The 144,179-nt window shown below is 39.8% G+C and overlaps 1 protein-coding gene and 1 long non-coding RNA gene across 2 annotated transcripts; both read left to right on the top strand.

Annotated features, from left to right (window-relative positions):
* The first annotated feature begins 3,519 nt into the window (after positions 1 to 3,519).
* LOC118654092 lies at positions 3,520 to 22,649 on the top strand. The gene is made up of 5 exons (XR_004966968.1): positions 3,520 to 3,641; positions 8,380 to 8,466; positions 12,058 to 12,138; positions 20,660 to 20,853; positions 21,267 to 22,649. It is a non-coding gene; the product is annotated as an uncharacterized LOC118654092 (long non-coding RNA).
* Positions 22,650 to 49,306: 26,657 nt separating this feature from the next.
* On the top strand, positions 49,307 to 142,818 carry PRKG2 (protein kinase cGMP-dependent 2). Its single transcript, XM_036337543.1, has 19 exons — positions 49,307 to 49,405; positions 59,817 to 60,290; positions 76,615 to 76,781; positions 79,947 to 80,060; positions 81,450 to 81,555; positions 87,652 to 87,715; positions 96,748 to 96,825; positions 98,377 to 98,471; positions 102,121 to 102,189; positions 104,206 to 104,304; positions 105,914 to 106,067; positions 107,932 to 108,068; positions 110,372 to 110,461; positions 112,761 to 112,902; positions 121,938 to 122,101; positions 125,587 to 125,709; positions 133,583 to 133,645; positions 140,365 to 140,431; positions 142,497 to 142,818. Exons 2-19 carry the CDS (start codon positions 59,830 to 59,832, stop codon positions 142,590 to 142,592), a joined length of 2,289 nt encoding a protein of 762 aa, XP_036193436.1. The 5' UTR covers positions 49,307 to 49,405; positions 59,817 to 59,829; the 3' UTR covers positions 142,593 to 142,818.
* Positions 142,819 to 144,179: the final 1,361 nt, after the last annotated feature.

The following is a 144,179-nucleotide window of genomic DNA, read 5'->3' as shown; positions in this document are numbered from 1 at the left end:
AAGCCTTACTAAAAGCAGTTCTCATCCTGCCCAACTGGCATGGCTCAGTGCTTGAACATTGACCTATGAACCAGAAGGTCATAGTTCGATTCCTAGTCAGGGCACATGCCCTGGATGTGGGCTCGATCCCTAGCGTAAGATGTGCAGGAGGCAGCCAATCAATGATTCTCTCTCATCATTGATGTTTCTATCTCTCTCTCCCTCTCCCTTCCTCTCTGAAATCAATAAAACTATATATATAAAAAAAAGCCATTCTCATCCTGAGTGTGAAAGTGCCCCTGACAAGCTCCTTGCCAGGAACCAGACAAGCTTCTTGCCTGGGAACTACACTCAGCATGAAACCGCTATAAGTTTTGAACAGTGTCTGTGAGCAACTGTGCTTTATCTGATTTTGCGGATCCGTTAGCAAGATGTGGTCTAACGTATCAGAAAAACCTAAGAGCTCAGAAGGGTGTTATGTGAAGCATAAAACTGGACATAATTAAGCAAATAAAATAAAAACTTTGAACTTGCCTGCACCCACCATTTGTACTATCTACCGCAGAGAGAATATTGAAAGCTGCTGAAATTACAGACATACCTCGTTTCATTGCGCTTCACTGCATTGTGCTCCACAGATGTTGTGTTCTTTACAAACTGAAGACAAGACCCTCCACCAGCAGAAAGACTAGAACAGGCTTTATTACAGTTACTGTCACTGCACTCAATATCTCCAAAGTGTGCCTGTGCTATTGGTTCTGCTAGAAGCAATGTGGTCTCTTCTGGTCAGTGTCCAGCATGGAAAGTCTGTTGCTGGAAAGGACTGGTAATGAATCTTCACTGCTCATTGGGCTGCAACCAAGTGTTGAGCCTACACCAATGGGCTCTTCAGGCCTTGCTTCCTCCAGGTCTGTCTGTTCTGTTGCTGTCAACCCTTATGCCAGGCTGAGTTTTAAAAAATGACTTTCCAATGTGACATGGCTTTGCATTCTTGCCAATAGGTTCCCTTGTCTTTGTAGGTGGGATATATTTAAAATAAAAGGGGGTTATAGTTATTAGAGTTTTTTAGGTCTTTTGGTCATTCTCAGAAATCTCCATCAGATAAACGCTTTTAGGAACTTACATATAATAAAGTTTTAATTATTAATGGGGAAAGTTTTATGTTACCAACATCCAAGTAGCCAATAGTCACAGCATTAGTTTATATCCATTCTTTTTTCTTGTTTTAATTTAGATTTTTATTTTTTGTTTTCTTCAAGCTAATATCTAAATAATCATGTATCCCTGTTTCAGGGGTCAGCAAGATAGTGGAGGGCAGCTGGACAAGGATTTAAAAATATGGTTCGCTTATTTTCTCTCTCCTCTCCTCTCCTCTCCTCTCCCCTATGCTCCAAGGGCCCTTCTTTCACTCTAACTTGTTTCCTGAGCCCATTTCTTCTACAACTCACTTCTTCTACCTCTGTGACTTTCTAAATAAACTTTCTCTTATAATTTGAGTCTTGGTTCTGAATTCTTCTCTTAACCAGAACTCAAGAACTGAAGTTGATGAACCTAGGTTAAAATAAACATTAAAAATATAGTAACAATTTAATGCTTCAAAAATAACTCCCGTGTGCACCCATGTTTGGCAATGGATTATACTAAGAAAACAGGCAAGGCAGGTTTTTAGGACACCAGGCCAGGCAGGGCTCTAGCAATTCACACAAATGTACAAAAATCCCAAAACTCGAATTCATCTCTGTTGGTCCAATATGGATGATGTTGCAAACCTCACACTTTTGGCAACTCAGATATACAATTAGAAGGGCATTTCTTTTAAAAAAATGTTTTTATTGATTTTTAGATAGAGAGGAAGGGAGAGAGATAGAAACACCAATGAGAGAGACACATTGATTGGCTGCCTCCTACACATCTCCTACTGGGAATTGAGCCCGCAACCCAGGCATGTGCCCTGACCAGGAATCAAACCTGGGACCTCTTGGTCCATGGGACAGCACTCAATCCACTGAGCCATACCAGCCAGGTGGACGGGCATTTCTTGAAGTGTTCCACAGCATGATGAGTTCTATTATGCTATAGAAGATGAAAGGAAAGAAGGAAGAAAAGATAACTAACCAAATATTGGGAAATACCATACTAAAGAAAGTTGGACAGATATTTTTTCCTGAAGGTCAATGTTAATGTATAATATGAGCCTTCAAGTGTTTAGCTCCTGTATGCATTTCCCAAATATTTTTAATAGCAAAACTTCTTCTTCTTTTTTTTTGGCTTGAGTTAGAAAAACGTATGACTTGGGGCAATTCTTTAAAATTCACAGCTTCCATTGACTACCTGGTGAAAGTCTCAGCTCCTTGCTCTACGGGCTTTTCCATAGGACTGCGCAAGACAAGGCAGCTGGCTGCCTTCATACGGAGTGATCCAAGAGAGACAAAAACAAGCAGGAAGCTGAAATGCCTTTTATGTTGTTTGCAATTCTCTGCAATTATAAAATGGACTGCAATTAACATCTTTGCAATGAAATATATTTTTGACATTCACGTTGTTTCCGCAATGTATATTTTTAGAGGTAGAATTGCTCTCATGCTGCCATCATGACGCAAATGTCATCATCTCTGAATGGCCTTTCCAGACTTGTCTAAAATAGACCTCTCCCCTGTCACTGTTTGTCCAATTACCCCATTTTACTTTGTATAGGATTAGCATTGTCTGACATTATCTTAATAACTTGTGGAATTCTCCCCTCCTTTAGAATGTAAGCTCTGTGAGGACAATTTTGATTAATCCAATCATTACTATATTTCTGGCATCTGGAATAATGCTTTGCCTGAGTTATGTGCCCAACAGATATTTAATGCATAAATAAATGCATGTGAGTCTCATTTTCCTGCCATCTTCCTAACACTCTGTTTTTAAAAAAATCTTCAAATAGGTGAAATTTGATGTCTCATTAATGTTAGCTTTTATGCCTTTGATCACTAATTAGGTTGAACTTTTTTGATATATACTGATGACTATACAGTTCTACTTTAAGAAATTGCTCTTTCATATTTTTTTCCAGTTAAAAAACATTGGGGCATTGTTCCTTTTCCACTGATCTCTAACAGGTTTTTGTTTTGTTTTGTTTTGTTTTTAATATATTGACTCATTGCCTGCCACTTTTATTGCTGAGGCAAATTGCTCCAAATTAATTTCTCTACCCAGGCCAGTTCACTTGCAGGCATAGACATTTCAATTCCAATATGACAGTGAAAGAGACTGATAGCTGTAAGGATTCATTCTGTTCTCACAAGTGTGGTCACGGCTGCTGTTTGCAGAATTTAAGTCTTTTGTTGCTCTGTCTGAGTTTTGTGAGTCAGCCTAAGGTCTTTAAAAGCACTTCCCCTTCGGACAAATGTGACAAAGCTGGGCCTCATCATTTGAAGCTGTGCTTCTGGGAGTCCTTAAAATAGTCCTCATGCCCCATCCTGCTTGTGGCTGCCCTACTTTAGCTCACAATTATGGAAGTTCCTTGATGTGTCTGTTGGTCATCTGTTTCCCAAACAGGGTCAGCTCCATGAAGTTATGCCAGCTGAATGTCACTGTACTGCTGGAGTCCCTGGCTGGCCATTTCCTGTTTATAGGCAATGCCTTTGGATATACACAAGCAAGGAGTGACTTCCAAGGTAGGTACCATTCTCAACATGTTCATAGTTAAGTTTTAAGCTTTGAAGTTACATTCTGCCTGCTGGCATCTCCAAGGGGTTAGCCTTCTCGGTTTAGGTTTCTTTAGCATCAATCTATGCAATATTGAATTGACAGCTGACATACTGGGGATTGCTTCTACCTCTGCATGACTGAAGAGACTACTTAAATCTGAGTAGATTCCCCCGGACAGTTGACCATGTCTTAATCCTCTCTCTATATAGCTATTCTCTCTTTCTCTCTCTCTCTCTCTCTCTCTCTCTCTCTCTCTCTCTCTCTCTTTCTCTTTCTCTCTCTTTCTATGAAAAAGAGGTGAATGGATTATGACAAGTAACAAAATAAAAGTAAATATGATACTGTAACTCCAACTTTGGTGATGAGGGACTATATTATATTATCTATACCTTGAATTAGTTTTAAATGAAACCATTATAGCAGTGGTTCTCAACCTTGGCTGCACATTAGAATCACCTGGGAATCTTTTTGAAATCCTGATTTCTGGGCCTCATCCTCCGGAAATTCTGTTTCTTTGTTATGGGGTGGGGCCACAACATTAGTAACAAAGAATCAGAATTTCCAGAGGATGAGGCCCAGAAATCAGGATTTTAAAAAGATTCCCAGGTGATTCTAATGTGCAGCCAAGGTTGAGAACCACTGCATTATAGCGTGCTCTTCCTCTATTTAATATAGCAGGGAATTAGTAAGACCTCTGAACTTTAGCTCCATGCTTAGCTTCTGGTTATTAGAAAGTGGGAAGATCGGAGTTGAGCAGGGACAAACCAGAGAGTGAAAGAGGGTCTTCAGGCTGCCAGTTAATTGGGCTGACCTCATGCTGCTCACTGAATGTTATAAGGATATAATTGGAATGTGCAGCATACCAAAATCAAAGTGAGTCTTCTATAAAAGTTCTATGTGGAAATTCAAAAAGTCTTTACTGTGCTTTTTTTGTTATTGCTTTGGCTTCGGTTCAACATGTAATTGAATTGGGCCAGTGATAGACTCTTCTACTCATAGATGATTGCAAAATGTTCTTCTTGAATTGTTAATGCAGATGTGAAATTGAGGTCATGCTGTTAATGCTTTTTTGTTTTGGATTGAAAACAGTATGACTTTTTGGTGGTTTCCTCTAAGAAAGATCAGTGCTAGTCATAATGTTTTTATTTCAATTTCTGAGGGAGCACTTTAATTGGGCCATGGTCATTTTCATCTCCCTTGGGCCACAGCTGAGAACCTGAATGTATGCAGAGTGTAGCTGCAGAGGCCCTGGTAGAAATCTTGTTTTGGGAACTACTAGCTGTAAAGTATGCCTGGGCTTCTGTGGCTTTTCTGCTAGTACCTCCTCCCATCAGCCTAAGGGACAGAACGCTTTCTTCTTTAGAAAATGATTCTGCCAACTTTTTGACTCTGATGTTCTCTCCTTTGCAGAGGGTAAAGAACTGTGCCTTTGAGTGTGGCTGATGAGCTAACCCCTAGCACAGAGGTCCTCAAACTTTTTAAACAGGGGGCCAGTTCACTGTCCCTCAGACACTCCACACATGCGCACTGAGGGCCCGGGACGAGTCGGCTGCTAAGAAGGACAGGCAGCGGTGGCAAAAACACCCGGCGGGCCGGATAAATGTTTTTCGGCAGGCCGCATGTGGTCCGTGGGCCACAGTTTGAGGACCTCTGCCGGGCCTAGCACAAAAGAAGAGCAAGTTCTATGGGTAGCCCATAATACTGAGGTACTTTATAAGCCACAGCAGCAAATCCACCTAAAAGGACTATGCTTTAAGATAAGGTACAATAGGGCCTTAGCTGGTTTGGCTCAATGGATAGAGCGTTGGCCTGTGGCCAGAAGGATCCTGGGTTCAATTCTGGTCAAAGTCATATGCCCAGGCTGTGGGCTCAATTCCCAGTAGGGGGCGTGCAGGAGGCAGCCAATCAATGATTTTCTCTCATCATTGATGTTTCTATTTCTCTTTCCCTCTCCTTTCTTCTCTGAAATCAATAAAAATATACTTTTTTAAAAAAAGATAAGGTACAGTAGGGGTCATTATGGCAAGAATTTAAAACCAGTGGGACTACTATTTCATGTTTTTAAAAATAGGATTGTTCCCTAAAACTCTGTGCACAATTAGCTCCTTTGTCTATCAAGGCTTCTTTGAAAGACACTGATATTTTTCATTTTCTTTTTTAAAAAAATGTATATTTTACTGATTTTTTACAGAGAGGAAGGGAGAGGGATAGAGAGTTAGAAACATCGATGAGAGAGAAACATCAATCAGCTGCCTCCTGCACACCCCCTACTGGGGATGTGCCCACAACCAAGGTACATGCCCTTGACCAGAATCGAATCTGGGACCCCTCAGTCCGCAGGCCAACATTCTATCCACTGAGCCAAACCGGTCAGGGCAATATTTTTCATTTTCTATGCAATGGTCTCCAACTTGTGATGGCTCAACTTACAATTTTCTACTTTACAATGGTGCGAAATACACATTCAGTAGAAACTGTATGTCACATTTTGAATTTTGATTTTCCCCTGACTAGTGAGTTTTGATACAAGGTATCTCATGCTGCTGGGCCAGAGCTCCCACCCAGGCAGGTTATCATGAGGGTTCACAGGTGATCCTCTGCAGTGCGTTACATACATTGCCAGCAGTTTTTGGATATTGTGTTCTGAGCACATTGAACATAGGCTATGCTAAGCTACAATGTCCGGTAGGTTAGGTGTACCAAATGCATTTACAACTCACAGTATTTTCAATTTATGATGGATTTGTTGGGTCATGACCCCATTATAAGTCCAGGACCATCTGCATTTCCTTTCCCTTTTCATTTTTTCCCCCTGTTAATTAGTCTTGTGCCAGTTTTATTATTATTTTAATTGTTATTTATTTTATTTTTCAATTATAGTTTACATTCAGTATTATTCTGTATCAGTTTCAGATGTGCAGCAAGGTGGTTAGACAACCATGTACTTTACAGAGTGGTTCCCTCGCTGCTTCGAGTACCCACCTGGCTTAATTTCCATTCTTGCTCCTACTTGGGTACTATGCTTGCTCTTTCTATACTATTTGGAATTGCTGGAAGAAGGACATTTACCATGAAAGAAGCAGTAATAGAACAGCACATTTTAAGTGAACCAATGGTGCAGAATGAGGGGATCTGACTGTCACATTGATCAGTGCAGTGGTGAGCTGGAGACAGCCCCCACTGGCTCCTGAGGGCCAAGTGTGCTCCTCGGTTCCCAAGTCCACAGTGTTAGCTTGAAATTCCCACGGTGGCTAATCACTTGAAATTACTTTATAAATCAGTTGTGTCTCTACCCCGACTCCCCGACGGGAGGAGGGAGACCCAGTTGCTAGACATTTCTCAACACTTCACTGCCTATGGTCAACGAACGAAAGCAGGAGGGCAAAGGTGAGTCCTGAGAACCCGCCGCTGCAAGTCTTCATGATTGGTGGGAATATTACAGCTACTTCAGTTACACAACAGCCCATGTAAAGTGAGACTGCACATGACTGAGCACAATTATTTTTAACAAGTACAACAAAGAAGGTGTATCTAAATGTGTGTTCTTTCAAAACGAGCACTGTGAAAAATGATACAATTGTTCCACCGAATTGTCATTACTCACATCCGTTTCCAAACCTCTTCTTGAAACCAGTATTTATTTCATTTTTTCATCATCCTTTATCCCCTCTGTGCCCTCTTCCATCTTGAAACCAGTTTTATAGAAATGTTTATGAAGTATGTCCATGTTTTATTACTTTATAGGTTAATAAGGAAGACAAAGAAGCTAAAATATCTTAATGCTTACCATATACTGACATACAGGATTCTTAGAATTCTGGCCCAGCTCCCCTTCCTTGGATTCGGGGAGGAAAAGTCCTCTCTTCCCAGTAGGGGGAGCTGGAGGGAGGAAATGGTTTCTTTTCCTAACACAGATGAAGTGCTTCTGGCTCCCATTTCTCCTCTTATATTGTTAAGAAGTGACAGGATGGAGAGTAGAAGTGACAGGAGGTGTCCTGACACCTCAAGTCTTAGAGAGGTGATTGGGCCCAACTTCTCACTGTTCTCTTAGGAACTTAACACCTTTTTTCTCAGCCAGAGCCATCATTTTTTTTTTTTTAAAGCAGAGTCCCATCTAACACTGAATATCAGGAATCCTGTTGCAAAAATAGATTTTTCTTTTACAGCTTTTATGCTTGGGAATTCAGTGTGTGAAAAAGTGTAGGCAATGTAACACATTAGATTTATTTTAATTAATTAAATTTACTGGGGTAACATTGGTTAATAAAATTATATAGGTTTCAGATGTACAATTCTATTATACATCATGTGTATATTGTATTGTGTGTTCACCACCCCAAGTCAAGTCTCCTTCCATCACCATTTATGCCCCCTTTATCCTCTTCTACTTCCCCCACCCTACTTTCCCTCTGGTAATCACCATGTTGTTGTCTGTGTCTATGAGTTGTTGGTTTCGGGGGTTTTTCTTTACTTGTTTGTTTGTTTGTTTGTTTGCTTAATTCCTTAAATGCTACAACAGAAGAGTAAAATGGTGAGTAGTTCTGTGCATGTGCAGGTGCGAGCTTATACATAGAGGATCAGGACTTTCCTCCTTTTTAGCATGTCACGGAAGTCTCCTTAGGGCTGCTTACATTACTACTCATGCACTTTTTGACCTATGATTTTACTCCCTAATCTTTTGAGGAAAACCCTGTCATATTTTAGGACCTTACCTGTTAGTAGTTCTCTTGACACTTGGAAAGAAAAATGTGGAAGGTCAAGAAGAGAAGAAAAGCTTTGAGAAATGGTGTGGTAAGTAACATATCCTCATTTTTATCCTGTTGGGAGAATCACTTAACATATGCTACTGATTTAAAACAGGCGGACACACTGTTAGAAAATGGTAGGAATGTTAGACATTTGATTCTTATCGCAGGTTGGTCCTCTCTGTGAAGTCAGTACCAGCACCTGAGGGCACGGATGCATTTCACTCAGAACTGGCTTGAATGTGGGGGTGGAAGCAGGGGTTCACTGTAGAAAGATTGGAGTCAGGACAGGAGAGGAAAGCAGGGAGGGTGGCAGTGGTGAAAGCAAGGGCAGGCGAGGTGGACTGGAGGGTCTCCTAGATTAAAAGGCAGGATGAGTGGGATGCTGGGAGGGAGGTATTTAATTAAACTGAATCCTACCAAAACCAGCCCCTGGGAAGTGCTGACAGACCGAAGGACGACTGGCTTGGGGACGTAAACCACTCTATCAATTATACAAATGAGTAACACATGGGAAAGGTCTCCGACGCCTCCCTGACACTTAATGAAAATTCAATTAGTGTTATTTTTCCTCCCCTTCCTGCTCTTGATGATGCTACCAGGTGGCACATAAAACTCACTGTGTTAGCTTGGGCCCAAGCATCACTGTGATAATACTGTCCCGCAGCATTTCCAGCGCAGGTAAAAGCTGAAGTCAATGTGTGAAATGGCTGAGTGAGAACTATAGCAGTCACAGATCAGGAGAGAAATAAAACTACAGTTTTAGCTGGAGTTGAGAAAGAAATAACAAGGGGTCTCATTTACCTTGGGGAAAGCAGGAGTATCTGGAGGCCCAAAGCTAATAATCCTAGGGGCTAGTCCCTGAGCCAGTGACCATGATCAGGGGCGGGGCCTCCCAGCCAACCTCCCGCATCCCCTTCCCGGCTCCCATTGGCCCCCATTGGGGTGGGCCCGCTAAACCTCACCTGTGCACAAATTCATGCACTGGGCCTCTAGTTTAAGCATAAAGGGATTTATTGCAGGGAACTAAGCCTCCAAGAAAGACTGGCAGTATGAGACTGGTGTGCAAAGCAAATTGCACACCAAATATGCCTCCCGCGTCCCCTACCGTGAGAAGCATAATTAGCCCAGGAAAGAATGTTGGGAAGTCATTAAAAAAAAAAAAAAATCAGGTGATGTGGGAGTCCGTAGATAATAAGCCTTAGCATTTGATATGAGTTCAGGAATTAAATCCAATTTCTATTTAAGGAGGTCAGGATGCCTAGGGCAATGAAAGGGTTAGAGGTAGGCAGCTGCCTGCTTCTGTGTGACCTCTGGAAAGGGCCTAGAAGTACACAGGTTGGGATCTTGGAACTTGCTGCTAGCCAACCTAGGTCTTTATTGTCTCAATTGTTTGCATTGCCTTTCTGGGTTTCCTTCCAATTATACAATGTATACCTACTGGAGAAAAACTCAGAATGAAACTTTCCCCTTTACTAATTAATTGACTCCTCAGTCTTTATTCAGATACTACATACATATACACACCTCAAATTAATTTCTTAAATTCCCACTCTCTAGAAAGTCTTCACAACTATGTGAGCCTTAAGACCCTCAGATGTCACTTTATGAGCCTCCTCTGACCCCTTCCCTTGTTAGAATTTAGTTTTCATTATGTCCGTAGTGTTTTAGGATTTCAGACAACTTTGCTTTGTTTAATGGGCCTCCAACACACTCTTGAAACAATGTTGACTTAATATCTTTGTATTGATTTGCAGGATGGTTGTCTGTTGTTTTCTGCCACCCACAATCCATCACCCCCTTTTTTGATAAGGGCAGATTATTTTCTTTTGGAAGAATTACCCTTCTTCTACTGTGTATGCACTATTGGTGGGGATGCCAATTAATCAACCTGTCTGCTTCCCCTAGTCACAAACTGGACTTATGAACCATGATGGCCAATTGGAATCTAATGGAACTCTCTCTGGCTATCGTATATAATAAAAGGGTAATATGCAAATTGACCCTAACAGTGGAATAACTGGGAACAACCAGCCCCTATGCTGTGCACTGACCACCAAGGGGCAGATGCTCAATGCAGGAGCTGCCCCTGGTGGTCATTGTGCTCCCACAGGGGGAACTCTGCATAGCCACAAGCTGGGCTGATGGCTGTGAGTGCAGCGGCAGTGGGGGGAGCCTCTCGTGCCTCCTCAGCAATGCTAAGGATGTCCGACTGTGGCTTAGGCCCACTCCCCACAGCCATCAATTGGACATCCCCCAAGGGCTCCCAGGCTGCCAGAGTGATGTCTGACTGCCAGCTTAGGCCTGATCCCCTGGGGAGTGGGCCTACACTGGCAGGTGGACATCCCCTGAGGGCTTCTGGCTGCCAGAGGGATGTCTGACTGCCAGCTTAGGCTCGATCCCCCTGAGAGTGGGCCTAAGTTGGCAGGTGGACATCCCCTGAGGGGTCGCAGACTGTGAGAGGGCACAGGCTGGGCTGAAGGACCCCCCCCCCGGAATACATGAATCTTCATGCACTGGGCTCTAGTCTATATATATAAAAGCCAAGCAACCAGAATGACAGGAATGACCAGTCACTATGACACACACCAACTGGCTTGATAGGGGCCCCAATCAGCGCCCCCCACAACTTTCTGCGGCCCCTCCCTCAGGCTGGCCCAGCCCCTGATCGGCTCCCCCATCCTGATTGGGGGCGGGGCCTGCCAGCCAACCTCCCATGTCCCCTCCCCCCATGCCAGCCCAGCCCCTATTGGCCCCCATTGGGGTGGGCTGGCCAGACCTTACCTGTGCACAAATTCATGCACTGGGACTCTAGTTTAAGCATAAGGGATTTATTACAGAGAACTAAGCCTCCAGGAAAGACTGGCAGTATAAGACTGGTGTGCAAAGCAAATGGCTGCTATTGGGAAGCTGAGGAATTGGGAAGCCACTGTGCCAACTTCTGGTGCCCACAGCAACTGTTGACTCCAGGAATATGCCACCTTAGCTGTGACCAAAGTCATGATATGTGCACTGGGAATGAACCAACAAGATGGATGATCCATGCCATGCCTCTCAACACCTATTAAGCTAGTGGCCAGATATTGAGACCTTGGCTAGCGCTATTGCAGAAAAATCAAAGCCCTTGACATCTATGTTCTAGAGCAGAAATTGCAGAAGCAGCACAGCGTGGTATCTACCTCTCTCCTGCCTTCCCAGGCTGATACAAATGAATATGGCTAGCTGAAGAATAAATACCTCTGGGATGCTAGCTGCAAGGGAGACTGAGCAACATAGGTTTTGAACTTTCTAGCCTTTACAACGAGTGAAGGGACCCTGGAACAGGGCAGAATGAATAGTGGAATCAATTCATTATATGAAAAGGGACTCTCTTCCCCATGTTTTGACTCATAAGCATAGTGACTAAAGGGCAAAAGAAAAATGGTTGGAGTGAATCTGTCCTATGCAGTGTTCTGATCTGCCGCTTAGACTCCTGAATGACCCTGGTTCCTGTCCTTTCAGGCATCTGCAGGTTTCCCCTTGGGTCTATAAGCCCCAACCATGGCTTTATAATGATTCCCTGTTTACCTGCAATTAACAGTTCTGTTATTTATAATCAAACACCTTAACTTATATACTTATGAGCACCATTTTGCAGGGTCTACCATCCTCAAATTCCTGCCGAGTACCTGAATGAATGCATTAGCCCTGCATCTGTTGCTGGAAGCTCCTCCTTGGTGTGAGTACTGTTCTTGGAATTCTAGTTTCCTGGAACTCAAAAGCAGAAGTCTTCAGAGATCAGCTAATTCAAATGCCCTCTTTTTCTTTAAGATAAATAATTTGAAGGAGAGAGAACATCTAAACTCATTTCTTTTCTTACTAGACACATTCCTTTATGATTTCTTACGTAAATAATATATATTTTACTTTACCTTAAAAAAATATTTCATTATCTTTAATAGCTAATAACAAATGATAATCATTAAGGAATTTATCTAACATCTTCTCAAAACCATACATTCAGCCTATATATATTCTAAACTAACCAAAAGTCAAACATTTAAGTCAGCTACATAACAGTATTTAATAAGGAGGCCCCAAATCATCTTTATTCAAGTTTTAAGGGGTACTTCCTAGGTTTAATATAAGGATTTTATTAATAAGTGAATTAATTCAAAGCTACCTTATTTTCTCTTTCTGATTTGTTAAACTTTAATCATAGCTCCTTTGTTGAAATCATTCTAGTCTAAGGAATTGCAAATTTTTATCTTGTTCTTTTTCTTTAAAATCTGGGAGAAAGATTTTCATATTTTGATTATAATTATTATCTATAATGAAACCAAAACAAAGTTCTTAAAAAAAAAAAAAGAGGGCACCCCTATGTTCATAGCAGCACAATTTACCATAGCTAAGATTTGGAAACAGCCTATGTGCCCATCAGCAGATGAGTGGATTAAAAAACTGTGGTATATCTACACAATGGAATACTACACCACTATAAAAAAGAAGGAACTTTTACCATTTGCAACAGCATGGATGGAACTGGAGAACATTATGCTAAGCTAAATAAGCCAGTTGGAGAAAGATAAATATCCCATGATCTCACTCATATGTGGGATATAATGATCAGCATAATTTGATGAATAAGAATAGATCCAGAGACAAATGGCACAGGTGGGGGGTGGGTTAGAGAGCAACCAAAGGACTTGTATGAATGCATATTAGCATAACCAATGGACGCAGACACTGGGGCAGTGGGGGCTTGCCCCGGGTGGGAATGGCTGTTGGGGAGATGGTCAAACGGGGAAAAAGGAGACATATGTAAAACTTTAGACAATAAATAAATAAATAAATAAATAAATAAGAGGGAAGAAAAACATTAGATTTTTTCACATTCCTTTATTATTAACATGATAGAAATTCTTCCTGAAATATTTCATCTACATAACAACCAAAGTCCTTTAGCAGTGTGGAAATATTCTTGGAAGAGAAAAGTATATAAACAACTCTTTTTTTAAAGTAACATAGGTTTTGGGTTGCTCTTGTCATTAGCTAAGAATTTTATTAAAGAATTTGTAGCCAGACTTGTGAAAAATCTATAAACATCTTACAGAAGTTTTTGGGTGTTTTTTTTTTTTTTGATACGGAAAATCATGCTCAGTGGAAAGCTTTGGGGGTTTTTAATTCTCAGTGGAAAGGCTTTTGGGGTTTTTAATGCAGCCATTGATCTTCCCTTCTTGAAGTTTAAAACTACAACAAGCCCATCTGTCAAAGCCTACTGAACTACAAACTGCCAAAGGGCCAGCCACAACCTTACAGCCTATGAAGATTTCAAAATACACTCTATGTCCTCCCCGCAAAAATATTTTCTGATGAATCATGTTTAACGAGGTTTTTTTATACTAGTGACCCAAAGACTTTGAAAAACATCCTCAAGAAGCTACTCCAGGAACTTCCAATGTAATGAATTTTAACAGCTGTTTCTGCTACCAGGCCTATAAGTGGAGTTTGATTTCCCTTGAGGCGATTCCATTAATTTGTTTTTATTATTTTAGGATAGCTAATATGCTGTAGCTGGCTGGGTTCTGACCCTAGGAACCGTGTGGGTGACGTGGTAATCCTGGCCCTCCTCAGTGCTCTGCTGAGAGCTCCTTCTAAAGACCACCCCGCTGGGTGGATAGTGCAAGAGCTAGCATGACCCAGGCCTCAGTGGCGCCCCCACGTGGTGGTCCCCACTCTGCACTCAGGAGCAGAACATTCCTGCCAAGCACTCGGGAGAAGTTCTCAGGAGCGCAGAACACGCAGCAGTTTCCTGAGGTGGTAGAGGAATGTTATTTCCGCTCAGCTTTTCAAGTGCAGACCAAACCATCCCTCAGGTGTTTCGGCCCGTACCTGTGGGAATGCACTTGCAATGGGAGGTCAGGAGAGCTGTGCTTCCAATGACAGGTGGCTTCAAGGAGACTCCATTGTGACTGCAGGTTATGCATCAGAAAATTAAGGATAATAGCTCCTGCCCTTTGGATTTCTTGGGGGCTGTTATATATAGAAGATGTGGAAACAAAGGTGAACACATTTAAAAAAGAAATACTGCTATGCACTTACCAAAAGTGTTCTTTTAGATGGGAATCTAATATTAAGCTTACCTAAAAACTTGGTGCCTTGTAGAGCATTTCCCTCTCCATACAGAGAGGATGAGGTCTGGTTTCTTCTTTATAATTTAATTGCGAAAGGTTAATTTCAAAGGGAAAGAAGTTAAGATATTTCCTTGAATGAATCTGAGCAGTTTGGTCACCAGGAATTCTCTGAGTAATGTATTTCTAATATAATAATCCTAGTCCATTTAGAAAATATTTATATGATGGAATAAGGCATAGTATGGCCAGTTTAATTCTCTTAACCAAATTAATTTGTTAGCTTCTAACATAATTATATTAACAATGATGCATTTGAAATGCTATTCAAAAGTTCAAATGGTTGAATTTTGTCATAAGAATCTGGGCTTCATATTTAAAATACATCATACATGAGAGTATGTAAGGAAAGAATCAAATTGTACAGTTGAATCGGCAACTTGTGGTTTGTGTTGTGTTACGTCTCTATCATAAGTCATTTGGATTTGCCAGACTCATAGCATCAAGCTTTAGAAGCCGAGTCACTGAATTGAAAATGATTTCTCAATGAGCAAAATAATGCTGCTATTTTCATTTTTATTCCCCTGTATGCAAACCTGACTAAATCTGTGATTATTGTTGCTGATTTTTGGAATTGACAGGTCTGGAAAGATGTGGATGTGGCTAGAGACTTCTCAAAATATATTTGTTTTCTAATTTTAAGAATTGTATATACTCATGGTAGAAAATGTGAACAATTCAACAAAGCATGAAGAAGGTATTAAAAAAACAAGGAACCCTCTTGCACTGCTGGTGGGAATGCAGACTGATACATCCACTGTGGAGAACAGTATGGAGATTCCTCAAAAAATTAAAAATGGAACTCCCATTCGACCCAGTAATCCCACTTCTGGGAATATATCCCAAGAAAACAGAAACACCAATCAGAAAGGAAATATGCACCCCTATGTTCATAGCAGCACAATTTACAATAACTAAGATTTGGAAACTGCCTAAGTGCTCATCATCAGATGAGTGGATTAAAAACCTGTGGTACATCTACATGATGGAATATTATGCTGCTATAAAAAAGAAGGAACTTTTATCATTTGCAGCAGCATGGATGGACCTAGAGAGAATTATGCTAAGCTAAATAAGCCAGTCAGAGAAAGATAAATATCACATGATCTCACTCATATGTGGGAATAATGAACAACATAAACTGATGAACAAAAATAGAACCAGAGAAAAAGAAACACTGAACAGGCAGTCCAACCTCAGAGAGAAGGCAGGGGAGGTGGGGGGTAAGAGATCAACCAAAGGACTTATATGCACATATACTAGCATAACCAAGGGACCCGGACACTAGGGTGGTGGGGGCTTGTTCTGGGGGGAGAGAGAGTGATGGGAGGGGGTCAATCGGGAAAAAGGAAACACATGTAATACTTTAAACAATAAAAAAGTAAACTAGCAAAACAAACAAACACACAAATAAAAAAACACCCAAAGTGGCACTATTCAGAACTAGCCATTTCTAACACCCTGGTATAATTGTTTTCTTTTTTTTTAAATTTTCTATATTTCACTATTTAAAACAAGTTCTACTATGTGACCCGTTTTTTTCCTTGATATTAAACATTATTTATTTGTTCATCTAATAAATATTTAGAGGGTCTTCAATTACATGTTTTTAAATAGCCACAAGATATTCAACATGGTTCACGTTTTATTGACTTGTGCCCAACAAAGGAGTAAAGGTGGGGCTTTTTCCTTTCTGTTGTGTGTGTTGCCCTGACTCAGCTCAGTGGCATATCTGAATCATCCCAGTTGAATTTCTAAAGGCTCTAAAGTTTGAGTAAGGCATAAAAATCTGGAAGTATTGCCATTGAGGATCTGAGACATTCTTTATGTTAATCTCTTTCAATTTAAAGAATTGCCAGCCATCATCACTGAATATGGAAAAACTCTATAGCACAATAAATAAATACTGTATGACAACCAACTCTCTTTTATTCAATTTTAATAACCTTAAGTCATTAAATATTTTATTGAAAAATGATACAAAGTCATCAAGTCCTTGTTTTCCTTTATATTCCAATAAATTCAACAAATATTTTAGAGACCCTACAACAGTGATGACGAACCTTTTGAGCTCAGCGTGTCAGCATTTTGAAAAACCCTAACTTAACTCTGGTGCCGTGTCACATATAGAAATTTTTTGATATTTGCAACCATAGTAAAACAAAGACGTATATTTTTGATATTTATTTTATATATTTAAATGCCATTTAACAAAGAAAAATCAACCAAAAAAATGAGTTCGCCTGTCACCTCTGACACGCGTGTCATAGGTTCGCCATCACTGCCCTTTAACAACCAAGACGTTGAGCAAGAGGATGAATATGACATGATTTCTACTCATGAATGGCTCACATTCTAGTTGGAGACCTAGTCATGAATATAATTGCCTAACGTTTACTTGGTGCTGTACTAGAGACATTAATAAAGTGCTATGGCAACCTTGAGGAATTATTCAACAGCGATGAATTCTGACTGTGGACTGGGAAAAGCTCAGAGGAATCAGTATTTTAGTTTGTCTTAGAGCTCCCTAGACACAGACCCTGATACCTCGATATGAGGATTCATGTGCAAGTGATTTCTCCAGGAAGTGCTCCCAGGAGAAACTTGTAAGGAAGTGGAAGAAGTCAGATAAGGAAGGGAAAGGAACCAAGCACAGGATGAGATTTCAGGCACAGTCCAGCAGAACCGCGGGGGATTCAGGAGGGTGAGTTCTGCCTCAGAGTGGCCTGCGTTGAAAAGAGCTAGGTTTTTGTACTCCTGCACCCATCAGTCAGGGGCTGGGGCTGAGGGCTGCCCTGGTGGTGGTGGTGGGAGGCGGGGGGGGGGGGGGGGGGGGGGAGAGCGGGGGGGGGGGGGGGGGGGCAGGACATAAGCTCCAGGTTCTCTGACTTCTACCCTTTCATGCACAATGGCTCCAGCAGATTGAGGACAACCCTCTGAAGAGAGTCATATGTACAGGCTATTAGAAGCAAAAGCAGAGAGGCAAGGGGGGACACACGGGTAGTTAAAGGAATCTGAGAGGCTCCAGGTGGAGCACTGACAATATTTACTACAGTGTTGGATATTGAAAGGAAATAAGTAGAATTTTAACAGATTTGGAAATAGGAAAGGACATTCTAGATTTGTGCTGTCGAACTATGTTAACCTCTAGTCACATATGGCTAATGGCCACTAAACTGGAACATGCAAATAGGGAACATTTCCATCAACAGAAAAAGTTCTACTGGACCATGCTGTATCTAGACTGAAAATAGTATTAATAAAATCATGGACATGTGAAAGAGCAAGCAGCTTAGTGGGACTCTAATGAAGGGAGATGGCTGGAATACAGGATGTGACCAAATTGTAAAAGTTTTGGAATTGTCGATCCTTTAGTAGCAGTAGCATCTAAAACATACCTGTTGTTCAATGGGAACTTACTATTTTCAGGACCCACATTGAAAACATACATAAAAATCTGGCAGTATCCATTTGTATCCACTATTGTCTTTATGCCTTTATCTGAAGACTTTGCCTCTAATTTGGTCTTCTGGCCTCTCTTTTCCTTTGGCCCCTCTGCAGCCATTTCTCCAACACTAGTTCATTGCCTCTTCTCTCAGCTCCAGGCTTAAATATTAAACCCCAATTCAACAGAGTTTGAATTCCTACTCAGCATTTTGAATTTCCTACCCTCTCTTATCAACCACTTCCCAGTTAGCTCCAATTGGACAATGAAGAATTTGTAAAGACAGGGGGTAGCTTGAGGCAAATTAAGTTAATGGATTCAGGAGTCCTGAGCACGTTGAGTAGACTGTGGGAAGAGTCAACGGGGATAGAAAAGTGAAAGGAACAAAACAGTGGAATGATCATTAATGGAATAAGAAAATTCTAGGGAACAAGTTTTAGGAAAATACTTTCTTGTTTTTTCCCATCAATGGAAAGAATGTATTCCCCATCAATACTGCCTGCTATAAAAGGGAGACCAAGGCTACTTACAATATGTTAAGACCTTGTTCTTCATACTTCCTGTAAAGTAAAATCTAAACTCTATCCTCTTAACCTACATATTTTCTACATATACATTTATAAGAGAAGGAAATGACAGAACTACAAGCTTAAATCATGAAATGTTTTATTTTAAATAAAAAAAAGTGTGGTAAAATACACATACAGTTACCATCTTAACCGTTTTTAAGTGTACATACAGTTCAGTAGAGTTGAGTGAATTCACATTGTTGAGCAACACATCTCTGTAACTTTTTCATCTTGCAAAATGAAAACACTGTATCCATTAAACAGCAATTTTCCCATCAACTCCCACCCCCACTATTGGCAATCATCATTTGCCTTTCTTTTTCTATGAATTTAACTACTCTAGATATCTCATATTAGTAAAAATCATACAGTACTTGTCTTTTTGTGACTGGGGCTTATTTCACTTAGCTTAGTGTCCTCATGTTTTATCCATGCTTTAGTATGTAACAAGATTTCTTTTTTTAAAAAAAAACAAAAAACAAAAACAAAAAGGCTAGATAACATTCCATTGTTTGGATAAGCTGAATAATAGTTCACTGTATGTATATAGCATATTTTGTTTATTCAATCACCTGTCAACAGATACTTGGGTTGCTTCTATCTTCTAGCTATAATGAATAATGCTGCTATGTACATCAATCATATAATTTTTCAAAAATAGATCTTTTAGAATATAGCCTAAAGCTTGTACAAATCATCATCTTCAACATCATTTAGGATATATATTTAATAATCATAATGGCAACCTGAGAGCATAATAAGATATTTAAAATCATCACAGGCATTTTTTTTTTTTTTGGAAGTAGGATTTCTTGTCAGAAATTTCCTCATTTATGTTCTATTCCCGGGGCCTACAGTCATAGTGGTCACAGATTCAGAAGGCTATTTTTTAAGATACTTAATATTTTACTCTGCTTTCAGGTACTATTATTTAAGAAATAATTAAATATATCCAATCTGCTGTGATTTCTGTAGCAGAGGAAACTAGTCTAATAGACTTTAACATGATTCTCAAGAAATAAACATTGAGCTAGAAATTGATTTGGGGTATCCTTTTTATCTAACCAGAATATTCACTCAATCTGAACATATTACAGCAAGTACTCCAGTGCTTATTGACTCTATCACAACTATAAAGAATTGTGCTTTAAAGGATGTGAACCCGTTTCAATCAACTATTGAAAGACTAAAAATGGCATCGGTGTGTGGTAATCTGGGTAGTATGTCCTCAGCCAGATGCAAGAACAACATGATTTCAAATAGGTCCTTTCAGGGCTGATCTTCACCCTGATCCACGAGGCAAATCTTTTTAGAAAGATGAAGAATTCCTCAGCCAATTTAGCCAAGTTTCACCAACCATAATTTTCACTGTTATGAATGCCTTCTCTCAGATTTTTGTTCCTTTTTTTGGAATTTGTTAAATTGCATGGTGAGGCCTTTTTTGCACCACACACTCATTCAGTCCCAAACCAACTAAAAACCTCGCAATGTGTCTGTGGAGCTGATAAACAAGCTCACAAAAAAGAACAGAAAGTCTTGATTTTCCAAGTTACAGAGGTCTCTTCAGTGGGGGAGAAGGAATGCATGCTATTAAATGAAATAGAAACTATCCAGGCATTTAAATGCCTCATCATTTGGGGGGAAATAATTTAGTCAATCCTGTTAATTTCACTAACCAAAAGTGATTCTCTGTAAAGCTTGATTCACAGTTTTATTTTCCCAGCCCTTTGTGGATTGTCAAGGTATTTATATCTGACCTATAACTCACCCTTATTTTCTGCTCCAACACAGATAATATAATATGCTGATCTTCCTCTCTGTTTAAAGTTCTCAATGCGAAAAGCAACAGGGCTGCTTTCCTGGATAAAGAGACTATTAGTTTTACATTTTTTTATATCTCAGCACTCTTTAAAAAGGAGTCTGACTACTAGGAGAGACCAAAATGTGAAAATCAGAGCCTGCTGGCAAAGCTGTGATGATGGCCCACTAGCGTGCGTGGCTTCCTACCCTCAGTGCGGTCCCTGCATGGGTAATATCTGTTCTCTTTCATTCCAGCTCCTTCCAGAGGGATATAATTTTGTCACATGGGCACTGTCCACTAAGCCAGCCCGAACAGACGATGGGTTGTGTGACTGTGTACATGGGCAAGGGCCTCGGGAGGAATTTGAGGCTGTGGTACACAGTGACCCCAAATGGGGAGAGATTTCCTGGAAACTGAACTTCAGCCGAAACCCAGGAGTTTAAAAAAGGTAAGAAAGTAAATGTCAGCTCATACCACTGGAATAAGTTATTGACAGTGGATTAGGCAAAAAAAAAAAAATCATAGTAATTATCTACACATCCCTATCAACCATGTCTTTTTGTAATTTAATAATATTTCTACTGAGTTTTTAAATGGTTTCTCACTGCTCATGTTTCTGTGTGTGAAAACATACTATATTTTTTAAAAATCAGTGAAAACATAAAATAGAAAAAGTGTGATGTCTGTTCAGTTTATTTTCCTGCCCTCCTTTTGGAGGTTCACAAATCTCAGTGGGAATTCTGTAAATGAATTTTTCGCATGATTCTTACTGACTTGAGAACTGCAAAGGAAAGATATTTGCTAAAGTTGAAGCATATCCTCACATTTCTCTCTCCCTTTCTCTACTCTGAAACTATGTAGGTGCTTTCAGGAAAGACTTTCTTTGCTTCACTTTGGCCAATGCAACTTATGACCTCTGGCTTATATATCCTTAAAAAATTCTCCTGAGAGCATCAGAAGAAAGTAGAGGAACATGAAAAACTATTATAGAAGCCTTTTCTCAGAAGATCTGGATTCAAGTTCTAGCTCAACTACTTAGCAACTTTGTGACCTTCAGTAAATCTCTCTGCCTTTCTCTGCAATCTAAGGGTGGGGGTATCTGTCTCACAAAGTATTCTATGGGTTAAATGAGGTGATGGATGAAAGTAAATTGTGACACACCACACAAGTGTAAGACATTATCAATATAAGATGTAGATAGGTAAGCTCGAAAGAGACAAAGCAAAAGACTTTATTTTGGACTTTGAAGTATTGAACTGAAATGATGAATGCATATATGAATCACTTCTTAAGAACCTCTAGAGATATTGTCCCAAGCATGATTTTATTATTCACCTCTCTAATTCTGTGTGCTAGTTACTATTCTCCCCTTATATAGATGTGGAAAAATGCTCAGCTGGGTTACTCTGGTTATATTTCTACCAGGTGGTAGAATCAGGATTCAAACCCTGGTCTGTAGAAATACATGGCTTGATAGCCTGCCATTGTAACCACAGTTCAATGCTGATTCCCTTCCAGCTATTTATGATAGAGATGGTGCTCCCAGGAATTCTATGAAATATCTTGGGAACTCCTGAGGCCAGTCTAATGCTACCACCACAGGTCCTGGTGGCTAATGTTGTGAGAGAGACTTATAGAAACTTCAAGACTCAGAGCATCAGATAGTAAGAGGCAGCATGCTTTGAGTGCTTGCTGTAAGCCAGACATAGCTCTAAATAATATTTCTGCATTGCTTATTTAATCCTTCAACCCAACAAGGTCATCTGTTCTTTAAAACTGTCCCCATTTTGTGAATGAACTAACTGCAGTGCAAAGAGGCTAAGTAACCTGCTCAGAGCTTGAGAGGAAGAAGAGGAATTTGAACATGGGCAGTCCGGCTCCAGAGACCCATGTTCTTAACCTCTACACTGTGTCTCTCATGGTCTGTGAGATGAAAGCATATCTGCAGAGTACTTGGTTCACATTACTTGATCCTAAGCAGTAGCCTTCAGTGTCAATGTCATTGTTTTCAGTTACCATTTGCATGTGCAGAAAACATCCACATGCAGTGTCTCCAGGGTCACGAGATGCTGAAAATAAATCATGTAGAAAATATGGCTAAATAAATCAATCCTGTTTCCTTGCCTTTTCAGCTTCGTAGGAAGCCATCTGAGAAGAGCAGAATAAGTGTGGCCTTTGGGGGGGAGACTTGGTTACATCAGATAAAAAAAATTAGCCAGGGCAGAGGGTGACCTTAGGCAGGTAGCTTCACATCTCTAAATCTTTGTTTTCTCATTCATAAAATGAGGGATAAAGAGATAATTTTGTAAAATGTCTTTCCTAGAGTAAATGCCTAATAAATACTGATTCTATTTTCGCCTCTATTGGAATGCATTTCAGTCACCTAAGCATTTTTACCTTCTGTTTTTTTAAAAAATCCTAAACCTACCAATTTATCTGAATTTCTCAGATTATCTAAAAGAGTTTTTAGGACATTCAAATATTTTGTGATCTTTAAGAATCTAGTGATACAAGCAGTCACAGATGGCATGTGAGGCTCCAGAGGGTGGTCCCATGATGACACTTAAGGTTGTTCTGATCATCTCAATAACTGGTTAGTTTAGCTGACATGAATTACCTTTATCATTAAAGCTGTCAAAATCATTTGTTTAGATTAATGTTCTAGATCCTGGCCAATAGAGTCATAGTGATCAAAGACTCAGAAGTCTTTTTTTTTCCTTCAAATAAATCTACGGATTGTAAAGGAACAATTCTGGCTGCTGTACTGGATACACCTTTTATTTGTTTGTCTGTTTTTAGACAAACCAATATTCCTCAGCAGAGAATTTCTCTCCGGATCGCTGGAAAATGTGCTGAGTGGGGACGGAGTATTTTCTGAACAGGAGAGGCTACCGGAAGTTTGAAAAAAGAGATTCCAATTGTGATTTTTGCAAGAATATAGACATCACTATCTCTTCAACTTAAATTTAGAAAATTCTGGAGAAAAAAAAATAGTCTTATATGATCTGGCCCATAGACTTTCTGCTCAGGAAGGATTACAAGGGATTCATCCTTGTTGGTTCTAGCAAAATCAAGAAAATTTGATTATGAAAGAGACCCTGAAGGAGCTAGATCATTTCCAGAGTGAGAGGAAAGCAAAGTAAAATTGGAGAACTCTCATGCCCTACAACATGCAAAGATGAAAAGGAAATAAAAACAAAACAAAACGGGAGAGAAGTTATTATACTAGCAGAGATGAAAGACAGAAAGAGGCCTTCAGCCAAAGAAGGGATGCTTACATGCTAAGTCAACTTTCCCTAGCTACAGACCATTAAAATAAAAAGTCAAAGCACAGAGAATTTCTGGGCAGCCTAATGTTGACATTAAGGCTCTTATCTGGTAAAGTCAATTTACAAACATAGATGAAATTATCTAGGACTTAATCTACAGCCATAAACCAGATAAACTTTGAATATTAACAAACTGAATTAGAATCAAGTAGAAACAGCAGGCTTCCTGGAACATAGGAAATGGCAGACACCCAGTTAAAGCCAATGCAAAAATGAAAGCAGTGTAAAGACCAAGAAATGGCAAGACCTCACCATCTTCCCAGACAACCACAAGGGGAAAATGTTGACACTTTGAAGCAAAACAGTAACTAGACCTCAATACAGTGAGAAATTGTGGTGATGAGAGCACAGTGGTTCTTTTGACAGTAGGATTGTCCATGATCTATGGTGGAGAATCCCAAAGAAACTAAGTTTTTGCAAAAAAAATTTTAAATAAGTTTTTACTGATTCTAGAGAGATAGAAGAAGGGAGAAACACAAAAGAAACATCAATCAACTGCCTCCTACATGCCCCCTACTGGGGATTGAGCCCACAACCCAGGCATGTACCCTGACTGGAATTGAACTGGCGACCTTTCCATGTATGGGGCAAGGCTCAACCAACTGAATCACACTGGCCAGGGCTGCAAAAATGTTTTTAAAGGGAAAATTAAATTGTTTATAACATTGACTTAGGTTTAAATTACATTTTGGAGCATGAGCACTTCTCCTTCAAAAGCATAAACATCTCAATTCTCAGTATTTTTCACATAAAATTCTTAATGAAGATGGGCAACATGACAGGATTTTGAATGAGATTAATTCAGTTAAAATTGGAACCTTGAACCTGGCTGGGGTGTCTTAGTGGTTGAGGGTTGACGCATGAACCAGGAGGTGACGATTAAATTCCTAGTCAGGGCACATGCCTGGGTTTCGGGCTAGATCTCCAGTAGGGGATGTGCAAGAGGCAGCCGATGGATGATTTTCTCACGTCATTGATGTTTTTATCTCTCACCCGTTCCCTCCTCTCTCTGAAATCAATAAAGAAATATATATATATAAATATAAATATATATATATTTTTAAAGTTAGAACCTTGAGTTATCAGTTTCCTAACATGAGAGTAATAAGGCTACTTAACCAGATAGGATTTTAAAAACATTCCTTGGTCACAATTTTAGCTGTGCTTAAATATGTAGGAAACATTGAAAGAGGAAAATATGAAACTCTGAGTAAAGATGAATTAACTAGAAAAACTTCCTGCTACGTGAAGAAACTGCCCTTCAAAGCAACAGTTGGCTGGAAGATACATCAGAGCTTCGAAATATTGCCAAAAACATTAGGATACCCTTTGGACTACTAAGTCACATTTGATGATCCAGCACATTTAACACTCTCTGTCAAAAAGTAGAATTGCTCATTTCAATATTTACTCAGTTGGGGAAACATTTATGACATGCATGAACTTTAATTTCACAAGACTCAGTTTATTCTGGTGAAAATATTAGTGTTTAGAGATGCAATGTTACACATGAAAATAAACAAACCATGGTTTCTACCTACGTGAGGGTACTATGAGGCATGCTTGATTTGATATTTTTAAAAACAGGCCATGTTAAACTTGGACAAGAACATACTTTGAAGAACATACTTTAGGCAGAGATGTTGATTGCACAGTACTAGATCTGAGTTTCAGATGATAGCATGCTCACTTCCATTGGACTTCCCAAAGGACAACATGAAAAAAACACACAACTGAATAGGTGTGGTGAATTACATCTGGCTCACCCTTAGAATGTTAGAGAGACTAAGCATGTTTTCAGTGAATGTTTATCTTAGCAAGTTTTCCATGTAACCGCATAACTCTTGTAGCTCACTTAGTAATATCTGGGAAGTCTCCTGCTATAGACTCAATGTCTGTGTCCCTCCAGAATCCCCAGTGATGGTAGTAGGAGATACGACTTTTGGGAAGTGATTAGCACAGACAATGGAGCCCTCATGAATAGGGTTACTTTCCTTATAAAAGAGACCCTAGAGAGCTCCCTCATCCTTTTGCCATGTGAAGACACAGGTCATCTTGGAAACCAGGAAGCAGGCTCCCTTCAGACCCTAAAACTGCCAGTGCCTTGATGCTGGACTTTCTGGCCTCCAGAAATCTGAGAAGTAAATGTTGTTTAAGCCACAATCTTAAAACCAACTAGCAGACACACTGAAATTCAATTAAGGGTGGTTGTATTAGTTACTTAGGAATACAAAGCAACATCTATTTATTTAGCTATCTATTTGGTAGGTCAGCAATTTGGGCGAGGCTGAGCTGGGCAGTTCTTATGTTTGCTGATCTTGGCTGGTATTATGAGCTGAATTGCTTCATCCTGCCCCCCACCTTGTGCCCCTTCAAATTCACATATTGAAGTCCTAACCCACAGTACCTCAGAATGTTACCATATTTGGAGAGAGGGTCTTTAGAGAGTAATTAAGGTAAAATGAGGTCATTAGGTTACACTATAAACTAATATGACTGGTGTTCTTATACGAGGAGGAAATTTGGACACAGATGCATACAGAGGGACGACAACATGAAGACACAGGGAGAAAACCATGTGAACATAAAGATAGCTGACTGTAAGCCAAGGAGAGAGGCCTGGGACTGACCCTCATAGACCTCAAAGGAAACCAACCCCGCCAACACTTTAATCTCAGACTTCTAGCCTCTAGAACTTTGAGAAAATAAATTTCTGTTATTTAAGCCACCCAGTCTTGTACTTTGTTATAGTAACCTTGGCAAACTAATATAGCTGGGCTGTCTCTTGCTTCTTCAGATAGCTGGTGGGTTGGCCAGGCTGGCTGACTATGCTGGCTTCAGCTTGGCTATGTGAAAGAACCACGGTCCCTCTCCATGTGTTTTCTTCCCTCCAGCAGGCTAGCCAAGCTTGTTCACATGGCATTTGCAGATTCCTAAGAGAGCAAGAGCAGAAGCTGTGAGATCTTTTGAGGCTGAGACCTAAAACTGGCACAATATTACTCTTGCCATATTCTATTGATCAAAACAAGTCCCAGGGCCAGCACAGATTCAACCAAGAGGAAAGTAGACTCGCCTTTTGATGGGAGGAGATACAGGGTTCTGTGGCCACTTTTGCCACCTACCACAACGGTCATTTGACACGATGGCACTAAAATTTTTCCACAGATCAGAAGTGTGAGTCAAAGTTGCACTCCAGTTTCAATTCTGGAAACCTCTTAAGTGGAACTTTCTATCAAAATTACACTGAGGCTAACAGTTAAACCATAAGGAGTGGGTTGTTAAACATGATTAATGCTTTTAAGTACATTCTGTCCCCATGAACAAACAGTCTATTTGAAGCAGATGCTAACACACAAGACTGGATCAGTGATTCAAAAAAAATTAAGTAAAATCTCTATTCAACAGATCAGTTATTAGATCTAATTTTTATGGATGGAATTAAGCAATTAAATGGGTCATACTGAATCATTACTTGTTGAAACTTGCCTTTCTCAAGTTCAGATTATTAAAAGAAGAGTAAATTTGCTTTAACACAATGGATTGTCTGAACCCCTTTTAAGTGTATTTCACTGATTGATAATTATTTAATGCATTCTTTTATTGAATAAGTGTATGTTACAGGCCTCATTACTTGCAATACCCCAGTAATACATCACTAAACAAAATGGACTTGATCTTTGTTCTCACAGAACTTTAGTGAAGAAAAAGATATGAAGTCAATAAAAGCACACATAAAAATGTAATTAAAATTGTAAAAATTTCTATGAATATAACATAAAGTGTCAAATAAGGGGCCACTCATTTAATCAATGTGTATTGGGTGGCTTATTATGAGCCAGTTAGTATGTTGGGCACTGGTAATAGTAAAATGAATGAGTCAAACATGTCCCTTTCATTGTGGAGCTTGCTTTCTAGGATGAGAGACAGTCCAAAAGACCAACTTGTTAATTAATTAAAAATAAACAAAGACTTAGGGTAACTTGTGATAAATGCTATGAGAAAACACATGGTCAAAGAAAAGGGCAAAAGTGAGGTCATCTTTGGAAGCTTTAATCTGATAAGGCCTTAAATAAAAAGTGATATCTAAGCCAAGACCTAAAAATGAAAGATGCCATCATTTTAGGAAGAGGTAGAAAATTTCCAGGCAGAGGAAACAGGCAGTGCAAAGCCCTGAGGGGTGAAAGATCTTGACATGATGGAGCTGGAATCTTAATGAGTTCGTGGCCAGTGCTGTTGGAGCAAATGAGCCGAGTGGGGCAGGAGCCAGACCATGCTGGACCTCATAGGACAGGAGAAGAAGTTTGGATTTTATTCTAAAGAAGTGGGAAGCCATCAAAGGATTTTAAGAAGAGAATGATATGACCTCATCTAAGAACAGTTTGCTGTTGTGTGGAGAATGCATTGAGAGAATTAGGAGTAGGAGCAGTGAGACCAGTTATAAAGTCGTTGCAGTAGTTCAGGTGAAGAATGAAGGTGGCCCAGACCAGGGCCATGGGAGGAAGACAGAAACAAACTAGTATTTTAACAGAAAGGCAGGATGTAGAGTAGGCAGGTCAGGAAACGCTTCTCTAGGCTGGGTTAATATAAGGAGTGACCCATATGTGAAAGAGTGAAGCCTTTATTCACATTGTGAAGGCAGGACTGGATTAAAACCTAAAAAAGGCCTAAATTGTAAAAGAGGTTATTGATCTCCCCTACCTCAAAACACACATAATAGTCATGTAATTAAAAATTATAACAGGACTAAACCACAAAATAGGTATAAGCAACTTCCACCAGATTAAAATGATTCCCACCATAAATATGTTTGTGCTTTTTCTTTTGAAATTTCAAATATCAAATAATTTCAAGATAGTTTGGCTGATGTGGGCATGCTGAGTCTGTTTGTTTAATCTAGCCTTTAACAAAGACCCTGGGAAGGGAATGTGTTTGGATGTTTTAGACCAAGAGGGAGAGTAGGCTTCCTTCTATAGATCTAGGGGCAGTAGCCAGGGGCAGATCATGAGGTGGTCTGCAAGCCAAAATGAGAACTGGATCTTAAGAACGAAGAAGGATAATGTGAGAGAGCATAAGAAGGTTGGTAAGCTCAGTCAGGACACCACTGCACTAACCCCTCTGAGCAATGAGTGTGGTTGGATTATAGGTGTTGATGGCAGTGGAGGAAATATTTCTGTCAGTCAGAAGCCAGGTCAGATGTTTCTGGAGGTCAATTCTGATCAGAAAATGAATAGCTTACCTACTCTACTATTTTTTAAAAACGTTTATTTTTATAGCATTTCTCTACTTTGACTGGAGAAAAGCAGAACTGAGAGTTACTTTAGTTGGTGCAAATAAAATGTCAAAGACAATGTATCAGTCCACTGACTTTTTCCAAAGAACTAAAAAATGTCATCATTTTTTATATTTGGAAATTCACTCTTGCTTTGTTCTATTTTGATCTGTATGGTTTGCTTTTAAGATAATACGGTAGCCATTCTGGACTGTATGTCTTGCAGTGGCTTTTAACAAAACACTTTAAAATTCTGACCTGTAATAATTCACTTTTGACTGTACTGACTTATTTTTTTTCTTTTTACATTTTCATTGTTCTTGACTTTTTAGGCTATAAACTCCTTTCCAGTATTTGAACTATCCAATTCTTTGGTCCAGAGGTTTCATATTCTTGAGAAGAGTAACTCATTTACCTTTGTATTATGAGCAAAAGGACAGTGCTCAGTCTGCTTGTGGAATGGAATTTAGACCGTCCTGCCTTCAAGGAGGTTGCATGTGACTTGGGAAGTCAGCTGCCTCAAAAATGATGCATACTGCTGTGAATGTAACTGTATGTCCTGACAAGGAAGTAGGAGAAAGAGAAGAGAATTATTTGTGCACAGAGCTATCAGGAAGACCATGAAAGGAAATTGATTCCAGGGGAGCAGGTGGAGAAAGATACCCAGGTGGATATTGAGATTTTAAAGTTACCAAATCCTTAAATGTGCCAAAATGTACTCAGAACGTGGCAATATAGAAGGAGACAAAGTCAAGAGATAAGCAGGATCAAAAACATGCAAGGCTTTGCAGGTCATGCTATGGAGTTTGGACTTTATCTGGCAGGTAGTGAGGTGGGGGCAGGGAAATGTCTTAACATGGATAAGCTAAGTCTCATGGCAATATGATAAGACTGCATTTTGCAAAGAGTACTTTGGCTGTATAGTTGGAGCAAGTTCAAGTGCACTGTTAAGGTCCTATGGCAAGAGAGCAGATGAGAGAAGGCTAGGCCCTTCACTAAAGCTGAAGCCATGGAAATGGAGAGGCAGGGTAGATGCAAGAGATTTACATGATGGAATGAGCAAGACGTGATGACTAGATATGAGGATTTGGGGAGAAAGAGGCATTGGAAAGATCCAGATTTATGGCTAAAGACATGGGTAAATGATGGAGCTACCCATCAAGGTACAGAATGCAGAACTGGTTGTGAGGGAGTGGGGCAAGTTGATAGTGAAGGAGAAAAATCAGTCCTTTGGGATATTTTGAGTGTGGAGTAACTGCAAGCCTCGAGGGTAGAGGACACTGGAACTTACTGTCCTTTTTTAATTCCCCAAAGGCAGTTTTTCATAAATGTTTAATGCCACCCATGCCTTTGTTATCCCCATACAGCATGTGCTCTATTGTATTGTTATTCTCTTCACCCCTTAGAAAAATCTGTATTTTCTCCTGTCCTTTCTATCCCAATTAATGGTGACATGTCCTACCCACTTAACCAAGCTCATTACCTTAGAGTTGATATAAATTCTGGTCATTCTTACTAGTCCCATCCAATGGGCCACTCAGAATTTTCTTAATCACTCACCTTTTCTCCTCTTTATGGTGATTGGTCCATCATACTGTTTACTGCCATATACATACATATCCTCTGCCCTTCCCAGCCAGTGTCTTTCTTCAGACTCTTGCAATTATTTCCTAATTGTTATCTCTGCCTTTATATTTCCCTGGACCATTTGTTACTCTTTTGCCAGAGCAATCTTTTTATAACATAAGTTTAATCATACCACTTTTTTACTTAGAAACATCAATAACTTCTCAATGCCTAAATAGTCATGCATAAATACTTCGATGTTTCATGATTTGACCCAAACTTACTTTATAGGCATAGCAAATTACTCCCCACTTCACAAATGATACCTAAATTGACATTAAACACTGTAATTCAAAGACACTCTGCTATATTGATTTTATGACTTTGCTTTATTTCAGGTAGTTTTGGGACAGGTGGAAAAATGGGCTCTATGTCACTTTCACCACCACCAGCACGCGCGTGCGCGCATGCGCGCACACACACACACACACACACACACACACACACACATACACACACTGTTAGATTCGATTCTAAAATTAATTAGCCAAGGATATGTTTATGGGTAGAATTGTGTTCCACTAAAAATATATGTTGAAGTTCTTACCTCTGGACCTGTGAATATGACCTTATTTGGAAATCAGTCCTTGCAGATGGGACCAAGTTTTAAGATGAGGTCATTAGGGTGGGCTATCAGCCAATATGAGTGATGTCCTTATAAAAAGGGGAAATTTGTACAACAGTCACACAGGGAGAATGCTATGAATGATGGAGGCAGAGGCTGAAGTGCTGTAGCTACAAGACAAGGAATTCCAAGGATGGATGGTCACCACTAGAAGGGAGGAAGAGACAAGGAAGGATTCTCCCTCTTAGGTTCAGAAGGAGCACAGAGCAGCTGATATCTTGGTTTCAGACTTCCAGCCTTCAGAACTGTGAGATGATATGTTTCTGCTATTTTAAGCACCAGGTTTGTGGCCATTTGTTACGGGAGCCCTGAGAAGCTAGAGCAGATACCATATTTTGTGGGATGAAATTGGTCACACAGTGTAGCTTCTCTCAGCCTCCAGCATTTCTGGTGGGTCAGCTGCTCTGATAGCATTGTCCCTGCATGGCAGAGGTGCCTCATGCCACCACTGCACTTTTTGTGTAAACTTTCAGCTCCATCCCTGAAGAATGTATAATCTATGGCCTTCCGCTCAAGAGAATGTTTATGGATGTTGCATTCTTATGGTACTTGATGAAAACCCAATGTTGACAAAGCCACAACTTCATCCACAGGGAGAAACAACAGTGAGTGTCAGGCATTTCTGAATCACATTTTTGCCTCCAGCTCACTGGGAAGCCGATTTCCATGCAGACTCACTTTTTTATTAAAAACTAAAATATTACCTAGGTTTATACTCAGAAAGTTACTCCTCTGTACTTTTCTTTTAAAAAAATGTCTTTATTATTGAAAGTATTACAGATGTCGTCCTTATTCCCCCATTGACCTCTTCTTAGCCCTCCCCCATACACCCTCTAAAGCTTCACTACACTATTGTCTGTGTCCTTGGGTTATCCATATATACATATAAATTCTTTGGTTAATCGCTTCCTACCCACCCACCCACCCATCCCTGCCTTCCCTCTGCAATTATCAGTCTGTTCCATGTTTCTAGGTCTCTGGATATGTTCTGTTCATTAGTTTATTTTGTTCTGTAGATTCCAGATATGAGTGAGATCATGTGATACTTGTCTTTCTCTGACTGACTTATTTTGCTTAGCATCTTTTTTATTTTTATCACTTTATTTACTTTACCCTCTTATTTTTTTTCCCCTCTGTAGATGTTATAGGAATGATATTAGAATAAAAGCAATGAAATTCTGATCTTACCTCAATAAGGACCTTGTGGTATTTGACTGTACCAGCTTTATCAATTTTCTTTTATTTCATTGTCTTCCAGGATACACTATGTTCTTTCACATCTCCTTGCTTTTACGTATGTGGTTTGCCTAACCTAGAATGTATGCCCAATTGATTCCCACTAAAGAAATCCACCACTTCTCTACTTCTGATCCTCAACACTGCCCTGGGCATTGCATAGGCATGATCATGCCTGTGCTCAGAGCACTGTGGTTTAGGCTTAAAGAGGTTAGGAAGGGGTGGAGGTGGCATTAGAACCCAGATCTTTCAATTACAGAATCAATGCTCCTGTTTTTTTGGCCTCTTATCAAACTAAAAAATCTTCTTTAACTTCCCTAGCCAAATATTCACTTTCTCTTCCATTATGTTTGTAGCCCCAGTTGGGTGAATTCCACAAGACAAGAAATGGCTCTTTCCACCTACTTCAATAATGGCACACAGTAGGTGTCCAATACATATTTGTTGAATGGGTTACTGCATACTGAATAAATGAATGCATGTATTATAGAATTCCAACCTTTTTCTATTTGACTGAACTTCTGGGAGACAGAGACCTTGCCATTTAAAGTTTTGAACCCCCATAGTTAAAAGTTTGTTGGTAGAATGAATGATTTGGTCAATGAATGAATACTTGAATAAATGATATAGCTGACTAGAAGCCCAACATGTGGCAGTTTTCTCTCCATATTTTACAAGGTTTTGGAGCAAGTGATAAAAGATCATAAAAAAAAAAGCCAAAAGTTTGTTTAATCTCTGTTACTCTCAGATTAAATTCAGCTCATACAGCTTTATAATGGGGATTACAACTTTATTTCAAGATTAAGAAAAACATGAAAATTGGGGAACAATTTATTCTTTCTTCATTATTCATTCATTCATTTACTCACTTATACTTGGGAATTGAGAAAGCACCCCAGAGCTGAGTAATTTACAGCTTTTTTTTTTTCAATTGTTGGAAGCCTGAGCTTGGGGAAGCCAATTGGACCATTGAGCTGATCCCAAAAACAGCCACTGTGGGACCATATATGGGACTCATACATTAGAACAATGGTTCTCAAAGTGTGGTCCAGGGAACCCAAGAAAGTCCCCAAAATCTTTTCAGGGAGTCACAGATCAGAACAATTCTTATATACTGAGACCTTATTTGTCTTTTTAATTTTCAGTCAGTGGAGTTTCCTAGGCATTCTGTGGTATGTGATATTATAACAGGTTAAAGGCAGAAGTCATGCAAATCCAGCTACTAAGGCAAACATAATTTGTAAAAACATAATACAAATCTTTCTATTCACTATTTTTTGGAAACAGTTATTTTAAATAAAATTATGTCATGTTAATATGGAATAGTTTTATATTAGTCATTTTAAAATAAATAAATACTTATAAATGTTTCTGTTTTAATTTTGAATATGACAAATATTGATAGATAAAACCCACATAAAGAAAAGTATGCTGGGGTCCCCATTAATTTTAAGATTGTAAAAGTCTTCTGAGACCAAAAATGTGAGAACCACTGAGTCAACAAACTTGAACTCACAAGAAGCTCCCAAAGCCTCTGCCCCCTCAGCAAGTATTGCCTAGACATGGCGAACCTTTTGAGCTTGGCGTGTCAGCATTTTGAAAAACCCTAACTTAAGTCTGGTGCCATGTCACTTATAGAAATTTTTTGATATTTGCAACCATAGTAAAACAAAGACTTATATTTTTGATATTTTTTAAATATTTTTAAATGCCATTTAACAAAGAAAAATCAACCAAAAAAAATGAGTTCACGTGTCACCTCTGACACGCGTGTCATAGGTTCGCCATCACTGGCCTAGAGAGCACTTCCTTGTAGCTGGTGTGTCATTTGGGAATGGAAGCAGCAGATGAATCACTACATAGTTAGGACACCCACCCCCTTTTCTAGGATAGTCCTCTGAACATATTCCCTCCACAAGGGTGACATTACTTCTGCTTCCCCGGAAATCTGCAGCTTGAACTGGATATTAATTTCTGGCCTGAGGCCAAACTCTGGCCTCCATTCCTTCTATTGCAAATCCCTTACAGCCTTCTGCCAGCACCATAAAGCCTCAACTCCTACATAAAATCTGTTCAAGGGCGAGACATTACAATCAGCTATTGGAGAGCGTGCTCATTATGTAGTTTCTGAAATGTCTCTCAATAAAGGAGCCATTCAGTAACAAGGAAAGATAAAATAACTCTTAGTCACAATTGTAGAGATTTCTAATAAAACTCTATAATTAAAAATATTGATCTTCAAATAATTTCACATTTATTTAATTGCCAAAAACCAAAGTGCTGTTCACCTCTGGTCTGACAGCCAAGTAGCCTAGCAACATTTATATGTCCATTCAAGAAATATTTATTGACCTCCCACTCAGTGTTAGGTGTACTCTATGAATGTTTGTAAAATACCCAGCCTAGAATCTGTTGTGTATCCTGTAGCCAGTTCCTGATAAATAATCACTGAATCTTGGCCTTTATAAAATTAAATAATGAGAGACCAGAACAAACTATGTGTAACATTTTTATTGTGCTTCATTAATGAAATAACCTGTTTTAACTGGATCACACTAACAATTAAATTGGTAGCTTACTCCAATTAAGGTCCCCAAAGGGAAGCTAAATGTGTACATTGCAAAGTCAGTAACAAATAAACTGGTCAGAGAAATGGAAAGTGTCCAGTAGTGTAGGTTAACCTGTGGTTATGCCCATTGGCAAGATCAGGAAATGGAAATAAACATCTGACAAAGTGCTAAGATGGAAGACTATGTACTTGTATTTTACTGGCTTCTTCATGCAACATGCTGGCTAGACACAAGCCTAGAGATGATTTATTATTTGCTGTCTTTGAGCAGATGGGTCTGCCTGGCATTGCGGCCTCAAATGAGCTCACTTAGTGGTACACTGTTTACATAAATTGAGCAAAATCTGAAAAACAATTTGACCTACTGAAGTACTGAAACTAAACAGGATTCTCAATTACCCTTATTTCAGGGAAATATTATAGCTGACTGATTAAATAAAATTTCTGGTGTCTGGAGGAGTTACTGGGAGGAAGAATCAGTTATAGACAGTCTGGGTTTAGGAAATAAGAAATTTTAGTCTCCAGTGAGGTCCTAATGGTTTTAGTTTCTCTTGAATGGATACATGAAATGTTAAATGTGCTATAGTTCAAGGCAGGTTTCTGTGGATTAAATGCCAGGATGGACACATAATAGCCCATATGTACATGGTATAATACTCTAAAAGAGCCAAGTTTTAAAAACTTTACTTTGCAGGTAAAGTTGTCACTACTTCTAATTACAAATTAGTATTGTAACAGTCACATAAACAACAAACAAAACAAACCAACAAGCAAAACCCAGCCATTACTAACAATCAGCTTACATTGTCCTAGCTATTGCTAGGTAGGCATGGTTGTTCTTTTAAAATTTATAGCTAAGGCTGCATTTATAGAGCTGTTGCTATGTGCTATTACCATTGTTGGGTACATGGCATCTGAGTGCCAAAACAGCTAACCCATGTCTAGTTACTCTACACAAGTTTGTCCTGTGAAATTGAATTATTTCCCAGTATTCCAGAACAATATTCCCTTTTGGCTGTAAGTTATACTTAAGTAGGTATTTAACATCATTCTTTTATTAATTGACTAGAGGTCCGGTGCACGAATTCATGCACCAGTGGGGTCCCTCAGCCTGGCCTGTGGGATTGGCCCAAAACTGGCTCTCTGGCATCCCTCGAGGGGTCCCAGATTGTGAGAGGGCACAGGCCAGGCCGAAGGACCCCACCAGTACATGATTGGGGCTGGGGAGGGACTCGGGAGGTTGGCCAGCTGGGGAGGGACTGCAGGAGGGCTCCAGGGTGTGCCCGGCCCATCTTGCTCAGTCCTGATCAGCCTGACCCCAGCAGCAAGCTAACCTACTGGTCGGAGCATCTGCCCCCTGGTGGTCAGTGCACGTCATAGAAACTGGTTGACCAGTTGACTGTCTGCCCCCTTGTGGTTAAAGCACGGCATAGCGAGCAGTTGAGCAGCCTTAACATATTAGCATATTACTCTTTGATTGGTTGAACGGACTACCAGATGACCAGACACTTAGCATATTAGACTTTTATTATATAGGATATCTACTGAATTATTACCACAAGCTCATCTTGGTCACATAGGTGTTTCGAGATTAATTCTAAATAGGCACATGAGCATATAATTATAAAACAGCTTCATAAAAGCTGTGATACAGGCAAATTCTCAGCCAGATTCTTATATCAGGGAAACAGGCATGGGGGAAGCCAAAGGCCATATGAGTGGCTGTCCAGAGTGCAAGGTCATAGAAAGGGAAGTGTACTTGTTTGCTCTTTGCTCTCCTGCCTGTGCACTCAGCTCCAACACTGCATATAGGAGATCACTATGGTCTCTCATCTTCTAATCCTCAAAACTATATTCTTCTCCATTAAGATTTCCCATTAGGCTATAAGCACTCCCTAGCCCTGCAACCCCCAAGCCAATTTAGACCCTGTGGAGCTCTGAACGTTACTGGCGTGGCCAGCAGGAGAGGCAGGGCTGCTCTCTGAGGTCTTGCTGCTATAAGTGTGATTCGTGGACCAGCGGCAGCAGTATCACCTGGGAGCTTGTGAAAAATGCAGAGCAGCATCTCAGCTTCTTCCCAGGCCCATTTAATCAGAACCTGTGTCACATTCTCCCATGCTCTCATGTTCCAGCCATAACGGTCGTCTTCTGCCACTGAAACTCACCAAACACCTTCTGGTTACCTGGCCATTTGTGGTTCACTCTACAGGGTATGTTTCTCCCCTAAGTCATCCAATGGTAGGTTTTTGCTTCCTCATTTAGGCTTCACTCAAATGCTCCCTCTTCAGAAATGTCTATTTGACCACCTCTCAAAAGTAGTCCTCCACACAACTGATAGCATTAAGTTTTATAGTATCTACTAGAGGCCCAGTGCACAAAAATTTGTGCACTCAGGGGAGAAGGGGGAGTTCCTCAGCCCGGCCTGTGCCCTCTCGCAGTCTGGGACCCCTCGGGGGATGACCACCTGCTGGCTTAGGCCCACTCCCTGGGGGATTGGGCCTAAGATGGCAATCAGACATCCGTCTGGCAGCCCGGCAGCCCTCGGGGGATGTCCACTTGCCAGCGGGGAGCAGACCTAAACTGCAGTCGGACATCCTTAGCGCTGCTGAGGAGGCAGGAGAGGCTCCCACCACCACCACTGTACTGGCAGCCATCAGCCTGGCTTGGGGCTGAGCAGAGCTCCTCCCATGTGAGAGCGCCCTTACCACCAGGGGGCAGCTCCTGTATTGAGCGTCTGCCCCCTGGTGGTCAGTGTGTGTCATAGTGACCAGTCATTCCCAGTCTTTCTGCTGTTAGGGTCAGTTTGCATATTACCCTTTTACTATATAGGATAGAGGCCTGGTGCACAGGTGGGGGCTGGCTGGTTTGGCCTGAAGGGTGTCCCGGATCAGGGTGGGATCCCACTTGGGTGCCTGGCCAGCCTGGATTAGGGGATGATGGCTGTTTGCAGCTGGTTGCACCCCCTTCAGGGTGGGGGTCCCCACTGGGGTGCCTGGCCAGTCTGGATGAGGGGCTAAGGGCCGTTTTCAGGCTGGTGGGTGACTGAAGCTCCCAACCTCTCCTTTTTTTCTTTTTTTTTAATTCTGGGATTTATTTACCTTCTATGGCTGTCACTGGAACTGAGAGCCGGCTTTAGCTCTGAGGCTCAGCTCCAGCTCTGAGACCTTGGCTGCTAAAAGCAGGTATCTGGCTTTGTTTGGATTCTATAATTGAAACTCTGTTGCATCTCCAGCTCTGATGGCTGAAAGCAGGTTTCTGGAGTTTGTTTAGCTGCTACAATTGCAACATTGTTTCTTAGACTGCAAGCTCAGAGCCCAGCAGCAGCAGGCGGGGAACCTTGGCTTCCTCCTTCACTGGAGCAAGCAAGCCTCCTGTTTGCTTCAGCTGCCTGGTTGCTGGCCGCCATCTTGGTTGGCAGTTAATTTGCATATCTCGCTGATTAGCCAATGAGAAAGGTAGCGAAGTTACGGTTAATTACCATGTTTCTCTATTATTAGATAGGATAATGCTTGTCAATATTGGAAAATGTCTCTCTTAATTAAGAAACTTATTTTCTGTCTCTCCTTACCCAGGGTTTTTCCTTTATTCAAAAAATTCACTCCCATTCTCCTTCTCCCACAGAGGCAAACATTCCAATGTACTCATTTTCTGTCCTTTTATTTGTGTTTTTACAAAATGTATATTCTTGTATTTTGCACATATTTTAATTTATGCAAAGGCTATTGTGTTATATATACATATTTCATGATATTTCTTCCATTTCCTACTAGATACTATATTTTTAAGTTATATAATTTTGCTTTGTGACTATCAAATCTATTGTTTCTAAGTGCTGTATAATTTTCCATGGCATATACCCATACTTCCAAAGATGGACACCCAAATACCTTCTAGCCCATAACTATAACAACACAAAAGAAGCTTCAAAAAATATCCTTGAATACTTACCTGTATAGACTTGTGTGAGAATTTCTCTGGGACATATAGTATACTCAGAAATTGGGCTGTACATATCTTTAATTAGAGTAAATCATACACGATGGTTCTCTAGAATGTCTTCACAATCTAATCTCTACCATTGACCCAGAATTTAAGTTCCATGAGAATAGGGCCTATATTGATTTTGCTCCATTAGAACTCATGTCCAAATATAAGAAAGAAAAAGTGAGCCCGAGCCAGTGTGGCTCAGTTATTTGAGCATCATCTTATGCACCAAAAGATTGCTGGTTTGATTTCTGATCAGGGCACATACCCATGTTGTGGATTTGATTGTCGGTTGGGGTACGTTAATGGGCTTCTACCATGATGGGAGCTGTATATAACCATTGCATGATACTATGTTGGGTACCAAAAGTGTAAATTAATGCACTTCATACTTTCTTTTTATTATACATAGATATAGATTAAGATATATACTGGATCAAAAATGTAATTGGATTTAATTTTTAATTTTTTTTTAATATATATTTTATTGATGTTTTACAGAGAGGAAGGGAGAGGGATAGAGAGTTAGAAACATCGATGAGAGAGAAACATTGATCAGCTGCCTCCTGCACACTCCCTACTGGGGATGTGCCCACAACCAAGGTACATGCCCTTGACTGGAATCAAACCTGGGACCCTTCAGTCCGCAGGCCGACCCTCCATCCACTGAGCCAAACTGGTTAGGGCAATTTTTTGTGTTATTCCACCCATCCCCCATCTCTGGCAACCACCAATAATCTATTTCTCTGTATCCATAAGCTACCCCCCTCCTAGCCTCAGATTCCATATATAAAGAAATAATATGATATGATTTGTCTTTCTCTCTGTCTGACTTATTTTACTTAACATAATGCCCTCAGGTTCCATTCATTTTGTCGCAAATGGCAAGATTTCATTTTTTATGGCTGAGTAATATATATATATAATCTCCATTTTCTTTATCATTTATCCATTGATGGACACTTAGGTTGATTCCAAAATCTGGCTATTGTAAATAATGCTGCTGCAATCAATATAAGGATGCATATATTTTTCAAGTTATTGTTTTTGTTTTCTTTGAATAAATACCTAGAAGTGGGACTACTGGGCCATACGGTAATTCTGTTTTTAATTTTTTTAAGAATCTTTGTATTGTTTTCTATATTGGCTGCACCAATTTACAATACCACCAACAGGGCACAGCGTTCCCTTCTCTCCACATTCTCACCAACACCAGTTAATTCTGTTTTTTGTATTTTAGTTTAAAAAATTATTTTATTTAATTGTATTTTTATTAATTTGAGAGAGAGAGAAACACTGACCTGTTTTTCTACATATCCACTTATTCATTGGTAGACTCCTGTGTGGTTCCTGACCAGGGAGCAAACCTGCAGCCTTGGTATATCAGGGCAATGTTCCAACCACCTGAGCTACCCATCAGGGCTTTGTCTTTTTTATAACAGCCCTTCTAACAGTGAGGTGATATCTCATTGTGGTTTTGACTTTCATTTTCCTGATGATAATGATGTTGAGCATCTTTCATACACCTATTGGCCATCTGTCTGTCTTCTATGGAAAAATGTCTACTCAGATCCACCCATTTGGATAGTTTGTTTTTTGCTATTGAGTTGTATAAGTTCTTTATATATTTTGAATAATAGCCCTTTATCAGATATATAATTTGCAAATATGTTCTCCCATTCAGTAGGTTGCCTTTCATTATGTTGATGGTTTTTTTGGCTGTGCAGAAGCATTTTAATGTGCTGTAATCCCACTTATCTATTTACTTTTAAATATGTTTTTATTGATTTCAGAGAGGAAGGGAGAGGGAGAGATAGAAACATCAATGATAAGAGAAAATCATTGATCAGCTGCCTCCTGCATGTCCCACACCGGGAATAGAGCCTGCAACCCAGGCATATATCCTGACCAGGAATCAAACTGTGATCTGCTGGTTCATAGGTTGATACTCAACCACTGAGCCACACCAGTTGGGCACTGCTTATTTATTTTCCCTTTAGTTTCTTTTGGTTTTGGTGTCAGATTAAAAAAATTTATCGCCAATACCTATGTCAAGGAGCTCATTGCCTATGAATTCTCCTAGTAGTTTTATGATTTCAGATCGTATGTTTGAGTCTTTAATCCATTTTGAATTAATTTTTGTCCACAGTGTAGGATAGTGGTCCAATTACATTCTTTTGCATGTTGCTGTCCAGTTTTTCTAATTCTATTTGTTGAAGAGACTGTCCTTTCCCCAATATATATTCTTGGGTCCTTTGTCGTAAATTAATTGACCATACATGTCTGGGTTTATTTTTGAGCTCTGTATACTGTTCCATTGATTTGTGTGTCTGATTTTATGCTAATATCATACTGTTTTAATTACTATGGCTTTGTAATATAGTTTGATCAGCATATTATCGTATTCAGTATACTAGCATATTCAGTACATATTCAATAGAGCAGCATTGCATACTGAGCTGGTTAGAAGTAAGATAAAGACAGGGAGGAAGGAAATAAGGGTCTAGGAGCTAAAAGTTACTTCAAAATGAAAAAAAAACCACACAAAACAAAACATGAAAAGAAAGTAATTGAGCAAATAAGCTTAAAAGGTGGGAGGTGGGGGTCACAGAATGTATAGTCTAATCATTGACTGGGTTCTCTAGAGAACAGCTTGAGATAAAGCTCACTTACTAAATCTTTTTTTAAAGACAGTGATAAATATATTTTTATTTACTTTGTTGAGTCAGAGACTCATAAAAATTACTGATAAAGTAGATATCAGGCAAACAGGAAGTTGCTTTAGAAGTCCAATTACCTTAGAGTTTATTTAAAGTAAGAGGAAAGGATCATAATGTTTTCATGCAATACATACTTGGTTTTTTAAATAACAATTGTGACAACAGAAAAAAACAGGGAATGGTGCACTTGTGATCTATACAAAACACCAACATTTTTGGGTTGTACATAATTTAAAGAAAAGTCTCAAACATTTCTTGAAATACTGTTGTAGCCAATGCATAGAGGCATGTTTTAGATGGGCACATTAGAAAAGAAAGGGAAAAAAGTCACACTGGGATTGCTCAGTTTCTTCAAAATCACTCAGCAAGAACAAGGACATTCAACTTTTATACAGTACCTTGACTTAAATCCAAGAGCAAAAGTTAAGGATTTCCTCCTCTATTTTTGATAAACAACTGCGTGGTAAACTTAGATGACTTCCCCCTGGATTTTCTCTGGGCAAGGCCTTTTATATTGTTTTATTTTAAAGAGGGCAGGTTCATCCAGCCAGTGTGGCTCAAAGGTTGAGCATCGACCTATGAACCAGGAGGTCATGGTACAATTCCTGGTCAGGGCACATGCCCAGGTTGTGGACTCAGTCCCTAGTGTGGGGTGTGCAGCAGGCAGCCAATCGATGATTCTCTCTCATCACTGATGCTTCCATCTGTCTCTCCTTCTTCCTTCCTATCTGAAATCAATAAAAATATATTAAAAAAAATAAAGATGGCAGGTTTTGCACTTTTATACTGATGTCACCAATGTTTGTATTCTTGGGATCTCAGGAAGATTCATATTCTTTACAGCTGATAGAGAACAGGCGCAGTGGTTCTCAACCTTCCTAATGCCGCGACCCTTTAATACAGTTCCTCATGTTGTGGTGACCCCCAACCATAAAATTATTTTCGTTGCTACTTCATAACTATAATTTTGCTACTGTTATCAATCGTAATGTAAATATCTGATATGCAGGCTGTATTTTCATTGTTCGCGACCCACAGGTTGAGAACCGCTGGCAGAGCTACTGCTAAGCCAGCCTCAGATTTCTCCAGTTAATTTCGTGCATCAATTTGTGTAACAATTTCATTCATGTTGGTCTCTCATACCATTCCCCCCATCACCATTTCTGCAAGAATACTGTGAACCTTGTCTACACGAAAAATTAAATCCAGTTCACAGATTTTCAAAACACTTGTCTAATGTTTCCACATATACTTGAATTAGATCTAAAATGCTAACTTCACTCTGAAGAATCCACACAGAAGACAAAATATAATGTTGCATAATGTCTATAAATAAGTTTGTTGTCAGATCCTCCGATTAATAATCTTCTTTCTTAATTAGGGGATGTTATCCTAAGGAAGCAGGAGTGAGGGGGGAAAGGGAAATGAGGGAGAGAAGGAGAAAAAGAGCAGATTCGAGGTGGTGTATTACCCATGTGTCCACAGCTTCTCTAGAAAACAAAGATGGTTGCTGAGTCATGCTAAAGCAGCTGAAGCACAGAACCGCTGCATCTGTGAATAGCTCTCAGGTGAGCAGGAAAGCTGAGCAATTATCTGCTGATTCCTGGCTCCTGTTTCTCAATGGTCAGTCGGCTCCACAGAGCATTAATTCCACTGTATTTCTGGGGTATTTGGGGCACCTCCAAACAGCAGCTGGGGAGGCCAGAGCTTCTGTGGGTCCAGTCAAGTCAGATCTGGGAGCTTGAACTACTGAGGCTCCCTCTGTGGGTGTTATGCTGGTGTGATCTTCACTCCAGGGAAGGCTGAGGGTGGTGACAGCATTTGTCTGGGCTTCACAACCATGAGGCACTGCTGTGACCATTGTGTCTGAGAAGCATGCAGGGCTCAGCTGATCTGCTTATACACTATCCAAATGAATGATTTTAGAAGAGATTGCAGTTGTGACTGTGGGAGTTGATGGCTGAAGCTGAGTGGAGAGGAAGGAAATTGGATATGAGGTTTAAGGAGTTCAGAAGTCAAAGTATTACATGGATGGTCCACAGTGACTGTGAGATAGTGCAGAATGGAGGGATGCCAAACACTGTGTCTAACGCATCGCTAGTGTACACCACTGGCTGTGCTATTGAATGAGCACACATAACCAGAAATAAAAAAAAAAATCACTGTTTAGAAAAGTTAATGCAGATAAAAACAGAAAATTAAATGTACTTCTATATTGGTCCTTTATAGTAAAATTTATTATTACCTGATTAATTAGACAGATTCTTAAACTCTGAATTATGTCATTATTCCAAGCAATTGTCTTTATTTCAGAAGAAAAATCAAAAACATATTTCATGTTTTTCCTATGGGATTTCAGAAACATAAATACAGTCCTTCTAGGAAATAAGGCATGGCTTTCTCTATCTCTAGTATTTGGATTGCAGTAGATGCTGTGAGAGATAACAGCAAAGATAAATCAGTGAACCATGCCCTCCAGATGTTTACAGTCAAGCAAGGATGATAAGAAATCTGGATAGATAACAATAATACAAAGTGGAAAGTGATAAATACCATAAGAGGATTGAGATTAAGTCTAGTTTTATGGGAGTTCTGAAGAAAAGGTGTACACCTAGAAGTGATGATAGAAGCTAGAGGGGAGAGAGGGAAGGAAGGAAGAAAGGAAGGAAGGAAGGAAGGAAAGAAGGAAGGAAGGAAGGAAAAAGGAAGGAAGGGAGAGAGGAAACCCTGGGACAATTTAGAATGAGTAAGAATGGGGGTAGAGGAAGGAGGACACTTAAGGAGAGCATGGGCCTCAAGAGACTGGTCAATTCAAAATGGGGACACACGTAGGCTCTAGGTCAGTGGTTCTCAACTTTCTGGCCCTTTAAATACAGTTCCTCATGTTGTGACCCAGCCATAAAATTATTTTCGTTGCTACTTCATAACTGTAATGTTGCTACTGTTATGAATTGTAATGTAAATATCTGATAGGCAGGATGGTCTTAGGCGACCCCTGTGAAAGGGTCATTCAACTGCCAAAACAGTCGAGACCCACAGGTTGAGAACCGCTGCTCTAGGTACTACCTGGAGGGGCTATGAAAATCCCCCACATGTGCTGTGAGTCAATACTCATGGGCCCATCCTCCTTCCCACCAGGGATTAGGGAGAGATTTGGCAAATGAGAGGCCATTGTCCCCTGAGAGAGACAGGAAAGTGGAAAATGATGCTCCCAGAGCTGGGCCTGAACAATTGTGTGATGTTAGTAATGAGCTCCCTTAAGAGGAAGTAGAGACACCGAGTATAGGGCTCTCTCAAGTTTCTAGTATTTCGGTAAATGGGATTTTTGTTTTGTCTTGTTTTGTTTTAAGGAAAATAGAGATAGTAGATTGAAGAGCAGAATTTTTTATTGTTTTTTGAAGAGTTGAGCTATGGATATTCTGAAGATACAAGAATTAATACAAAGTCCCTGCTCTGAAGTGCCAAAGGGGGATAGAGAAGTTAATAAGCATTTGTGACCTGGAGTGGCACACTGTTGTGGGATCACAGAGGACCACTATCCCACAGAATCAGCGAGACTTCATGAAAGAAATAAATGGTTTTGAGGTGAATAAATGGATTGAGGTTAGATAGCAGAAGAACTGTGGTGGAATCAATTGGTCCAGTTTCATAGCCATACCGAGTGAGGCCGGCACTTGGAGGGCAGGAACACCAAAGGCAAATGCTGGTATTTATCCTGAGTTAGGGTTATGGCAAAATAATGTATATGAAAGAAGGGCACAGTGACCTAAGTTCCTAGCCCTATTGATGGAAATGGCTGCCCATGGGGTCAGTGTGGTACGGTAAGCAAGTCAGAAGACAAATGAAAGAAGAAATCAGGGAAGGAAGCCAAAACAAAGAGATGGTGAGAAACTGGAGTGAGAACCACCGGGTGGATGGTTTTGTCCCTTTCATAGCCTCAGAAGTCTTTCGGTGACACATGGGGGGTTGCTCATCTTATCGCTTGGGAAACTCTGATCTGGGGTTCAAGTGTGAGCGCAAAGCCAGGTGTGAGGAGGTAGGTGGCTGAACAGAAGTCTGTGTGTGAGGGCAGCCCTCTGTGAGACAATTCATCCCAAGCAAACAGAATTCAGGCTGGATGAACTTGAACTAGAACTTGGTCATCCAGGGGCGTGGGAGTCTGAGTTCAGCATGGAAGCATACCTATAACCTAGTCCCAGCTCAATCCCTTGGATGCAGGTCCATGCAAGTGATATCTATAAAACACTGAGGCTGCTGGGGACTTGTCTGTGCAGCATGAAGATGGGCATGTTACTCTCCCCTTTTCCACAAGCTATGTCTGAGCTTGGACATCATAAGAACCCTAGTGCGCTAGTGGCAGTGCTTGGCAGAGACCATGGCACCTGGTGGAGCTGAAGCACATCCAGGGGGCGTTCGTTCATGTACACAGGTCCATACTACCTGTGGGCTCAGAGAAAGCTTGTAAAGTGGGCCTGGAGGAGGGCTGGTTCCTCAGTCAATGGCAAGGCAAGGAAAGACCAGTGGATTTGGGGCTTCTCACTGTCTCTGTAGAGGCAGGTCAAAATTTCTGGCTCTAGAATTATGTAGATTGGCTTTGTCACTTATTAGCTCTGTGAACTTGATCAGGTTGTTTAACTCTTTGAGCTTGCTTCCAGAGGTACATTTACCACCTCAGGTCCACAGAGTAGATGAGAAATTGAATGTATGTCTTTAACATGTGGCAGAGTCAGACCACACACACACACACACACACACACACATACACACACACACACCATTCCAATTCTGCCTGAAGGTGCTTCCTCCTTACTCCTTGCTGAATCTTACTCATCTTAAATCTAAATGTCATATTTCAGAGAAGACATCCTCAGCCTCCATTACAGACTCTGGATTGCCTACCCAACATCCATTCCCACCGTCTCCTTTTGTTTGGGTATCAGCTCCTCAAAGAACTCTTGAAGGGTTCAGGGGCAAATGCTGAAGAACTTAGGCAATTACAGTAATCCTCCCTCCATTCCCAGCATTTAGGCATGGGCATGGGGCTTGGTTTGGACTAATGACAAGTGAGAAGGCATCTGCTGGGAGCTTATGGGATAGATTTCCTCACTCTTTAAAAGAGGCACTCTGCTACTATTGGGCATTGGCAGGATTGACTATCATAAGGGGGGCTGTTCCAGCCAACCTGGGAATCTGGGAGATGGGACGGGGGTGAAAAATGGAAACAGCTTGGGCCCTCCCTAACATCACTGCGTTGCTGAGTTCGCCAGCTAAAGCCTCTCGACCTTGGAACTTCTAGCCATGTGAAACTATAAATGTCCTTATCATTCAAGAAACTTTAAATCGGGTTAATTATTAATTGCAGCCTCCCACATCTAAATTATGACCACGTATTTTTAACTCTCATATTTTCCTTCATAGTATTTATCACATATAGAGTTTCTTTTGTATTTATTTGTTTGATGTCTCTTTCCCCCACTGGACTGTAGGTTCTAAACTGCAGAGACCACAGGTTGATTTTGTTCACCATTTCATTCCCACATTTAGCAGCAGACCTGAGGCCTAGGAGCTGCTCAGGCACATCATTATTCTCCTCCTCCTCCCCCTCCCCCTCCTCCCCTTACACCTCCTCCTTGTTCTCTACAATTCAGTGTGGTGGTGCTGACCCAGCACAGGATTGGTGGAAAAGGACCTATGGTATGTTCCCTCTCAAACGCTAACTAGTTGGGTGGCCCTGGGCAGCAGACTGCACTACATCAATGGCTTTCAAGTTTTTACCTTAAGGAACAGTAAGAAAATACATATTATATGGTTGACCCAGTGCATGCATATTTAACCGAAATGAAAGGTTTACAGAGCATGCTCTTACTATGTGAAATGTACTCTGGCATTTTTATTTCATTCAAAAAACAGCAGCTTTGACTCAATACATCAAATTTTGGGACCCATTAATTAGCAACCCACAGTTCCTTCTAACTCCCTTCTCCAAAGAAACTGGACTAAATGAAGTGGATGGACTTTGCAAATCTCTGATTTTATCTTCTTTGCTGTTAAACTGAATGTAAACATCTAGTTCACTGACTTAAAAAGTCCATTGTTATAGTGACTTAACAATGACTTAACTATTTTCCCGTTTCCTGTGGAATTCTTCCCCATCCCCCATCTGTTCTGGTGGGGCTATTTTGAAGGCCTGTGTAAAATGGCTCATGTTTATGAAAAGTACCTTGTATTTTTTTTTCTTATTTTTTTCCAGTTAGCACAAAAACAAACAGGACTACATTCCTCATCCTCTGAAATTTAATGGCCCCATTCGACATGTTTACGTGGGCCTCATTTCTATATGTTTTTGTATATACTAGTGCCAAATGGTGTTACACTAGCCCCACTGCCACCACGTGTCTTAAAACCCAAGAGAGTTGGGTTCTAACATTCTCCAGCACAGTGGAGAATAGACCCTCACTGTACTTCCCATTCCTCAACACTAAACTGCCCTTGTCCTCCTGGATTTGCCAGTGAAATTCCTCGGGGGGCAAGAGGAAAGGGAGAAAGCCACACGAAGGTCTCACAGCTCCAGAGCACAGCAAATAATGCGGTGGGGTATACATATATTTAGAAAACCGTAGTGTAAGCCTCAGGAAAAAAGAAAAAAACACCACCACCAAACAAACATGTAATCAAAAGGCGACCGGAGAGCTTGAGTGATCAGGAAAACTCCCTGCCAAAAAACCTTCAGATTCAGAAGGAAGGTATACTTTCATCACGTGAACTGGCGAACTGGATCAAGTTCTGGCTTCAGAGTCAGGGAAGAGCGCGTCGCCAAGCTGCTCCGGGGTCACATTATCATCCAGAAGGGCACTGGTGTGACAGGAGGGCACACCCGGGATGTGTGCGCCTGTTTGCGCTCTGGGAGGGAAGGCGAGGTGGGAGAGAGCCTGCAGGGAAAACAGACGGGAGGGGTGGGGTTAAAGGGAGGGGCGGAACCAGGTACACCTCCCAGAACTTTCCTCTCCCCTCGTCCCACACACTTGAAATAGAAATAATAACAACATGGGGAAAAAATGCTTACAACCACGATGTTATCTCTGTACTTAAGTTGCCCCACTCTGGAAGGTATAGGGTATAAAGTGCAGATTGCGGCTATCGGCGATCGCAGCCCGCTGGTCTCGGGAGTAAAGGTTCAAGCTGGTGTGGATACGCGTGCGAGTGACCCCACTTCCAGGGAGGCGGGCTCCCGGCTCTTCCACGCCAAAGCCCGGGCTGACCCCTGCCCCCCTCCTTTTTCTCCACTCCTCCCTCTTTCCCTCCCCTCCCTCCTGGAGCGCGACTCCTCTGCACCGGCCCCCGCGGAGGCGCCTGGCGGCAGCACCGACGCCGACGCCGCCGCAGCTCCTGCCCGCAGCGCGCTCGCCCGTCCGCCCGCCGCCCGCCGCCCGCGCTGCCCGGCTCCGAGTGGCCCTAGCGGCGGTGCCCGCAGCCCCGGGCCCGCGCGGCGCGCCCTGCGCACGGCCGGGGCGGGCTGAGCCGACCTGCCCTGGGATCGGGCGCTGGAGGCTGCAGGGGAGGGCGGCGTGGGAGAGGACGCCGAGACGCAGGGGCGGCCGCCCGGGTGACCAGCTGCGCACCTGGAAAGTTACCGGGCTGCCTGGTGAGGTTCGCGGGCTGGGGTTCGGGCGCCGGGAGGGCCGGGGCCGGGGCCGCGCGCGTGTGCCTGCGGTGCGCGCCTCGCACGCCGTGCGCCTCTGTTCCCCGCCCGGCCGGTCTCGTGCCGGTGCTGTTTGCGTGTGGACGCGGCAGGCGTTGCGTTCGCTTGGTGCGGCAGCCTCTGGTGAGCTTCTGGAGGCGGGGAGGGCTACTTCATTTTAAGCAGCTCGGCCAGGGGCGGAGGGGAGAGCTCATCCCCAGAGGGGGGTTCTCAGGGTTCTCAGCGCCGTTAGCCCGTTAGCCCGGAGCAGCCCTGGAGTCTTGCTCTGGGCCGGGGGCTTGCGCTGCTGCCAGGGCGTGCGCTCCGGGCTCCGCTTCGTGGGGCTGTGGGTCGCTGCTGGAAGACAGGACTTGGGCAAGGACTTTGGGAGTCCTTGTAAACTTGTGTGGGTGTCCTGTGGCACTCCCAGCACCGTGGGGCGCGTTCACATCTCTTGCTCTGTATTTCCAGGTGATGAAGAAACAAGAGCAAACACATAAAAACAATACATCAGCCACTTGGGAATGAGAGAAGAAACAGCAAGGGGTTCGAGTTTGAGAAAAACTAGGGTGCATTTGAGAACAGAAAGAAACAACGCAGGCAGAATTAACAGGTAGAAAGGTCTGACAAATTCCTTGGTTTCCTTATTTTCATCTTGTCCCTGAAGTTCCCAGAGATTTTTTTTTTTTTTTTAAATAAGAGAGCAACATACGCCTGCCCCTCCCCCACAGTTCCTTAGAAATTATTGTCTCTTTGTTGCAAGTTTCTTCTTTGCAAGGTGATCATCCCACATACATACAGCATCTGTTGCCAGTGCTGCTGCTTAATTTTACACAGGAGGAGCTAACATCCTGGAGAGTTCTCGTTGGGGAATTGGAGGCCATCCTCTCCATGAGAAAACTGTGCACCTAAGAATCAAAGACATAAAAAAGGCAGTGCAAAGAGATCTTTCTCTTTTATGGAAAATACTCCACTTCAGAGTTCTGAAGTCCTTACAAGTGAAGCTAATCCGCCTCAGAGTGAAGGCATTTGCTGCCTGATTATTGCCCAACTCTTTTGATCCGTATTGTCTGGCTTCCTTAGGCCAGTTATTTCCAACCCGTGTGCCGCAAGGGTATGCGAGGACATTTAAAAACATGCAGTATTTTTTTTAAAAAACAGTGTGTTTAGTCACGGGCACTTACCTCTTTTCCCTTAGATTGTAAAATATAAAAAAACAACAACAGCCAACACAGCAATAACCATCCCGGGTGAATGAATCACAATTATACTTATTTTTTTTTAAATCAGTAAAATATATAATACGTTTTTGGATGTGCTGCGGAATTTTAGTAATTAGTTTATGCCTTGAGATGAAAAAGGTTGAGAATTGCCAATCTAGACCATTTTCCTATTAATTATCCCCTCCCCCCCTATGTCTTTATTTTCTCTATCTTCACTGGTTCATTATTGTGGCCTTACAAATAGCTCTCTTTTCCACTAATCGAAAAATCCCTACTCTGAGCACCGGCTCTTCCCATGGTCCTTTGTCCTAACTCTTTCATGAAGGCTAAATTCAGTGTTTTCCCCGTCTTATCTCAGTTTTTTTTATATGCCTGTGGGGTATGAACTGCAGCCTGCTCACCTCTTGAAAATGTTATCTTCATTGCCTCCATGATACTTCTTCCTAGCACTCTTAATTGTACAATTATACTTTCTCTATCTTTGTTGTTTCTCCTCCTTGTCCTGTTTATCTATAGATAATTGTCTAAGTATATGTACATAACAATAGAAGTGTTCCTTTCTTCTCTCCAGTAGTGATCTCATTTTTGAATGGGACTTCAGTTCTTACCTCTGTGAAGAGATCTCTAGCCTTGACCTTTCTTCTTGGTTACTATCTGCTAGACATTTTCACCTTCATGACTCAGAGACACTCAAACTCAACATAGGAAGATTCATTACTTTCTCATAAAGCATGCTCATTCCCTGGACTTTGGTCCATGTCACAGTACCTAGCCCAGGGGTGGGCAAACTTTTTGACTCGAGGGCCACAATGGGTTCTTAAACTGGACCGGAGGGCCGGAACAAAAGCATGGATGGAGTGTTTGTGTGAACTAATATAAATTCAAAGTAAACATCATTACATAAAAGGGTACGGTTTTGGTTTTTTTTTTTAGTTTTATTCATTTCAAACAGGCCGTAGTTTGCCCACTGCTGACCTAGCCCATAGGTTGTACTCTATTCATTTTTTCATGAATGAATGAGTTCATAGTACTACCTTCCTCCAAGCCTTGTTAGATCAAAACATTGAAATCTTTTTTGACTCCTCAGTGAATTACCACATTTAGATATTCTGCCCCTGCAGTATTCCTCCCACCATTTTCATTCTTTCCTATTAATCCCTCCAGATCCTCTCTCACTTTTACCAAAACAATAGATTTCCCTCCCCCACATCTGTAGTTTCTCTTTCAAACTTCATATAGACCTAGACACTCTTCCTCTCATCATTGCCAATCTACTGGGCACTTTTATCTACTTCTTCAGTCTCTATTTCTGTATCAGTGATTGCTACGTATTTTCAGTTCCCCTCTTCTCATTTTCTAGTCCTTAATTTCTTACTGCCTACTGAACTCCTCAACCCTAAAATTTCCACAGGTCCCTCAAACTGAGGGTGTCCAAAATGAAACTCATCCTTTAAAATCTGCCCCTCATTTGAGTTAATGACATCACCTCTTACCCATTTGCCACAATGGAAACTTCCAGACCTTTATTGTTTCTTCTTATCACCACTCAGATTCTATAAGCTACAATCTCCTGACCTACATCTGTAAAATGGCACTTCTCCGTGTTTGCCTGTTTATCTGATACTGTGTCACCGAAAAGTAGCTGAATAGAATGTCACCAAATTTGGCAGTGAGACTATAGGATATGTGGCAGTTACACAATTCACTGTGGACATTCTGCTGGGAGAAGGGACGCTTCAAAAAGATAGTCAACCTCTGGAGTAGCTGGAACTGGTTCAATGAGAAGCTCGTATGACTGCCTAACAGGAGAATATTACTCTCCAAATTAGATGCTGTGGGTAGAGAAAACATGCAGTAGATTCAGACCCGAGCCCCAGGTCAGTGGTCACAAGATCAGATAGACAAATGTTTGAATTGTGGCAGTGATCATGGAAGTGCGTCATTTCACATAAGGAAAACTCTGTGTGGTTTGCTTCAGGGAGGAGAAGCAGGGATTTATATAGTCAATGATGGCTAATTATTTTCTAAAAGAACTCTGGGGAAACAAAGTTAAGGATAACATCAAATATATGTTCCATATGTTCTTAGGAGACTATCTACAAAAGCCTGTATAATCACTCCTCTGCTTCCAGGCTACACTGCCCATATCATGAAAAAGAATCTATTCTATTTTTCACGATTTATTGAAGGGAAGGAAATTTCAAAGTTATCTATAGATGTAGCTTTTTAACAAATTTCTTATGACAATGTTTTTCTCTTCTGGCTCCCATGGAGATGATTCGTTTTTTTTCTTGAGTTCAAAAAGTTCAAGACATTAGGATAAGGTTGGAACTCTGTCTGGCCATAACCGTTCCCATCACCTCCTACTTGGATTGGTGCAGTAGCCTTTTACATTTCCTTCCTCTAAGCTCTTTTCACTCCATGTCATATTTGTTGCCAAGAAAGTTATTTTTCTAAAGGCCAAATCTGACCATATCACTTGAAATAAACTTGACCTACACTAAAATCCTTATACCATAACATGGGGTATGATGAAGTTTTCCAGTATCTTTTTCAGCTTCATTTCTCTTCTCTCTCTACTCATGTATTTCAGCCTTTTCCTGACTATGCTATTTAACTTCCTTGCATTCACTCCTTAGTACATTTTTAAAAAAATAATAGCCTTTAATTTTTAGAGCAGTTTTAAGTTTATAGAAAAATTAGGTAAAAAGTACGGAGAGTTCTCATATACTCTCAGTGTGCCGCCCTTTCCCCTATTCTTAACTTCTTGTGTTAGTGTGGTACATTTGTTATAATCGGTGAACCAATATTGATATATTATTATTAACTAAAGTACCTACTTTTCAATAGGGTTTATTCTTTATGTTGTATATTTTAAGGATTTGGACAAATGTACGAAGACATGTATCCACTATTGCCATATCAGACAGAATAGTGGCACTGCCCTATAATTGCCCTGTGCTCACCTATTCATTCCTTCCTCCCTCGCCCCAAGTCCTTAGCAACCATTCATCTTTTTACTGTCCCCAAGTTGTTTCATTCCCAGAATGTCATATAGTTGTAATCATACAGTATGTAGGTTTCTCAGGTTGACTTCTTTCACTTAGTAATAGCCATTTAAAGTTCTTCCATGTCTTTTTATGGCTTGATAGTTATTGCTTTGCATACTGAATAGTATTTACTTGTCTGGATCTACCAGTTTGTTTATCCATCTATCCATTTGAAGGACATCTTGGTTGTTTCTAAGTTGTGGCAATGATAAAAAAGCTGCTATAAACATCCATGAACAGATTTTGGTGTGTTTTCCTATCAGTTGCATAAATACCAAAGAACATGATTGCTGGGTTGTATGATTATTTAACTTTGTGAGAAATTGCCAACTGTTTTCCCAAGTGGCTGTGTCATTTCACATTCCCACTAGCAATGGATGAGAATTCCTACTGCTCCACATCCTCTCAATTGTTAGGTGTTGTCAGTGTTTTGGCCATTCTAATAGGTGTGCAGTGGTATCTCACTGTTGTTTTAATTTAAGATTATCTAATTACATATGATGTTGAGCATCTTTTCATATCCCTATTTACCACATATGTATCATCTATGGTGAGGTGTCTGTTTCTCTTTTTGCCCATTATTCAGCAGTTATTTGTTTCCTATAGGATTGGACAAATGTATAAAGACATGTATTCACCATGTTGACTGTTAAGAGTTCTGTGTATATTGTGGATACCAGTTCTTTATTTGATATATATTTTGCAAATACTTTCTTCAGTCTATGACTGTTGTTCCATTCTCTGAATGTAGAGTCTTTTGCAGAGGAGACATTTTTAATTTTAATTAAGTCCAACCTATTCATTTTTCATGGTCTGTGCCTTTGGTGTTTTATCTAAAAACATTATTAGCCCTGGCTGGTTTGGCTCAGTGGATAAAACGTAGGCCTGTGGACTGAAGGGTCTCGGATTTGATTCCAGTCAAGGGTATATGCCTGGTTGCAGGCTCAATCCCCTGTAGCGGGGGAGACAATCAATGATTCTCTCTCATCATTGATGTTCCTCTCTCTCCCTCTCCCTTCCTCTCTGACTCAATAAAAATATATTTATAAAGAAAATAAATAAATAAAAATAAAAACATCATTAAACCCAAGATCACTTAGATTTTCTTCTGCATTTTATAGTTTTGTGTTTTATATTTAGGTCTTTGATCCATTTTAAGCTAATTTTTGTGAGAGATTTAAGGTCTGTGTCTAGACTCATTTTTTTTTTTTTTTTTACATGTAGGATGTCTAGTTGTTCCAAAACAACTTGTTAAAAGAACTATCTTTTCTCCATTGAGTTGCCTTTGTTCCTGTGTCAAAAGTCAGTTGACTGCATTTGTTTGGGTCTGTTTGCAGGGCTCTCTATTTTGTACCATTGTTCTATTTGTCTATTATTTCACTAATACCACTGTTTTGATTATTGCAGCTTTATAGTAAGTCATGAAATCTGGTAGTACCAGCACTCTGACTTTGTTCTTTTATAATATTGTCTTAGCTTAGTACATATTTTTGAGCAATATGATTTTCTACTAAGATGAGTTATTTTGTTGGATAAATAATGTTACAATAATAATAATAGTACTATTTAATATTTATTAAACACATACTATATGTCAAGCACTGTGCTAAATTCTTATCATGGCTTATCTAATTTAACCCTCTAACAGCTCGAAATAATATGCAACAATATTTTATCTATCTGCCTATTGCTCAATCTATGTGCTTATCTATCTCTTCTATTATTGACACTCTACCCCCAAATCATGCCCAAGGTCATATAAATATTAAGTGCAAGTGCTTGGATTGGGACTCTGGCTCTATAACCTTCGCCAGCACCATACCATGTCTCATATTTACAGATTTCCAAAATGTGTATGTGTGTATTTTTATATCCGACTCCAGATGGATAGAGCGAGAAATAGATATTTTCTAGATCAAAGCCAAGATGTTGGTTTCTAGCTACTTTAGGACTGAGGAAAAACAGACAACAAACCGTGATTCCTCCCACATTGGCTGCCAGGTGTTAATCTGCCTGCAGGAACCTCACAAGAAAGTGTGGACGAAAGGGGCCACATGCTGACCTGGCAAGCTCAGGGGAGGCCTGCATGGCCGTCTTGCACGTGTCCCCTTTCGTCCACAAAAGCGTTGCTTTTCCGGAGTCTTTTCTAGTTACCTTTTATGCATGACATTTCCTAAATAGTAAATTAATGTCATAACAATGGATAATTTTGTACAGCTTTCCTCTCTTCTTGCTAAATGCCACTTCTCATTCTGTTCCTCTCTCCTGTCCCAGACGGCAGAATACTGCTTTCACAGTGAGCCATGTCTTTCTGTGTTGCCTTCAAAGATAATGAGGTGGTTCCTTTGGAATAAGGAGTTTACGGCAGTGTGTGTCAATAGTTAGAGGTCCCGTGAGGGCATTGCAAAGGAGGAGTCCCTGCGTCCTGGAACCTGGGCTAGGCCATTCCTGAGGCTTTCTGGTCTCCATCGTTTGGTGGGCTTCCCTTAACAGAGAAGGTTTCTCAGGCTGTTTGTTTCAGAATGACTTCTCTCTTTTTCCTTTTTTAGAGAATTTTATTTGGAATGAAAATATAGAGCCCATCCCAGTGACTTCTTTTCTTTATTTTTTTAAAAAAATATATTTTATTGATTTTTTACAGAGAGGAAGGGACAGGGATAGAGAGTCAGAAACATAGATGAGAGAGAAACATGATCAGCTGACTCCTGCACGCCCCCTACTGGGGATGTGCCTGCAGCCAAGGTACATGCCCTTGACCGGAATCGAACCTGGACCCTTCAGTCCGCAGGCCGACTCTCTATCCACTGAGCTAAACTGGTCAGGGCGTGACTTCTTTTCTTAATGGAAGATATAATTCAGGCAGAGTAAGATTCCCCCCCCCCCCCCAAGAGAATAATTTGCATTTTTAAAGACCTCTTGTCTGGAAGACCTCTAGTTTACTAGACTATTGTCCCACCCAGTGGTGATCTCCTCTGGGCATTTCCTCAAAGGAGACACTAGGTGCCTTGTCTCTTCACTTAGCAGAAGAGCTGCCTGGTGCTTATTACATGTCAGATATTACTCCTGATGCCTTACTAACACACTCCTCATAGTAACCCATACGAGATGGATATAACTATATTTATTTTCTAGATTAGAAAACCAACAGTTCTATCTAAGTAATTCATAGAAGGTTGCATAGCTGGGGATGGAAAATTGTTTTTTCTACCTTGGATAGCCACTCTTCATTGCTCATATTAAGTCCTGGTCTTTATCTCCATGCTCATTTCTTTTTTAAAAAAATATATATTTTATTGATTTTTTTATAGAGAGGATGGGAGAGGGATAGAGAGTTAGAAACATCGATGAGAGAGAAACATCGATCAGCTGCCTCCTGCACACCTCCCACTGGGGATGTGCTCGCAACCAAGGTACATGCCCTTGACCGGAATCGAACCTGGGACCCTTCAGTCCTCAGGCTGACACTCCATCCACTGAGCCAAACCGGTTAGGGCCAAGCTCATTTCTCATTACTTTATGTGCTGCCTTCTGATTAGAAGAATGATTTTCATAAATATAGTTGCTAGATTGATGGAGCAACATCCTGTGGTTCATTTCTCTTTGTGGCTAGCAATACATATTTGAGAAATAGCTTATCTGTCTTAGTGACTGATACAGGAAGCAGAGTGAATCCAATTAGGTTTTATGAAGCCAGACACTCGAAGGCTTGGCTTGAGGGACAAAAAAATTGAAATGGGTGAACTCACTAAGAAATCAGACGTAGTATTGAGCCATTTGGTAACTTACATATCCTAAATTAGTGACTTGAAAGATGGGTTGCTCTCATTTCATCCCTCTTTGGAATTGTAAATAACTTGAAAGATTTATACAGTTTTCAAATGTATTCCATTAAGACCAGATAATAGTTGGTGTTTTGGGAGAATTTAACATCTTCTACTTAATCATGCTTCAGGTTTGTAAAATTATTGTTGGATTGGACAGAATGTTTTGAATGCCATTAGCAAAAATGATTCTAAGTCTTTTCATATTTAGAATTCTAGAACTGTTTTCTGTGTCAAATTTGAAGGCAAATTCATGGAACTATGCCCCTGATATAGTTCATGACAGGTCTTAGTTAACAATTGTTCAATGAGTGAAAAATTAGTTGTTAGTTTAATGTTAGATTTAAAAGATTTTGTTTTCACTTTTGTTCTTTTTTTTTTTTTTTTTTTTTTTTTTTTAATAGGGCAATTCCTTTTCCCCCAATTCCCTTTCTTCCATCCTGCCTTGGTTCAGTAATGCTTGTCCATGTACCAAAAATGTGCGTGTAGAAGATGGCTCATAGCTGCATGCTACAAATGTGTGCACATTAATTTTGGATGCCTTTGGGAGTATCCTCTCATGCCTGTCATTCAGAATCTCATTCAAGGTTATTCTTAGGTCCCAGTCTGATGTCTTCTGAATTGCTTCTTCAGGAGACAAGGGTATCCAGGGCTACTTCTTTGAATTCTAGTCTCCTCAACCTTTTTATATATTCTGAATAACTAGGAACAGTACATGCCGCCAAGTCAACAGATATTGCAACATGTATAGGCAATTCTCTGGAGACTAATATTCATTAATGATTGCTTGGAACCTGACTTCTATGAATATCTAAGTACTGCAAGATTACTTTAATAAGTACTTTTATTTTCTGTCTGTACCATCCATCGTAGGCAACCTACATTGGCCATTTGGCTGCATCTGTTTGAAACTTAGAGGCTGTTTTACATCTTTATGTCTCTGTCTTTATTGTTGTGGAAGTCATGATTATTCTGGGAAAGCCAGGGAAATCAGAGTAAGAATTTCATTTCTCTCTGGGTTTGAAATTTGGAGGGAGAGAGGGGCAAGAATGTGTGGGTTATATAACTTCAAGATTTCATTGATCTCTTCTGATTAGATAATGAGAGGAAATTAAACTTAATTCACAAGTGTTATAATGCTGCTTTGGTTATGACTATCAAAAACTGCACTTGCAGAAGTGTGAAGTTCAAATAGGTAGCCTAGAATGACTTAAATGTATCTTAATTAATCAAAGCAGTATTTTCCCAGTTTCACCCTTTAGAGTTCTTTTTGTGTTTGCTCACTGTGCTTATTATCTGCAGATGATTTATTTTCTGTTTTCACTGAATTGATTCAATAAGCCTGTTACCCAATCTAGCCTTCACTTAAGCAATAATATCAATGAGATCCCAACTTTGTGGTGCCTATCATCTATATTTCTAATAATGTTAAAATAAGTGCATAGCTATTGAACTACAAAATATTTCTGAACCAACTAAAATCATTCCTCGTACTTCTGATCTGCTTTTCACTCACTGGATGTGGGGCCACTTTGGGGCCTACACTGAGGATATTCTTAACAGGATAAAAAAGGAGCCTTGTACCATAGGTCATCATTTATGGACAACATTGGCTTAAGATAGAAAGTAAAGGATGTAGAAGAATCTTCGTACCCCTCTTTTACCTTCTAGAAATCACAATCCAGAAGATTTTGTTCCTCCTCCTCCACCCCTTCTTCTTCTTCATGCAAAACTTAACAGGTACCCAGGCAGGAGAAAACTGCTAATAAAGCCACACCAGCTCTGCCTCCTCCTGCTGTGGAATTCAGATGTGTTATCTTCTAAATTCAGGGAGGGTTCCTTAGTGTAGCCTCGCAGGGAGCTGTGAGACTTGTGACATTTCCAAGCCTCCGCTGCTGTCGCTGCCCCTGTGTGTTTTATCTCTGCCATGCTTACATCCAAATTGCAGCACTGTTGTGATGCTTTTGGCAGCTGTCCGGAGAGAATGACCAAAGAGAACAGCAGGTAACACAGGCCATTTGTGCAAAAGGCTCAGGTGTGATACTTGTGCCAGCAAAGGGACAGGGTACAATGAAACCAAATGCCCACTCCTCCTCCTGGAGGGATAAAAGAAATGGATCAATAACTTTCCTTCTGGAAGCATGGGGGAATTTAGTATTTATCAAACAATGATGACATTTATGCTTTCATTTATGAAACAGATGGGAATGAGAGGAGCGGTGAGGGGCCTTTAGGACGTGAAACTCCACTGGGTAATTCCCCATTCTGTGCCCTCTCTCAGGTCCTTGAGCAAAATGGGAAATGGTTCAGTGAAACCCAAACATCCCAAGCATCCAGATGGCCACTCCGGGAACCTCACCTACAATGCCCTGCAGAGCAAGGTGGCAGAGCTGGAGAGAGAGCTGAGGAGGAAGGATGCCGAGATCCAGGAGCGGGAGTACCATCTGAAGGAACTGCGGGAGCAGCTGTCGAAGCAGACTGTGGCCATCGCGGAGCTCACGGAGGAGCTGCAGAACAAGTGCATCCAGCTGAACAAACTGCAGGATGTGGTGCACATCCAGGGCGGCAGCCTGCTTCAGGCCTCTCCAGAGAGGATCCCTCTGGAGGTGCACCGGAAGACCTCGGGGCTGGTCTCTCTCCACAGCAGGAGGGGAGCGAAGGCCGGGGTGTCTGCCGAGCCAACAACCCGAACCTATGACCTCAACAAACCCCCTGAATTTTCCTTTGAGAAAGCAAGAGTCAGGAAGGATTCCAGGTAAGACGTTCCCATAATATTAAGACTCAGATAGCCTTAATATTATGAAACACTAGAGTGATATTCATTAAGCCTCATCAATATTATTACCCTTTCAGATTTGGGGATAAGAGACTTCTAAAATGGTCTTGCTTTGCAGTAGGGTCTCTCTTTAAGAAGAACTTTTCTTTAAAGCATGAATTGTGCTTGAACATTGATTCATATGTGCAACTGAAAAACTGAGTTTACGAAAGTCATTTCCATTATCTTGACAACCCTATGGGAGTGAAAAGGTAGTTGTTTTAGGACATCTACCCTTCTCTCTTTCTATAGGAGTGGACTTAAAAGTGTACACAGATTACAATGAATTATGAATATGTATAGCAAAACCACTAACTAGCACTTAGTATGCAGATGTTATGGAAATGGAATAAGCTGGAGCTTCAGAACTGGATGAATTCATTCATTCACCCGTAGTTCAGATTGAGCACTAGAATACTTTCTTCCAGCTACTGTTAGATGCTAAATAGATATCAGTGAATAAACAGACACAGAGCCTTTCTCAGCAAGAGATAGTATACATGGAAGCATGTAAACATTGTCTAATGATTAATTGGGATAAATGATATGATGGGTATAGTCTAGCCGTGGGCAAACTACAGCCCGTGGGCCGGATCCGGCCTGTTTGAAATGAATAAAACTAAAAAAAAAAAAAAAAAAAAGACTGTACCCTTTTATGTAATGATGTTTACTTTGAATTTATATTAGTTCACACAAACACTCCATCCATGCTTTTGTTCCGGCCCTCCGGTCCAGTTTAAGAACCCATTGTGGCCCTCGAGTCAAAAAGTTTGCCCACCCCTGGTATAGTCAGTGGTATCTGGGGTTAGGGGAAGAGAAGGACAAAGGGGCAACAGAATTTGGATTGCCCAGGAGGCCTGGCTGAGGAGGAGACCTTTAACTGAGACCCAAAGGAGAAAAAGGAACATAAACAAGGTGGAAAGGACATTTCAGGCAGAGGGAACAATTACAAGCTAGAATTAATTTTAAAGATAAGGATTTTTTAAAAGAACATGTAACTATGTGCCACATCATTCTTGTATGTGTATTTTGTATGTGGATAGGCGTGTATGTGTGTGTGTGTTGGGGGTGGGGGGTGGGAGGGGAGTGTATACATTTCTTTTCTGGTTCAAGTTTGAGTTTCCTAACCAGGAAAGATTGACTAGAAACATTATGAGTGAGGGTCTTCTTTCTGAATTATTTTTAAGTGAGTATTTGTTAGTTGAAATTAGATCTTTTGCCTTGATAATGTCTTGGCTGAGCTGGATCTCTCTTGAAAAATGCAAGATTTGTGATATTAAAACAAATTTTAATTTATTCACTGACACAAGTAATATAAATCAAGATAAAACAACTGACTTAAATGAATAAATGATTAATTTTGACAACAGATAGAAAGGCAGGTTAAATTCATCAATTTGTTGACTATACTTGACACATAGTGAATGATTGACAAATATTTGCTAATGAAATAAATCATGTTGGATTATTAGTTATATTATTCTGTGGCTGAAAGAAATATAATAGTTTAGGAGAGTGTTTTTAAGCCAAGATTTTTAATTATAGTTGGTTTAGAAAGGTCTTATTTATTCCCTTTTAATAATTACTTATTTTTAATGGTGCAAATTCAGAAATGATAAATTTTATAAACTTATGCTTGTTTGTCAAAAATTGACATCATCCAGTATTCTCTTCTGATATGTCAGAGATATATGCACATGTGGCAATATTAAATATTACGTATTATTACTATACTAGTAGCCCTGCGCACAAATCCATGCGTAGATCGCTGCCGCCCTCCTGTAGCTCTCCGTCCACTGCCCTCTCCTGTAACTCTTGGCCTCCTGCTTGCTTGCTGCCCTGCCCCCACCTGTAGCTGTCTGCAGCCCACTTGTAGCCAATAGGTCACTGCTGCCCTCCTGTAGCTCCCCCCCTCCTCCCTGCCCCTCATAGCTTGCTGCCCTGCCCCCTCCTGTAGCTCTCCGCAGTCTGCTTGTACCTCGCTGGCCCACCCTCCCACTGATCCATGATCTGGTTATGATGCGCTTGGTCGTTAGGCCTGGCGTAATGGCTAATTAGCATATTCCTCTCTTATTATATAGGATATGTATACTAGTTCATAAGCACAATATATTATTTACCCACTCACAAAGAAATCTTTCAAATAGCAGTGAGCTTGTATATCTTGGAGAAGTGTGGGGGAATTTAAAGCAATTCATCTTCTTTCATCCTCTCCCTACATATTCCACCAGATTTCTTCTCTGGAATGAAGATTATGTTCAATTATTTTGTTCCAAAGACTTATGTCCTTCTTGAAGCAAAACACCATTCTCTTGGTGTTAGGCAACTGAACAATCCAGGATAAATCTATTTCTTTGTAATTCTTTGTTATAACCAGGCAAAGAAAATCAGCAGTTATTTTCTGGGCCAAACCACCTGTCTATAGTGAGTGAGACACAGAAGAGGGAAGACATTACAGCTCTTAAATAAGATTTAGCAATGATTCTCATCATCATCAAAGCAAGCCAGATGGGTGCAGATCTGTGTTGCGGTCATGATTTAGAAACAGGCTCATTGATTCCTTAATGATTAAGTCCTCAGGAAATCAAACTAGATCACTGATGCCCTAATATTCCCCATGTGCTTTTATAGAGCCTTGTGGTTCTGAATTGGAAATTAATTAGAATATGGGAGCCACTCTTTTCTTGTTGACTGACTTGTATCTCATATGTGAAGTTTGTGCCTCAGTTTTTCTTACAAAATATCTCTCTTTACCTCTAGAATAACTGACAAAACACAGGTGACATCATCAAATTTTCCTTTTTTTTTTTTTTTAAAGTGCTCAATATTGCAATTCGTTTTCCATTTTCAAACAGTTTCAGTTTTAGAGAAAAGCCATAAGTAAACTGGATATTTTTATATATCTTTTATACAGCCTGTGAACAATTTTGTAAAAAACAATTTTCTAGAAGTTAGATCATTTAAAAAGATAGGAGCATCATTCACTGATAAAGGGATGATGTCAGTATCCATTGGTTTGGCTAACGTGTCCCAGCAGTGCTGTTAGATAATAGAGTATTTAAGATATCCATCAAAATTGTTCCTTCATTTATTGTTTAGGTTTATAATGCTTTATTTGTTCAACTTTTATAAACTTTCCTGGCTGAATTTATGACAAAATTCATTTCTACTAATATGTGTCCACTACATTTTAAAACTATATGTATTTTTATTGATTTCAGAGAGGAAGGGAGAGGGAGAGAGAGATAGAAACATCAATGATGAAAGAGAATCATTGATCGGCTGCCTCCTGCACGCCCCAGTCTGGGGATCGAGCCCACAACCCAGGCATGCGCCCTGACTGGGAACCATGTTTTCCTGCTTCATAATTCGATGCTCAATCTCTGAACCACAGCCAGCCCAGATCCACTACGTTTTGGATAAAGTCTTTCCTCCCCTCTGCATCTGAAAGCTAGAAAGGCTTTCAGTCTTTTTCTCAAAAAGGACGTCTCTGATGAATACTCATCCCTTCTGCAACCCACAGGAGTAGGGAGATAGGAAGTACTGACAGAAACCAGAGAATAACATCTGGGGAAATGGTAGACTTGCAATTTGAGGATTCAGATTCAATAATTCACCAGAAACCCTACAACCCATGCCACAGCAGTCTGAAACTCTGCTGAGCCCCTGCTCACATGTATTATAAATGGCCAGTGAATATCACCAACTGCCAGGCAGCCAGCTATGTTGTCCTCGACCCATTCAGTGTACTTGTAGATCCCGAAGGGGTAGCTCAAACTGTATCCATAGTTACTTCTCCTTGCTTTCTTTATATGGAGGAATTTATATGCTCTACTGCCATTGGGCAACCCTTGAAATCTGTTTCTTGCAAAATCCAAGGGTCAACTTTTTAAGAGCAGGTTCAAGACTTATTCAGTGTTGTCCAATAGAACTTCGGAAGTGCTGGAAATGTTCTGTAACCTGTGTTGTCCAGTATGGAAGCCAATGGCAAAATGTGGCTGTTGAGCACTGGAAGTGTGTGGCCAGGGTCACTAAGGAATTCAGTTTTTAATTTTAATTAATTTAAAGATTAAATTAGCCATATGTGGCTAATGGCTACTGTATTGGATATTGCAGTTTTATATTATGTGGGTTTTTTGTTTGTTTGCTTGTTTGTTTTCCATAACCTCTGTCCCCTGAGATGAAGATGATGATCTAGTGAAGTTTGGGAAAACTTCATAGACAGAATAAGACCTGTGTTTGGTTTTAGGACAGAGTCACAGAAAAGGAGTGCGTGCCTGTCAGACCGAGGTGGGCACAAAGTGGAGTCACTCTTAAGCTGCATTAAACCTTCAGTGTAGTATCATAGGAGTTTGTAGTGCTTTGGCTTTGTTCCCACGGATCATGGCAGATCTTCAAAAGGGTGCAACTATGTGGGCATGAGGCCCATTTCTATTACAGGTACCCCGCCTTCCCGAATTATCATAAACCACGATGAGTCAGAGCACTACAGTTTATCACTGTCATCTCTGATTGAAATTTATTGTGGTGAACATAGGAGACTTTAGAGCTAGAACCTTAGAGATTGTTTCAAGCTACCCCACTTACGGGAGAAGTGAGGAAGCAGGTGCAGGGGAATTGCAGAGCTAAGATTGGAATCGAAGATTCTTGACTTTGAAACCAGTTCTTCCCCTTTACAATCCCAATGTTCCCAGACTTCCCACAAAGCTCTAAGGCCTCAAGTCAGGCCAGTCTGCTTTATTTTGACATGCTCTATGGATTGGTAGGAAGAATGATCATGCTCCCTGACTTCTTCCAAGTAGAGCTGAACAGAGCTTACCCCAACCCTAACCCTAACAGTGCATCAATGTTTACCGAGTGTTGGATCCTGAAAGCTCAGACCTTGTGAAAAGAACACAGAGAATGGGTTTGATCCATCTGATAGCACACACTGTGACTATCAATGGCAGAGGAAGGGGAGAAAGTTCAGATAGCATTTTTGCTCATGTCTGAGTCTGCCTTGAGACCAAGACAACCACGTATCCAGAGGTCAGCCGTTTCACTGAAATGACATTTTCTGTTTATGTAGACATCATTTAGCAAGCTTCACCACTGGTAGAGCAAAATTAGGAGCTTATGTTGACTGTCTGCTGTAACACAGGCAAATTAATCAGAGACATCTGGCAAGTTGCCGGTCTGCCTTTTCCCTGAGAACGCTTGAATTATCATTTGAAACTATTGTTCTTTGGGAAAGGAAAGATAAAACGAAGACTTGCCATTTGACTTCAGATGCTGACTCGGTTTTTTTAGAAGGGCAATGCTTTTCCTTTGTCGCTCCCACCCCAGGATCAGAATAGGTAGAAGCAGAAAATGCCAGTGAGTCATCTTTTTAAAGAAGCAGAGTGTGGAAGAGTGTGTTTGTTATTATTATTTGTGCTTCCTTTCTGAAGAGGTGCTGAGCATTTGAATGTTCATTATAGAAATGTAACTGCTTTATTGAACTGGAGTGTTATGGAAAATAGTAGTAGTTATAGTGACAATATTTGCTTATCACTAGTTCTGTGCCAGGCACCACTCTGAACACTTCACAAATATTGGATCATATCATCCTTACAACAAACCTATAAGGTACATATTATTATCAACCCCATTTTATGTGTGAGAAACTGAGGCATGCAGAATTGATTAACTTGCCTAAGGTGATAATTTTATATTTTGATATTTTTAATGTTGGAACCAAAATTAAAGCCTGCTATCTAAAGTCTCTTGTAAAAACTCCTATATACCACTTTTCCAAGATGAAAAGTAGAGAACTCTTCACATTTTAGCTGGAAAGCCTTGGAAATAAAATATATAATTGGAAATAGATACATTTGTAGTTTTTTGGTTTTTTTTTTGGTATGGTTACAAATATCGTCCTGCTGTTGTTATTTCTCCCTAAAAATTATGCTTCCAGAAAGTGCTGCCCTGGTGTAAGTTTGCAATAGGGAAAACTTTTGCTGGGGGCAAGAGAGGAATAAACTTTTTTTTCTTCCATGAAATAGTGCCTTACATATGGCTATCTGAGAGGTTCTAGATGTAGATTTTACCTAGATAGGTTAGTGAAAACTTTAAAAGTGCATAGACAAACTATCAGTTGGACAGTTAAAAAATTCATACGTATGCTTATTAATACTATTGCCTTAAGCTGAGTCTTCAGCAAAGCAAAGACATGAAGATACATAAGGGAGGAAGAAGAGAAAAGTTCAATTGTGTGGTGATTCGATAACCGGAAGCTGTGGGTGCAGGTAGCTGGGTGTCTGAGGGAAGGGGTCAGCATGTTTGAAAACGGAAGGTTATGTTTCATAGCAATAATGTGCATGCAGACATCCAGGGCCGAACTAGCTAGCTACTGCGGGATGGGGTGAGAAAACCAAGTTCGGAGTTAACTGCTAGATGTCTGTTGTTTTCATTACATCATCTCATGGAGGCTGAGAACTGGCTCATTGTCTAATGAGGAGGGTGTTGCTTTTCTGTTGTACCAAAGGTGAAATGAAAGCTCAGAGTCAAACAGCTTGCTCACGGTCATGCTGTGGTCGTTTCTTCAGGTTTCCACTCTGAGTAGGCTGATGTCAACGTGTGTTCTCTACCACAGTGTACCCAACTCTTACGGGTGGTACTGCCCACAGTGTGACTCACGCCCCCTTGGAGTTGGAGGGAGAGGAAGGGAGCAAGGAGAAGTTGAAGAACCTGCCTGAAATTCAGTGGCAGCTGCCTTGACATCTTGAAGTGAAATAGGCTTCGTCTAGACCTTCTGAGTCCTGGCACCCAGTCCCTCTCACTTCCTGCCCTGCAGTTTCTTCTTTCTCACTAGGACCCAAAGGCCCCTGGGCTCCCCTCATTCTGTACCCTCACCCTAGCCCCCTCTCAACCTCTCAAATTGCCTTCTGCTTGGTTTACAGCCATCCTTTGCTCCTCACTTCATCCTTAAATCTCCCAGCCCATTAGTTGTCAGGTATTAGGAAAATGTTTAATTATTAAGCCTCAGAAAACACTGGGGATTTGAAGACCTATTGTTTTGAGTAGTCAACAGTCTCCATCCTTACAAGCATTTCATGCCAGTTCCCTGCTAGATTCCAGGAAAGAGTGCAGTCGAAACAGTGTAGTTGAGAAGACTGGCCTTTTCCTCTTTGCTTGTCCAATCAGAAGGAAGCATTGTCACTGACCTTTGCCTCCTAGTAAGTGGTGCAGTGTTTCCAGGGGAGCCTCCCTTTTCTTTTCTGGAAGCCTAGGCAGCTCAGCTCATGTCACCTGACTTTTTCTAGGGTTTAATAACCTGCAATAAAATTCTCAAGAAGGGGGAAAAGATCTGAAGCCAGGAATAATGCTTTTCAGTTTTTAGACTCTGAAAGTACTTCCTATGTGAAAGATACATTTCCTGAAATTTTTATCCTTTGACCAAAGCTATTTCCTTTCTTTAAGTCTCATCTATATAATAAAAGCCTAAGTGACTGTTATGGTGGAATGATCAGAATGACCGGTGACTATGATGCGCACTGACCATCAGGGATCAGACGCTCAATGCAGGAACTGCCCCCTGGTGGTCAGTACGCTCCCATAGGGGGAGCACCGCTCAGCCAGAAGCTGGGCTCACAGCTGGCGAGCACAGCGGCTGTGGCAGGAGCCTCTGGAGCAGCAAGCCGAGCAGTAAGGAGCAGGGAGTAGTGGGCAGTAAGGAGCGAGGTACGTCTGACCACCGGCTTAGGCCCGATCCCTGTGGGGAGCAAGTCTAAGCTGGCAGGCGTACATCTCACGAGGGGTCCCGGACTGTGAGAAGGTACATGCCGGGCTGAGGAACCTCCTCCCCCAGTGCATGAATTTCGTGCACCGGGCCTCTAGTTTTAAAATAATTTGTCTCCTCTCCTCTATGCTGACTCCCCCTTAGAAGTATTTGTTGTAGAACTTTCAGCATAGTCTTGCTTCACAGTTTTTTTGGGATCTACAGCTGGGAATTATACATCTTATATAATTCATTCTAAAGTGTGAGTGATAAGGAACTTCCCAAATTCCTATTAATCCTTCTAGGAATATTTGCTTGTCATGCCAAACTAATTCTAATTGGTAAATTTCTACCATCAGTTTTGATAGTCTTTTGGGGGTTTGTAGATCAAGCTCAGGGAAATATAAAAGAAAGATCTGCATAACTTCCAGTTATTTCTCTCCAGATGAGACCCAGGTTAAGGCAATAGTATTTACAGTTCTCTCTTAGAAATAGAAATTCAGAAAAACCTAAGTGTAGTAGTTTTCTATTGCTTCATAACAAGTTACTACAAACTTAGCAGCTTAAAATGATACATATTTGTTATCTCAGCATTTCCGTGGGTCCAGAGTATAGGCATGGCTATTTAGGTCATCTACTTGGGATTTCACAAGACTGCAGTCAAGGTGTCAATTAACTCTTGACACAAAGCTTTCTAGAAAAGATTGCTCTCTAAGTTCACATGATTGTTGGCAATATTCAGTGCCTTGTGGTTGTAGGACTAAGGTCACCAGTTTCTTGCTGACTGTCAGCTGGGGCTACCCTCGGCTCCTAGAGGCTGCTCAGTTTCCTGCTCTGTGTTCCTCTTGCAGGCCCTCTTACCATATGGTGCTTACTTCTTCAAGGCCAGCTGGAGGATCTCTTTACAGTTGGCTAAGATGAAGTCTTCTATAGCATCCACTGAGTGAGCCTCCCAATACCATTTCTATATTCTGTTGATGAGAAGCAAGTCATGGATTCCATCCCCATTCAAGGGGAGAGAATGATAGAAGAGCATGACAACAGAGGGGCTTTCTGAGAATTCTGTACACCATGCCCTTTGGCTTCTCTGATGTGAGATTCCTGGCTAAGATTCTTGGTCATGCCATACATAAAAGGTCCAGACTCTTAAACACACATGTTTATAGCAGCATCATTTGCAATAACCAAAAGGTGAAAGAATGGATGAACAAAATACAGTATATATATAGAGTCAGATATTATTTAGCCTTAAAAAGGAAGGCAATTCCTTCCTTTTTCTTGCTACCACATTAATGAACTTTGAAGACATTATGCGAAGTGAAACAAGCCAGACTCAAAAAGACAACTATTGTATTTTTCCACTTATATGAGGTACCGGAGCAGTCAAATTTATAGACATATGAGTAGAATGGAGGTTTCCAGGGACTGGGAGGCAGAGGGGAGCAGGGAGTTATCATTTAATGGGTACAGACTTTTAGTTTGGGAAGATGAAGAAGTTCTGGAGATGGATAGGGGCAATAGTTGTAAAATGAGAATATACTCAATGCCACTGAACTGTGCACTTAGAAATGATTATAACAGTTTCTGTTATGTATATTTTACCACAATTAAAATAAAGCCCAGAGTCCTGGGGCTGACTGGACAGCACACCCCCAAATGCGAGGCTATCCATACAGGATGCTGGGAGGAGAGAGAGGGAGGACCGTAATATTTTCTCTTTCCTGTATTTATTAGTAATATTCAAAGAAGAATGAGATGTGACAAAGACTTGGGGCACACATTGAATATTGTTAATCAGTTACTTGCTAATTACTTAATAATAATTGATTTCTTGATGAGTCTTCAATAGAGGTATGTTCCCAGTGATGTGTAAATATAGAGCAGCGGTTCTCAACCTGTGGGTCGCGACCCCTTTGGTGGTCGAACGACCCTTTCACAGGGGTCGCCTAAGACCATCCTGCATATCAGATAGTTACATTACGATTCATAATAGTAGCAACATTACAGTTATGAAGTAGCAACAAAAATAATTTTATGGTTGGGTCACAACATGAGGAACTATATTTAAAGGGCCAGAAGGTTGAGAACCACTGATATTGAGGAAAAGGACAGCTTTTAACTCCCTTGTATTTTATTGTTTACAGCTGTAATTCTTAACCTCAAGTGGACACTAAAGGCACCTGACCAGTATTAAAAAAAATACTGATTTTTGGGTCCAGTCCCTAGGGAGTCTGATTAATTTGGGTTGAGGTCAGGGCCCTGGACATCAGGATTTATAGAAGCCCTCTTGATGAGTCTAATGTGCAGTGACCTTTGAGAAGCATTTTGTTAGAGGAACAGGTTTCCTGCAGTTGAATCCAGAAATATCCAGTTTGAGGGTTGGAGAGCAATACTCCTTACAGACATTTAAGGAAACGATTTGCCATTTCTATTTAATTACCATGCAGCACAATGATGGTTATGCATATCATGGATTGTGTCAGATTTAACTTCCTTGTATGTTTTGGTGGTTTTCAGCATTTTATTATTAAACTCTGCTCGTCGATGCTCACGGGAATAGGATCATCTGCATACATTTATGAAAGGGGAAGAGAAATGTTTGTTGTAAGCACGAAGGAACAGTAAACATGATTAAATTACACCCACACTTAATTAATGGGCAATAGGGTGAGAGAGTTGACAGGAGAATGTCATGCTTGTTTTCTGATTACCCAGGGAATGACCTCCTCTTTCTCATGCTAGTTTCTCAAATTATAAACTTGTGCTTTCATTAGGTGTGTGTTTTTCTTGTTTGTTTATCACTCGACACATTTTTTGGGAGAAGGAAGTAGGTGCTTAGGCTGCTTATTATCTGTGCCTTGTTTCCTAGGTGACCGGCAGGCCCACCTCCACTCTTGTCTCTGTACCCATGATTTTTAAAGTAGGAGAAAGAAGTTGCATGTCCTTTAGCATTAATTTTGTTGAGTTCCTACTACATGCCAGAGAATTCTAGATATTTTTGGTAATAAGAGGATGAAGAAAGCATAGTCAAACTTTTGAAGAGTACGGGTTTTTTGGGGGAAATTAAAATTTATTGCAGTCTTGTATGATGAATCTTCTAAGGTGTACAAAGGAAGGAGGGAGCATCCTTGGTTTAGTGGGATCAGAGAAACCTCCATTGAAGAGATGACCTTGAGCTGGGTTTTGAAGGAGGAATGGAAGGAGGAATTGAAGGGAGTCAAAGTAGCCTGTCACAGTTGCGGGCCTGGGGTACCTTGGGCATGGAAGGGCGCTGGCCGGGCTGTGGGCTGGACTGTCAGGAGTTTTACCAACACTGAGAAGGAGTCTCCGTGAATAAAGGCAGGTGTCAAGAATAGGGTTTCTTTTTTATTTTTGCTTGTTTGTTTGTTTTTTGTTAATCCTCATCTAAGGATATTTTTCCACTGATTTTTAGCAAGAGTGGAAGAGAGAGGGAAAGTCAGAGAGAAACATCAATGCGAGAAAAACACATGGTTGCCTCCTGCAAAAGTCCAGACCAGAGCCTGGCCCAGGGAGGAGCCTGCAACCAAGATATGTGCCCTGACCAGAATCAAATCCAGGACCCTTCAGTCTGCAGGCCGATGCTCTATCCACTGAGCCAAACCGGCTAGGGCAAGAATAGAGTTTTTAGAGTTGTTTTAACTGGAAGGTTTTTAAGTTGCTGGTAAGTTGCTGACCTATAACAGGAATAGCTGTCCTTTATGTAACATATTTTACATGCCAGGCGCCATTCTTAGTGCTTTATATTGTTAACGAATCTAATTCTCATAGAAATCCAGTGACTCATGGACTGTTATTATCATTTTACAGCTGAGAAAACTCAAGATAAAGTGACTCGCACACGGTTCCACCATTAGTAATGGCAGAATTAGGAATCAGACCCTAGTAGTACAGTTCCAGATGTGCCCTTGACAAGTATGATTTACAATATGATTTCTGGGGCATATGTAATAAAGCTATGAAATGTCACCCAAGTTAAGTTACCTTGGCCTCTGTGCTCACAAGAAATCCCAGATAGATAAGAGGTGTTGGCCCCTGCTTTGCACTAAGCCTCATGCAAAGACGTCTGCAAGCTGCATGCCATGACCCAACAAAAACAAACAAGGAGAGCACAGGCCTCTGATACACAGGGCCTGAGAAGGAAGATTGAGGGCCCAGCATAACAAGAACTGTCAGTGGACTTTGAAAAATTAAACTTCCTGAAGCAATTTAGAGGACAAGAATTTATTGCTTCAAAGAATGTTGATTACGTACATTGGGGGGTATAAAAGGATTATAAAAGGATTACCTATGCTGCCGGTAATGGGCATGCATTTGAGATCCAGTCCTATTGGAGGAACTTTGAACTGAGCAGAGGGGCTTGACAGTGCCTCTTTGTTTCTCCATGGTTTCAGAACTTTTCCCATCCCACAGAAAATTATTACTACTACCACCATCAACTATTAGTACAACTGCCATTTATTGTTTACTGGCACCTTACCTTAGTGCATAATATTTCTATAATTATGATCACCATGCTCTATTCACATAGGAGAAATCTGAGATTCAGAAAGGTTAAGTGAGCCCTAGCCAGTTTGGCTCAGTGGATAGAGCCAGAATGTTTAGCAATTTTGAATAAAGCTGAAGGGTCTCGGGTTTGATTTTATTCCAATCAAGGGCACATACCTCTGTTGCAGGCATGATCCCGGCCCCGGTCGGGGTGCCAGTTCGCCAATCGATATGTCTCTCTTGCCTTGATGTTTCTCTCTCTGTCTCTCTCCCTCCCATCCACTCTCTAAAAATCAATGGAAAAATATCCTTTGGTAAGAATTAATAGCAACAATAACAAAAAGAAAGGTTAAGTGACCTGACCAATATTATAGCTAAGAAGTGTGGGGCAGCCAGCTGGGTTTTAACCTGGGATTTTCTGACTCCAAAGCCATACACATATTTTAATTTTTAAGTGAAATTTTTATTGAAGAACACAAATCATAGAGTGAACACACCCATGTAACTACTGACAGGTCAGGAAATAGAACATTACCAGCTGTCAGAAGCCCCTTTTGCTCTCTCCCAACCCCTACCCATTATCTCCACAAGGGGAGTCACTATCTGTGCCAGTATGATCAGAGAATACCTTTTGCCTACTTTAGAATTCTATTTTAATGGAACTAGAAAGTATATACTCTACAGAGTTTGGCTTCATTTGTTTACAAGATTCACTTACATTTTGTACATAGCAGTGGTTCATTAATTATCAGTGTTATGCAGTGTGTGTTTCATGACTATACCACAATTTATTAATTTGCTATTGATGGGCATTTGGTTGTTTGTCATGATTAGCAATTTTGAATAAAGCTGCCATGACTATTTTTGCATATGTCTTTTGGTACATTATTATGATTTATGATGGATATATACCTAGAGTGGAAATGGTGGGTAGAACACTTTATCTGAGTTCACATTTAATACAAATTGGTAAATTGTTTTCCAAAATGGTCTAACAAATATATACTGTCACCAGCAATGTATGAGTATTAAGTTACTCTACATTCTTGCTGGCATTTGGCATTGTCAATATTTCTCATTTTAGCCATTCTGGTGGGTATATGGTAGTATCTTATTTTGGCTTTGCTTTGCTTTTCCTTAAGAATTAACAAGGGTGAGCACTTTTTAAGAGTCTCATACTCTACCAACTGAGCTAGCCGGGCACTTCCAAGGGAGCACTTTTTAAAGTATGTATTTTCCACTGATGTCTGCTTTTTCCCATATCTATGTATATTTGTTTGGGTTTCTAAACTTTCTGTTCAGTTCCAAAGGTATTTTTTGTCCATCCTTGTGCTAAGAGTATATTCTCTTATTTTGATTAATAATTTTTGATATCTACTACTTTACATCTTCCAATTTTGTTATTGTTTTTCAAATTGTTATAACTGTTCTTGGGCATCCTTATAACTGTAAGAATTTTAGAATCAGCTTGTCAATTTTTATAAATTAAAAAAATATTGAATGGGATATCATTGAACCTGATCAATTTGAATAGATTCACATTATTAAAAAATTTAGTCTTCTCATTCATAACTGGGGCAGATGTCTCCATTAGTTAGATTTTATTAATATGTTCTACTTTCCAGTATAGCGATCTTACACGTTTTTGGTAGATATAATCTGATATAATTGATGTGTTTAATATCTTATAAAATGATGCCATTTCTAAAATTTCATTTTTAATTGTTTGATGCTGGGATATAGAAACACAATTGAATTTTCTTATTGACCTTGTATTTAGTGAGATGGTTAAAAATCACTTAAAGGACACAGGGGTTAGGGGCACCAATTCCCCTGAATAGTAAAATACCAGGATATAATGTGTGACTCCCCCAAAACTTAACTACTAGGAGACTGCTGTTGATTGGAAGCCTTCCTGATAACATAAACATATTTTGTATATACAGTACATACTGTATTATTGCTATAAAGTAAGCTAGAGAAAAGAAAATCTTATTAAGGAAAACCTCAAGGTAGAGAAAATACATTTATAATGTTTATGGGGGGAAATCTGCATGTAGGTGGACCCATACAGTTCAAACCAATTTGTTCACAGGCCAACTATACTTCCATGGCATGTTAATGGAAGTTAAGCACCCTCTCCAAAAAAGGAAAGAAAAGAAAGAAATATAAATAAAAAAGACACTGAGCCTTGGAAAACATTAAACAGACTTGTTTATTGCAAGATTTATTTGAACCTTTAAAGTTATGCATTATGAAATTTCAAAATTATTTAAACTCAGCATACATTTGCTTATAAAGGACCAGTACTTCTTGGAACATGTTTTGGGAAAGTGGGATATATCAGCATTGAGGAAACATTTGCTGGGATGGTAGGTACCCTGGCATGAAAGGCCCATGAAAGCTGGGGCTTTGGGGGTATTTTCTCAATGCGTATTAATTGAATGAATTGTTGGTTTTAGTGGATGAGGGAAGAATTATATCTGGGTGAAGTCAGTTTTTTGGCAGGATTAATCTGATATCATAGTATAAGATGGACTGTAGGGGGGAATGAGGCTAAGAACTAAAGTACCCAAAAAGAAGCTGTTAAAGTTGTCCAGACCTAAGGTTTTTTTTTGTTTGTTTTTTTTTTTTTTTTTTTTTTTTTTTTTTTTTTTTTAATACTGTGGTGACATCCTTGAGCAAATAGAAACAAAAATGGATAAAAGGGATGTTTTTAAAGAGAATTGACAAGATTTGGTGATAGATTAGATGAAGGAAGAAAGAAATTCTCAAGGTACTTAAAGAGTTTGGATGGTTGAGGATGATAGAGTCACTGTGGGGAAGATGATATTTCTATACAAGACTTTGTTGTGTTTCCTTCAGGTAGCCTGCTGAGCTGATGGATGTAGTCATGAAGGAAGTGTCTAATTCCTTGACAGTTTACCTTGTGTTTGAGAACTTTCTGTGTAGAAAATGATTACAAGTTTTTAAACAGTAAAACTAGGGATGGGATAGAGTTTGGATGAAAAATACTGGGGAAAAAAACACGCCTATGTAAAAAAATCGCACTGAGGTTGAGTGAGAGCAAATGTTTTGTACAAAGATTCTGACTTAGCTCACAAGCCAACGTTTCTTTTTTCTAGTTCATCAATTCTATGATATCTACATATACATATAAAGTATTCTAATTAAAACATTTTAAATTTTGGTAATGATGGTTGGATAATTTATTTGTAGCTACTCTTTTCTAAAAGAAAGTAGAGTATTCTAGGATTATCAACGAGTGGGCCTTGGATTTTGGATATGAAAAGGCTGTGAGATTTAAAACGTAGGTTGTCTAGTCTAGACATGCTAAGAGGCAAAACTTAGGCAAACCCAGACTACTACCACCACCCTTTATGTCTGCTCAAACCTAACAAGTCCCAAGGGAGCTGACTTCTCTAGCTCAGAAGAGGCAGTGGATGGAATGAAATCAGCACAGACTTCAGACCCACAGACTTAGATTTAAATCCTAGAGGAAATAAGTTGTTTCTTACCTCTTAGTCTACTTATTCATAAAAATAGGAATAGTAATTATCTCGCAGGATAGTGGTAAGGATTAAAAAGATGTAAAATAACTAGTACCAGAGGCAGTATGCATGGCTATGCACAATTCATCAATGAATGAACTGAGCTGTTGTATTTTAAATATGCCTTCTATCTACCAACCAGATTTGCTTTCCATCCCAAACGTCATGCGTCCATTAGTAGTGCAGCTAGCGATCTTGAGAGATGCTACCTTTGTGATGAAGATAATTAGAAGTAATAATAAGTTTGGTGTAATCATGATTACCAGAAAATATTCAAAAAAATTTAAAAGATTTTACATGTAAGGAATAGTAGTGATGAGGGTCAAGTGTTGGTGGGGCTAGAAAACAAATTTGTCCTGCGGAAAAGTTGTAAGTACTTAGTTGTATCCACATTCAAAATGAAGTGAATCTAAACAGCAAAACATGGTTTTCCTTCATTGTAACTAACATCTCTTTTTCATTACAACAGTGAGAAGAAGCTCATTACAGATGCTCTCAATAAAAATCAGTTTTTGAAGAGACTGGATCCTCAGCAAATCAAAGACATGGTGGAATGCATGTATGGAAGAAACTACCAGCAAGGGAGTTATATTATTAAGCAGGGAGAACCAGGAAACCATATCTTTGTGTTGGCAGGTGGGTTTCACAGATTTTTCCTGATATTGTATAACAAATATTTTGCCTATTATGATTTTTGCAAACATTTGTGAAAATGCAAAAACAGTTTGCTGTGTTTGCAGGAAATGTAACAGATTGAGATCATGAAATAGTAACATTGTTGATCTATCATGATGATGATAAGACTTAATATTTACTGAATGCTTTCTATATGTCAAGCATCCTGTGAACACTGAACAGAGAAATCTCATTCATCTTCTCATCACTTCTGTTGCTGGTTACTGATGTTGCCCGTATCTCCATGTTACTAATGTTGACTGTCACAGAGAGGTTAAGTAACTTATCCAAGGCCACACAGCTCCTAAGTGTGGAGGTAGGATGCAAACTTAGGTGATCTGATTCAAGTCCATATTTTAATCACAGTGTCACTCATTCAATAACTACAAAAAGCTGTTTCCATTACACATACTATTGCTTATGTTGACATTTTTTAGGTGTACCAGGAAAAACACGCAACTATTTTGTCAATGAATCAAATGGAATGCCTTGAAATTATAACTGGTAGTTTTAGAGCCATTTAAATGGTTTCCTTCCTATATGAATACTTGAACATCAAAGGATTTATTTCTCAAATGCATATTAAATGCGTGTCTTATAGTGGTATACAAAAACGTTTTTTTTAGATATAGAAGCAAGAAATTATTTGAATAGGGTTTATGGATATTGAACATTCTGTCAAATTCTGAATTGCCCCAACTTTTCCAGTTTTGCAGGGGGCGGGGGAAGCTAAATTGGTTTACCCAGACAGAATGGTAACCTAGGATGTGCCGTGGTCTTCTGTTTTTCTTTACAGTTCATGGCAATCTAAGCAATGCTTTTAAAATGTTCTTATTTTTAAGCTACTTTTATTATAAACTCACTTAAACTTATATGAACATAAGGTTATATAAATACAATATAAGCACATTTAGACACATCTAAACAAAAATACCAGAATAAATGGATAGGCTGAATATTAGATAAATTACAGACCAATAAAATTTGAGTTAATATTAACGTGATGGATGATGTTTAGTTGACTAAGTCACTTTTCACAGTCTCTAAGTTTGGCATGTTCTAGTGAACAAGTGCTAATTCAGTGATCTTGCCACTTCTTCAGCTATGCTTTTATAATTCTTGTTTACTTGGGGTCTTAAGTGTGGGGCAGATGTTGCCTATACAAACAAATTAATAAACATGTATTATTCTATGTATAGTATGCAAAAGATTGTTTTCATATACTTTGATTCTTTAAACAACCCAGTCTCATAACTATTGATTTATTTTTTGCCATCTACAATTTTATAGGTACCCTTAAAATTCTACTGTCACTCACAAGTAATTATTTTACCCAAGAAGTGAATTAAAGTCTTAATTTATGCAGCCTTCATGTGTTGGGGGACAGGTGATCCAGAGCAATTTTTCCCTTTTTTTCTTGGCCATTTTGCTTCTACTTTAGCAACACAAAAACATTCTGGAGAGAAAAAAATTAGGTCATTAAGTCAATAAGTACTTATGGAACCTGCTAGAAAAGTATGTGAAACTCATGTCTGCCCATCTTGTTCCTTGCCAGTAACTCTGATGAAAGGCTTGGGGAGAGAGGAGTTTGAACAGAAGGCAGCATCCATACAGCCATTTAAGTCAGGGCTATAGCACACATGGAAATGAAAATGGAACAGTTTCTTATTTTAATTAATTACTTGTTATCTAAGGACTGAATTGCCTGATTCAATTGATTGAGCAAATTAATTTGTTAATTAAAAATCTGCCCTTTATAAGATAGAGAATGAATAGCAAATGATAAATGGTGTTTAGCTTAAACTTTTGATAGTCCATATATTGTCAGTATCGCTCAAGTCCAATGAGACATAACCTTAGTATAAAAATGAAATGCATTAAAATCTATGATACTAATTTGGCAGTACCATTAAGTGTTTTCAATGGGAAGGAATTTAGTGGTAATGAGAACTTATTAAATTTTTCATATCTAATTTATAGGCTTTGGAGCCTAAGCAGAGTTTATTTGTTACTAGGATATAAGTTCTGTCAGAATCAGTATCTTTTCTGTTTTGTCCACTCTGTCTCTGGCACCTGGATCAGTTCCTGGTAGTACGTAAGTGCCAACGTAAGATTTGTTGAGTGAGTAGATGAACAGATGTACTTAGACCACCAGATGTACTTAGTGATGATTTAGGAGAAGGGGATTCTTCAAGTAGAATAACCCCATTAAGAATATAGGTTCTTTTGCATATTATTTTAGTTATGTTAGGTTTTATTTGAATTTCTTCAAAGGGAAGGAGTAGAATTTCCAGGGTAAAAAAAAAAAAATTGTGAGGAGGTACCTGAAGTGCTGCTTCTCCCTTCCTCCAACCTTTGTCTAAATAAAGATCAGTTTCAAACACTTTTCTTCTGCACTTTTTATTTACAAGACATCATTTTTAGAGGCATTTTTGTTTTATAACAAAATTGAGAGGGAAATATTTCCCATATGTCCTCTGTCCCCACACATCCATAGCCTCCCCTATTATCCATATTACTCACCAGAGTGGTACAAAAATTATTTTTACTTTTTTCCCCAAGAATGAACCTATATTGACATATCATAATCACCCAAGTTCTTAGTTTACTTTAAGATTCACTCTTGTTGTTGTTCATTCTATGGGTTTAGACAAATGTATAATGACATGTATTGTTCATTATAATATTTTACAGAACATTTTCATTGCCCTAACGATCCTCTGTTCTCTGCTTATTCATCTCCCCTCACCCAGCCCTGACAACCACTGATCTTTTCATTTTCTTCATAGTTTTCCCTTTTCCAGAATGTGATACAGTTGGAATTGGTGGCATTTACTATATGCTAGCTATTGTTCTAAGTTCCCTACCTACATTAAGTGCATGAAGTAAATATTATTTTCCCCATTATGGACAAGGAACCTCAAAGAAAGAGGGTAACTCTCTCAAGGTGAACAGTTAATGATATGTGGCAGAGCTGGTTTCAGTCTGCATTCTTAACCACGTTATTAAAATGAGAATCATTGATATAATAACTGTATGCTTTATGTACTTTGTTTATTTTTTAAATTCATGGAATCCAGGCAGATTTTTATTATTTGTGGTTTTTGTTTTAATTCTACTTGATAGAGGGCCGTGTAGAGGTGTTTCAAGGGGAGAAATTGATATCATGCATCCCTATGTGGACCACGTTTGGGGAACTAGCCATTTTATACAACTGTACAAGGACCGCCTCTGTGAAAGGTAATGGTAGTTGAAATGCTGTAGTTTTGAATTGTTTTGCAATGTTAAAGATAATCTGGTTGAGTCACTGTTGCATTTGGTTTAGTCTTTTGCCTTCCATTGTGACCCATATGCTCTTATTAATAGGAATGCTATACTCTTAAGAACATTTATTTCGAAGCACTGGTCTAAATAATTCAAATTTAAAAGAACTTTCCCGTTAGATACCTGTATGTAAAATATGAACACGGCTTTCAGCTGAATGATTCAATATTTGCTTTATTTGCCACTTCCCTTTTTTTTTTTTGCCATGTAGACATCTGCCTTTGGCTCATCTAGAATGTTTACTTTCCATTCTCTATGAGATTCTGACCATATTATAAACCAAAAAATTTAATTAAACTAATGAAAAAAATATATCAAAAATGATGTGAATTAATTAATGAGAATTTTCATGAATGACTTGAGATTAGTTTAATTGCTTCTCTTTAAAGTTCTTGTTTTGAATGTATTCAATCTTGAATTTTCTTCTGAATTACTTGGATGTGATGTTTCTCAGTGCTTGGGACTGGGTTACACGTCTCAGCATTGCTGCAGTATTTGATAAAAATACAGATTCAGGGCTTTGTTCCAAACCTGAATCAGAATCTCTGGCAGTTCAGGTTTAGAATGTCAAGATGATTCTAATTCACTCTAAAGTTTAGTAAATCAGAGCTTTGGGTTTTGATCTATTTTGTAGACTCTCATTACTCCTTTAAAAAAAAACTCACAACCATAATTTCATATAGAATTTTTAGAGCTGGTATTTCTGTTCCTTTTTAGATTTTATTCTTGCTTTTAATGTCTTTCCTGTAAAAAAAAAAAGTCTCAAAAACTATCTTCCATAATCTCTTTGAAAATTATTTGTATACATTTTATGTAATAGTAACCATAGTGATCCTTAAAATATATTGGCTCTCTTTACCAACAATGTCTGAACACCATAAAAAGACATAAAAATACACTCCTACACCCAGAGGTTTTAACAATTAACTCATTGGAGTAGCTACAGACTAGCTGGCTTCTCTTCTATCACAGCACAGATCTGAAATACATCCTGATGATGCAGTGCTTAATTGGGAATTGCAAACTAATTTTAATATCATCCTAAGCAAAGCATAATTAGAAAGGAAATCTTTTGCTACTCACTTCCAAACCTGGGTCACAGGAAAGACAAAAATGATTTTATAAAATTGCCCACTATTTATATCCCCGCTGCCTTCCATTTGCATGTTGAAATAATGCATTTTCCAATAAATACCATTTCATGCGAATATAAATATTTACTGATTAACATTTTGTAATGTTTTCTTAATATGGGGCTAAATAATATTTTATTACTTTCTTGGTGTTTTTTTTTTTTTTCTAAAGCTATTACCAATGTTAAAACTTGGGCACTAGATCGAGAGGTATTCCAGAATATAATGAGAAGGACGGCTCAAGCTAGAGATGAACAGTACAGAAACTTCCTCAGAAGGTAAGGCTAACAGGTGGAAAGAGCCAAAGATGGTGCAGCCATTTTGTGGGTCTGTTGGTTTTACCACAATAATTATTTCACTGTAGCTTCTCCTACTACTAAGCGTTTTCCACATGATGCAACCAGAATTATTCCTGTGCAATAAATGCCACTCTGTTTAATATTTAATTCCCATTAGCCTCATGCCCTGACTTTTGATTTATTTCTCCTACTAATTTGCCCTTGTATATATGGAGCCATTGTATGTTGTATAGAAAACTGTGCAAAAAAAATCCTAAAATACTTACCTGGGTTGCTCAGTTGACTTTGAAAGATATTCTATAACTTGGAAGAGGATAACAAAAGATAATCTTTCTAATAATGGCTTTGCTTAGAATAATCTTGAAATTAATGTATTTTCCTATTCTTACTTGATTTACTAGAGGCATTTAAATTATATATATATTCTATTTCAGAGAGGAAGGGAGAAGGAGAGAGAGATAGAAACATCAGTGATGAGAGAGAACCATTGATCAGCTGCCTCCTACTTGTCCCCTGCTGGGGATTGAGCCAGCAACCCCGGCCTGTACCCTGACCAAGAATTGAACCATGACCACCTGGTTCATAGGTCGACACTCAACCACTGAGCCATGCTGGCTGGGCTACCAGAGACATTTTTTCTCATTTGCATAGCCACACCATCTTCTAGATTACTATATTTGTAGCAAATTAACATGCCAGAATGTTACAGTGCTTGCCATGATGGCATGGATCCTTGAAACAGACTCATTTTGTGAGCTGTTCTATATGACAAACTATTTGGATAGGTAAACTCATATAGAAGGAAATACTTCTGAGTCAGAAAAAGTCAGTTATACATTAAAAAATGTTTTTGAAAGTGTAAGTTCCTCATTTAAACTATTTTTGCATCTTTTGTGGGAGTTTTGACAGCCTCTGAATCTGCAATGCATACTGTAATGAATTGTTACCTATGATAATTGGTCATTATAATAAAACTAGAGGCCTGGTGCACAAAAATTTGTGCACTTGGGGGGAAGGGGGGGTCCCTCAGCCTGGCCTGTGCCCTCTCGCAGTCTGGGACTCCTCGGGAGATAACGCCCTGCTGGCTTAGGCCTGCTCCCAGGTGGCAGAGGGCAGGCCCAATCCCTAGGTGCAGCCCCTGGTCAGGCTCAGAGCAGGGTCGATTGGGGTGTTGGGGCGCTGCCCCCTGTCATGCACAGAGCAGGGCGGATCGGGAGGTTGCGATGCCACCCCCAGTCACGCTCAGGGTAGGGCCCATTGGGGGGTTGAGGAACCGCCCCCTGTCACACTCAAGGCAGGGTCGATGGGGAGGTTGCGGCGCCACCCCCTGTCACGCACAGAGCAGGGCCAATCCAGGGGTTGGGGCGCTGCCCCCTGTCACTCACAGAGCAGGGCCCATCAGGGGGGTTGGGGCTCCTTACCCTGTCACGCACGAGTAGGGTCGATCAGGGGGTTGGGGAGCTCCCCCCTGTCACGCACAGAGCAGGGCCCATCAGGGGGGTTGGGGAGCTCCCCCCTGTCACGCACAGAGCAGGGTCGATCAGGGGGTTGGGACACTGCCACTGTCACACTCAGGGCAGGGTCGATGGGGAAGTTATGGCTCTACCCCATCACACACAGAGCAGGGCCCATGGGGGGGGAGGGGTTGTGGCGCTGCCCCGTCACCCACAGAGCAGAGCTGATCAGGGGGTTGGGGCGCCACCCTATATCACACACAGAGCAGGGCCAATCAGGGGGTTGGGGCGCCCCCACTCTCACACTCAGGGCAGGGCCGATGGGGAGGTTATGGCTCTACCCTGTCACACACAGAGCAGGGCCCGTGGGGCGGGGGGCGGGTTGGGGCGCCTCACCCTGTCACAGAGCCACAGGGCGATCAGAGGTTGGGGAGCTCCCCCGTATCAGGCACAGAGCAGGGCTGATCAGGAGGTTGGGGCGCCTTCCCCTGTCACAAACAGAGCAGGGCGGATAGGGAGGTTGTGGCCCCGCCCCCTGTCACACAGAGCTGCAGGGCGATCAGGGGGTTTGGGCGCTGCCCCCTGTCACGCTGATCCCGGTGCTGGGAGGCATATTACCCTTTTACTATATAGGGTAGAGGCCTGGTGCATGGGTGGGGCTGGCTGGTTTGCCCTGAAGGGTGTCCTGGATCAGGGTGGGGGTCCCCATTGTGTTGCCTGGCCAGCCTGGGTGAGGGGATGATGGCTGTTTGCAGCTGGTCACACACCCTTCAGGGTAGTGGTCCCCGCTGGGGTGCTTGGCCAGCCTGGGTGAGGGGATGATGGCTGTTTGCAGCTGGTCACACACCCTTCAGGGTGGGGGTCCCCACTGGGGTGCCTGGCCAGTCTGGGTGAGGGGCTGAGGGCTGTTTTCAGGCTGGCGGGTGACGGAAGCTCCCAACCGCTCCTTTTTTTTTTTTTTTTAATTCTGGGCCAGCTTTAGCTCTGAGGCTCCAGCTCTTAGGCCTCCGCTGCTGAAAGTAGGTATCTGGTTTGTTTTGGTTCAAAACGATGTATAACTCCAGCTCTGAGATCCCAGCTCGCTGAAAGCTGGTTTCTGGGTTTTTTTTTAGCTTCTATATTTGTTACAATGTTTCAAACTGCCCGCTCAGAGGCCGGCAGCGGCAGGCGGGGAACGTTGGTTTCCTCCGTCACTGAAGCAAGCAAGCCTCATGTTAGTTTCAAGCTGCCTGGCTGCCGGCCGCCATCTTGGCTGACAGTTAATTTGCATATCGCCCTGATTAGCCAATGGGAGGGGTAGGGGTCGTATGCCAATTACCATGTTTCTCTTTTATTAGATAGGATGTCTGACAGTTTCCAAAAAAAAAATACTAAGTTCTTTTTAAGTATGGTGCTTTTGTCTTACATAACTGGCCTGCAGAATCAATGATTTTAGGGCCCTACAGTGCCTCAAGTATAGTGAGGACTCGGTACATATTGAATGAATGCATTGCTGATCAGTAGAACATTACAAGCATTAAGAATCTTGCTGAGTTACTCTCCCAGAGTCAATAATGACTCCTGGAAGAGAGTCGCAATAATGTCAAGTAGGTGCCTTATCTTTATGCCAACCGATGCCTTAGTGTAAGTGACCTCAAAATCCAATAACTGACCAACACAGGTTAGCACTTGGAGTTAATGAACCACACCTATGCAAGGGCAAAAAAAGGGGGGAATAAATAAATAAACCAGTGCATGTGGGTTGCACTTGAATATCTAAGACAAAACCTGAACCACTAGGCATAGCAATTCATTCCCTTGGAGTCTAGCATGTTCTGGCCTAGTGAAAGGATCTCAGAGAATTTACTAGTACATATTCCTTCCTTTTTTATTTTCTCTTTCCTTCCTTCCTTTTGTTTTCTTATTCATGCATCCATTCAACAAATACTTATTGCTGAGCCCTAAACATGGTGGATTCAGTGGTGATCAAGATAAACCTGATCTTTGCTTTCATAGAGGGGAGACAGACAACAGATATCCTCACCCCTCCCCAAAGGTATTGGTTTGCAGGAGAAGATTTTCACTAACATTGTAGATCCCAGTGTGGAGCAGAAGTAGAACTTTCACAATGGGCATGTGTTAATCGATGACATGTTTTCATTACCCTTTTACCTTTTCATCAATAAGGAGACATTAGAGAAATACATTTATTTCATAATACACAGAAAGCTCTTTCTTTTTTCATTTATATATTTTAATTATGAAGTATGGGATGTATATAAAAGATAGACAGTATATATGTAATTTATAAAAAAAAAAAATAACAAAATGAGCACCATCAAGCCTCTGTCTGACCCAAGAAGCAGAAAGTTAGTCATGTTGTTATTCTCATGTGCTCCACCATGTCATTTCCTAGCTTCCTATAGCCTCCCTCTCCTTGGTGTAGCATATGTTCTGAAGTTTAGTACTAATCATTCCCTTGGAAGTCTTTATTAGTTTCCTATAGCTTGATTTAGCCTATTTTTGAACTTCATAAAAATGGTGTTATTTTTGCAACTCAATTTTTTACTCAATACTTTTTTAAAAAATTTCTTTATTGGTTAAGGTATTACAAATGTGTCCTCATCCCCCCAGTAACTCTCAACTTACCCCCCCCCCCCCCCGCCCCACTCATGCTCTCATCCCCCTGTTGTCCGTGTCCATTGGTTTGGCTTATATGCATGCATACAAGTCCTTTGGTTGATCTCTTCCCTTTACCCCCACCCTCCCCTACTTTCCCTCTGGGGATTGATAGTCTGATCGCTGTTTCTCTGTCTTTGGATCTGTCCCTGTTCATCAGTCTATGTTGTTTTCTGTGTTCCACAAATGAGTGAGATTATGTGGTATTTATCTTTCTCTGACTGGCTTATTTCACTTAGCATAATGCTCAATACTTTTTAAAGATATAATTTTATTGATTTCAGTGAGGAAGGGAGAGGGAGAGACAGAAACATCAATGATGAGAGAGAAACACTGATTGTCTGCCTCCTGCACGCCTCCCACTGGGTATTGAGCCCACAACCTGGGCCTGTGCCCTGACCCGGAATCTAACTGTGAATTTCTGGTTCATAGGTATGCCCAACCACTGAGCCATGCAGGCCAGGCTACTCAATTTTTTTTTCTAAGATTGATCCATTTGATTAGTTCAATAATTTCTCCTATAGTAGAGTTCTGATATCTGACTCTACTGCAGTACACTGATCTCCTCTCCTACTGGGGGGTATTCCAGTGTTTGGCAGTTACAAACGATTCTGATGCAAACATTCTTATACATGTCTCCTGGGCATGTGCCTCTCCCTGCACATGTGCAGGGTCAGTCTAGAGCTCTTTTTGAAAAAATCAGATCCAGCCCTGACCGGTTTGGCTCAGTGGATAGAGCGTCGGCCTGCAGACTGAAGGTCCCAGGTTCGATTCCAGTCAAGGGCATGTACCTTGATTGCAGGCATATCCCCAGTGGGGGGTGTGCAGGAGGCAGCTGATCGATGTTCCTCTTTCATCGATGTTTCTAACTCTCTACCCTCTCCCTTCCTTGCTGTAAAAACTCAATAAAATATATTTTAAAAAAAGAAAAAATCAGATCCAGTCATGTACTTTTGAGTAGCATCATTTTTTTCTTAGACATGTCAAATTTTATATAGTAAGAAAGACATATTTGCCCTGACTGGTTTGGCTCAGTGGATAGAGCGTTGGCCTGCAGACTCAAGGGTCCCAGGTTCGATTCCGGTCAAGGGCATGTACCTTGGTTGTGGGCATGTATCAAGTGGGGGGTGTGCAGGAGGCAGCTGATCGATGTTTCTCTCCCATCGATGGTTCTAACTCTCTATCCCTCTCCCTTCCTCTCTGTAAAAAATCAATAAAATATATTTTTAAAAAAGGCATATTTATCTTATAGAAATTTTATCAACAGTCTTGAGTAAAAATGGGTAAAGTAGAGGAGAAATTTCTCTAATAGAGCAATTTAATCATCTTGATTGGTTAATCACACTAGTGGAATTTCTTATTTTTAAAAAAAAGTAAGTTTCTGTATTCTATTTCATTTTCTATGTATTATTATTATTTGTAAAAATGTTTCTATTACATGCCTCTGGCTATCATGAATTTTAAGACAATATAATATAACTAATCAGAGATCATTTTCATGCTAATTCCTACATTCCCTCCCTGGATTCAGCCTTTACCTAATTGCAAGGATTTGGATGAAAATCTGATCCTCCTCTGGAAGCAGACCTTGTCACGCATGCTAATGAAAGAGACTGAGATATGGGGAAAAACACATTTTCAGAATTGATTCACTTTGAAAACCAACAACAAATGTAAAATGTTGTGGGGTTTTTTCTCCCCCAACCAGACAAAATTTGATTTTTCCCTTTATGATATCTTAGTTTTATTTGCCTGTGATAAATTCCTATGATTATATGTATTTATGTAATTTTAAAATATTTGAAAGTTAGTTGTTTATCTGTGACATATTTGGAGGTTTACTTTGGAAAAATTAAGGTGCATTTTTAGATGCATATAAAGATTTTTGAATCTACATATAGGTGTAAATTTATATTTTAATTTAGGAAGATGAAGAAATTAATGTCTCTTTTTAATTTTGAAGTGTATCCTTGCTGAAGAACTTACCTGAAGACAAGTTAACCAAGATCATTGACTGCTTGGAAGTGGTAAGAAACTTTAAAGCAAAAAATACATTTTATTAAGAGATTGTATAATGTAATCCTTATTAGCACTATAAGTGAATAAAAAGGAAAAGATGGTGGATCGGCAGTCTACAGTGACCAGGGGCCATTTTCTATTGTGAAAAACCATGAGGCCCATTCTCACTGAATTCTGGGGCTGGAATAGCTTTAGGTGACTCTTCTGAAATGTGTAAAACATTGGACTTGCATGTGTAAAGTATATTTTAATCTTTTTAGTATGTTTTATAAAACTAATCTGCATTACTCAACCAGCTACCTGCCACGCGTTCAAAATGGTGGCAAACCCAGAGATGTCATTAACAAGTCTGATTTGAAAGTTGGGCGACCAGAGTTGATATGGGAGGTTTGCAGCTGTAGACTGCACGGCTTGTGGGAAGGTCCACTGCTTGCATCTGTAGACGCTTACGGCGTACAAAGGGTCAAGAGGCATTTGATTTTCTGCAGTGCACTTCACAACTCCTACAGAGTTTCCATAGCATAAAGTAGTGGTGGTGCAAATTAGGAAATTGTGCAGAGAAAGAGGGTACTGGGGCGTTTGGTGATAGCTCCTGAATCAGGCCATGAAACACTCCATGCTTGCACACTCTAGGCCAGTGATGGCGAACCTACGACACACATGTCAGAGGTGACACGCGAACTCATTTTTTTGGTTGATTTTTCTTTGTTAAATGGCATTTAAATGTATAAAATAAATATCAAAAATATAAGTCTTTGTTTTACTATGGTTGCAAATATCAAAAAATTTCTATATGTGACACGGCACCAGAGTTAAGTTAGGGTTTTTCAAAATGCTGACATGCAGAGCTCAAAAGGTTCGCCATCACTGCTCTAGGCCATGAAAATACTTTAGGAAAAAACTGCACTTAAGAAGCACTTTATCTATTTTAACATCTAGGGGAAAAAAACATGGCATGTTGGAATGTGTTCACAAACTCATATTAAGCCTCACCCAGATGGTTGGTTCTAGTCCAAGACTAGCCAAGTCTTTTTGTGACTAAAGCTTTTGTGACACGTACCTTGGAATCTAATATTATGCATTATATGAAAACTTCTTCAGATTTCAGAGCCGAACATTCAAAGCAAATAACCTCTTTTTAACCGAGGGTGGGGGTCAATTTCATTGAAACCAAAATGGCTTACCAGGAATTTAAAAGAAGGTTAAGAATAATTAAGGAGTCACACATAGACTCTAAGCTATTATAAAGCTGTTTTCAGTTGGAGACACAAACAAAACACAACCTGCAAGCCTGGTTGTTGACAGATTCATGCCTCTGTCAATCTCAATACACAGTGTAAACTAATATCTGCCGAGAAGGGAGCACTGATCATTGCATCCTTAAACGTAAGTGACACCAGTAATGTTTCCATTTACAATTCATGGACCCCGTCCAGCAGTTTATCAAGGACAGGCCATGATGACACAGAGCCTGGCCTTATGTCCTCAGGGCGTTCAGTTATGAAGTCATTTTCAAGAGGACTGTTTGCCCTGTGTCTTTTGGGATTTTCCCAGTGTAACATAACCCAATCACAGATGTTACAGATTAATAATTCATCCTAATTTCTGAGAGTGTTGTGGTGTATTTTTTTTTTTTTAAGCTAGGGAGGCCCTATATTTTTTGTTAACCCAGGAAAATCTGGTTTTAATGTAATACTAATAGGGCCGATTCACCAGAGGGGAATTCCATGCTGACAGCAAATATTAAAATTTAGTATCATTAAAAATAAATGGTAAATTAGACATATTTATAGCAGCCACAGGCAATAGTACAGAAAATATAGATGAGGGGCTCCCATCCATTCTTAATTAACACACAATTCGAGTTTGAACGTCTCATCTTTTAAAACACCCTAGGAAAGCTTTATTATATGTCAGCATTTGCAGACAGCAGCATGGTTTATAAAGAGCTCTTTATTCATACCTGGCAAACAAATGGGACCCTGTAGCGTGTGAAAATTCTCAAATGCGGAAAGTGATTAACAAGGGAGCCGTGGGATCTATGTAGCTCTAAGAAAAGCACATTACTTACCAGCAGAGCCAACATGGCCGACAGCCGATCACTAAGGCATCGGCGTTAAGACAGAGCGCCCACTGAGCTCTAGGACCAGCTGTCCCACAAACTGTCCATAACCTTTGAGAAAGACACGCTGGATCTGGCATGCTGTTTAGGGGTTGATTTGGGAGTTTTTAAATTTTTGTGCAGGGACCAGGAAGGAAGATCAGGACTTCCCGTTACTGAGCAGTTGATCTGATGTGTTTGTCAAGGCTTGGTTGAATTCCTAAACCAAATGGCCCCGATTGTGTAGTTCCAATAGCATCTCTTGCTTCAGCTTAAATCACTCAGAACATTCAGCCCCAGAGGCAGACATTATCTTCAAGCTTCTTGTCATGTTCTGATGGGAAAAGGACAGTGGGAATACTACCAATATACTCACTGCTGTTAATTAACGAACATCATAAAACATGATACAGATTGGGAAAGCAGTGTAACTGTTGATGATAATAAAAATGATAATGCGACTTCTGTACCTGGCGGTTGTGCAGCAGCATGGAAGACAAGAGTGGAAGGAGTTTCTGCTCCCACACATGGGGATCAATCCAGGGAGCATGGGACTTGACTGTGGTTGATGGAAAAGTCACCTATCTCTTTGTTACAGACCTTTGGTATTTGACCCAGTGACCCTCTGCACTGTGACTCTGACATGCCATCTTTCAGGAAACTGGAGGTGTGGTGGGGGGTGGGGTGGGGTATGAGGAATGCCCTAGTCCTTACTCAGATCACCCGCAGTACTGCTTAAAAGACAGACTCCCAGGTACCACCTCACAATGAATCAGAAATTCTGGTGGAGTAAGGGGCCAGAAATCCACATTTTAACTATGCAAGTCTCATGCTTGTTTATTAAAGTTTGAGAAGCACTAGCTTAGAATTATGAATAGAATACATGTATTTAGAATTTGCCACAATCTGCCTCTTCATTCAGGAATTTTTCATTTTATCTTCTAATCATTTTTTTAAAGGTCTCGTCTTCCTTATAGTTCCTGTTAACACGTGCATGAGCCAGAAGTTTTTCTCACTTTAATGGTTACGCTCAAAGCCATAAAAAAAGTTGAGAAACTGGATTTTGCCACAGTTTATGATCCAGTTAGTTAAGGGTGGGGCAGCTAGGTAGAAAGTTTACTAGTCCAAGGTCCTGAGATTAGGATTTGTCACTAGCAGCTGTCAGATCATCATGGTGGGCATTAGGGTCTTCTCATCTACAAAAGTAAGGTGGTGGGGGGCCACAAATCTACATGCTCTGTCAATCTTTTCATTACAGAATTCTATTCAGTTGACTTCCCCAAGTCAGAGGGATTTCTGTTAGTTTTCATTTTGTAGGCTCTGGTCCCTGGAATTAAGCAATCAGGTCCTAAATTAGGATTGGTAGGGTCCACTGATCTGGTGTATTTGCTTTAAAATATCTCAGGTGTTTTAACTAGTGTCCTTGTGCAAACAAAAAATTGCTGGCAACAACCCAAATAACTGTATACAGTTTATTAAGCAACCAACTTGGGTGCGTAGTCACATGGTGCATGGAGGGTATGTGTGTGTGTCCTACGTCTGATTCTATATCATTAATACTACATCCTAGTTTCTAGCCACACCCTAAAGATTCTAAGAAAGTCATAGGCTTGCTTTTTTTGTCGTTGTCCTTTATCACCTTGGATTTTTCTTCTAGTTTTATGTATTTTTTTTTTTTAACAGGAGCTTAGGCATTTTGCTAGACTATCACAGAATGAGCATTTTTTTTTTTTTAGTGAAAAAAATATTTTTGTCTTTTGCTGTTGCTGCTTGTATAGTTTTCTTCTGACTTTGACCTCTCAGTCTGCCCTTGAATTATTTCCTTATTTTTTCCTTTTGTCATACACTCTATAGGTACTCTAGATTTCTAGCATCTTATTTTAAAACATCTTTTTCAGACTATGGGGCACAGTAGGCCATAAAACCAATTAGAGGAACATGTTTCATATCAGAGTAATGAGTACAAATGCTGTTTTGAATAATATGTTTCAATTTCATACAAATGTCTGTGTGTGTGTGTGTGTATTTGGGTGTGTGCATATAATGTATTTCTTACTGTAGGTCAGTGTGAAAAATGTTTGAAAACCATTGGTCCATAGGACAAGGTCTATGGCTTCTTGGTCCTCTATGGACCCCTTTCCTACGTAACCACAGGACGGTAACCACACTGTTTGCATTTCTCTTTTGGGTCTTGGTGACCACCCTGGCTAGACTGGCTGCTCTCCCCACTTGACAAACACTGGCCAGTCTGGCATCAGAGCCAGTACTTACCACTATATATTTTTGGTCTGACCTACATCCACAACCTTTTCTGATCTATGAAGTTACTGTCAACACACTGGGAGGTATTATTTATCTTCCTCCCATGGCTTTTGGTGACAAAGAACCAACCCTGGGGAAAATACCACAAGGAAGGTTGCCCCGTAAGGAACAACAAGGCTCTTTCTCAGTGATTCCTTTCAAGCTGCTCCCTTTTCACTAATCAGACTGAGAGGAATTAAGTTGTGGATCCTCACACACCCAAAAGCCTTTATAATAACTGAAGAACAGCCCAATGGCACTTCAGAGATTCTCCACAGTCCTCTGCTCCGTGGGGGTAACGGTGACCGAGGCTGAGATGGGAACAGGAGAGACTGAAGAGCATCCCGAGACCAGCACATCGACCATGACCCCAGCAGTTTTAGTAGAGAGCACTGAACATCAGCTATGTAATGAAGGTGCTTGGGCTGCAGTGTTGGGTCACTCCCTTAACCTCCAAGGGTCATAATCATCTCAACTGTACAATCTAGCTCAAACGTAGCAAAGGCTTGCTTTGAAACTAGAATGAGAAAGATTAAAGAATTGGAATAAGCAAACTGTGATGCCCCAAACTCAAAATATTATTTTCCAACTAAACTAGAAGTTTGTTACTTGCGTACATACCAGTCCAAGGATGATGATTTCTGTTGGATCCAGAGAGGTATTCAGGAACCCAAGCTGGGCCATGCCATCATGATTGAGGGAAAAGGATGAAGACACGTGCCTGGAAAGGTTCGTGGGCTTTATAGAGGAGGCACAAATCACTTCCGTGTGGATGCTTTCAGCCAGGGGTTAGTCACATGGCCACAGCTGAGGAGTGCAGTTTACTGTGAGAGAGTCTGAGGACCAGCTCACAGCCGCGTTCACAGGAATTAACAGCGATCAGGTGCCTGGCATGTACCCAATGTGCCACCAGGTGCTTTAGATACAACATCTCACCTAGTTCTCAGACAGCATGAGGTGTGGTAAGTCATGAAATCTTAATTTTACAGAAGTGGAAACAGATCCGGAAGAATTAAGTAACAGCTCAGAAAACCATTATCTTCCTCCTTAATATGGCAAACATTGAGTTTTCACTACTCAGTGTCACTACTCAAGTTTCAGATGCTTTTAACACTTCAAAATAAAATCATTCTCTTTAATTGGCTTATTGTGGTAGACAGGATGTACTCCCAAAATGTCCAGACCTAGATCCTTGGAACCTGGGAACATGCTATGTTGCATGGTGAAAGGGACTTTGCTGATGTAATTAAGGTTCTGGACCTTAAAATAGGAAGATTACCCTGGATTATCTAGATGGGCCAGATATCATTACATGAGCCCTGAAAAGCCGAGAACTTTCTCTGTCCAGAGTCAGAGAGGTGCAGCAGAAGTGGGAGTCAGGTTGCAGGTGGAAGAATCCCCGGTGCTTAGCTGGCTCTGAATTGTAGGGGCTCTGTTTGAGGACTGGGTGGAGAGAGGCCTCTGGGATGGCAGCCAGCATGGATGTGGGGACCTTATCCTACAACCACAATGAACTGAATTCTGCCAACAACCTGGTTAAGCTTGAAAGCAGACTTTCCCCTGGAGCCTCTAGAAAGGAATACAGCCCTGCTGACACCATGGTTCAGTCCTTTTTTAAAAAAATGTATCTTTATTGTTGAAAGTACTAGTATTACCGGTGGTTCGTGGGCCTTGGGTGGAGAAGGCACGCATCACTTCTGTACAGATGCTTTTAGCCAGGGAGTAATCACATGACCACAACCAGGAGGCTGAGAAGTACAGCTTACTGTGGAAGACTTTAACCCCCCTTCTCCCCACTCCCGTCCCCTCTCCAGGCCTTTACCCCACTGTTGTCTGTGTCCATCGGTTATGCGTATATGCATTTAAGTTCTTTGATTGATCTCTTCCTGCCACCCCTTTCCCTCTGAGGATCCTCAGTCTGTTACATCCTTCCTTGTCACTGGACCTATTTTGTTTGTCAGTTTATTTTGTTCATTAGATTTCACATATGAGTGAGATCATGTGAAAAGCTTCTGCACAGCAAAAGAAATGAACATCAAAATGAAAAGGGAACCCACTGTATGGGAGAACACATTTGCCAATGATGTATCTGATAAGGGGTTAATATCCAAAATATATACAGTACTCATACAACTCAAAAAAAAAAGGGAAGACAAACAACCCAATCAAAAAATGGGCAGAAGACCTAAAAAGACACTTCTTCAAAGAGGGCATACAAATGGCCAAGAGACATATAGAAAAATGCTCAACTTGCCGAAACTGGTTTGGCTCAGTGGATAGAGCGTCGGCCTGCGGACTGAAAGGTCCCGGGTTCGATTCCGGTCAAGGGCATGTACCTGGGTTGCGGGCACATCCCCAGTAGGAGATGTGCAGGAGGCAGCTGATCGATGTTTCTCTCTCATCGATGTTTCTAACTCTCTAGCTCTCTCCCTTCCTCTCTGTAAAAAATCAATAAAATATATTTTTTTTAAAAAAAAAAAAGAAAAAAAGAAAAATGCTCAACTTCACTAATCAACAAGAAATGCAAATTAAAACAGCAATGAGGTACCACCTCACACCTGCCAGAATGGCTAACGTCAACAAATCAACAAACGGCAATTGGTGGTGAGGATGCAGAGAAAAAGGAACCCTAGTACACTGCTGGTGGGAATGCAGATGGGTGCAGCCACTGTGGAGAACAGTGTGGAGTTTCCTCAAAAAATTAAAAATGGAACTCCCATTTGACCCACTTCTAGGAATATATCCTAAGAAGCCTGAAACACCAATCAGGAAGAGTATATGCACCCCTATGTTCATAGCAGCATTTTATTTACAACTAGAGGCCCAGTGCACAAATTCGTGCATGGGTGGGGTCCAGTTGGCCTGGCCCCGATCTGGGTGGATGGGGGCCAGGCCTGTTGGGAGGAGGCACCACAGGTGTTTGGTTGGCTGGCCCCACCCCTAATTGGGGTCAGGGGCAGATCTGGGGTGGGGGTGGGTAGGGGAAGGGGCTACAGGAGGTTGGTTGCTGGCCCCACCCATGGTTGGCCGGTTCACTGGCCACAGTGGGCATCATAGTGACCAGTCATTCTGGTCGTAACAGCATTCTGGTCGCTGGCTATATATATATGAGATATATATATAGCTAAGATGTGGAAACAGCCCAAGTGCCCATCATTAGGTGAGTGGATAAAAAAGCTGTGGTATATTTACCCCATGGAATAATATGCAGCAGTAAAAAGAAGAATCTCTTACCCTTTGAGACAGCATGGAGGGACCTGGAGAGTATCATGCTAAGTGAAATAAGTCAGTTGAGTTCAGTCTTGAGAGATACAATGAAGAGAAACCCCATTGAATCACACTGTGCCTGAATTCTCTGGCACACAGACACAACAAATGGGTGTTGTTTGGTTATTTGTTTCAGCAGCAATAGAAAACTCAGGTGTTTCTCTTTTCTAAATCTTTGAAGGTAAATGTTCTTATTTGAACTTTATGGATTGATGGAAGTGCAATTCACAGCAAAACTGGGATTTGAATCTAGATCTGACTTCAAATACCTCCCCCCCCCAAGATGTTATTCTTCCTTCATGAGAGGTTGAAATATATTGTAAAATGTACATAGTAATAAAAAGGAATGGTTATGGGTATTAGGAGTGATATTGATTCTGTAACTGTAAATAGGTTTTAAGAGTAAATGACCAAAAAAGATATTGAAATACAGTAGATACAATAGTTTTGTTTGAATTTTAAACAAGAGACAGCTCTTATGTGGTTAATTATGCCTTTTTAAAAAATTAAACAAGCCCATTTATGCATGTATAAATGATTAAGCGATCCATTTTAGTTCTGTGACTTTGAAACAAATCATGTTAAAGCAAAGTATGGGTGGACAGTTTAATCCATCTTTAATCTTCTCTAAGAGACCAAATTACTCTTTTTGTCTGGCAGGTAGATGAATTACTTTTCCCTGCCCAAGAACTCTTTGATTATATGCACATATAGGAGGGAAACAAAGAAATAAGTGACAGTTTGAGATTTCATGAGGATAAACCTACTTTGGAGAACAGAATTTACATGTAAAAGAGTCTAATGTTGGTCTTTTATAATGATGAATCTGTGGAAAGAATTTATATGAAAGAACTACTTAATGTGCATATAGAATTTTCCCAGCCTTTGCTCTTCAAGGAATTAGAAATGGAGACTGATAGTCCTAATATTCATTGGGGATAATATTTTCAATTTATTAGATAATCACTTGTTCTTTTTCTAAACGCTAGACCTGGTTTCAGACTGTTGCAGGTCACTAAACAGTTTGTATTTAGATGACTTAGGTGAAAGCCACCTGTGTATCAGGGATTATTGTTCTGCTCTCATTTCTCTCCTAATCTGCAGGCTCCATGCCTGAAATTCTGTTCTCCTGGTGACTGTTTTCTGTGAAAGGTAAACATACATGCAGATAATAAGGCAAAAATCTCCTTACTTCTCCACAGTTTATGACTGCAATCTTTTAAAAAATATTTTAGTTACAATAGAAAAAAAGAAAGAAAGAAACAGGTGTGGAATGCTCATTCCAAAGACACGAGGAGTTCTTTTTCATTTATGTCTTTATTGATACATCTCCCCTGGATCTAACCTGTCCTGTTCCTCTCATCCCAACAGGAATACTATGACAAAGGAGATTACATTATTCGAGAAGGCGAGGAAGGAAGTACCTTTTTCATTTTAGCCAAAGGAACGGTAAATATTAATTATAGCTTACTTAAAGTAAATAAACAAAGTCTCTTTAAATCATTTTGCCACAAATGCAGCTCTGCCCTGCATTGCAATATAAGAAGCCCTCTCCTTTGAATGGGTAAAGGTGTTTTTCTGATCAGAGTCCTGTGGGGGCTCCATCCGAGCACTGGGTTTGGGGCGCAGGAACTTGCGATGTGTTCCAGCTGAGACAGTAACTTCCTGGTGACCTTGGCAGGTCACTTGATATTTTTGGACCTCATTTCGTTGTGTATAAAATGACTGGATTATTTCTAAGGTTCCTTCCAGCTATGGATGTGTGATTTTCCATCAGCCGTAGGGGCCAAGATCAGGGCTAGAACAGTTTCCCTGACAAGCAGCAGGTAGTGAACTTGGCAATTGAGGACAGCGATGGTCAGACCTCAAGCTCTAGAACAGTTTGGCTCAAGACTTCAATTCATACACAATAGTTTCAGTTCGATTTAGATGCTGATGAAAATTAGATAGTAATATATATATATATATATAAGAGGTCTTTTTCTTTACCTAGATATTGAGTGGCTAACATATTGCCAGTTGTTCCTATGTTGACTTTTTACAGTGGTCCTCACAGATAAAAATCGTTTGTCAGATACGGAAGGAAAGAGGAAAATCTTGAGGACCTGTTTCTATAAACTTGGATTTTTACAAATGCTCTTTCTTTCATGGGAAAGGTTCATCATTAGATTCAGGCACTGCCCTTTGTAAATTGGTTTGTGATTGAACTTTGAACTGGGCCCCCTGTGGAAATAAATTAACAAAATAGTTTTAAACCTCAGAAACTCTTCAACACTCAGAACCACTTTTGTCATTTCTCCCCAACCTGGACCCCATGCTTTGAAAGAATTCTGGCTAATAAACAAATTGCATTTTTTAAAAAATGTTTTTTAATTCATGGTGATTTAGATAGATGCTAATTAGAATTTCGAATGAACATGAAGCAACCCTGTTACCATCTTGAATTGGAATAATTCTAATCACAACTAAAGCATATTGTTTTGTTAGGCTCTGCCATGGGGGTTCTTAACTTGCCAGGACTGTAAATCACAATGACCCATGAAAGTCTGCGGACTCTTCTCCACATCACATTTTTTGTTCACTTTTAGAGGGTTCACAGGATTCAGTGAGTCAATTATAAACACCTGATTCAGAACTCCTGCTTCTCAGCTTTATTCTTGAGTAAATTGTCAACTATATTTGGCATTTTGAAACAAAGTTCCCATGGGACTATTATTATTTGCTTTAATATCTCTAGGAAGGAGTCACTAGATTCACTTAAAATTCTTTTCACTTTGGGAGGTGGGGTTTGAATGGAGACTGTTGCTCCAACAGGAGGTGGAGGAGTATGATTGTGTTAAATCATGGGATTTCTCAGTCCATCGGATTGTCCTAACTACTGCAAGATTATTCCTTGTTCAGTAAAATTTATATAGAGCTGGATGGTCCGGTTGAATAGATAATGTGTTCAGATTCTCCTTTATTTCTTCTCTCTCTTTTTCATTGTTTGACATAATTTAGGTAAAAGTCACCCAGAGTACAGAGGGCCACGATCAACCACAAGTGATAAAAACACTGCAGAAAGGAGAATACTTTGGAGAAAAAGCTCTTATCAGGTGAATCCATGAATTTGTATAGCATACTATAATAATTATTTGATTGTTTTGTATGTGCAACTACATGTCAAATTGAGCTACCAAAATAATGGCAGCCAGTGTCCAGGAATTAAAAATTATAAAATACTTTTTTTTTTTTTGGCCTAGGAAATAGGTTAGAAAGTTTTGTTTGCTAGTGGAAACAAGGTTTTCTATTAGAATTTTTAATTTGAAAAGGAGTCAGAGAAAGAGATTAAAGAAGTCAAAATTATAATTTTCTCTTAAGAACAAGTTTTTGTATTTCCTGGGTTTGAAATATTGCTGTTTTCCCCTTTGTAAAAAAATTAGAAAATGACTTTACATACTTTGTGTATTTTTATTTTCTTTATTGGTTGAGGGATTACATATGTGTTCTTATCCCCTCCTGACTTCCCTCCATTTTGTGTGCTTTTGAATCATCATGACAAACATTTTGTATTTGTAAGAATTTTTATTGGCTCATTTTGCAAGTTTTAGAAACAACATCAAATAATGTATTTGGAATTTCTACCTAAACCTCAGGCCTTTGAAGTATGAATTCATTGGGTTGATATAACTTATAGAAGAAATATATGTAAAGGTTAATCGAGTGGCTCCGGGGACACTTTGTACTTCCTGGAACCCAGAAAATAACCTCAAGTCTGAGGAATTTCATTTGTGTAAATGGAAATCTATATATATATATAAAAGCCTAAGTGACCGTTACCACCAAACCAGTCAACTAGTTGCTATGATGCGCACTAACCACGAGGGGGCAGATGCTCAATGTAGGAGCTGCCCCCTGGTGGTCAGTGCACTCTCACAGCCAACCTTCCATGACCAGCCAACCTCTTCTGGTCCCTCCCACTGGCCAGCAGGTCCTGGCCAGCAGCCGGTAAGCCCTGGTAAGCAGCCAGCAGGCCCCAGCTGGCCCGGCCCTGATTAGTCCTTGATGAGACGGCCCCAATAGGCCCTGATCACCAGCCAGGCCTAGGGATCCCACCGGTGCATGAATTTAGTGCACCGAGCCTCTAGTAACTTTATAAAAGATTAAGTTAAAATTTTGAGAAACACATTTTTTGAAGTCATTCAAGTTTTTAAATGAATACTTGAAATTAGGTAAGAAATTTCTTAAAATTTGTTATTACTAAATGCTTTCATTTCATAAAATAAGTAAAATAAAAGTATATGCTTAGAAAAGGGAGCAGTACTTCTCTTCATTTATCTTCCTTCACCTTTTGTGTAGAAAGCCCCAGGTCTGCTTATTTGTATGTCAGGATCACATCAAGACAGACCCAAAAGGAGTGTGGATAAATTAATATCTGAAGACAAATTTTATTATATAAAAATCATAAGCCCATTATTTTTTAAGAAAATTCAACCATTTAAACTTAATGGTATGGCTATCATGTAAACAATTTAAAAATGAAATAGAAAGACAAGGTGAATTTTTCTTTACCATTTTCTAGCTGGTAGTGAACATCCCATATAATAAAAGCCCAGCGACTGAATGGCGGAACAACCAGAACGACTGCTCAACCAGTCGCTGTGATGCACATTGACCACCAGGGGGCAGAGGTTCAACGCAGGAGCTGCCCCCTGGTGGTCAGTGTGCTCCCACAATGGGAGTGCCGCTTGGCTAACTGGGATGAGTGGCTGCTCCTGCAAAGCAGCCACTCAGAGGGCGGGTCCACAGCCACTCAGCTGACCAGGATGAGCAGCACTACCACAGTGGGCAATCCCAACAGGCCACACCCCCCACTAGTGCATGAATCCCTCTAGTGTTTCAATAATAGGGAAATTGTCTATTTTGCATTCGTTTATTTGTGACAGAATAGGATGCACTCATGTAATACAATTATGTAATGTCATCATCCAAGACTTCAATCTATTTGTTCTTAAGATTTCTTCTCATACCTCAAACCAAAACAACTCAAATTCGAAAGTGCAGAGAACTTCATAAATGTACTAGAGTCAAAACAGCTTTTGAAAGGAAACATACTGTCTTGTTTTGCTGGACCTGAAATAATTTCTGCTGTATGTCGCCGCTAGCCAATTACAGAGTTTTTCCATGAGAAACATGGGGATTTATATTAATATAAACACCCAACTCCCCAAAGCATTTGAAACCATAAAGATAAAATCAACGAGGAGAGTTGGATACAAAAATTTTTTACATTTTTGTGCATTTTTATACTGTCGCTTCTTAGGGCCACTGACGATGACACAACATTCCTTACATTCTGCGTATTTCCATGACTCAACACTAAATAGCCCAAGAGGTCTTTCAGAATTTTATGTGCAAAAGTTAATCTGCAGCCCTTACACAGTTACTGTGAGAGAATCATGCATTTCCAGACATCTGATACTTCTAAAGAGTTTGCAGAGAGTTTCTAGTCAAAATGATGGCACTGACAAGTGAAAAGGATGCCATACCCCTTCTCTGTTTTGAACTCACAAATCAAGTAGTTGGCCCACATCCAAGATCTACATGTCTACAGATATGTACATGCCAGTTGAGTACAAACTACCCACCTCCCAATTCAAAAGCTAATTGAGCTGCTTTCACTGATGTCTTCCAGCAAGGGCCCTGTAAACTTGGAAGGGACTGTGGGTCATATCAGAAAATCTCTTGATGCCAGCTATCCAGGTAGTGGACTTCTTTGGAATGTAGAAATGGGCTGCCAAGCTTTTCTCTGTCCCACCATTAAAGGAAGATGAAAGAACTATACTTTGTCTGATGCCACTTTTAATGAAGTTGCTTAGAGCAGTCTCAGTATACTTGCTACTCCATGCTACTTTAAATGGTTTTCAGAGCACTGGGTACCATATGGATGTGCCTTTTTTTCAATGTCTTTAGCTTATAACTAATAGAGGGAGGAACCTAATCAAATAAAAGTCTCTAAATACCTTACCCAATGCTTGACCCATTGATCTTCATTAGGTAACTAAATTTACCCTCATTAGATTACATGCCGGTAATTCATTGTATTTAAGCTATCAATTATAAGATGCACCATTATATATTATACACTTCTGAGAAAGACAGACCTTGCTGTTAATTACAGTATGACTCATCATTAACTGAAAGACATACTCTGATTTTAGAGATATTAATGGAAGGTGTACATAATAGATTCTATAAAATGAAAGAAGTATTTTGGTATTATTTAATTCAGTGGGCAATTGCATTACAACACTTCCTTTGGGTTTTATTATTGATTGGTTTATTTTATGTTAATTACTTAAATGTTTTTCCAATACATTTCTTCAATCAGTCAGTTTTGGTTTTGCCTGCATGTTTGCAGCAGTTCCCATCTGATCAGAGAAGAGCTGTTTACTTGGCAGACATGAGGGCAGAATGATATTCTATACCTAGTTGTTGTCACTGATTTTTCTGTGTGTGTCCCCCCCAGTCCCCCCCCCCCCCAGTTATCGTCTTCTCCCCTGAATTTCTTGTATACATAACCTTTACTGGAATATATTTCTGATCTTTTTTAAAAGTATAGCATACAGCTGATGATGTTTATAAAAAAGCATAGTCTTTTGAAGGCTTAAGTGATGGTGTTTATACAAAGTGACAGATTCTCTAATAAAAATAGGCATTTAATTTCTAACTGTGGAAAACTGCCTTTCCTGTTTTTGTCTGCAGTGAAGATGTCAGATCAGCAAACATTGTTGCTGAGGAAAATGATGTCGCCTGCCTGGTTATAGATCGAGAGTGAGTACACTGGTTGGGGAAGGCAGGCTACTGTCACCTTTGAAGATGTGGCCTTCTGTTACTCCGAGGGCCCATCTGTCTTCTCATTCATCGTCACTTGGAAGTGCTGGCCAATCTTCAGCTGCAAGTACATCCTATTAAAATTCATGGGAAGGAATGTGCCTTCTGATCTGAATCTGTCTGTGGCAGTGGCAGATGCTGGCAGACTAAATATTTTGTGTGCAAAGTTTGCACATAAATATCAGCAATAGATTTAAATTCTGCATCTTCCAGAGAAATAAGCTTATTAGTGCTCATGGATTTTTCCCCACATTGCATAGTAAACAACTTCATAATTTATTTCTAAAATGCTCTAAAGAGTTAACAATATTTTAAGCAAAATGTATCTCAGACAAAATATAAAATATTCATTAGCTATATATATATTTCCAGATAAGTTTCAATTTAATGATTGTAGTAATTTGCAAGTGATGTGTGTCAATATTAATCTCTAAATGTCTTAGGTTATTTTTCAGAAGAAGTCTCATTTTGTGTTCTTAACTCCCTTCAAATCATATTTGAATATGGCCCCTTGTGTCTCTCATTAATCAGTTGAATATTTATTATCTAGTTATAATAAAGGAAATTCAAACATACCAAAGCTAGGTTCTCTAAGAAAAGTCACAGTGTAGTCAAAGAAATAGGGAATACTCATATGAAATATTAACAAAAATAGTAAAATAGGTATCACAGGGGAATATGTTGTAATTGATTGCTAATCAAATACAACATTTATTGAACTTAAAATGATAGAGATTTAGAGCTGGAAAGAACTTTAGAACATTTTAAAAAACAGACAAAATGTTATTATGAACCTCATACTACAAGTTCAACAGTGATTTATTAATGCCTTATATTTACCACTTCACCACCCTCCCTGCTTTCTCCACACTATTTTCAAGCAAATTACACACATACAGTTATTTCACCTGTAAATTTTGGAGCATCTCTAAGAACTAAGTATTTATAATGCATGACCACAATAATATTGGCATGCCTAGAAAGTTAAAAATACTTCTTTTTATTATCTTTACTGAGATATCATTGACATATTAAGATTATATTAGTTTCAGATATACAACATAATGATTCAACATATGTCTATATTGCAAAATAACATATATTGCAATATAGACATACATTAACATCCACATATTGAACAATCTCACCCTTGCAGATAAGAAAAGTGATTCCCAGGTCAGTTAAAGAATTGCCCCAACAGTTGAGACCCCTGCCCACATCTCACCATTTCTTTCAGCCTTCTTTACACCATGCCAAAAACTACACAAGGCAGAAAACTACAGAAATGTTTTCTCTTCTCACTGATAAGTTCTTTGGTTCATAAACTTAAAGGGTCCACTATATACTTTAGTTATAACTTCTAATAACTATTCTACATATTATGGTGACACTAACCTACATAAATTATTGAAAAACAATTTACAAAGCCTTGACTAACCACAGATAAAGAAATGAAAAGTGATAACTCTGAATGCAATAAAGAAATGAAAAGTGATAACTCTGAATGCAATAAAGAAATGAAAAGTGATAACTCTGAAAGTGAAATTTGAATAAAACGTAAATGGAGTTCTAGAAGAATAGAATGTTCCCACAGTCGCTGTTCAAGAGACTCTAGATATGCACTCAGAGGAACTTAATGAAGGCAAACTTTATAGACAAATGAGGAAAGTGGTGTGTTGAAAAGGATGATGTCCCAGAGGAAGTGACCCTGACAGAGAACTTCACACTAATGGAACTTGCACAGAGATATTTTCTGACATTGAAAGTGCAACGGATAAAATGTTCTAAGTTCCAACTTAGAAAGGAGTATGACAATTCCTGAAGATGTATAAAATATAAAAGATACTCTGAAAAAAAAAAAAAGCTCTTTTACGAGCTTAAGAAGAATGTCAAGTTGCAATGGTAACTAGCAACACAGAGGTTTTAATTTAATTTAATAATTTAATTTTCATTTAGAACGTTCAACCAAACAGTTGGGACTTTTGAAGAACTCCAAAAATACCTTGAAGGGTATGTGGCAAACCTGAACCGTGATGATGAAAAAAGACATGCGAAGTAAGTGGAGGAATATTTTCCTAAGCTGGATATGGTTATAGTAGTTGACGAAGGGGGCAAAAGGGTGTGTTTACTATTGTAGTAACTTTTAGTGTGCCTTCACTAGAAAATTTGGGGGACTTCTTTTAAATTGTCTTCCACAAAGAGGATACCACTTACCACTGGTATGAGTATTTTAGTCGATAAGCAGTCAGCTCCTTATTTGGGGTGATGAGTAGTAATTATAGGGAGACATTTCCTGATAGGGGGCCTTGGAGAAGGGATTCTTTACATTGTCTGGTGACTTAGCTCAAAAGACATTAATTCAGAATCAATGCCTCTGTTGCTCATGGAAATCAAGCAGGAACGCCAGAGCAATCAGCCCTTTCTCTCTGATTTCAGGTTAAAAACTAGCAATATAGTCAGAATTAGTTCAAAAGATAAGGGAGCTATTGCCTTGGTGTGTGTGTGTGTGTGTGTGTGTGTGTGTGTGTGTGTGTGTGTGTGTAGGAAGGAATTGGGTAGGTATCTAAATGTAATACTGATGAGGAATTTTCTGTTTAATAGAAAAATCTACTTTGTAAAGCTACATTTATTTGAAAATCCTTTGCTAAAACATTTTGTGGAATGAATACTTAAGCACATTTTCACCAGATAGTACAATTGAAGCAGAAGGGTCAACAGTTCCAGAAAACTGACATTTGAGTTAAATCAGAGCGTTCAGTCAGGACCTCATAAGGTTTTGTGTTTTGTTGTTGTTGTTTTTGTTTTAATATACTTTATTGATTTTTTACAGAGAGGAAGGGAGATGGATAGAGAGTTAGAAACATCGATGAGAGAGAAACATCGATCAGCTGTCTCCTGCACACCCCCTACTGGTGATGTGCCCCCAACCAAGGCACATGCCCTTGACCGGAATTGAACCTGACACCTTTCAGTCCGCAGTCCAACGCTCTATCCACTGAGCCACACTGGTTAGGGCTGTTTTTTTGTTTGTTTTTTTTTTTTGCAAGAGATGTATTTGCAACTTTTATGCCAAAGGCCTTTTATAGTAACAGTAATTTATGAATATTTAATCCAGAGCAGTAAACCTTAAATAAAAGAAAAAATGAGTATTCCCAAGTCAAACTAGTTAGATAGAAAGTAGGAAATACATTTTTTTTTATGTTTCACAAAGTAATTATTCTTGTTCAGTCATAGAAAGCTTTGAGATCTGACAAAAATAGCAAAGCATGCCGTGATTCTCAGTGTGGCATTCTCTGGTCTATATGCAACAAAGACAGCGGCTCTGGGCTTTTATTTCCTCTGCCTCTTCTCTTTTTAACAGCTTTATTGACATACATTTTAAATACCACGAAGTTCACTCATTTTTACCTCTCATTGATCCAGTTTGACAGTTGTTTGTTTTTTATTGTGTGTGTGTCAGTTTTTAGTTTGCATATTCTATTGTGTCCCCCCCCCCCCCCCCCCGTGAGACTGAACCTGATTCTATAGAAGTTGGGATCGCCTTTGTGGCACCTGTAGGCAGGAATGACTCAGACCTGAGGCTGCTGTGGGAGTGACAGTTCAGTGTGGTAGGACCCCTGCGGGCCCAAGGCCGTGTGTGTAACATGTCACTTCTCTCGAGCAGGAGATCCATGTCTCACCGGAACCTGTCCAAAGCGCTCTCTCTGGAGATGATTCAGCTGAAGGAGAAGGTGGCCAGATTTTCCTCATCGTCCCCATTCCAGAACCTTGAGATTATCGCCACACTGGGCGTTGGTGGGTTCGGAAGAGTTGAGCTTGTAAGGGGTTTACGTTTCAAGCATCTGAGAGAAAAGCCTTTGACTGTTCTGTTTTATATTCCAGTGTATCTTGGAGGAGTGAATAAATTGTTACTGCTACCTTAAATGTTGCTTTGACTTGAGAAAGTACACTTTTCAGTCTGTATGTTGTATAGTAGCAGGTCCATGCTAGGAAGTAACGTAAGAGCTGCTATTTCAAGCTTCTGACATCCCATCCTTCCGTGAATTTTTTTGATGATGGTGGCTATTGGCGAATGCACCAAGTAAGCATTCCCAAAGACTGTAAAACCTTACGAAGTGTGTTTCCTAACAGGAGAACGTGTGTGTATATACACTCATGGCACAGCGCTGTCCACATACTGAAGAAGAGAAGAATGTCGCCTGAGCAAGTGCCATGGAAACAAATTCATTGTTGTAGTTCTGTCCCTGAAACAACTTCACTGCCATGTCTGTCTTTGGCTTTTGTTACTTTATTTTTGGTTTGCTCAAACTTTTCTATCAGAAAAAGAAAGAAAAGATGAATGCGAGGAGGTGTTTGAAGAGCAGCCTTCTGTAGTGTTGATCAGGGTGGCTGGGAACCTATGACCTGATTTTGGCTGCATCTTCCACATCACCACCTCTCCAAGCCTTATAGCCAGCTTCCAAGCAGCGGCGGAGTGGCACTCTCACATCAAGTGCTCTGAGGAAACTAGAATGGAGATCTGAGGCCTTATTAGATGCATATGGCCCTGAACTCTTGGCAATTACCAAGCCCTTCTCTGCCCAGCAGATTTTTAACAATTCTCTGTACATTAGCCGCCGGGAACTATGCTGACACAGCCGTTTGCTGGATAGCTCTGGGCACGAGCAGATCTGCAATGCTGCCAGGAGACTGGATAGCACACTTCACACCCAGTCAGCACTTCATCTCTGATGGGTGAGGAGGGAGAAACAATCTCTTAATAGGCCAAAGAATATCTGTAGCGTTCCTCTGCCATATGGAGAGAGGAGTGCCATACCCATCTGCAGTGATACTGTTCGTCAGAGACCTTGGCAAAGGGATTGCATTAACGATGCTGAGATCTGTCTTTTCTATAGTTAGATAATTCTAATTGAAACAATAATTTCACTATTAATTTAACATCATAGGCAGCACTAATGGCAAATGTGAGAACAATATGGGAGGCAGCCATTTCTTTACAATTTTATTACATGTCAAATAGAGTCTGTTTATGGAGTTTTAAGCTCATCTAAAAAAATACCTATTCAATTTTTTATTTCCTTTTGAGGGAAAATACTATCTGTCCATGTAGAGAAGTGCTCTCTACTAGAGCTTTTTGTGCTGATGGAGATGTTCTGTACCTGTGCCGCCCCATAGGGCAGCCGCTAGAGGCTGCTGAGCTTTGGCAATGGACTAGTGAAACTGAGGAACTGAATTTTGATTTTTAATGAATGAACCTCATGTTACTAGGGGTCGTTAAATTGGATAGTGCAGATGTAGATCTTGATTTAATATGTTTTGTTTTGAAAATCAAAGAACACTTCTCATTAAAGGTTTTCATGAAAAGATTTCTAAACATTAACTTTCTTCAAAATTGAATAGATTTCTAAACATTAAATCTAACTACAGTTTTTCTTTTCTTGTTTCAATACAAATTTTTTAGAACCATGTTCCAGCTATGTGGACTTTTGTGGAAATTACAATGAAGGGGAAGTGTGTACCCCTGAATAAAACTCAGTTCCCAGAGGGCTAAGTGGTTACAACTTCCATACTGTTTTCATATATACTGAGAACTTTAACTCTCCTTAGTGAACATGTTTTATATAGATGTCGTCAATCTTTCCTAATAAGTGAGTGTTGAGGGATCTTTCTCTTCTTACATAGGTTAAAGTAAAAAATGAGAATGTTGCCTTTGCTATGAAGTGCATAAGGAAGAAGCACATAGTGGATACTAAGCAACAGGAGCATGTCTACTCTGAGAAGAGGATCCTGGAGGAGCTGTGTTCTCCCTTCGTTGTGAAGTAAGTTAGCATTCGGCTCCCAGAACTGCGGGTGTGAGGCTCTTTTCATGAGTGTTTCTATGCAGGGGGGTGGACAGAGGAGGAAGGGGAGGTCCCCCTCTGAATTCTCCATCCCAGTCTCAACAGCAATACATAAAACGTTTCAAGTTTGAGATCTGGAGTCAAACACCCAGGTCCTTTTATTCTTGAGTAAATGTCAGGAAAGTGTGTGTGTGTGTGTGTGTGTGTGTGTGTGTGTGTGTGTGTGTAAAATTAACTGAAATTATTTGAATTGATTATTTAGTCCAGACCTAATTCAGAATTTGGGAAGCAAGAATTCATTGCTTCCCTCAGGGAGTGTGCTGCTGTTGAATTTCTGCTGGAAGTGGCATTTGGGCACGTCTCGGCTGCCAAGGAGCGACAGACCGTGGTTTCTCACGATGCCCAAATGCCGAAAGTCCCACCTCCTGATAGTTACTGGTCTGTCGGTAGCTATCACCAGAGCTTGAAAGAGAAGAGAAATGTGTTATTCTAGGCCACGGCTGTCTTTACTTGTGAAGTCATGGGTTATTGGTGTAAGTCAGTTTGTCTTTTCATATATGGCTGTCATGTAGCTTTGGTGATTTCTGGGTGATATAAAGTGCCCCTTCAAGAATAGAATTTTTACTTTTTGATCAAATGCCTTGCAAAAATCTTCCTGCCAATCCATATTCCCCCCCCTTTTATTTCAGTATTAAAAAAAGAAACATGAAACCAGGCAATGCTGGTAATAGGGTCATCCAATTATCTTTATATTAACTATATTCCCAAAATGCATCCCCCTCTTTTTTTCTTAAGCAATAATTAATAAACAAACTTTGATGAACAGCTTTATTGCATAGATTAGGTTTTATTATTTACTCATTTCCAGCTCTTTACGAAGTTCTTGGCATATAGTAGGATAGTAATGATATTAAGAATAAATATTAATGATGTTTATTGAGAAATTAACATATGTCAAGCACTCTAAGCAATATATATGTATATAATATACATATAAAATGAAACATTTATTTAAAAAGTTACATTTTTATATACAATATATAGACATACATATATATTGAATTAATATATGATCAATAATATCTAATCAATATATAATCAAATGAATACATCATTTGATCTTCATCATAGAACAATGAGGTACATGTTATGATTGTCCTCATTGAAGAAGAACAATAAGTAAAGTGAGATTGCATAGATAATAAATGGCTGATTAGGGATTCAAGCCTAGGCAGCTGGTTCCAGAGCCCACTGTACCAGATTGTTTTTGCTGTCTATGCATGATATGGCTGCTCTACTATCCACTGTAGCTGATGGTAGGGAGAAAAGGGGTCTTTTGATTAAGACACAGAAGCGACTTTCACTAATGTGGACATGCAGTTTCCTGCTCAGGTTCCACATCAGGATTGAGGGTGTCATTCCCCCACATTCTGAGGACTATGGCTCAGCCCTTCTCTGACCATTGCTCTAGGCTAGTGGTTGGCAAACTGCGGCTCATGAGCCACATGCGGCTCTTTGGCCCCTTGAGTGTGGCCACAAAGTTTCAGTCGCACTGTATGTGCGTGCCTGCACGTGGTATTTCGTGGAAGAGCCACACTCAAGGGGCCGCAGTTTGCCGACCACGGCTCTAGGCAAAGAGAACCCCCTTGCCCACGATCATACTCTCTCTCCAGGTACAGCCTGTGTCTGTGATGGCAGATCTCCTTGAAGCTAGGGCTTTTGTTGAAACTAGATTATAGCCCAACTCTCCCTCTTTCCAAATCTGTTTCTTTCTCCCTGAGAGTACTTTTCCCAAGTATACTCCCACTAAACTTCTTGCAGACCTCTATCTCAGGGTCTATTTCCTGAGACCAACTAGAGGATGTAAGCCCGAGTATGAATGACTGTTATGCAAGACAGATCTTAAAGGAGATACATGCAGAGGTCTCTGGGTTTGGGGAGGAAGAAGAGGCCATGTTTGGTAGGTGGGATAATGAGCTGCTTTATCAGGAAGATGGCCTCGGAGCGTGGTCTTGAGGAATGGATAATACTTTTACAGTGAAATTGAGATTAAGAAGTTGTCTGTATGTAGAGGGAGGACAGTCTAAGTAAAGGGGCCAACATGAGCAAAAGCAAGGCAGCAGGAAAGACTACAGAGCAGTCAAGTAGAAAGCCATGTAGCTGTAGGAGGTTTGGAAGGAGAAGAGGACCATTGCTCAAAATGTTACTGATGATGCTCTGAAGCACCTTGAGGGAGGTCTTAAAACTAGATTTCTAATAACCATGTCTTTATGTCTTCACAGATTGTATCGTACTTTCAAGGACAATAAGTATGTATACATGCTTCTGGAAGCCTGCTTAGGTGGGGAGCTCTGGAGTATATTAAGGGACAGGTAATGAACAGAGATTTTATAAATAATAACTTTTGTCTACTCACAAATGGTCTAAAGGATGTTATATTCATGATCATTTAAAGAGACATGAAGAAAGTAGTTCATATATGATTCTAAGAAGATATTATCACTTGTTAAAATAAGGTACTAATAGTGATATTTTCTCAGTCAATATTATAATCGTGTCATAGGAGCCCTGTAAATTCATTATTGTCTGAATTTCCCACGTTAGGGATGAAATTATCCGAGGCTTGGGGACAGTGTGGCCTATCCCCAGTGACATGTTTAGTACGAGACAGAGTAGACACAAGCCCAGATGCTTCTGATTGCGAGTCTCTAGAATGGAGATGAAGGACGGACGGCAGTGGTGCAGCCTTTTCTGAAAAACAGAGTCAGATATCTGCAAAGATTCAACTTTATAAAAGGGATAGTTTTCAAACAATCAAAACCGCCATTTTTTCTCCACCCAGATTTTCAACACAATGGAGATTTTTCTAACCAAGGAAAGTATAAACTCCTCCTCCAATGAGTTCTGAGCTTATTGGGGAAAATAGTATATAGAATTTAAAAAGATTGCGTTGTGTGTGAAAACTAAATATGACAAAGAAATTGGCAGTTTCCAATTGAAGGCAAGTTCACTATGGTAGACAGTTAGCTTAGAGAAGAGGAGAGAGAGAAAAACGTGATGGTAAAAGGAGGGACTTGAACCAAACTCTGAGGATGACCAAATGTGGAAAGGCGGAGAGGAAAGGTAATTAGTGTAAGATACAGCAGGGGCGTTGGGATAGGATTGGGACTCTTTCTGGATGATGAACAGCAGACTTTGAGTGAAAAACAGGGCAGCAGCAGAGGAGATGGGTGGTAGGTTTTCACTATGTTGGGGTGGCTGGGGGGGGGGGGGGCGGCGGGGGCTAATGCCAGGCATTTTGAGAATTACCTGGGCCAGTGGTTCTCAACCCTGACTACACATTACAGTCACATGGGGATCGTTTACAGAGTAAAATGCTGGGCCCTGACACCAAGGATTAGGATTCAGTTTATATGGGATAGGGTCCAGTAAGTGATTTTTAATGCTTCTCAGGCAATTCTTATGTTCATTCAAGGCTGAGCATCACACCTAGTCAATAATAGACGATTTGAGCATCTGAGTAGAAGATAAACATGTTATGTTAGGAATGTATTGTTGGATGGATCTGAATGGGGAGATCCTGGAAGTATGAGGAGGGTTGCAAGACACCTGCAAAAGCATTTGCATCTTCCATCCTTGCTTCAACAGGCAAATCGATTTAGAAAATCTAAATCAATTTAAAAAAGGGGATCTCTACCTCCTGTTAGGCACTGCACCTGATCCTCAAAACAACACTGTTAAGTAAGTAGTAAACCCATTTTATAGATAGGGATCCGAGGCTCAGAACAGCTAAACAACTTGCACAAGGACGCAGTGAGTGGAAGCAGCAGAAGTCAAAGCCAGTCTCCTTCACCCCGAAGACACCTCCTTCCATTATACCATGCAGCAAATCACCACCACATTTTAACAATTCAATATGTACACATACGCACACAGTGCTGACAGTGGGCAGCTCAAATACCATCAAAGTGCCCCAAATAGGAAGAAGTTGTGGTTACATGCTTTACAAACAGGGAATGAGCATGATCACCTGAGTCATTTTTTAGTTAAGCAATCAATTACAGACGTCTGGTTCAAGCTTGGCAGTTGCATTTTCTCCAGTGTTGCATTTCTCCATAAATGTCTAAAAAAAACTTTAAAAAATTTTTCAATTTTATATGTTTATATGTAATTACCAGAAACAATTGTTTGGACGTGGATGTTTTGATTTTAGTGAAGTAGTTCTTATTTGCATCTAGTATCACCCTACATTTCTTTATGATCAGCAGTCTAATTCATTGGCAGTGAAAAGTTCCTTTTTTTGTTTTGTTTTGTTAATCCTCGCCCGAGGATATTTTACCACTGATTCTCAGAGAGGGTGGAAAGGAGGGGGAGAGATAGAGAGAAACATCAATTGGTTGCCTCCTGCACGCACCCCAACCAGGGCCAGGGATGGAGCCTGCATCCACGGTATGTGCCCTTGACTGGAAAGGAACCCGGGACCCTTCAATCCATAGGCCGATGCTCTGTCCTCTGATCCAAACCAGCTAGGGAAGTGTGAAGTACTTTTTAATCTTGCTGTCCTACAAAACATTTATGTTGCATCAATTTACCAAAACAGTAATTGACACCTAGAATAGACAACGGAGATGTATTTCGAGAGCATTAAGAGGGAACATGATTTTATTACAGAGGCAGCTTTGATGAACCCACCTCCAAGTTCTGCGTGGCTTGTGTGACTGAAGCATTTGATTATCTGCATCGACTAGGTATTATCTACAGAGACCTGAAGCCAGAAAACTTAATTCTGGATGCTGAGGGCTATTTGAAATTGGTAAGACAAATTCTCTGACTTATAGCATCTTGTGAGATATTTCCAAACACAGAGTTGTGCGATAGTTGCAATTTCCCTTTAATGTTGATACACCTGTTGTTTCTACTTTGGTGGATGGGGTCTTTGAAACCTTGGGAGCAGTGTAACAGCACACTCTTTTTGGCCTAGGAATTAATGTTTCACCCATATTTTTAAGTCCTCCTAGGGATTCACATTATAGAATGCCTTTAAAATTGGATTTTGTTAGTATTTTTTTAAAATAATTGTAACTAAGTTTTCATAGATTCTTGCTATATACAGGGAGTGGCTATAAAAGATAAGGAAAGAAAATAGAATGGATCCTGCCCTGGGATATCCACTGTCTGTATAGGGAGAAAAGATACATGTATGAATGTGGGTAGTTGTTGTGTTTTTTTTTTTTTTTAATCTTTCTATATGATTCTAAAGTACACCCAGGGTTGAGGATCATGGCATTAGATGATAGCTCCTTGGGGACAGAGACTTGTCTTTCTATCCATCTTTGTAATCCTCTAATGCCTACCATAAATCCCCTTGCGTGTCACACTAAAGAAAAAATGCTACTGTCACATAAACTGTTTGCAGTAAGAAACTATATGAAAACCGGGAAGTCATAATTTAAGAGAAGTCAAGGCACTTCGTGCCTTAGGAGGTGACTCAGTGAGGATGAGGGACCCAGTCTGAGTTTTCCTGAGTCCATTTTGTCAGTACCGCAAGAACATGAAACCATTTCTGAACTTAGCATTTACAGAGATATTAAAAGTTTCTCACATCAGAACTTTTACATACGGGCACTATTATTTAATGAGTAGTTGACTATGTGTAAAGCTACTGTGTGCTAAACATTTTGCAATTAATATATTTAGCAATTGATGACATAGGTTTTCTCATCTACATGTTGCAGTGTATAATTTAGTTTTAGGAATTTGTTATCTGTAATTGCTAAGCAATTTCTCTCCCTAGTAAAGGAGTAAAATAAAAGTCCTTTCATGTGAAATCTGGCTACCTTCCAAGAAACACTTTGATCCATTCAAGCTTTATCTTATCCATGCAAGACAGCTTTGAGAATTGGTGAGGTTCTAACACAAGGCCTCAATCACTCCTCTTCTTCACAACCCCTTCATTGGCACAGCTCTTTAGGGGAAAACTTCGGAATATTCTAGAAGTAAAACTACCATGAGGGACGCAGATATCTGTTCAGTTCATTTTTTGTCATAGCTCTTTTTAAAATATTAGATAGCATAGTCAGTGTTTGCAGTCATAAAGGTCAATAAATATCTCTCCTGGTGGCCATTGTTATCCATCCTGCTAACTCATTTGCCAGCCAACTAAATGAAGATTAACTAAGGCCTTTAGAGATTAAAAAGTACATGTTGGATATTTCCATTTCTAGCTATATATCAAAACTAGATATCCTGAAATCCTCTCACCACAAAATGTCTAAAATTACTGGATGAAACATGAAAAGCAGTGCTGCATGCATGGCTGAATTTATGAGACAACACTGGGGTTCTTTTGAGGCTGGGAGCCAAGCTTGAGCAGTGGCATAGGATGGAGCCCAAACATTGAACCTGCTATCTTGTGGGCACCCAGCAATCCTAGGTGGCCTGGAGGTTTGATTTTATAGCTTCACCCTCTGGGATCAGGAGACCAAGTCTTCTACCTGGACAGTGTGGGAAGTTGAAACAGAACATTGCACAGAGTCAGGAATCACACAGATTACACCCTCAGGGAAATATAAAACAAGAAAAAAAATCTGATGTACAAAGACAGAGTAAATGCAAGAAAACATGCTTTCTAATTATTGGGCCTTTGGTAGAGGAATATTAGAATCTTTTCTAAGAAATCTTGGCCAAATGGAGGTTGGGTACCCAGTCTTCAAGGATGGAAAAACCCAAGCAAGAATAAGTGAAAATTGATCCATGTTGGTAGCATGCCCAAGTTTCCAAGAATCAATGTATATTCTCTCTGCAAGAGAATATACATTATCAACTCGGGACACAAAGAACTTTCAGAGATAAAGTTCCAGAGAACATGAGTTCACATTTAAAAATAAAACCAAATTAATAAAATATAAATTAAAAGGGATATGGAAGCAAGCTTGGTGTTTTAGAAAAATTAATAAAATTTAAAAATCTGTGGAAATTTCAATCAAAAGTAAGAGAAGAGGTACAGATATATGCTATCATAAGTGAACATCATAAAGTTAAAGCAGAGATTTATGTGGAGTAGAGAGTATTTGGGCATCTTTACACTATCTTATCCTGTGAGGCTAATGTAAACTTGATTCTCCAAAGAAAACTCATTCGAAAAGGCAAATAAATGTCCAATATCACTCATGAATGTAATCCAAAAATCACAAGCCAAATATTAGCAAACTGAACACTACAAAGAACACAAATTGTGATAATCCAGTGTAACATAGTTGGATATATCTCAGGAATGCAAGCAATTAACATTAAAAATTTCATTAAAACAAGTCACTATCTTAATATAAGATTAAAAAATAAAAACATTATATAATCACCTCAATATCTGCAGGGGAATTTTTCATAAACTTTTACATTTATTTATGATAAAAATTACTTAGTGAACTAGGAATATATGTATTTTTCCTTTGGGACTGTGTTATATTATCACTCACTTCACCAGCAGCAGTGTGTATGAGTTTCCATTGTTCTAAATCCTCACCTTCATTTAGTGATATTAACTTTTTCCCTTCTGTAAGTATAAAACCAATATGGTTCTCATTTACATCCCCACTCATTAGTCATTAGTTTAAGCCTATCCTGTATAATAAAAGGCTAATATGCAGATCGACTGAATGGCGGAATGACCTGTCGCTATGATATGAACTGATCAACAGGGGGCAGATGTTCAATTCAGGAGCTGCCCCCTGGTGGCCAGTGCGCCCTCACAGGGGGAGCACCACTCAGTCAGAAGCCAGGTTCATGGCTGGCGAGTGCAGCGGCGGCAGTGGGAGCCTCTCCCGCCTCTGCGGCAGCGCTAAGGATGTCTGGCTGCTGGTTTAGGCCCACTCCCCATGGGCCTAAGCCGGCAGTCAGACATCCCCAGAGGGCTCCTGGACTGCGAGAGGGCACAGGCTGGGCTTAGGGGACCACCCCCCCCACACACACACACCAAATGCACAAATTTCGTTCACTGGCCTCTAGTGGCATTATAATTAGCTGTGATATCTGAGAGAGTGTCCTCCCAACCTCTTCTTCTTGTTTTCAGAAATGTCTTGGCTATTCTTGGCTCTTGGTTAATCTACATAAACGTTAGTATCAGCTTGCCAGGCTTCAATGAAAGCTCTGCTTAAACTCTACCTCTACATTAATTTCTTTCTTCCTCACATAATGGATTTTCCTGAGCAGCAGGGAGCTCTTCTCCCAACAGTGGTTCAGGGAACCCAGGCTCCTTCCATCTTATGTCTCTGCCAACTTCAAATCTGCTCTTTGTTGACCACAGGCATGGAGATGGCCAATGTCTGAGGGTGGTGCACAAAAATGGGCTCACATTTCAGTAGGTAGGACTGAGCCGCATGGTCACAACCAGCACAAAGAAGGCTGGGTTATGTTATTTAGCTCTGTGCCCAGAAGAAAGAAGAATGAGCCTATTTATTTACATTATTTTTAATGCCTTTCTATAAATTTGTATAAGTTTCTCAAACCTCTTACATTTTTGTTAGGTTTATTTCTAGACATTGTGTAGTACTTGACAATATTTAGTAAAATAGAAGATACCACATCTTTGACCCAGCAATTTCACTGTCTTACACATGTCCACTAGGAAACATGGAAAATGATGTTAATAGAAGCATTTTTGTAGTAGAACACAGAAATAATCCAAATGTCTAGCAATAGCATGATAGACAAACGTAATCATGCTGTGTCAATTGAGTATGATCCAGAGTAAAAATAAATGTACTATAATATTTATTTTATTAAATTCATAGATATGATTTTAAGTGAAGAGAGGCAATTTGACCAATAATAGATATAAGATTTATCTAAAAATTTTAAATATGAGAACTATGAATTATTTAAGCATGTTATCTATGTGGTAAAATCAGAAATGAATGCAAGCAAATGATGAATACAAAACTCAGGGTAATGGTGACCTCTTGGCAATGGTCAGGAAGACACTGTGAGAGGAGCACATAGGGTTTCCACATGGTTCTGTTCTAATTATTAAACTGGTAGAGGGTACAGGGTGTTTTTATTCTTATGCTTTATAACTTGAATACATGTCCCAATATTTTATATGTAGCAAGGATTTCCTTACTTAAAAATAAAGTAGTCATATGCTCCATCTATATTATTTTTCTAGACCATTATAAGCAATTCTTATCCTATATAATAAAAGCCTAACACGCAAATCAACCAAATGGTGGAACGACCCATGGAACGACTGGTCACTGTGACATGCACTGACCACCAGGGGGCAGATGCTCAACGCAGGGGCCCCTGATCGCCTTGCTGGTCACCCCAAAGATCATCCCTGCTCACTGGCCAGGCCTAGGGATCCTATCCATGCATGAATTTCGTGCACCGGGCCTCTAGTTCAATGATAAAAGCTTATTAAATCAAGCTTTTCCCACTGAAGTGCTTAACATATGCCAATTCTTTTCCCTTAAATACCTTCTACTTCATCATCAATTCACTTATTATGATAATATTCCCTTTGAAACCTGTTCAGGTGTCACCTCAGATACCCATGACCTTCCTACATTTTAATTTTCTCACCTTTAACTTAGGATAATAGTTTCTAGCTCACAAAATTGTAACACTTTTTTAAAGAGTATAAATATGTTATTGAAACTGATGTTAATAGCAGTCTTTTTATTCATATTTTCTTCACTAAAAATGTGTTGAGCATCTGCTGCATTAAAACTCTGTAGGGGGTACAAAACGGGTAAGATATAATGCCTCTTCTCAAGGAAGGAGCCGGTCACACAACTAGAGGATGCTTCCTTAAGGGGTGTAATTGTGGAATATAAATAGTGTTAAAGAACCTCATGGGAGAAAAGAAATTGGTTCTGTAAATCTTGCTCAAAGAGGTGGTGGTATATCAGATGAGCCTCCGATTTTTTTTTCCCCAGTTTGTTCGTGCGCACGCCAAGTTTCTCTTCATCTTGCCCACATTCTACTAAACATTCCAAGTATTTCAGATGAGTCACCATGCCCCCACACCGATTCCTGAAGGACTCACCCATTTTATCCCTTAGCCTCCCTCGCTCTCACTTCTATCCAGGGGAAGCCATCCACTGTTGCCTGTTGGCGGATGGGATGAACAGATTCCATTTTACCCTTGTCTAGACTTGGGCAAAGTAAGTGCCCTCAAAATGCCACATAAATATATTTTTTTTGGAATGTTATGTGTCCATGAATCATCGGGCTTCATTAGACTGGTCATTTTGATTCCATTTTTTAAGCGACCAGGAGAACCAATATCTGACAAATTTACTTACCCAGAGAGAAACTTCTGGGGAAAAGCTAATACTGGACACCAGCTCCAGGAAGCCACATGCTAATTTTTCTATTTCGGAAGGATGCAGTCATCACTGCAGATTTAGAAACATCTTAAAACCTCCTAGTTTCTTAAAATCTTTGGAGACGTCATGTTTTTCCAGCATAATATAAACTATCTTTAATAATGGGGATTTAATAGAGAAAAGAAAAAGACCTGTGTGCAGCTTCTCCAGACATTCTTCCTGAGAGCTCAGTTTTGCTAGTAGAATTTTTCAAAGTGGTATGTTTTTTCTTGTCTTCTGGAATGATCCTTTTAAAACATTAACCAGGCCTTTCATACCCCTTCTCTTAATATTGTAATGGCCTTATAGGGAAAATAATCTAAAACTCTTCGTGGCTTACCAGTTTACTACATATGGCCCAGCCACACTGGTCTTCTTGTCTGTCCTCGAACTTGCCAAGGGTGTTCCCAAAGGCTGGGGGCTATGCGCTAGCTCTTCCTCTGGCAGAATCACTCTTGCTCAGATTTTTACTGAGCTCTTTCCTAGTTCTCTTAAATTTCTGTTGAAATCTACTCACATGCTACCTCCTCAGAGAAGCGTTTCCTGGTTGCTTTCTGTAGCTAATACTGCTGTAGGTTTTTTCATAGCATATGTCACTACTATCTGACATTATTACGTATAGTGTCACATTTTCATGTTTGTTCTCTTTCTCTTCAATGTATGCTCAAGGAGGACTGGGGCCTTGTCTATATCCTGACACTTGCTACATAGTGGTAGTCAACAAACATTTGTTGAATGAATAAAGTAAAGAGCTTACATTTCTGTTGCCCAGAAGAGGGAGGGTTAAAAAAAAAAAGACAGGATTTGTGGTGGTATCCATGGTTGTACAAGACAGAGGTAGTGTGAATTTTTATAGAAAATATATAGAAAATTGGACATCAGAAGATCTGGGCATATTAGGCAAATCTAATATGGATAGGTCTGCATGTCAATTTCCTCTGACTACATAAAGTTGTTAAGCTCAAAGGATATAAAAAAAAGAGGTAACTTTTCATAAGTCTTTAAAACTTTTTTAAAATATATTTTTATTGATTTCAGAGAGGGAGGGAGAGGGAGGGAGAGGGAGGGAGAGAAAAACATCAAAGATGAGAGAGAATCATTGATCAGCTGCCTCCTGCACATCACACACTGGGGATCAAGTCTACAATCCAGGCATGTTCCCTGCCCAGGAATTGAACCATGACCTCCTGGTTCATAGGTTGACGCTCAACCACTGAGCCATGCCGGCCAGACAAGTCTTTAAATCTTTTTTTTAAAAAAAAACAAAACATTTTTATTTATTTCAGAGAGGAAAGGGGAGAGAGAGAGAGAGAGAGAGAGAGAGAGAGAGAGAGAGAGAGAGAGAGAGAGAGAGAGAGACATCAATGATGAGAGAGAATCATTGATTGGCTGCCTCCTGCATGTCCCCTATTGGGGATCAAGCCTGCAACCCAGGCATGTGCCCTTGACCAGAATCAACCTGGGACCCTTCAGTCCGCAAGTCGATGCTCTCTCTATTGAACCAAACTAGCTAAGGCAAGTCTTTAAATCTTAATGGAACTATTGCCATCTCTTTGGGCCAACATGCAGATATTATAAAAGCAAAACCAGCTATTTAAATTAAAATTTACAACTTTTAGAGCTATAAAAATTCTCCTAAACATCTAATAAACTTCCAATCTCCATAAAAGGGGAAAAAATAGCAATTATAAAATGAATTGTAAAGCTGTTACAAAACAAGAAAATATAATATTTCCACATATGCATACATTAAAAAATGCATAAGCATTGCTTTCTTGGCTCTTAAATGAGTCTTTATAAAATTACCTAGGATTTTCATAATGGCTCTTTCTCTGAGGAATAAGTAGATATGCTAATCTCAGCTGGTTACAAATTTTAATTTCATAATATCCACAGCCATCTCTTACAATCCTGTGAGTCACTCTATGTAGCTGAAGAAAACAGCAAAAGCCCACTTCTAATTAGGTTGTTTAAATTCCCTTTTTCTAATAAGGAAACCCATGCTATTGTGTGATAAATACTAAAAAGTATTAGTAAGAAGGTAAATTTCTAAGATTTATGTAAGGTAAACATGAAGATTTTAAATGTTACTGTTTGGATGAATAAATGAGGACTGCATTTCATAGTTCACTGACTCCGACTTTTCTAAGTGAGGACCTATTTTGATATGCTGACCTGATTTATTTAGGTTCTTGGCCAAGGTTATTGCCATATTATTGAGATAGTGTGGGTAATGAAGCTATTAAAATGTGCATGTTGAAGCCCAGGTATAATTTGTGTGTCTGTTTACTTGAGGGAGGTGGAGGGCAGTTTTATTAAAATAATATCTGTATGTATTGAAGATGAAAAGTATGTGCTAAATAACCCCTGGGGAAGGAAACCGACTGTTTGTTTTACAGGGCAGAGTGTCAGTCGTGGACACTGCCCTGATTCAGTGAGTGGGGCTTCTGTCGCTCCAGCCTCCTTTCCTGTCTCTATTCTGTGCACAAAGTCCATTGAATGGAGTCTCAGAGAAGTGGAGCGGCCTATTCTGAAAAGGCAGAGGAGGATAGCAGCCATTCATTAGCCTGGGAAAGTTCCTAATCATTAGTCGGGGCCAAGCTCCGGTGCCACCACCTGGCATCTTCCCCAACCTTCTTCCTCATGCTCCAGATATATGTTCTTTTAGCCCTCTGAGCTGGCATCATCTTCTGTGTCATGTATTACACGGCATAATATTAATCACGTATGGATAAGTATTCCGAACACACTGGGCTTCTCCTAGTCAACTCTGTATCTGTACACCTAGCACAGAGCCTGGCCTATAGTGGGTGCTGGCTGAATTAATATTATATTCAGAATAAATAAGTTAATGCAGGTACTATTCACCACCACCCTGAGAGGGGCTGAAAGTGTACAGAAGAATCCAGCCAGGGGTCAGCTGGGATGATCCTGGCTTTTCCTTTGGACTGTCAAAATTGAGAGGGTGCAGACATTGTGCAAAATAGTTTTTAAAGACTGTCGAGAGTTTTAAACCCCCTTCTTTTCAACAGTGGTTCTTCCCCAAACTCTCAATTCTGCTATTATTTTTTCCTCTCTGATGGACTTTCAAGCCCATTGCTTCCCCCTTCTGGCCTCTTCCCAATGAATGCCGCCATTGATTTGAAAATGACTTTAGCCCTGCTTGCTCCGAGCTGCACATGTGGTGTTCTGGTCTCCCCTTGCTGAAGCTTTTCTCTAGGGGCTATGAGTGCATAAGTGTGTGCATGGAACGCACTCCAGTGTAGTTAGATTTACACTTGGCCCTACAAACGAATAACCAGAAGGGTCAGAGTGTGTGTGTGTGTGTGTGTGTGTGTGTGTTTTTGTGTGTATGTGTGTGTGCGTGTGTGTGTGTAGGGAAAGATGAGAGTGTAGAAAAAAATGGGGGAAGTTAAGGAGAGACTTAAAGAGGAACATGAGTTTTATGGTCTCTGAAAATTTCCTTGACATTCTTTTCCAGGTTGACTTTGGATTTGCTAAGAAAATAGGATCTGGACAGAAAACATGGACATTCTGTGGGACCCCAGAGTATGTAGCCCCTGAAGTCATTCTCAACAAAGGCCATGACTTCAGTGTGGATTTCTGGTCCCTGGGAATTCTAGTGTATGAGCTCCTGACTGGCAAGTAAGTCCTTACAAGTTGTGTTCTGCCTCTTCTTCGGAGAAGTGCCAAAATAACTAATGATTTATGAGCTTAACATTTTGGAATGTGATGCCTTTTCGTCTTTACATTATTTCACACATAGTCTGCTTGCTAGTTTATAATGTAGAGAGAAGATGCAGGAAGGTAAAGAAAGGCGCACAGAATGCTATGGTTTACCTAGAATGGCACGCCCTCTTAGTGTAGATAACGTATTAAGTGTGTGAAGGTTTTGATAATTCAACATAAGAATAAGAAAAGGAATTGAAATTGTAGGCTATGTTACTGTTTCCTTTTGTATAGTTTTGTAATTGATAAAATAGTAATCATGTTTCAATTGAATTCATTGATCAATTAAACTAAATTTAGCCATGTTCTTCTATCTTCCCAATAAATCATTAACCAGAAATGCTAAGAGAAAGCAACATTGCTGAAATTAAATGTCATTCCCCTTGTCATCTGCTTTCTAGACGTGCTAATTAACAGAGACATGACACAGCAGAGGTTTTAGCAGTTAAAATTGAATTGTCATTCCCAAAGAGATTAAGGGAGTATATTAATGAATCCAAGATTCCAAATATTCAACATGCGCACACTTTATAATCACACATGCGCACCCACGTACATATATAGGCTATATGTAATATCAACTCATATTTGTAAAATACTTTAGTTTACAGAGCACTTTACCTGTGTAAAAACTTGCATGGAAGCTAAAGCAGGAAACTTTATCACTTTTTTACAATTTAAATTTTGATTATTTTATGATTTAGATATTATAGATTAGAAGTCCAGGGCAGTGAGCTACCTGCCTAGGATTGAGGATTTCATCCCAGATCTTCTGACTAAATGTGATGCATTTTCCATTACATACATGTCATGTACCATAGTGCATGGACATACCCACCGGATTCGGATCAGTTATCTTTCCAATTCTGTACCTCCATTTTTCATTTACTGATTTGCCTATCCTTATAAGCCTTTATAACCAAATATTCGGAGTCTTAATTTCAGGGAGGATTTGCATGTGGAATGGCGTAAGAAAATACCAGAATGAGCCCATTGATGGGAATTCAAGTCTCAACACATATTTTACAAAATGAGTTTTACGGAATCTTCTTGAACTTTTTACACTACAAATTTTAATGTTCAATTACCTGTGACTACATTCTATGTCCTTGTCAATATGCATTGAGCAAACAGATATGGAAGATTATATTATCTGTAATAAATTTCAGATATTCATTGCTTAAAATTTTGAAGGAAAGAAGGGAAGAATATCCAGATAGTCACTCAGAGAAAAAGTCGCTTAAGGTCTTGAAACAAGGAATTCTATTTCATGAATTTGTTTTCTCATCCCTGGAAAATTTGTTAGCTGCATTTCTAAGAGACACATGATATTTCCCTTAGGTCACTGAAGAATAAACATTTCAGTCTTCACCAACTGGGATAAATTGTTAAAGGTGAAGGAAAATCAAATGAGGGAATAAGGAAGTGGGGAGGAAACCCCAATAATTTGGAGTTGCTAAGGTGGCTTGAGCTGTCATAAAAAAGTTGGTAAAGGTTTTCAGGGTAGAGCACAAGAAAAATTAATTTTATATGCCCTGAACTCTAGAGTCAGGAGATAAATGAAAATGAGAAAATAACTAAAAAACAAAATGCAATATAGTTGTAAATATATAAACGAGTTGAAAATATTATAGCCATGTTTTTGTTTCCTACCTCATTTTCTTTACAGGGGAAACAGATTGCTGAAAGTTAGCACACTGACCTTATTACAAGTTTATTACCCAGAGTGGGGACTCTCAGCATCAAAACGTTCTCAAGCATGACTGAGAAACAGCAAGCAGTCCACGAAAGTCATCTTTATTTTTCAAATATTAAAGGACACAGTAGAATAGATTAGGAAGTGTTTTTAAAAGCAAAGTGTATGCATTAAAATGGTATTCAAATTCAATTCCCAGTTCTTTCTTTCTCATCTTAGTAACTCTTTCCTTGAAGGACTCTCTTCACAGGACCTCTCTCTCTCCCATTTCTTTTCCCACACTGGTGGCTCCATCTCAGTCTCCATTCCTGGGTCCCCTTCATCATCCTGACTGCTAAGTATTGGGCCACTTCTTGTCTTGATCTCTCTTCCACCTACTCCAGTGATGGCGAACCTTTTGATCTCGGCGTGGCAGCATTTTGAAAAACCCTAACTTAACTCTGGTGCCGTATCACATATAGAAATTTTTTGATCTTTGCAACCATAGTAAAACAAAGACTTACATTTTTGATATTTATTTTATATATTTAAATGCCATTTAACAAAGAAAAATCAACCAAAAAAATGAGTTCGCGTGTCATCGCTGACACGCGTGTCATAGGTTCGCCATCACTGGTCTACTCACTCCCTGGGTGATCATCAAGCTCCAGGATCCTAAATATTGCATGGTGACTTCCCAGATCATACCTCCAGCTCTAAGCTCTTCCATGAATGTCAGACACAGAAATTCAACTGCCTGCTTAGCATCTCTATTTTATGTTCAAACATGACTCTGCATTCCTCATAATCTGCTCTGCACCCCTGCACCCACACCCCACCCCAGTCATTCTTTTCTGAGTCAGTGTAGCTTCATTCAGTAGGTCAAAACACTTGGCCATCATTCTCGAATTCTTTCTTTCTACCTTACACCACCTTCACCTACCAGCTAGTCCTGTTTGCTTTACTGTCTAAATAAATCCAGAATCCAACCACATCTTATCACCTTCGCCACCACCATCCTAGTCCAGGCTGCCATGCCTGCCTTTCTCCACCACTGTCACCATCACAGTTTATGGTCCACACTTTAAAGAGAGGGAAAAAATAAAAGCTTACCATGGCTGCTGTAAATTAGATCATTTGACTCACAACATATCCCAGGTCCTTACCATAGCCCAATAGATCTATATAACATTGTAACGGTCTCCTATATCCCTTTCTCCTGCTTACTCCCTCCACTGGCAACACTGCCCTCCTCACTGCTCCAAGAACAACCCATACCTATCCTGACTCATGGCCTTTGTATTGCTGTCTTAGAATCCTCTGACCACCGTTAAAGGTGTGGTTCATTCACTCCTTCTCTTCATTCATACCTCTGCTCCACTGTCAACTTATGAGAGAAGTTTCTTGTATCTATTCTGTCTTAAAAAAAAAAAAAAATCACACCTCTCTGTCATTTTCGGTCACCTCCCACTTTATTTTTTCTTTTTAGCGATTATCAATAACTGAGCAATTACTTGTATGCGTATATGTGTAATTTGTTAAATGATGTGAAATTGATGAAATTATTTTCTACCGTTTCTCCAGACTTGTCATAGAGCAACTAATGCAAGAGAGAGAAGGAGGGAGGGAGAGAGGAAGGAAATAATGGAGGGGGGAGGGAAGAAGGTGTTAGTTGTACATGTGTCTCAGAACCTGGGCCTAGTGTCCTATGTTGTCTTTTCTCTAGCCCGCCCTTTTCCGGGACTGACCAAATGATGACCTACAATTTGATTCTCAAAGGAATTGAAAAAATGGATTTTCCCAGAAAAATAACAAGAAAACCTGAGGATTTGATTAGGAGGCTTTGCAGGTGAGAATGACACTTAGAAACCTCTTGTTCCTGGGGAAAGTGTGAAAGTTTCTTATTTCTGTCTCTGCACATTTTAAATTAGGTATATATTTACTTTCTGTACTTTTCTCTGTAGCTAAAATATAATTAAAGAAAATTCGTTTCTGTGTTGCAGTCTATACTGGGAGTTTGAGTTTACCTTATTTAAGGAATCACAGTACTGACTTATAAAAGATGTAAAATTTTCAGGTTGCTTTAGGAGTCATCCTTATCTGTTAGAGCAAAATGGAACCACAAACCTTAGCATAATAAAGGAGTAATTAATTTACAATCTTGTTATTTTGAGAAAAAACCAATGGTGATAATAAAGTGTTACTATATGCTCTCTTTCAATTTTCATTTTTTTTTTTAAAAAAGCACTCTTCTAGCCTTATTTTATTATTATTTTTATTGAGGTATAATGGGCATATAATATTATATTGGTTTTGCATGTACAATGCAATGATTTGATATTTGTAAACACTGCAGAATGATTACCACAATAAGTTTAGTTACCATCTGTCGCCATACAGTTACAAAAAATTTTTTCTTTCTTGTAATGAGAACTTTTAAGATTTACTCTCTTGTCAACTTTTAAATATTCACTGCAATATTATTGACTATAATCACCATGCTGTAAATTACGTCACCATGACTTATTTATAACTGGAAGTTTGGACCTCTTGATCTCATTCACCCATTTTGTCCACCCCACCTCCCTCCCCACTGGCAACCACTGTTTTGTTCTCTAAATCTATGAGTTTTGGTTTGTTGGTTTATTTGTTTTATTTTTAGATTCCACATATTAGTTACATCCTACAGTATCTGTCTTTCTCTGTCAGACTTATTTCACTTAGCATAATACCTTCAAGGTCCATCCATGTTGTAAATGGCAAGATTTCATTTTTTTTTGTGCCTGAGTAGTATTCCATTATATATATATATATTCTTTATCCACTTATCCATTGATGAACATCACATCATCTTTATCCACTCATCCATTGATGGACACTTAGGTTGATTTTATAGCTTGGTTATTATCTATATATATAAAAGGCTAAGTGACGGTCTGTCCATCCATCCAACCAACCGACCGACCGGTACACATGATGCACACTAGCAATTTAAAAATAAATTTTGACTCGTGCATGTGCGATGCATATAAAGCTCTCTCTGGTGCCAATTGCATGCGTGTTTTAATTTTATAATAGTATATTTTATATACTATTTTGACATGTAATTTTTTGCAGTAATGTAATTACTGCACGAATCTTTCTTCTAATTAATTTCCTTTCAATGTGCACAAATCTGTGCACCAGGCCACCAGTAAATAATATTGCAGTGAACATAGGGGTGCATCTGTGTTTTTGAGTGAGTGTTTTTATTTTCTTTGGATAAATACCTAGAAGTAGAATTGCTGGATCATATTGTCATTCTATTTTTAATTTTTGAGGAACCACCATACTGTTCTCCATAGTGGTTACACCAATTTATATTTCTAACAACAATGTGCAAGGGTTCTCTTTTCTCTATATCCTTGCCAACATTTTATTTGTTGACTTTTTGATAATAGCCATTCTAACAGGTATAAAATGAAATTACATTGTGGTCTTGATTTGCATATCTCTGATTGGTAATTATGTTGAACACCTTTTCATGTACCTGTTGGCCATCTATAGATCTTTTTTTGAAAAAACATCTATTTAGATTTTCTTTTTTTTTTTTTTTAATTAAATCTTTATTGTTCAGATTATTACATTTGTTCCTCTTTTTTTCCCCCCATAACTCCCCTCCTCCCAGTTCCCGCCCCACCCTCCGCCCTCACTCCCCACCCACTGTCCTCATCCATAGGTGCACGATTTTTGTCCAGTCTCTTCCCGCATCTCCCACACCCCTTTCCCCCCCAGGAATAGTCAGTCCATTCCCTTTCTATGTCCCTGATTCTATTATAATCAACAGTTCATTCTGTTCATCAGATTATTTATTCACTTGATTCTTAGATTCACTTGTTGATAGATGCATATTTGTTGTTCATAATTTGTATCTTTACCTTTTTCTTCCTCTTCCTCTTCTTAAAGGATACCTTTCAGCATTTCATATAATCCTGGTTTGGTGGTGATGAACTCCTTTAGCTTTTTCTTATCTGTGAAGCTCTTTATCTGACCTTCAATTCTGAATGATAGCTTTGCTGGATAAAGTAATCTTGGTTGTAGGTTCTTGGTATTCATCACTTTGAATATTTCTTGCCACTCCCTTCTGGCCTGCAAAGTTTCTGTTGAGAAATCAGCTGACAGTCGTATGGGTATTCCCTTGTAGGTAACTGAGTTTCTTTCTCTTGCTGTTTTTAAGATTCTCTCTTTATCTTTTGCTCTTGGCATTTTAATGATGATGTGTCTTGGTGTGGTCCTCTTTGGATTCCTTTTGTTTGGGGTTCTCCGCGCTTCTTGGACCTGTAAGTCCATTTCTTTCACCAGGTGGGGGAAGTTTTCTGTCATTATTTCTTCAAATAGGTTTTCAATATCTTGGTCTCTCTCATCTTCTGGCACCCCTATAATTCTGATGTTGGTACGCTTGAAGCTGTCCCAGAGGCTCCTTACACTATCCTCGCATTTTTGGATTCTTTTTTCATTTTGCTTTTCCGGTTGGGTGTTTTTTGCTTCCTCGCATTTCAAATCATTGACTTGATTCTTGCGCTCCTCTGGTCTGCTGTCGGGAGTCTGTATAATATTCGTTATTTCAGTCCGTGTATGCTTAATTTCTAGTTGGTTCCCCAATATAAGATCGAGGGTCTCATTAGATTTCTTGAGGATCTCACTACATTTATCGGCGGCTTCTAGACAGTTCTTAAGAGACCTTAAAATGTGGTTCTGAACTCTATATCTTCCATTGACAATTTTGTCCTGTTTCTTTGTCTCCGCATTTTGTTATGCTTCCTTGGTGCACCTCCTAGTGGTCTTTGTTTGCAGTCTTATAGTTAAATCTTGATTGTTGTAGCTAATTCCAGGGAGGGTTTGACCTCTAGGCCAAGTGGCTATGAGAATCAGCTGTGTCAGTAGTGAGAGAACTTCTGTCCTCTAGGGAGGTGCTAATCTAGCCTTTGCCTGAGGCTATCCGGCAAATGCCTGTGTGCAGGGCTTGGGCGGGGCGGGTAGAACAGGATCAACAGGGTGGGCCGGAGAGAGCAGTTATGGCGGCTCTCAGTCCTGTCCCCAGGGGCTCTGCCTCTCTGAGTCCCAGCACCCGCTGCAAAGCTCAGAGAGAAAGCTGCACTCGCTCTGACCGAAGCCAGACAGTCCCGCTTCTCCCGTTTGAGTCTGGGTCCCTAAAGACTCGCCGGGATCTGGAGCTCAGAGTCTGCGACTCCCTCCCGATTGAAAACGCCAACCGCGCCCTCCGCCGCCAGCCCACTCCGCGCACTCCGAACCTCAGAATTTGACTTCAGCACTGCGCCTCCTCTGAGTGTCCGTATGCGTTTCTCTTTCCTCCTAGTTGTAGGACTTCCACTCAGCCAGCGTTCCTGTGGTTCTGGGTGATGTCCCTTCCGTTTTTTGGTTTCACTTTTGAAGTAGTTGTTCAAAGCAGCAAACTCCGGCGTTAACCTATGCCGCCATCTTGGTTCTCCTATTTAGATTTTCTGCACATTTTTAATTTTTTTCTTTTTGCTATCAAGTTGTATGATTACTTTATATATTTTGGATATTAACTCCTTATCAGATATGTGATTTTTAAATATTTTCTTTCATTCTGTAGGTTGTCTTTTCATTTTGTTGATGGTTTCCTTTGCTATGCAAATGCTCTTTATTTTTTATGTAATTCCATTTATTTTTGCTTTTGTTGCCTTTGCTTTTGGAGTCAGATCCAAAAAAATCATCACCAAGACTAATGTCAGAGAGCTTACTGCCTATGTGTTTTTTTTAAGGAGTTTTAGGATTACAGATCCTACATTCAAATCTTTAATCCCTTTAGAGTTATTTGTGTGTGTGTGTGTGTGTGTGTATGTATGTGTATCGTGAAAGATAGTATTCTTTTGCTTGTGGCTGTCCAGTTTTCCCAACATCATTATTAAAGAGACTATCCTTTCCCCATAATACATTCTTGCCTCCTTTGTCATAAATTAATTGTTCATATATACATGTGCCTATTTCTTGGCTCTCTATTCTGTTCCATTGATCTATGTGTCTGTTTTTATGCCACTGTCACACTGTTTTGATTAATATAGCTTTGTAATATAGTTTGGTGAGGTTTTTAGGGTTTTCTATATATAAAATTATATCATCTGCGAATAATAACTGTTTGACTTCTCCCTTTCCAATGTGGAGGTCTTTTTTTTTGTCTTGCCTAATTGCTCTGACTAGTACTTCTAATGCTATGTTGAATAAAAGTGGTGAGAGTGGATATCCTTTTCTTGTTTCTGATCTTAGAGAAAAAACTTTGACCTTTTTGCCATTGAGTATGATGTTATCTGTAGGTTGTTACATATGATCTTTATTATGTTGAGATACATTATACTTCTTTTGAGAGATTTTATTATAAATGGATGTTGAATTTTGTCACATGCTTTTTTTAATCTGTTGAGATGATTATATAATTTTACCCTTTATTTTGTTAATATGTTTCACATTGATTGATTTGCAGATGGTTTGCATCACTGGAATAAATCCTACTTGGTCATGGTGCATGTTTTGTTTGCTAATGTTTTGTTGAGGATTTTTGCATCTATGTTCATCTATGTTGGCCTGCAATTTCTGTGTATGTGTGTCCTTATCTGGTTTGGCCTCATAAAATGAGCTTGGAAGCATTCATTTCTTTTCAGTTTTTTGAAAGACTTTGAGAAGTATAGGTATTAAGTCTTCTTTTAATTTTATTTTTTAAAATATATTTTTATTGATTTCAGAGAGGAAGGGAGAGGGAGAGAAAGATAGAAACATCAATGATGAGAGAATCATTGATCGGCTGCCTCCTGAATGCCTCCCACTGTGGACTGAGCCCGCAGCCTGGGCATGTGCCCTTGACTGGTCTCAAACCCGGGACCCTTCAGTCCACAGGCCAATGCTCTATCCACTGAGCCAAACCAGCTAGGTATAAATCTTCCTTTTAAACGTTGGTAGAATTCACCTTTGAAGCCATCTGGCCCTGGACTTTTGTTTGTTGGGATATTTTTGCTTACTGATTCAATCTCTTTTTTAATAATCAGTTTATTCAGATTTTCTATTTTTCCATGATTAAGTCTTAAAATATTATGTTTCTACTAGAGGCCCAGTGCACGAAATTCGTGCACTTGTGTGTGTGGGGGGGGTCCCTCATCCTGGCCTGCACCCTCTTACAGCCCAGGAGCCCTCAGAGGATATTAGTCGGACATCCTTAGTGCTGCCGTGGAGGCGGGAGAGGCTCCCACCACTGCCGCAACACTCGCCAGCTGTCAGCCCGGCTTCTGGCTGAGCGGCGTTCCCTGTGGGAGTGCACTGACCACCAGGGGGCAGCTCCTGCGTTGAGCGTCTGCCCCCTGGTGGTCAGTGTGTGTCATAGTGACCAGTCGTTCTGTCGTCCAGTCGATTTGCATATTAGCCTTTTATTATATAGGATGAATTTATCTGTTTCTTCTAGATATCCAATTTGTTGGCATATAATTGTTCACAGCAGTCTCTTAAGATCCTTTGCATTTTTGTGGTATCAATTGTAGGTTCTCTTGCATTTCTGATTTTATTTATTTGAGCTCTTTTCCTTTATTACTTGGTGAGTCTAGCTCAGGGGTGGGCAAACTTTTTGACTCGAGGGCCACAATGGGTTCTTAAACTGGACCGGAGGGCCGGAACAAAAGCATGGATGGAGTGTTTGTGTGAACTAATATAAATTCAAAGTAAACATCATTACATAAAAGGGTACGGTCTTTTTTTTTTTTAGTTTTATTCATTTCAAACAGGCCGGATCCGGCCCACGGGCCGTAGTTTGCCCACGGCTGGTCTAGCTAAAGATTGTCAGTTTTATCTTTTCATAGAACCAAAGCTTAGTTTTGTTGATCCTTTCTTTTAGTCTCTGTTTTATTTTTATTTTTTGCTCTGATCTTTATTTTTTCCTTCCTTCTATAAACTTTTGGCTTTGTTCTTTTGATAGTTCCTATAGGTGTAAAGTTAAATTGTTTGGGATTTTTTTGTTTCTTGAGGTAGGCCTGTATCACTATTATCCTCCCTCTTAGAACTGATTTTCCTGCATCCTGTAGATTTTGTTAAGTTGTATTGCCATTTTCATTGTTTCAAGTTATTTTTTTATTTCTGCTTTAATTTCTTTATTGACCCATTGGTTATTCAGTAATATGTTATTTACTCTCCACATATTTATGATTTTTCGAGTTTTCTTCTACTTGATTATTAGTTTCATACCATTGTGGTTGGAAAAGATACTTGATATAATTTCAGTCTTCTCTAAATTTATTGAGACTTGTTATGTGCCCTAACATATGATTGATAGAATTCCTGTAGAATGTTCCATGTGAACTTGAGAAGAATGTGTATTCTGTTGCTTTTGTATGGAGTTTTCTGTATATATCTATTAGGTCTATCTGGTCTAATATGTCCTTGGTGTGAACTGCTGGCTTTAGCGAGGTGGTGGGAGAGGGTGGGGCTAGGCAGGGTGTACCTGCTGGCTTCTGAGACGCTGCAGAGAGCTCTGGGGTGGGGTGTGCTTGCTGACACTGCCCAGGTAGAAGGAGAAGGCAAAAATGGTACAGCACCTCCATCCCAGAGAGAGTCTTAACTGGCCCCTCCCTCTCCAACAGACACTTCAAGGTTAGCAATGACTCTCCTTTACATATATTCTACATACTTTTCAAACTAATACTTCTGTGCTGGTCCCTGGGACAAATACGTCTGTGTTTCAGCCCTAGAAAAAGCATGTCAGTTCCCTGCAGACCTGTAAGTCTTCTAAATGTGAGCCTTGTTGGTTTTCAAAGGTAGACATTTTAGGGGCTCAACTCCCCATTGAGGGTCCGAAGGGTTGGAGTGACTCATGTGGACCCCTTGCTCCTCAGGGAGAATTTTCAGATTTGTGAGATCCCTTCTGATTGGTGGAGTTTTTGACGAGATTGTCTCTTCCTCTCCTACCTGCCTTTGTGGGGCACATTTACAATTTATTGTGAGGGAACTGTTCAGCTAGCTTTCAGGTCTTTTTCAGAGAGAATTGTTCCATATGTAGTTGTAAATTCGGTGTGTTCATGGGAAGAGTTGAGTTCAGGTTCTTCCTGCACCACCAACTTGGACCGCGGCCCGGGCCTTATTTTCGATTACTCCCAAATTTCTATCTACCATTAAAAATAATTTATTAGGGAACAGAAGAGTTATATAATTTTGTTTGAATTTTACTTTGTTGCTGCTTTTTCCCCCGCACAGTTGAACTTTCTTAAAAGCATTAAAATGTAATAAATACAGAACATGAAACTTAGCTGTGGGTTGCCAACAGAAATTTCTGCATGCTTCCAGCTGAGGTGTAAATGATTCTCTAAAGCTTTATCTGATTTTCTCAGCAGAGTTTGTAAAATAGCCACCTCCTGTTCTTTTACATAACCATTTTCAGTGCATTTAAAGCACTAGGAGATCTATAGATATAGATAGAAATATAGATATGTACATAAATATGTAAGTATAGTTATATACATATATATTATAGATATAGATGTAGATATATTCCTAACTCTAATTTGACAGTAACTCCCCTAGAACATGTGCTTCTTATCCCCCTCTACCCAGATACTTAGTCTATGAATATTGTTGAATAAATTAATGAAAGAATAAAGAAATGTCAAATTTTAAAATTTACTCAATCATAATGATTATAAACTGTCTTTTAACAATTATTATTTTAGGCAAAATCCAACAGAAAGGCTGGGAAATCTGAAGAATGGAATCAATGACATTAAGAAACACAGGTACATAGTTACTTCTTTGCCCGGAAAAATATAGAAATTTATAGAAAACTATGCTAATCTTGAAGCTTCTTTCAGTAAGCTACAAGGGTTCCTTTACAGACTCTCAGTTTTTCCTTTTTGGCACTTTATATTTAATTTGTGTTTTACCAGATGCAGTCACAATAATCAGTCTCAAAATGACTTCTCTAATGCTGGACATTCATATCATAGATGGATGAAGCTTAAAACAAGTTATAAAATCACATCTTCAAGTTAAAGCAACTTAGTTTTTTTCCACTATAATCTTTATTTTTATTTTTAAAATATCAGCTTGGATTCTGTAAATGAATTGTTCTAATTTTCACATTTGATTTGTAATTAAAATAGAATATAGTTATGTCAATATTCAAGAGAATGGGTCAGCTAAATTAACCATTAAGTAGTACTGCATTTCAGTTTTTATTAATATTATACATTTATTTTAAATGTCATTTTCCTTTGACCATCTTTCCACATTCTGAAGCCTCATGTTGTGTTTCACTTTTGGGGTAAAGTACATTGATATCCCCAAAACAATGTTTTGTCCTTATGTAGTAATCTCACACAGACCTTTTCAGTTCTGTGAATTTCTAAATCTGTCCTTTAGAACCATAGAGAACTCCGTGAGACAGCCTTTCTTAATTGGTTACATATGTGGAAGGTCAAGCCTTTAAGATTTTTTTTTCACATCCAGGCCTCGCTAAATTCGCTAATCCTCAAGATGTTTTAATCTTGCTTATGATTTACAGATATAATGCATCCCCTATTGCTAGTACAAAAAGTAAGTTTGAGAATTTCATCATTGAAAACCTTTGAGCACACTGATGTGCTCACGTTCAGAAACGGAAACACCTCTCAATATCACATTCCTCCCTGGATATTTTCACTGAAGAATTAAGGGCACATCAACACTGTGTGAAAATAAAGGGAGAAATGCTACTGGACAAAAACGCTATTCATTTTCCTTAACATTGGTGATGCAGCTGCCAACCCTGCTCCATCTATTCGTGAACTTTCTTGAAATGATGCCATGTATTCAACATTGTAAATTCATAGAGGGCACTGCCTTTAGGGTGAATTAGAGAGAGATGGAGAGAGGGAGGGAGGGAGGGAGGGAGGGACATCTGTGGATTTTATAGACATTAAAATGTTTAGAGTACTTTATTGTTCTTTGCAATCCTTTGGATTACCTTCAGTGTAAAGTTTATTACTTGTCTTAGATTCCAATGTATCTTTCTTCCTACAAGCTATTATCACAACTTCCTATCTCATTATAACATGACACATGAACTCACCATTCATATGGAACAAACAAGTGTTCTGCCAATTAAAATTATCCTTTCAATATATTTTCCCTCATTATTTGATTAGAAAAGCATCTTTGTGTTTCTCTTTGGGATAATTGGGGAATAAGAGTGATAGAATTGTTAATAGGCTCCAGTTTTACTTTTTCTTATTTACCTGAGGCTCGTTTAAATGTAGCTGTCAAATTGTGATTGGACGTACATGCAAATTGATGCCAGAGCATTTTCTCACCCTAGCATGGTCATGAAGAGCTTTGAATTTTTTTCTTTGTAGGGATTAATTTGCTCACTCTTTTTAACAGGCAGGATGTTTTTTCCCCACATATCTGTAGAGTCAGAGTACAATGTGTAGGGTAGAGTTCACTAGTAAAATGTGTCAGATTTACACAGTGCCTTATGGTAAGCCCAAAGGGACAAAAACAAACAAACAAAAACAACAACAAAAAAACCCACCTTATTTTATGCTACTGTCAGAGTGGTGTTTTTTGTTTTTGTTTTTGTTTTTTTTAAGATAAAACGTTGGGGGAGGGAGGCCTGAAAAGTAGATCTCTCTCTTCCTTCAAATAGGAGTACTATTCTAAAATCTTGCACAAGTCCCCAAAGCTTCTCTACCCAGTTTATTCTCAATCTTCTATCTATACTAAAAAGGGTAATATGCTAATTAGACTAGACATCTTCAGGACATCTATCCGGATATCCTTCTGGATAAAGCCACAGTGGCGGAGGCCGAGGCAGAGGCACTTAGGGGCGACCAGGCCGGCAAGGGAGGGCAGTTAGGGGCAACCAGGCCAGCAGGCAGAGGTGGTTAGGGGTGATCAGGCAGGCAGGCAGGAAGAGGCAGTTAGGGGCTATCAGTCAGGCAGGGGAGCAGTTAGGGAGGCAAGTAAGCAGTTAGGAGCCAGCAGTCCCGGATTGCAAGAGTGATGTCCGACTGCTGGTTTAGGACTGCTTATGGGATCAGGCCTAAACCAGCAGTCAGACATCTTGCGAGTGGTCCTGGATTGGAGAGGGTGCAGGCTGGGTTGAGGGATCCCCCCATGCACGAATTTCATGCACTGGGCCTCTAGTATTTAAAAAAAAAAAAACCTTTCTAAAATTTGCCATCAGATTTTCCCATTCTTCTCCAAAGTAAAACTTTTATTGTTTTCTAAGAGAACTATTCATTTTAACTTTGTATTTAAAAACAATACAGTAAAACATGGCATATTGTTATATGTTTGCCCATTGTCTTTAATCATCTTTCTTAAAAATAGAGACCCTCCCTTCCCTGTTTATGAGATAACTTATAAAACTAGGCACCAATTTTGTCTCCCAACACTTCTTTGAGAAAAGAGATAATATACTTATAGGGTACAATTAAATCTTTCCTGTTGGTAGAGGAATAATTTGTTTTGAGTGTCTTCTCATTACCTTTATTATTTCTAGTCTTTAAAATTACTCTCAAGAATAGCTTCAACAAGTCTTCTAAAAATGAAGAAGCAATTTATGTGCTGTTGCTACTAATATTTCTTTGGTGAATATTTTTCATACATGAGTACATGCTGGCACTTGTACTACTTAAAATTTGGTTAGTGTCAAAAGGCCAAGTGTTAAGTGAATAGCCACTCATGTCAAGTAAATATTGCCATAAGTCAAATTGTAACAAGTACTTAGCAAGAAATTCATAGGCTCTTTGATTCAGAAGAGTAACAGTAATGATTTTTGTTAATGTTTATGGAGTAGCTTCTGGGAAGAGAGCATTGTACAATATGTTAAAAGGAATTGTGGCAGTGTTTGGAATTGGTGTCAAAGGGAAAGAATCCACAGAACTTGGAGCCTGGAAATCCCTAAAATTGACCATTAGTCTGTGCAAAGGAGCTGATGGGTGGAACAAGGAAAGGACTTCTGTGGTTTGGTAGCAAGAACAAGGGAAGCCATGCAGCTTGTCTGACTCCCACTCTTTGACTAGTGTCTCAGTAGCTTATGCCAAAATGGCACTTTGGGGTAAGAATGGCACCTGAAATGGAATGTTCTAGAATCTGTCCTCTCTGGTGTTTTTTTGTACTTTTTCTTAAGTTTAGACTTGGAATGGGAAATCCAGTCAAGGATTGAACCAAACCCACTCCAGGGATGAGAGAGATTGAGAAAGGTGAAGGAGTATAATTTCTGGTGTGACCAACAGACAGAGGATGTGACAGCCTCCTAAAGTCTCCCACTCCCACAACTCCAGTCCCATGCTCTCCCCTGTGGCCACTCTCCACATAGCAGCCAGAATTATTTTTTGAAATACATCTAGATTGTATAATTTACTTAGAACTTTCTATTGGCTTCCCGTCATGCATAAAACTCTAGTTCCTTACTGTGTCCTACAAGGCCTTACATGATTTGGCCTCTAGCCATTTTTCACACATCATTTTTTCCCAAGTTTCCCCTGAATTCACCACACTGAAGCTCATTCCATCCACCTGGAAGGCTCTTGCCCCAGATCTTCCAATGGCTTCCCTCTTCTTTTCATTCTGGCCTTATTTCAAATATCCTTTCTTCAAATACCACCCTCACTAAAAACAGCCTCTTCTAACCCATCCTCATCCCAGTCATTATCTATCACTTTATTCTCTTCAATCTTCTTAGTATTATCTATACTAATAAAAGGGTAATATGCGAATTGGTCACAGCGCCCTCACAGTCATGAACAGATATGCTAATTAGCCCTGATATGCTAATTAGCCATTACCAGTATGCATTGACCATCACTCCAACACATAAGATGGCCGCCCCCATGTGGCCACAAGGTAGCCGTCACTAGATAGCCTGCAGGGGAGGGCAGTTGGGGGCAACCAGGCTGGCAGGGGAAGGCAGTTGGGGGTGATCGGGCTGGCAGGGGAACAGTTAGGCGTCGATCAGGCTGGCAGGGGAGTGGTTAGTGGGTGATCAGGCTGGCAGGCAGAAGAAGTTAATGGCAATCAGGTAGGTAGGCAGATGAGCAGTTGGGAGCCAGCAGTCCTGGATTGTAAGAGGCATGTCTGACTGCTGCATGATTGAGGTCGGAGAGGGACGAGGGAAGTTGGCCAGCCGGGGAGGGACCTAAGGAGGGCTCCAGGGCATGTCTGGCCCATCTCGCTCAGTCCTGATCAGCCAGACCCCAGCAGCAAGCTCACCTACTGGTTGGAGCATCTGCCCCCTGGTGGTCGGTGCACATCGTAGCGAGCAGTTGAGTGGCCTTAGCATATCATTAGCATATTAGGCTTTGATTGGTTGAACAGACAACTGGACGACCAGACACTTTGCATATTAGGCTTTTATTGTATAGGATAATATATACTGGATCATTAGATAGCAGTAGTGCTATGGAGGAGGAATAAAGCAGAGAAGGGGGAATAGAAAGTGTGTGGAGGTTGGGCTAAGAAAAGGCTTGCAATATTAGACTTATGGCTAAAAAAGGTCTTGCTAAGAAGATGACCTTTGAGAACAGACCTGAAGGTGTTGAGGGAATAAACAATGTGGAAATTTTGGGGAAAAGGCAATCTAGCCAGGGGGTCTTAAGTGCAAAGATTAAAGTAGGAGCATCCTTAGCTTATTGGAACAATGGTGAGGAGATAAATGAGCAAGGAAGAGAGAAGAGAAACACAGGACAGTGGTAAGGTGAAAGACAGGTGGTGGTGGAAAGGGTGGTTTTGTAAGGCCTTATGGTTTATAGCAAAGGCATTGTAAAGACTTTTCACACTGAGTGAATTGAGAAGTATTGGAGAGTTTTGAACAAAAGCATAATGAGACCTGACTTATGTTTTAAATGATAACTCTTGTTACTGGGTTGATTCCCACAGACAAAAGCAGGAGGACCCACCAGATTATTGTAATAATACAAGCAAGGAATAATAGTGGGTTGGCCTGTGCAGGCAGTGGGAATGTGTTGAGAATTTGTCATATTCTGAATACAGGCATATTTTACAGGTAACACTGACAAGATTTGCCTATAGACTGAGGTAGGGTTTTAGAGAAAGGACAACTCCAAGATCTTTGGTTTAAGCAATTGGAAGAGTTAAGGCAAGTTGGTTGGGGGAAATATGGAGCTCCAGTGTGGGTCTGATACATGCTATATGCCTGGTAGACATGAGTTGGGAAATGATGAATAGCAGTTGTAGCTAATAGCCTATAAAGCAATGGAGAAGTCTTGGTTAAAAATAGAAATCTGGGAGTAGACAGTATATAAATGCTATCAAAAACCACAAGAGTGAAGTGAGAGTATTGAAAAAAGAAGAAGTCCAAGGACTGAGCCTGGGATCACACCAACTTCCTGTGGAAATAGCAGTGGAAATGATGGAAAGCACCCAAGAAAGTCAGGACAGTAGCATGTCCAGAAGCCAAGCGCAGGAGGGTTTCAGGGAGTGTGAGTGTGAGTATACACTGTGGCAAAGGCTTCTAACAAGTTAAATAAGATGAAAACTGAGAACTGTCACTATTCAATGGAGTGGAGGTGGTGAAATCTGATTGTAGTGTGATCAGGAGAAAATGGGTAAATAGAGTGATTAGATAATTCTTTCAAGGAGCTTTCCACCAAGTGGAAGGAAAAAAATGGAGTGAGAGTTGGAAGGGAGTTCAGGTCAAAACAGAGTGTTTTGTAGTTGGAAGAAATAAAATGTTTCCATTCTGATGAGAAAGACCCTGCAGAGAAGATGTTGCAGACTCAGGAGGGAGGAGAATTGCAGGAGCATGACTTTGAATAAAGAGTCTACAATAAAGAGTTACACAGAAGAGGAGTTGGCCTTAGCTGGGAGCAAAGGCAGCTGATCCGTGGTACTGGAGAGAAGGAACATACAGTAGTGAGTAGGTAGGCAGGTATGCTGGTGGAAGACTGTGGACGTTCTCTTTTTGCTTCAGTTTTCTCATCATTTGGGAGTGAGGGTGGGAGGAGATCCTGGAAGTTTGAAGAGAGAAAACGAAGTATGAATTGTGAATCTATGGCAGTGCGACAATGAGTAGGACAACAGGGAAATTTAGACTGATTATGGGGCAGCATCAAGTGCTCCTTGGGGTTAGTGGGCATGGATTTAATGCAGAGGTAGGGAACCTTTTTTCTGCCAAGGGCCGTTTGGATATTTATAACATCATTCACTTTATATAATTCACTTCATATAAATTTATGTTGCTATGAAAAAGCTCCTAGATTTATTGAATTTCGAGTTCTGCCTGCGGTTGCCTTGGCAAGGCCAGACCAGATGATTTTTCAGGACAACATGGCCCAGCCATTGGACATTCCCCACCCCGATTTAATGTGAGACCAGACAACCAGCATGGTCCAGTATTTCCCTCCGACGACATTGCTGGCAGGGAGCAGACAACGAAATGGCTTGATAGATAACTGACATGCTAATAGTTTTCAGGCAAGTAATATTTCTCTGTACTTTTCTCATTTCTCAGGTGGTTAAGTGGTTTTAATTGGGAGGGACTGAAAGCACGGAACCTTCCATCACCTTTACGAAGAGAGGTATGGTATCCACTATATTGCTCTCATGATTTTTTGTAGGTATTTGATTTTTAAACAAGTTTTAGGTGCATGTGTGGAACAGATTTTAGATTTTTTAAAATTTAAGTTAAAATGTCATAATAGTTGTGATTGTAGGGACTAAATAGTATTACCTATTTGATGAGCATTAGCTTAGCTCTCAGGAATCAATTCCATATAAATCAAAGCCCAAGGTGTCAGTGTTAGACTGACAGATGGCTTTAGAAATAGAGTATGAACCATATAAGTAATTTGAAGTCTTCGAATAACCATATTAAAAGAGGTAAAAAGAAATAAGTGAAATTAATTTTAATTAATATTCAAATTATTATAACTTCAACATGTAATCAACATAAAATATCAATAAGATGTTACAGTTATTTTTTTTCATACTAAATTTTTGTAATCCCAAGTGGATTTTATACTTTCAACACATGTCAATTCAGACTAGCTACATTTTAAGTGCCCAGTCACTACAGGTGCCTGATTGGACAGCTTAGCTCTAGAAAAAGCAGGACATTTGCTAACTTAGGGGAAACAATGACTCAAAAATGACCTGGATCAACACCCTACAAACTTTATGCTGTGTTCTCTCTGAGGAATTTTGAAGATCTACATCTCCCCTTGTATATTTTTAGAATGACATCTGAATTTTTTATTGTATATTTAAATTGTTATGGAGAATTTAATTTTTAGTATGTTGAAAACATTGACATTTTAAAATATAGCACTGCTGTTACTGTATCCCTTTAAATATATCTACCATATCATTGAGATTTGATACCAGCCATTAAAAAATACAGACAGAAATATTATTCTCTCTGAATTCATATGTCCACATTTCCATTTTATTTTCCCCTCAAAATTTCATTCTAATGTAAAATAGTTTTATGCTTGGCAACCTTTATTTTTATTTTATTTTTTTAAATACATTTTTATTGGTTCCAGATAGGAAGGGAAAGGAAGAGAGCGATAGAAACATCAATGATGAGAGAGAATCATCAATCAGCTGCCTCCTCCATGCTCCACACTGGGGATTGAGCTCGCAACCCAGGCATGTGCCCTGACCGGGAATCGAACTGTGACCTCCTGGTTCATAGGTTGATGCTCAACCACTGAGCCATGCCAGTCGGGCATTGGCAACCTTTAATCAATCGTTCTTTCAATGCCTTTCCATTATACTTTTATAAATTTTAAAATTCCTGTGACCACCAAAATTTCTGTAACAACACAGATATTTCTTCTGGATTCAGTTATAATTACATTTTTATAGCATGCAGTATCAAACAACATAAATATATTACAAAAATTAAAATAATTATTAAACTATTTTGATAAAGAAAATATTTAATGTGCCTATGGATAAATCTTATTTATTTAAAAAATGGACTTAGACTCCACATCAGTTTTATTCCTTTTAAAAATTATGTAGATGCAAGTGCTAAGAGTTGTGTTCACATAAATAAATACATTACACCCTCCCCAAAACACATTATGCTCTATTATAAATAGTATTTTTAATGATCTATCAGCTGATAGTTCAGTTAGGTACTTATATTTGTTAGAAAGCAAAGAATTGGAAAACACTTAATTTGAAAAAGAGCCATTTCACTCTTTCAACGGGATCAATAATATTTTGAATTGTTCCTTTGTTTGGCATTCTGGAAATGTTTTATGGTCAATTAACCATATAAAAATTCAAAGTTGATGAGAAACTTTAAAAAGTAGAAAGATTCTGGCCAATTTTGATTTTTTAAAGTCTTATTTTAAGATTTTTTTATTTTGTAAAAAAAAAAAATAGACATCATTTCTGTCACTTTTTCTTTTGGAAATAACTCATCAGGCCAGTTGGCTTCTATTGAGTGTGTAATCCAGTGAGAAGATCCATTTGGTGCAAAGGAGAAATCCCATGAGGCTGAGATCTTACATGTAACTTACCAGTAGTTGCAGTTTAAAATCTGTGTTTGGACATGAAAACATTACCCATATGTAATAGCATACTTAGTCAACATCATCCTCATCTTTGCTTTAATTCTTTCTCTATTAGCTCAGTGGACCTACAGATCACAGCTACTTTGACAAGTATCCACCTGAAAAGGGAATACCTCCAGATGAGCTGTCAGGCTGGGATAAAGACTTCTGAAAATAAAACAAACAAAGAAAAATGAAAAACAGATGATTACTGCCTATCTACTAAGAAGAGAACTATGAGCACCAATAATCCAATACTGATTATTTTTCTCTTTGGTGTATTGTGATATCTTTTGGAAGACCATTAGGGAAAAGAAGTCCCTGCCCACGCTAGGGATTGTGGGTGGATGCTAGTGGGTATGGAGGTGGCTCTGAATTATAATGTCTTATTTAGATGCTGTGAATTATTCATGTATCCTGTTCTTTGCTTTTCTCAAATGTTGAAGACTATCCTATTCTCTCCACAGTCAGAACCATTTTTGTTGAAGGGGCACAGTGTTCTCTGCAATCTATTGCTCCATCCTGATCCATACTCATCTCCTTTGAGTCCTAATAAGGTTTAAAAAGCGTCTTGCCTTTGAGCAACTAAGTCATCCAAATAGCATCAAGAACAAGGGTGAATTTTGCAAGATTTCCCCTGCTCTCAACAACTCCATGTAAGCATTATGGCATCTTAAAATGGCGGTTTGTAGGAATCTTGGTAGTCAAAAGAGGCTCTTAACTTTAATTGTGTTCAACCTAGAAATGTATTAAGGTGCTTCTGATATTAGTCTAGGCCTAGGTAAAGGCAAGTTTGAGTATTTAGTCAGTGGTACCGCTCCCTAAAATAAGTGAGTTAATTAATCCAATAAGGTAATTATATTTCATTGGGGAAACTCAAAAAAAATAAACAAAGCAAAAAAATATTTTCCATTCTCCTGTGACCAGCTGTGATACCTCAGACACTTTCCAAAACTTTGTTAAAGGTGGTTTTAATGTGCAGTTAGGTGATGGGCTTTTGGAAAAGTTTTATCTTATAGACTAAGTTGTTGTTTTTATAATCAAAGTAGAAATCATGCAGGAACAAAATTGTGAAGGCTTTTCCTTCCCATGAAATATGGAGAAGGGTAAAGTCTGATAGGTAAGGCTGCTGAGTCTTTGAAACTCTGAGATATTTTTGGCAGTTCCGTGATTGTTGCTATTAATAAACCAAGAGTATAGACTAACCAGAGTTAATTTTTAATGAAGAGGCCATTAGTCAATGTTGATGCACTGTAATCATTGCTGCGTTAACTCTTTGTAAAGACATCTGAGTCATGATGTGTTTATAATTGTAGATTGTTAAGGCAGACAAGCTGCTGAGGAAGTGATGGGACTGTAAAAGTGGGAGCGTAACCTAGCTTCTGCCCTCCTCTCGCCTCCTCCATGCAGTCTTCCAAATAGTGAAGAGAGTAATTTCAATAGCATTGGAAGCCAGTACCCAAGTTCTTTACTAGTAAAAGTGTCTGTGTATCAACCATGATCACTTCCTCGCCCTCCTTCCAAAATGGATAGGAAGCAGACTTTCTCTGTATCTTTTTGATCTGGCAGAGTAAAATTACGGGCTAAGGTATTGCATTATTCAAGTTTCTGATTATATTTTTATATGCAAATGTCCCAAGGGAAAAGCAGCCTCTACCCACACCCCACCCATATTTTCTTCATTCAAAGAAAGTCAGCTACATGCTTCCTGAAGAAATAAACCAGATAAGAGAGGTCCAACCCAGGAAGGTGCATTCTT

This window comes from Myotis myotis, unplaced genomic scaffold (genome assembly GCF_014108235.1).
Source record: "Myotis myotis isolate mMyoMyo1 unplaced genomic scaffold, mMyoMyo1.p scaffold_m19_p_1, whole genome shotgun sequence".
In the NCBI taxonomy this organism is placed as follows: domain Eukaryota; kingdom Metazoa; phylum Chordata; class Mammalia; order Chiroptera; family Vespertilionidae; genus Myotis; species Myotis myotis.
This window is presented reverse-complemented; position numbering and strand designations above follow the sequence as displayed.

Bases quoted from the DNA above. Each gene is read 5' to 3' on its own strand.
- PRKG2 (XM_036337543.1), top strand. From the start codon at position 59,830: ATGGGAAATGGTTCAGTGAAACCCAAACATCCCAAGCATCCAGATGGC. The intron at 110,462-112,760 runs GTAATGAACAGA...ATTTTATTACAG, and splicing joins TGGAGTATATTAAGGGACAG to AGGCAGCTTTGATGAACCCA. The intron at 122,102-125,586 runs GTAAGTCCTTAC...TCTTTTCTCTAG, and splicing joins TATGAGCTCCTGACTGGCAA to CCCGCCCTTTTCCGGGACTG.